The 144,179-nt window shown below is 36.8% G+C and overlaps 5 protein-coding genes and 1 long non-coding RNA gene across 7 annotated transcripts in view; 4 read left to right on the top strand and 2 right to left on the bottom strand.

Moving 5' to 3' along the window:
- The window catches only part of LOC132296264 (uncharacterized), a 2,090-nt gene extending 1,070 nt beyond the window's left edge, over positions 1–1,020 (bottom strand). The window contains exons 1-3 of the mRNA XM_059794475.1: positions 672–1,020; positions 258–557; positions 1–137 (exon numbers count right to left, since the gene is read on the bottom strand). The exon at positions 1–137 is cut by the window's left edge and continues 307 nt beyond it. Coding sequence (XP_059650458.1) covers positions 1–137; positions 258–557; positions 672–1,020 — 786 coding nt within the window. The remainder of the gene's footprint in view (positions 138–257; positions 558–671) is intronic.
- A 37,970-nt stretch (positions 1,021–38,990) lies between these two features.
- LOC132295053 (carotenoid 9,10(9',10')-cleavage dioxygenase 1-like) lies at positions 38,991–83,373 on the top strand. Its single transcript, XM_059793131.1, has 14 exons — positions 38,991–39,348; positions 55,608–55,678; positions 55,878–55,892; positions 56,530–56,641; positions 57,019–57,118; positions 57,309–57,371; positions 57,759–57,869; positions 57,953–58,137; positions 58,703–58,838; positions 63,895–64,012; positions 64,089–64,190; positions 74,665–74,916; positions 75,595–75,706; positions 83,004–83,373. The coding sequence occupies exons 1-14, from the start codon at positions 38,992–38,994 to the stop codon at positions 83,031–83,033; spliced, it is 1,764 nt and encodes a 587-aa protein (XP_059649114.1). The 5' UTR covers position 38,991; the 3' UTR covers positions 83,034–83,373.
- Positions 83,374–95,587: 12,214 nt separating this feature from the next.
- LOC132295051 (carotenoid 9,10(9',10')-cleavage dioxygenase 1) lies at positions 95,588–119,674 on the top strand. Of its 2 annotated transcripts, XM_059793129.1 has the most exons (14): positions 95,588–95,890; positions 101,397–101,467; positions 101,686–101,700; positions 102,366–102,477; positions 102,862–102,961; positions 103,152–103,214; positions 103,594–103,704; positions 103,788–103,972; positions 104,598–104,736; positions 110,308–110,425; positions 110,502–110,603; positions 116,913–117,164; positions 117,853–117,964; positions 119,373–119,674. In XM_059793129.1, the coding sequence occupies exons 1-14, from the start codon at positions 95,663–95,665 to the stop codon at positions 119,400–119,402; spliced, it is 1,638 nt and encodes a 545-aa protein (XP_059649112.1). In that variant the 5' UTR covers positions 95,588–95,662; the 3' UTR covers positions 119,403–119,674. The 2 variants fall into 2 exon arrangements, with proteins under 2 accessions (XP_059649112.1, XP_059649113.1); XM_059793130.1 differs by lacking the exon at positions 101,686–101,700.
- A 256-nt stretch (positions 119,675–119,930) lies between these two features.
- Positions 119,931–124,392, bottom strand: LOC132295052 (uncharacterized). The gene is made up of 2 exons (XR_009478296.1): positions 123,973–124,392; positions 119,931–121,055 (listed from the first exon to the last, which is right to left on the bottom strand). It is a non-coding gene; the product is annotated as an uncharacterized LOC132295052 (long non-coding RNA).
- A 1,180-nt stretch (positions 124,393–125,572) lies between these two features.
- On the top strand, positions 125,573–136,090 carry LOC132295050 (cellulose synthase A catalytic subunit 3 [UDP-forming]-like). Its single transcript, XM_059793127.1, has 15 exons — positions 125,573–126,006; positions 126,362–126,527; positions 126,865–127,060; positions 127,897–128,117; positions 128,204–128,321; positions 128,419–128,614; positions 129,024–129,290; positions 129,430–129,775; positions 129,862–129,999; positions 130,376–130,501; positions 130,589–130,801; positions 131,019–131,283; positions 133,553–133,755; positions 134,547–134,897; positions 135,107–136,090. Exons 2-15 carry the CDS (start codon positions 126,504–126,506, stop codon positions 135,689–135,691), a joined length of 3,249 nt encoding a protein of 1,082 aa, XP_059649110.1. The 5' UTR covers positions 125,573–126,006; positions 126,362–126,503; the 3' UTR covers positions 135,692–136,090.
- Positions 136,091–139,767: 3,677 nt separating this feature from the next.
- LOC132296263 (uncharacterized) lies at positions 139,768–140,793 on the top strand. The gene is made up of 3 exons (XM_059794474.1): positions 139,768–139,821; positions 140,134–140,361; positions 140,704–140,793. The coding sequence occupies exons 1-3, from the start codon at positions 139,768–139,770 to the stop codon at positions 140,791–140,793; spliced, it is 372 nt and encodes a 123-aa protein (XP_059650457.1).
- The last annotated feature ends 3,386 nt before the right edge of the window (positions 140,794–144,179 follow it).

The raw sequence follows: 144,179 nt of genomic DNA, 5'->3' as shown, positions 1-144,179 counted from the left end.
GATAATTGGGCGACGCCAATCACTGATATCTTCAAGAGGGAGCAAACTGGCGATGGCAGGCTGTGTTTGTTTATGAACAGTGATTTGTTGTGTGGGGCCAGAGATGTCAAGTTTGGAGGCGAGCGTAGCAAGAGCATCTGGATATCGATTGACAAATCAAGAAACATGAGCCAAGTGAACGGTGGTGAATCAAGAGAGAAGCTTTTGAATTATTGTACGATACGAGGCCAAAGAGGACTCCCGAATTGCAAAATCACCTGAAGTCTGTTTGACAATCAACTTTGAATCGCCATCGATGCATAACCGGGAGACCTGTTTATCGAGTGCTGTTAATAGCCCCAGGATGAGTGCTTCATATTCAGCTTCATTGTTAGTGCACTTGAAGTCGAGTTTGACAGCAGCGATAAAGGTGAGGGTCGGGCAGGAGAGCACAATGCCCGCGCCTCCGCCCTTTGTGGTGGAAGAACCATCAAAAGACAAGTGCCATTCCTGAGCTTGCTCAAGAGAGGCGACCTGCAGGTCATCGAGAGGTAACTGTTCATCCACCAGCTCATGAGCTGCATTGGGGAATTAAGCGAGCAAATCCGCGAGAGCTTGACTTTTAATGGCCTTCGGCTGTTGGCAGGTGATGTCAAATTCTGCTAAAGAGAGAAGCCATCATGCGGCCTTGCCTGTAAGCATAGGTTTGGAGAGAAGGTGCCTGTAGGGATCGCATTTAGTGATGAGAATGATGCGATAGGCGAGGAAGTAGTGCCGAAATTTGTGCGCGGCAAAGACCAAGGCGAAACAATGTTTTTCAATAAGGGAATACCGTTCTTCAGCGTCACGGATCAGATGACTAATGTAATAGATGGAGCGTTCTTGATTACCAATCTCCTGTGTGAGTAGTGCCCCAATGGATTGAGGTGTAGAAGTAACATACAGTAAGAGGGGTTGGTCTTTTGTGGAGTATGCATAATCTGCGGGGACAATAGCACGTGCTTGATCCGCTCGAAGGCGGCCTGATGAATATCCATCCATGAGAACTTCATTTTTCCCTTAACAAGGGTACTAAAGGCGTGTATGGCCTCTGCGAGGGCTGGCAAGAATCGACAAAAATAAAAAAAAATTTGCCCAAAAAGCTCTTCAGCTGCTTAGAAGTCGTTGGAGATGGCATGTCAAGAATTGCTTTGGCTTTTGTTAGATCGACTTCAATACCCTGGCGAGTGACCATAAAACCTAAGAACTTGCCATGGTTGACGCCAAAGGCATATTTGAGGGGATTCATTTTGAGATTATACTGGCGGCAACGCTCGCACACTTAGCGTAAGTCATGGAGATGATTGGCTTTCCGTTTAGACTTGACCACCAAATCGTCCACATAATCGTCGAGATTGTGATGGAGTAGATCATAGAAGATAGCAGCCATGGCTTGTTGATATGTAGCACCTACATTTTTCAAACCGAAAGGCATGACAGTGAAGTGGAAATTACCAAGAGGCGTTCGAAAGGCTGTCTTTTCTGCATCACCCTCGGCCATCCGGATCTGATTGTAACTACTAAAACCATCCATGAAAGAGAACATTTCATGGCATGCAGTGCCATCGACTAGAGTATCAATAATGGGTAAAGGGAAGTTATCCTTTGGGCAGGCCTTGTTGAGATCCCTGAAATCAACGCACACCCTGAGTTGGCCATTCTTCTTCTGCACAGGAACGATGTTGGCTAACCACGTGGGTTGGATGATAGGCTTGATGAAGCCGGCCGCTAACAACTTTTGGACCTCATCTTTAATTTGCAACTCAAGGTCTGGCCGGAAGGTTCGCGAGCCTTATTTAACTGGGCGAACATTGGGCAAAACATTGAGATGATGGGAGACCAACAAAGGAGAAGCCCTGGCATTTCGCTGTATGTCTATGCAAATACATCGCGAAATTCCTGCAAGAGAGACAAGGTGAGATCTATCTTAAGAGCTGAGTGTACCCGAGAAGAACGTGATGCGAGGCGGCTCATTAGGATAGGCAAGATTAACTTCAACAAGATCTGGCAGCGGTGCTTTCTCGAGAATTCGAGGTTGATACGCTGGGGAGTCAGTAGCGTGAACCTCTGCTGACCTCGGGCATCGTCATAAACGGTAAATGACACGACCGTTGGGGAGGCGAACGCGTTTGCATTTATGTGGGGCATCGCCTGTCTGAACGAGAGAGGGAGGGTGAAAAATGCCCTTTTGGGCGTCAGCCCAGGTGGGTAGAGGAGTAATGATAATGGTTGCATCACAGTCTTACGCGCAGTCATCAAGGTCATTGAAGAATAACGCATCCATGTAATAAGCCTCAAAGGTGGCAAAAGGGCGAGCTGAATAGGGGACAGTGACAACCTTGTTATTCCGTATGCCTTTGAAATATTGATGGTAAATGGAAGGGACAATGCCAAAACGGTGCATCCATGCGCGTCCCAGAAGGATGTGATAAGAAGTGTCGCTGTCAATAACGTGGAACTTCGTGGAGGCTTGGAATTTGTTAACAGCTAGATCAACATTAACATAGCCCATCGTGCGACGAAGATCATTGCCAAATCCTGCGACTTCGATTGGCTCTTTGATCAGACGATCCTCAGAGATGCCAGCTTTGCGAAATGTGGAGATGGGTATGACATTGATGGAAGAACCATTGTCAAGAAAAGCGCACTTAAATTCTACTCACTTGATAGAAGCCAGCACATACAATGGTCGATTTTAGGCACCTGGGCTCTGTTTGTCAGCATCGGAAAAGGATAAAGTTTTCGTTAGTGCAGGAAAGTTAGGTTTAACAGAGGCGACCAAAGGACACACATCCGCTTCTGAAGAAGGCTCTGCCTCATGGCCTGAATTTGTTTCTGTAAGCTCATCATAGCAGGTGATAACAGCCACACGATAATCGGGGTACGGGAACCTATGAACATCCTTAGGAGGGGTGACTTTAAGATCACCAGTTGTCATTCGCCGTTGAAAGAGGCGGCGCAAGCCCCAGCAATTAATAGTGGGATGAGTAACACTTTGATGGTAAACACAAAAATCAGCGTTAGCTCGATCTGCTGGGGTGGGCTTGCGATGTAGGGTAAGTAGAACAACATTGCCATCCTTGACCCATTGGGCGAGTGTATTCTTAACTTCCTCAATACGAATGGGGAAATGTGGTGGTTCCTCGCCATGTGGTTTGAATTAGGATTTATCAAACCGCTTTTAGAGGCATTCCTCAATGGTCGCTGCAGGTGCAGGCTTGCAATTGGAAGGTTTTGGAGCTTCAAACTTAGGGGCATCATATTTTGGAGGCTTATACTTAGCAGCAATTGGCTTGAGATCCTTGAGATTCCGGGTTGCAATCTTGAGCTCGCCAAAGCTAGCTATCCTTAGGTTGACAAGGTGGAGCTTGTAAATCTGCAGTATGCCCTGGATGCAAATACCAACCAAGTCCATTTCATTACTACTTTCAAAGCATTCACCTACACGATCTCTGAACCGATTGATAAAGACGAGGATGTCCTCATTGTCCTCTTGAGCCTTCTTTGTGAGAGACAAGGTGGTGACACGTTCTTCAGCCCGGAAAAACTTAGTGAGGAAGCGATCTTTCAGTTGCTCCCAGGTACTGATGGAGTCTAGTTCGAGATTGAAATACCAACGATAAGCTCAATCAGTTAGACATTTAGAGAACTCGCTTAGACGAACCACATGATTATCACCGAAATGACCCAAAGCCTCAACAAAGAGCATGACATGTTCCCTAGGATCACCGGTCTTGCCATTAAACTGGGGAATTTGGGGACCAAGTATCCCTATGGATATGGAGTCTGTGCAATAGCAAGAGGGTAAGGAGGCTCACTGCCAAAGTCTAAGGCACGAGAAGTTGGGGTGCCTTTCTTGAAAAGATCGCGCACTTCAGAATGTGTGAACACTTATTTTGGGGCAGAGTAGGAATAGGAGGGGAGAGGACGGTGTGCAGGGTTCGCTTGAGCATAAGTGGGTGAGGAGCAAAACATGGGTTCTTTGCCTTGAGACAGGAATACTCGAGGAGCCATAGGGGTTACCTGTAATTCAGGGTTGTAAAGTTCTGGAATGGGCTGTGATAGATCTACACTACAATCTTGACCTTTTGGGGACTTCGTGAGTTGCTGCTCATGTAATGGAGGCAAATTCACACCAGTTGGGGTACTGGTACCGAACACCATCTGAGTAGTTGAAGGGAGCTCTGTTGGAACTATAGTCGGCGTCGCCGAGACCCTGCTATCAAGAACACGGAGAGCTTCCTCAAATTTCTCCATTCGGGTCATCAGTTGGTGATTCATGTTCTGCATAGCCTCCAAAATAGCATCGGTGCTAGATCTGTGTCTGGATTTTAAAGAGTGAGACCTGGTGCTAGTAGCTGATCGGTTGAGAATTTGATCTATAATAAATCAACCTTCGCAATAGCACGAATCATTGTAAAATAGGGCTATTGGTCGGGTAAGTCAAACCACTGGGACTGCGCTAATCTATGGCAACCTAAGTGTCTAGAGTCTTTTTAGAATGATACGGGGTGTTCATAGAGGATTTGTTGGTTGTCACTTAAGCTATGAAATTAAGATGCATAAAATAAAAGCTTGCAAGAATTTAAAGGAGATGAAATACAAGTAAAGAGGACTAGGGAAGTGAATCCGCCTCCATCCCTATACACATGCTAGATTAGAGCTAAATTGGGGGAAAAACAATATATGATGGTCAAGAAATATATAGCAACACTAGTTGCCATATAATCAACAAAATGTACATTAAATCTCAAGCAAGCATGATCCATCAAAGGTGAACATGTTTAGACTACCTAACTAAGGTGTAGCTTAACCACATTTACTTGAATGAAAGATTATCAAGCCCTAGATAACATGATGAAGCACATGAAGGTAAGAAATAAGCATAAACCATCAAAGGCATCACCTAAGCAATGATTTATCAAAGTTCTCCAACTCCATGCCATTAAAACTATTCTATGATCTCACTACCATTGTCACCATGAGAGTGCAAGCAATATGATTTAAAGAATAAACCATCTAAGATAGATAATTGACTCAACATTAATCATTGAAATACATGAAGATCCATTACAAGAGGCAAAATGCTTTGGACCATGAAAGGACCAACGATTATACATTACAATCCCCAAAATAGAACTATACTAGGACATACTTACAAGGGAGGGGCTTCATCACCTCCCTAGAAGAAGATTTAGTTACCCATGGAAACTCTAAAGGAAGAAAGAAGCTTGGTCTCCATCCCCATTTTCGAGCTCCTTTGTTGTAGCTTCAAGAACTCCCTCTTCTCCTCCTCCTTCTCTCTTTCTAAAAATCTTACAAGAATGAGATATATTTTCTGATATGTGGTTCCCCTCACCTTCTTGTAGACATTATCCTACCAAACCCTCACCAAACAAGGCTCAACTCCCCACCAAAAGACATCTCCAACCAACCCATAAAGATGGAAATCAGAAATGAGTGAATCAAGGAACAAGTGGGCTGAAGTGATGGACCCTGGAGAGCATTCTGCCCAAAGTTTGAGCACTCGAAGTAAGCCCTTCGAGCGCTCGAAGTTCCATCAGCTTGCTCTCTTCTCTTGACCTACTTTGCACTACTTTGGTAAAACAGCCATAACTTTCAGCTCTGAACTCCAAATGATGAACCGTTTGAAGATTTGGACAAATAATTCAAAGCTCTAAATACACCATGCTTTAATGGAAGTCCAGTTCTTGAGTTAATTAGGTAAAAAATGGAGAGCAAAGTCAAACTCCACTGCTGCCAGAACTTCAGCCTTGAGCCAATTGTTATTCAAAGAATCAACAAAACATCATTTTTGCTCCTTTTTGGCCAATAAACCTGAAAATATATAAAAACATGCAAATGAAGATAATCTACATAAAATAATCAAATAATGGACTTAACTAATGCAACTAAGGGCGCTTGAATATGCAATATTCGGCGCTTATCACACCCCCAAACTTACATTTTGCTAATCCCTTAGCAAAACCAAAATGAAAAACTCAATGAAATGACAACAATGGGAATGCTACCACACAAAAATATCAACTATGGCAAAATGAAATATATACATAGCTCAAATACAACTCGAAACAAATAAAGGACTGGAGACGGGGTCATTAAGTAGACTACCATGCTTATATAAAGCATTGATACAAAAATTGGCTAAACACATTTCAACATACATGCATCAACATCCTAGTCTATATAAATAACTCAATTGTCATCTCTTGAATGGAAATCAACTCTAACTTCAGTGAAAGTAGATTGGATTCTCAACATGCGGCTTTTACTTTCTTTTCTAATTCCAAGACACAAGTCTTCAAATCATTGGATTCCTTTTTAAATGAAGTCCCTAAGGCATGAATTTATTTACAAGACAACTTTTGCTGCTTGCTGACAATTTATTATAACTCAAAAATGATACATAAAATGGTTGTGCAATGCTGAAATCCTTTAAGCTTTCTAACCAACCCATGTAGCAAGCGTTAGGCCAATAACTCCCAAACCAGATGGCTTTAGGGTGCTGAGTGTAGAGACACTCCTAGGGCTTAATAGCTCGAATTGGCAAGGCTATGAACTCCAACGAACCATGTTTATTACAATATATATATATATATATATATTTGAATGATCGTGCAATGTCTAAGTCTTTTAAGCTTTCTAACCAACCCATGTAGCAAGCGTTAGGCCAACAACTCCTAAACCAGATGGCTTTAGGGTGTTGAGTGTAGAGACACTCCTAGGGCTTAATAACTCGAGTTGGAAAGGCTACAAACTCAAACTGGTCATTATTTTCTTTTTCATTCATTTTTTTTTTTTTTTTAAATCATGCCAAAGGTATCCATCTATTAGGTTCATCAATTCAGATTAACTAGGTCAAGATCAAGGTTAATCAAGTTACATGCCTCACGGTTAAGTTTCCAATGTGCATCTGTGTATTGTAAAGCATAAAATAGTATAAGATCCAGCGAGAATTTAATTGAAACATTTATACAGACTACATTGCATCCACATGATCATTTCAAATTCATATTTTTCTTTATTTTCAAAACTTAACAATTGCTTCTGTACACAAGGTATTAAACATATGCTTCATCTCCGATAAGTTTCAAATTATACTATCATTGCTTAGCAAAATTGTGGAACAAAAAATGCAATATTGCACCCCCAAACTTGAATGACACATTGTCCTCAATGTGTGAAGATAAAGATGTATAAATAAAGAGCATATGGGGTAAAAGGAACAATAATACTAAGTGAGTGAGGCAACTCTGGCATTGGAGCTGCAAGCAATCCCATGAAGAGATGCCAAAATGATCTTTCCCCAAACTTGGACATGATGACCTGTCAAAACACAACTAATATACACATGTAAAAGCATAGGTCTCTTAAGAAAAACCAAAATAGAGATACTAACATGAATTTTTTCAAAAGATAAAAATCCATACAAAACACAAATATGCACACATTAGCCATAAGTTTAAACGGATAACAAAATAATGCCAAAAGCGGTTCTATTTAGAGAGATGAAGTTGGTCCAGGAATTTTGTCGAGCAGGTGGTGTGCACTTTGCAAAAATTAAAGGCAAAGACAGTGAGTGGTTCTTGAAAACCCAAAAATTTTTTACTCGCAAGTGACAAAATACAAGCTCCAAACACATACTACACCTCTACACAATCAATCGCATCCTCCATTTATACAAAAAAATGTGAAAGAGAAAGAGAAAGAAGAAACTCACCCAAAAATGGAGAACCAAAGGCCCCTTGTGCTTAGTGGTAAATGGTGGTGATGTGGATGAGAGAGTGATGGAGATAGGAGAAGGTTGGAGATGAAGAAGTGAGGAAGAGGAAGGGGTGGAGAAGTTAGGAGAGGGTGCATGCATAGGGGGTCGTAAGGATGAAGGAAGTGAATAAGGTAACTGAAACAAATGGGAGAGGGAAAGACAGGTTTTAAAGGGAAGAGGGTGAGTTCGAGCGCTCGAAAAAGGCTCTTCGAGCGCTCGAAGAGTGGGCAAAAAGTTGGTGGAAGGCAACTTCGAGGTTCGAACACTCGAAGGTTGGCTTCGAGTGCTCGAAAAATAGACAGTGGGCTTTTTGGAACTTTCGAGTGCTCGAATGTGAGGCTTCGAGCTCTCGAAGACCTGGCAGTGAGCAATTCGGCTCCTTCAAGCCCTCGAACTGCAGTGCAAAATTTTTCCAAGTCCTATGAGCACTTGGATTGCAATCGTTGCTGCATGGTATCGACAACAAGTTCAGAAAGTGCCAATGAAGGACTTAAATGCACGGATGGACTTGGGAAACTTCGAACAACCAGTGCATTGAAAGAAGGAGGTTATGCACAAGAGTACCATGTCAAAAGGCCGATAAAATTGCCGGATAGAGCTGAAAATTTTCGGGAATGAAAACAAGGGTTGCAGAAGGCCTAAGAAAACCAGTCTGAATTTTGGACAACAATTTAAGATAGTTCCAGATAAGGTTAAATTTTGGCTTTCCTTAGCAATTTCCCAGAAAATTTCAAAGCCCAGGCAATTGAAAATTAGGGAAGTGTGGAAATAGAAAGAATTTCGTCCCTTGGATGCTAAATTTAACGTCGATAGCTAGACGCACAAGATCAGGTTAGTCTTCATTACCCTATACCATGTCTCTCAAGAAAGTCAAGTTTTCCTAAATAAGAAAGTTCTTTTAGATGCGGAAGAAAAAAAGCTTGAAGAAAGAAATTAAAAAGGGGTAAAGGAAAGACCTCAACCCACACTTCTTCCTCAATGAAGAACTTTGGATTATTTATGGGCTGTTTTGGATGATGGAAAGATAGATCAAGTGAGGGCACATCAAGCAAAGACTTGTGAAGTGTCATATTGAGCACGGGAATGCTTAACAAATTATCCTTCAGACTTTCAACATCCTCCTCACATTTATCCGGCGGTTTGGGCTCAACAGCTTGAGATAACTCAAGTGAAGGAATGAGAGGAGGTGCAAGCTCCCAAGAAAGGGATACATTTGACGTTTCCCAATGAGGAGAGTGAATGAGTGGAGGAATATCAAGCAAAGAATTTACCTCCCAAATAGAATTGTCAACATCATTATCCTCACAATTGAAATGAGCCAAACAAGCTTTTAGAGGATCCTCCATTGAAGGAGGTGTATCAATCGAAGGATTCTTTAGGGGCTGTTTTGGATTTTTAAAGGAGACAATCTCTTTATCATTATTTTCCTCATTTCGAACCACAAATTCTTCAATTTTTTGTGTGGCAACAATTTGATCTTCAACCACAATTTCTTCATTTTCACATGTGGTAACCATTTGATCATTCTCATGATGAAAGTTACTAGGAGTAATCTCCTCATTCATAGAATTTTCTTTTGGATTGGCCACAAGTTCAATGGGAAATTCTTTTTCCTTTTTATGATTTAGAGCATCAACCATTTGTTGAATTTGGGCAATTTGGTCATCTAACTCAACTCTAGATTAGGAATGAGAATAGGTGGTGGATTGCATGCTAACAATATCATCCAACATTTGCTTGTTGGAATCCATCATTTGCTTGTTGATAGACTTCATCATTTGTTTGTTTGCAGTAAAGAACTCATCCAATTGAGATGGTGGAAAAAGAGAAGAGGGCTGGAAATAATGATCATTGGGTTGAAAATTGGCGTGAAAATGTTGCCCATAAGATTGTGGGGCTGAATTTCCCATGTCATACCACAAGAAGTTTTGATGATCTCCCCAACCCAAGTCATAACCATTGAAGTATGGATCACTACCCGGTTCAAAGAAGTTTGCATTTGGTTGCTCTAGATAGAAATCTGAGAATTGTCTCGATGGAGGACAATCTCTTGTATGATGTGTATGACTAAAGCAAAATGCACAAAACTCATGTGGTGTGTAAAATTGAGTTGAAGGAAAATTACCCTCCATTTAGGACTAATTCAACCTCTTGTTGGGATACATAAAAAAAAATTCCATACATAACATATATACAACACAAACAAGATACACAACAACCCTTCACCAAAACATCCATATGCAATGATCCCTTTCTCCTCAATTATCAACAAGATAGAAAATAAATGGCCACGATAAGCACCGATGCTTTGCAAAATAGTAAAACAAAAATAGCCTCGACAAGGGCTTCAAGACTAAATTATCACTAAGTTTAACACATGCACGATATTAACAATTTCGAAACTAGAAGGTTAAGAGACTTACCTGGGGTCCTCTAGACTTACAAATTAGCCAACTTTCCCTCGGCGAGCTTCGAGTCCCTAGAATCTCACTTACAACACAAGATGGTCAAACTACACAAGAAATATTCACAATTCATGATATTAACAATCACACTAAAATTAACCCTAAAACTTCAGTTGTTAAACCGCTTACAGTCCCCGGCAACGGCACCAAAAATTGATCGGTTAAGAATTCGATCTATAATAAATCAACCTTCGCAATAGCACGAATCATTGTAAAATAGGGCTATTGGTCGGGTAAGTCGAACCACTGGGACTGCGCTAATCTATGGCAACCTAAGTGTCTAGAGTCTTTTTAGAATGATACGGGGTGTTCATAAAGGATTTGTTGGTTGTCACTTAAGCTATGAAATTAAGATGCATAAAATAAAAGCTTGCAAGAATTTAAAGGAGATGAAATACAAGTAAAGAGGACTAGGGAAGTGAATCCACCTCCATCCCTATACACATGCTAGATTAGAGCTAAATTGGGGGAAAAACAATATATGATGGCTAAGAAATATATAGCAACACTAGTTGCCATATAATCAACAAGATGTACATTAAATCTCAAGCAAGCATGATCCATCAAAGGTGAACATGTTTAGACTACCTAACTAAGGTGTAGCTTAACCATATTTACTTGAATGAAAGATTATCAAGCCCTAGATAACATGATGAAGCACATGAAGGTAAGAAATAAGCATAAACCATCAAAGGCATCACCTAAGCAATGATTTATCAAAGTTCTCCAACTCCATGCCATTAAAACTATTCCATGATCTCACTACCATTGTCACCATGAGAGTGCAAGCAATATGATTTAAAGAATAAACCATCTAAGATAGATAATTGACTCAACATTAATCATTTAAATACATGAAGATCCATTACAAGAGGCAAAATGCGCTAGACCATGAAAGGACCAAAGATTATACATTGCAATCCCCAAAATAGAACTATACTAGGACATGCTTACAAGGGAGGGGCTTCATCACCTCCCTAGAAGAAGATTTAGTTACCCATGGAAACTCTAAAGGAAGAAAGAAGCTTGGTCTCCATCCCCATTTTCGAGCTCCTTTGTTATAGCTTCAAGAACTCCCTCTTCTCCTCCTCCTTCTCTCTCTCTAGAAATCTTACAATAATGAGATATATTTTCTGAGATGTGGTTCCCCTCACCTTCTTGTAGACATTATCCTACCAAACCCTCACCAAACAAGGCTCAACTCCCCACCAAAAGACATCTCCAACCAACCCATAAAAATAAAAATCAGAAATGAGTGAATCAAGGAGCAAGTGGGCTGAAGTGATGGATCCCGGAGAGCATTCTGCCCAAGTTCAAGCGCTCGAAATAAGCCCTTCGAGCGCTCAAAGTTCCACCAGCTTGCTCTCTTCTCTTGACCTACTTTGCACTACTTTGGTAAAACAGCCATAACTTTCTGCTCCGAACTCCAAATGATGAACCGTTTAAAGATTTGGATAGCTAATTCAAAGCTCTAAATAAATCATGCTTTAATGGAAGTCCAGTTCTCAAGTTTGTTAGGTCAAAAATGGAGAGCAAAGTCAAACTCCACTGCTGCCAGAACTTCAGCCTTGAGCACATTGCTACTCAAATAATCAACAAAACATCATTTTTGCTCCTTTTTGGCCAATAAATCTGAAAATATATAAAAACATGCAAATGAAGATAATCAATATAAAATAATCAAATAATGGACTTAACTAATGCAACTAAGGGCGCTTGAATATACAATATTCAGCGCTTATCAGTAGCCCTAGTGCTAGTGTCTCTGGCGCTAGTGGCTTTGGCACTTGTGGCTCAGTGGCTAGCAGATTTGGTAGTGACAGCCTTGACTCCAGTGGCTCCAATTGCGGACACCTCTGCCTGTGCCGGATGAGAAACCTCATCTAGATTCATCGTTTTGCACGGATAATCCCCAGTGAAGTCGCCAAATATAGATACCTGGTTCTCGTCAATTGAATAGTCAAAGAAAAGAGGTCTGGGAATAAATTACTAAGCAATATGAGGAATGCAGAAAGGTGGAAGAAGGGAGAGAAAACCAGTCCAGTCAAAGAATTGGAGCAATGGTAGGGAAGAAGCTGCAGTCAGTTCCTACCTCCTTTTTTCGTCATTACCTTCTTTTTATAGCCTTAGGTCATCCAGGTGGTACATTGTTGGGCCTCTATATTGAGAATGGGTCAAGATCATTCCCTTTTTGGGTCATGTTGCCCTAAGCCCTACATTTTTTGATCCGCTGCCGAGTGTACCTTTACTGGTGAATAATCCAAAAATGACAGGCTGTAAAGGCAATTGTACAATTCCAGCTGTCTTTTGCTCTTATCCTTAGACTGGGTCTTGCCTTAGTGGACAAGATATTACTAATTTTCCATCTTCCATTCCAAAATCCCTTATGCGTCCCAATGTCGCTTGAAGAGCCCTACCATAACTCTTCGTTGCTTGGATCAAGGTTCGACGCCCACCGATTGATGGTTCATGGCAGTGTCAGATCGAGGTTCAAGGCCCGTCGATCGATAGATTATGAAAGTCGGATCGAGGTTCGAGGCCCATCGATCGCCAGATTGTGAAGGTCAGATCGAGGTTTAAGGCCCGTCGATCGACAGATTGTGAAGGTCAGATCGAGGTTTAAGGCCCATCGATCGATATATTATGAAGGTCGGATCAAGGTTCAAGGCTCGTCGATCAACAGATTATGAAGGTCGGATCGAGGTTCAAGGCCCGTCGATCGACAGATTATTAAGGGTCAGATTGAGGTTCAAGGCCCGTCGATCTACAATTTGTGACTTAGATCAAGGTTCAAGGCCCGTTGATCGATGATTTGTGATTAACAGATCGAGGTTCAAGGCCCATCGACCTATAGATTGTCAAAAGGTCAGATCGAGGTTCAAGGCCCGTCGATCGACAACGACTCGGATCGAGGTTATGATCGATGATTTGTGACTATCAGATTCAAGGCCTATCGACCGAATGTAGGCTAAGATTGAGGCCCAATGATCGAGACTATCACATGTCTTGCTGAGGTGGACTTTGTCAAAGTATTGACTGTTTGACTTGGCCCTTGGTGACGTGGCTAGACCACGTCCACATTTAGTCCCCCTGCACGTGGCGTTTTTGAATTTTGAAATAAAAGGGTAAAGCGGCACGTGCATAGAAAATGTAATAATGTCTTGCCTTGGAAACCGATGTCTTTTTGGCAGCTGTCAATTACCTATTTAATGGGGAGGTGATGAGACACAACTGTTCGGTGTCTTTATCTTCTCCAAAACTCTAACCGTGATCTATATATAGAACCAGGGCGGAGAGAGGGGAAGCCATTACAGAAAGAAAAGAAAAAAGGGAAAGACCGTGCCAGGCCAAGAAGCAAAGTGAAGTTAGCATATTATGTTAAAAAAATGAGTGTGTGAGGGCAGCAAAGCTATTACTGTGTGTAAGAGCGGGTAAGATATTCGATAAAATGACAAAGAGAAAGCAGTTGAGCAAACCCGGTGAACCAGTGCAGGAAGTACCGCCGGAGGAGGAATGGAAGAGGGCTCCGTTCTTTGGGCCCATGGATAGGTTCTGTACAGCTACAGGAGACATAGCCAGTGACGAGATTGACAGTGATGTGGCCCAGTTAATGGAAGGAGAAGTCGCCGTGGAAACAGGAGCTCAATCGCCGGCAGACTCTGCGCACCGATTTGCCATTGAACAAGGGATGTATCCTTTTTATTTTATGGAGTTTAAAACGCCAGTGGGCCCATGTACAGGATGGGAAGAGTGGTCTGAGCACATCTTCAGCCACAAAATGTATATGTTATGGCTGCGACAAGCACGAGTTGCGTAAGCCATGCGTCTGTCCGATAAATTGAAAGTGCGGCGCGATACCCCAGGATTGGAATTGTTAGTGTCGAGATGGTGTAGTGCAACCCACACGTTTGTGGCGAAGTGGGGAGAATTTACACCTACATTGGCCTGCATGTCATGGGTAGAGGATATATAGTGCCCCTGACGATGGATGAAGCGGAGAAAGGTATCATGACTGCATTAGAGGAAAGGTTGGAGAAGACCAAGAATTATGGGTCCTTTTTTAATGCGAAGGGGGCTAGTCGTGAAGAGAGAGCGGAAAGAGCCAGAAAATGTATAACAGGAGCCTAGATACGCTACTGGTTCAAGGACTTGCAGCCTTTCTTCAAGGGGGACAAGTCCGAGCGTCCCTTTATTGATAGAGACAAGATTGGACATCCTGCAGAGCTCCCAGCATATGTACTGTGCTGGTTGTCCAAGTATATATTCCCAGGGACCCCAGACGATGCACCCTTGAGTCGATGGTGTCTGATAGCAGTGAAGATAGCAAGTGGGATTGCGATCCCACTGGGGTTGTTATTCTTGGGGACACTGTACCATCGATTGGACATGATTGCTGAGGATAGGACGCGCTCGACTGGCCGCTACCCCATGGTGTCCTATGTAGCTAGTGGGCTTTTACTGATGTTCTTGTACGAGAGATTCCCCGCGTATAGCCCTTTACCCTTGGAGTTGAGCGACCATGGGGTACGAGGAAGACGTTGGTCAAGGCGGATGCGCAGGCGGGCACTTGGGGAAGTGATAGACTCCGAGCGAGAGTTTGTGTTCAGGCCCTATCGAGAGGAGATAACAGGGGTGGCGGACATGGGGATCTATTGGGAAAATTCGAGAGTGTTCACGCCAAGGCAAAAAACGGGGGTTGCAGATGAGCAAACTTTTGCCTTGGTGGTGCGTCCAGGACATCTGCCCAGGCAATTTGAGCTAGGCGATGTGAGCAAAGTGTACAACCCAAGGCAGGTACCCAGGCAATTTGGCTATGATCAAGGGGTTCCAAGCGACTGTGGCTTGGAAGAAAGATATGATGAATTTGACAAAGTCTTATTCCGGTGTAGTGTACTATATGACCTATTTGAGGAAGAAAATGGCAGTATCGTGATTCCTTCGCGAAATCGCCATAGGGATATAACAGGAAAATATATGCGATTTTGGGCAGATTGCATGGGGACCTTCAGGAGGTTTTGCCTGCAGACTCCTTGTCCTTTTGCTCCCATGCCTATATACAAGGATGATGTGTCCCTGCGCATGCCTAGGCCAGGAGTGCGAGGCCATAGATCGATAATGGCTCCCTTGGCTGCAGAAATGGGCGATGTAGCGTATGATGCTGTGCCTGAGGCGTATGTATCTGTTGCACCCGTCAAGCCAAGAGCAGATAGAAGGGCATCGACAGAGGCCCAATCCAAGAAAGTGGTCAGTGAAGAGTTGATCGCTGACTAGAGAAGGCAAAAATGAAAAGCTTCAGCAATCCAAGTGTCAGAGGATGAAGAGTCAATTGGGGAGACAGAAGAAGTGGTGGAGCTCAGTAGTGATGATGCCTCGCAGAAGGTAGAAAATGGGGAGACGACGGAGGCATCGAGCGCGGGTTAAAAGTTTAGTGGAGGTGTCGGGGCAACGCTAGCTGCCGGGGGCTCGAAAAGAGAGATCGTCAAGCGACTGATCACAGCTGAGAGCTCTTTGCCTCCGATCCGGACAGCTATGGGTAAGTAGTGAAAGTGATGGTTCAATTTACCATGTTTTGAATTACAATTAATATCATTTGTGGGTTGCAGGACGTCGGCCAGAGATTGTAAAGAAGACGCCGATAACCATTTTGCGTATGCCACGAGTGGAGAAGCCCTTGATACCAAGATCGCTGATGCCCACACTGCTATTAGAATACCCGGGTGAGGGGGCTGATTGAGCACTGAAAAGTGCATATTTAAACCCCTTAAGCTTAGGCATTCTAGTACCTTTATCTATCTTACTTTACCGTTTTAGATTCATTTTGTATTATTTCCTTTTTCAGGCACTTATCCTGAAAATAAGCTAACTCAGCCAAATAAGAACTTAATTGAAGCAATTCTGGGATTAGTCAAAGAAAGGAGCAAAGTGGAGAAAGAAGGAAGCAAATGAAGCCAAATGTGGCAAGCAACAAAGTTCGATCGATCAAAGTTCAAGGTTCGATCAATCGAACAATGATCGATCTCAACACTTCAAGATAGATCCAAGCCTTGACCCAAAAGCTTAAAGTTTCAAAAGTTTGATCGATCCAACACCGTCCTTCGATTGATCCAACACTTTTGTCCTTATTCAAATGATTGATCCTATCCACAGCTGTACCACCCACTAACCACTTTTATCCTTTTTCCCATAAATATCTCCCATAAATATCTCGAATTTGTCTTTTTCCAAAAAGCTCAGCTAGTTGGATCGATCCAGCCTAAGTTCGATCAATCTCACTTACTTTCGATCGATCCAAGTTCAAGGTTCGATCGATCAAACTTCCTCCAGTACAAAAAAGTTAGAATTCCATCTCTTTGAAAGTTGTCCTTTATCCAATCATTAGGGAATATTGTGTGCACGACCCCAGCTCATTTTGGGTGTCATTTTGACCTACCTATATGAGGATAAGGATTATTTTTACAAAAGATGAGGCAATATTATTTTCATATCATCTCTTGGAGAGGAAATTTAGAGGAGGAAGAGGCTAGAGACACCATTGGAGACTCTTCATCAACAAGGAGCAGATTTCAACCATGGAATTAGCCCTTGAGGGTTGGAGCATCATCACTATGAGTGGCTAGACATCCTCTTGGGGTTAGAGTTAGCCTCAAGCATGCTTTCTATATCTTAATCTTGTGTATTATTGAGGGATTAGCGTTGTAATTAATGTTTTGACACTTTTATACATATAGATCTTGTTTATTCAATAATTTATGTGGTTTAATACTTCCAATCAATCATTTCATTCTATCCATATGTCTATGTATGCTAGAATAGATGTTCATGTGTTTATCTCTATTTCTTGTGTAATTGATGCATGTCTATGTGTATTAATGCTATGGATTTAGGGATTGTCAAAACATTGTGCTTAAAAGAATGCTCTTGTGATTTTCTAGATGGTCCATGCTCACTTTTTGATGGATTATGCCCCTCCCTTAGCCTAGTTAATTTAATTTCATGCCACTAGTTTAATTGTAATGTAGTGATAGCATAATTGTTAGATGAGAAGACAATCCATGCTAGTTGTTTGATGTTCCATACTTTTGAATGCAAGTAGCATATGTTTCTAACCTTGTGGTGTGTTTGGCTTGTGAGCTTAATGAAAGGATTAATGACTTGTTAGATATGTTGTGCTTCTCAGATGCTTTTGTAGACAATATATACTTAATTGCTAGATATATTGTGCTTTTCACATGTTGATTAGACAATCTATGCTTAAATTAGCCACCCTTGCTAATTGAATCAACCAAGCACACACACACAAATATTGCAACACACTTTACCCTCATTAGTCACTAGTTAGAAGTGTAGAAAAGCATTGTTTGGTGGTGACCTCTAAACCCCAAGATTTCTCTCTCTCTCTTGCTTACTCTTGTTACATTCAATCACTTAGCTTAATTTAGTTGCTCTCTAGTTTACTTAACCAACCAACCATTTGTTGATCACTCAACCTACTGACCCTAGTTGCATTTTCACATTCAAGTACGACTCCAATCCCTTGGGATGACCCCTTCCCACTCATACTACATAGTATAGGTGTTAAGTAGTTTATAAATTTAACTATGATGCCCACTTGACACTAATTTCCAAACTCAAAGTGTTATGCATTATTTTGTGCACACCTAGGGTTGAGCCACCATAGTTTTTGATGCCGTTGCCGGGGATTAGGCAACATTGTATTTGTGGAATCAATTAGGAATTAGTACTCTTTTGATCGTGTCTTTACTTTGTTTTTCCTTTACATTACTTATTGTGTTTGTTCATCTTTGACAAGGAATATTGAGCTAGGAGGCAAGCAAAGGAGCCATCTAGTAAAGGAGTTAGGCAAGTAAGGAAAAGTGCTAAAATTAAATTAAAAAAAATTTGCTAAGCTAAGCTTTAAATTTGGAGTTGAAGTGCTAAAGGACCTTTATGAGACTTTCTTACTCAACCCCTTGGTTAAATCGTCGGCCCACGTGGAGGCTTGTTTTTGAATTCTTAGATAAATCGTGAGCCCGCATGGAGGCTATTTACTTTACTTTGCATTGTTATCAAAGCATGGGAGTATGGAAACATTGTATGTGGAGGAAGTTTGTTGATTGTTGATTGTTGATTTGTTGCGAAGGAGGAGTGCTTGCTTGTTTTATGGTGATTTAGGTGTCATTTGTAGCCTTGTATAGACCTTATCCTATCATACATTCCAGGCATTCACATGAAAAATCTAGAGGGTAATCTTGGCTACTTAGACCCACGTTTCATGCATAACCTACCTCTTAATCAACATGACCTCAGAGTTCAAGCTCCAATTACCCCAATGGTCTTTCGTGATCATTATAATCTTCATACATACCATGTACCTACTTGCATTGTGTTGCCTAATTTTGAGGCTAATTAATATGAAATCAAGCCCGAGACCATTCAAATGTGTCCACTCTTTTATGGCTTGGATGAAGAGGAACCATATAGGCATCTCAATGAATTTCTTGAACTATGTTCCACCGTAAGGTACATGGATGTCCCGGAGGAAGTTCTTAAATTACCTTTCTTCCCTTTTACACTTAAAAATACAGCAAAGCATTGGTTCAATACTTTAGGGGTGAATTCAATAACATCTTGGGCACAAATGCAAAATGAGTTTTTTAAAAAAATTTACCCTGTAAGTTTGACCAATGTAATGTGTGCTTCAATTAGAGAATTTGCTCAAAGGGAAAGAGAGTTATTGCGTGAGGCGTGGGAAAGATTGAATGACTTGCTAAGAAAGTGTCCACACCATGGTATCCCAAAATGGCAAGTTGTCCAATACTTCTATGAAAGCCTATCCGACATGCAAAATGACATAGTTGATACCTCATGTGAGGGTTCATATTTTGGAAAACATGAAGATGACATTTGGCACCTCTTTGAAAAAATGAGTGAAAATTCTTTACACAAATATTACACTTCTCGGCTTGACCATGGTTTTACTAAAAAAGAGGAAAGTGTAATAGTGTGTCAAATTGATAATTCAAGGGAAATCGTAGCCGAGGTTAAAACTCTTTCTCAAAAACTTGATTAATTCTTGTTGAATCAAAAACCGGCTACCAATGTGTCTCCTTTTCATCATACAACTCATCTTTGTGAGCCTTGCATGACATGTTCAAGTGTTTTGCATACTATTTTCAATTGTCCCCATGAACATGTTGTTAATGAACGCTTTGAACAAGTTAATGCCACATTTGCTCACCCTTATTCAAAAGCATATGTTCCATTGTGGAATCAAAACCCTTATCAAGCTAAAAATCTTCAAAGAAAATACATTCCACCTCATAAAAGAAATGGAGGTTCTCAAGGGTTCGTTTCTTCTTCTTTTCATCATCAAAGAATGAATGACTTCTCACACCCTCAAATGTATGATTCCCAAGTTGGCTTTCATTATCCTCAAGCACTTTCTAGTAATTCCACGTTTGAAGATAAGGTCTTAATGGTTTTGGGTAGCTTAGAAAAGGATACCAACTTGTTGCGTTCCCACTCCCAATCTATATCAAAGCTTGAATCCCAAATTGGGACCATAGCTAATGCATTGAATGCAAGAGAAATTGGGAAATTGCCTAATCAACCCGAAAGGAATCTAAAGGCCCAATTTTGTGTGGAAGTAAACCCTACATCAGGGTATTTTTCCCAAGCTCAAGCACAAGCCATCACCACCTTGAGAAGTGGTAGAATAGTGGACAATAGGGTTGAGCTACCAAAGGAAGATAGTGAATCGGTGCAACCTAAAGTTGTCACCCATCCAATTTCTAATTCTACTCCTACTCCTTTGAATGAAAATAATCCTAATCGGAATTCTCAATCTTCTCCATCATCCTCTCAAATTACAAGGTCTTATGAGCCAAAAGCTCCATTCCCTTATGCTTTAAAGGAAACTTCACCTCATGGGAGGCAAGAAGGGAAAACACATGACATGATGGAAGTTTTTAAGCAAGTCAATATCAATCTTCCTCTTTTGGATGCCATTAAGCAAATTCCACCTTATGCAAAATTCTTGAAAGATCTTTGCACACAAAAGAGGAAGAGTAAAGGACCAAGCCCTAAAAAAGTGTTCCTCACGGAGCAAGTGAGCTCTATTCTTCAACAAAACACTCCACTTAAGTTCAAAGATCCCGGTGCTCCGACTATTTCTTGTGTGATTGGAACTCATGAAATTCGTAGAGCTCTTCTTGACTTAGGTGCAAGTGTCAACTTGATTCCCTACTCCGTATATGTCCAATTAGGGTTGAATGAATTGAAGCCAACCTCGGTGGTGCTTCAAATGGCCGATAGATCCGTCAAAACACCTAGAGGCATGGTTGAGGACATTCTTGTCAAGGTAGATAAATTCTACTTTCCGGTTGATTTCATAGTTCTTGATGCCGAACAGGTTACTAATCCCTCTAACCACATCCCAATCATCTTGGGAAGACCATTCCTTGCCACCGCAAATGCAACAATTAATTGTATATCCGGGATAATGGATCTCTCTTTTGGCAATATGATGATCAAACTTAATGTTTTCCATGCAAGTCAACATCCCATGGATGAGGAGGAGTGTTGCCTTGTAGATATGTTAGATGAGGTTGTTGAGGAAGCAATTCCAACAATGGTAATGAAATAACCAATTGAGGATAGTCTTTCATCTCTTTTATCCAATGATTCTCTAGCCTCTTGCCTTCTTAAAATGTATGGAAGTTATGGATTTGATAATGAAAATTCAATGAATGAGGTAAGCAATCTCATGGAATCTGTTGCAATCTTAGATTTTTCATCTTGGAAAACTCCAATAGAACCTCTTCCTCCACTCTCTAGCACTCCACCGATCTCATCTTTAGTCTCTCCACCAATTCTTGAGCGTAAAACTCTACCTTCTAATCTCAAGTATGCATTCTTCTTCAAGTCTTAAAAAAGACCAATAAGATGCTCTCTTAGGTGTGCTTAAAGAAAATAAGGAAGCCATAGGATGAAGTGTGGTGGATCTTAAGGGAATTGACCCTTCTATTTGTATGCATCGCATACTTATGGAGGATGATGTAAAACCCTTTAGGGATGCCCAAAGGAGACTTAATCCAAACATGAAGAAAGTAGTTAAGAAGGAAGTTGTCAAACTCTTGGATGCTAGAATCATTTACCCAATCTCCGATAGCAAATGGGTAAGTCCAACTCAAGTAGTTCCCAAAAAATCAGGGATTACGGTGGTTGAGAATGCAAAGGGTGAGGAAATCTCTAAGCATACCGCCAATTCATGGCGTGTATGCATTGATTACTGCAAATTAAATGCTGCCACTAGAAAGGATCACTTCCCTTTGCCATTCATTAATCAAATTCTAGAGAGATTGGCCGGGCAACAATATTATTGCTTCCTTGATGGCTATTCGGGGTACAATCAAGTAGCCCTCGATCCATTAGACCAAGAAAAAACCACTTTTACATGTCCATTCGGCACATTTGCTTATAGTCAGATGCCTTTTGGCTTGTGCAATGAACCCGCCACATTCCAAAGGTGTATGATGTCAATTTTCTCGGATATGGTGGAAGAGTATCTAGAGGTCCTCATAGATGATTTTTCTGTTTTGGATCTTCATTTGATGCATGCCTCAAAAACTTAGACCTAGTGCTTAAGAGATGTCGTGAAACCAACCTTGTACTTAGCTGGGAAAAAAGCCATTTCATGGTTCAAGAAGGTATTGTTTTGGGTCATGTTATCTCAAGGAGAGGAATAAAGGTAGATAAAGCAAAGGTCGAGCTTATTTTTGAATTGCCTCCACCTTCAACGGTGAGAGAGGTTCGTTCCTTTCTAGGTCATGCTGGCTTTTACCGCCGTTTTATTAAAAACTTTAACAAAATTGCTCGACCCTTGTGCAATCTTCTTGCCAAGGAAACAACTCCTTTCATCTTTGATCAAGCATGCCTAGACACTTTTCATAAATTGTGTGAATTATTATCATCTGTTCCTATCATGCAACCTCCCAATTGGTCATTGCCATTTGAAATCATGTGTGATGCTTCTGATTATGCCATGGGGGCAGTTTTGGGACAAAGAGTGGGTAAGCTTCCTTGTGTCATATACTATGCAAGTAAAACTTTCTCGGGAACTCAATTGAATTACTCCACTACCGAGAAAGAATTGCTTGCCATAGTATATGCTCTTGATAAATTTCGTTCCTATCTCTTAGGGTCCAAGGTTATCGTTTATTCTGATCATGCCGCCTTGAGGCATCTATTGACAAAAGGGAAACAAAACCTAGGCTAATTAGATGGATTCTGCTTCTTCAGGAATTCAATTTTGAAATCAAGGACAAGAAAGGCTCCGAAAATGTGGTTGCCGATCATCTTTCTAGGTTATCGATAGAGCCTTTCCCCAGTCTACCAATCTGTGACTCTTTTCTGGATGAACAACTCTTCCAAATTTCTAATGGAAAAATGCCTTGGTTTACCGACATTATGAATTATTTGGCAGTAGGCAAGCTACCAACTTTTTAGTCGAAGAACGAAAAGAATCGTTTCTTTGCCAATATCCGGAATTACTATTGGGAAGACCCTGTCTTATACCGATATTGTCCAGATCAAATTGTGAGAAGATGCATTCTAGAGAGTGAGATTCCAAGTGTCCTAGTGTTTTGTTACACTCTTGCATGTGGTGGGCATTTTAGTGCAAAGAAGACCGCCTTGAAGGTTCTTCAAAGTGGGCTCTTTTGGCCCACTATTCATAGAGATGCCTACAATTTTTGCAAATCATGTGAGAGGTGTCAAAAGATGGGAACAATGTCTAGAAAGGATATGATACCCTTGATCAATATACTTGTTGTTGAGATCTTTGATATATGGGGCATTAATTTTATGGGTCCATTTCATATGTCCTATGTCCTATGGTTTTCAATACATTCTTCTTGCCGTTGATTATGTTTCCAAGTGGGTGGAAGCATGTGCTAACAAAACGAATGACCACTCCGTGGTCATTCAATTTATCAAATCCAATATCTTTACTCGTTTTGGTATGCCAAGGGCTATAATAAGTGATGGAAGGAAACATTTTTGCAATCAATTCTTGAGGCACTTATTCTTTAAGTACTCTGTCACTCATAAGGTAGCCACTCCCTACCATCCTCAAACAAGCGGGCAAGTTGAAGTGTCTAACTGGGAAATTAAGCATATTCTTGAGAAAACGGTTAACACCACCCGGAAGGATTGGTCAAGAAAGCTAAATGATGCTTTGTGGGCTTATCGGACGGCATACAAGACTCCCATTGGCATGTCTCCCTATAGACTTGTATATAGAAAGCCTTGCCATCTTTCGGTTGAGCTAAAGCATAAAGCCTTATGGGCAGTTAAAAAGCTCAATTTTGACCTTGAAAAAGCCGGAGAGAATAGGTTACTCCAATTGAGTGAGTTAGAAGAGATGAGACACAATGCTTATGATAATGCCAAAATCTACAAAGAATGAACCAAAGCCTTTCATGATAAGCATATTGTGAAAAAGTCTTTGGAACCCGGTCAAAAAGCTTGGCTTTTCAACTTTAGACTGAAACTCTTTGCTGGGAAATTGAGAACCAAATGGGAAGGCCCTTATGAAATCATCTCTGTTGCACCTCATGGGGCGGTTGAAATCAAAAACTTGAAGAAGGGCAACATTTTCAAAGTTAATGGTCAAAGATTGAAACCTTACATAGAGGGTCAAGTCTTTCAAAGACATTTTGAAGCTGCACATCTAATTGACACCCGGTGTATGAGCACATAGAAGATTGCATTGACAAAGAACCAAGAGCCCCTTTTGAGCTTAAACCAACAAGTTCTTCAAAGAACCATTTGTTGGGAAAAGTTCAAAGAACCATTTATCACCCCAATAAGGAGGGGATGCATAACAAAATCTTTGATCCGGGCTAAAAAAAGTCCAACGTCTTGCTAGAAACGTTAAAGACTAGCAAAGGCATTCGTAGGGTGTCAAAACCCTATTCCTCCCTCATTTATATCTTTCATTTCATTTCATGCAAAGTCTAGATACTTGTTTTTGGTTCTCATATGCATTGAAAGGAACTTTGGTGAGGATTACATGAGCTTTTATGTCATTATTGAGCATTCTGCAAAGTTCGATCGATCTCAAACTTGAGTTCGATCGATCGAACTCCTCTCTGCATCCAACACTTAGAAAAATTTTCACCCTGCAGAAACCTGCATCCAAATCACATCTCTGTCCCATCGTTCAAACCAACTCTCAGATCAATCAAGAGATCTTCGATTGATCTAACTTCCAAGTTCGATCGATCTCATGATTCAACACTTAAAAAAATTTTGAGCCTGCAAAAACCTACATATTTCAGCTCTCTGTCTGATCGTTTGAAACATTCCAAGATCGATTTGAAAGTTCTTTGATCGATCCAACTTCCAAGTTCGATCGATCTCATGTTCCACCACTTAGCCAAATTTTTGAACCAAAAACCTGTATATTTTTGCTCTCTGTCTGATCGATCGAACTCTTGTTCTAATCGATCTCAATTCTCAATTTCATTGTTTAACTTTGTTTTGACTTTTCAATTTTCAAAAATCCAAAAATATTTTCATTTTTCCAAAAAAAAATATATATATGAAGCAGTTTCGATCGATCTGAAATTCTAGTTCGATCGATCGAACTCTTGTGCGACAGTTTTTAAATAGAGGATAAGATCCTATTCTCCCCCATTTCTAAACCCTAGTTCCTACGTCACCATATCCTCGCCCATCTCCTCCATCTCCGGCGAGGTCTCCATAGTGAGCCAGGTGTCGATCTCTCCCTCTTCTCGGATCTTCTTCCTCTTCACATTTCATTTCATCTCTCCTTTCTTTGCCTCAAGGTAAGATCCGAGACCCCATTATTGATTTCACACCATGATTTTTTAACAGTATGCTTTAAATGTTTGATCCACTCCCATATTCATGATGATTCTTGGCCATGAATGAAATTTTAAGCTTTTCATGTTTATATGTCCATTTTCGTCTTTATGCCACAACCATTGTAATGAGTCGATTTGATTTTTGGGAGTGTGAGCCATTTTAGGTAATTGTGATTGATGATTGTTGTGTTAATGGGCCCACGAACATGTTTGTGTGGATCCTATGCTCCCACAGTAACAGATCTGTGACTTCTCGTTTTTCACATAACACAGTTTGATCGATCGAACTTGTGCCCCAGATCGATCGAACTTGTGAGATCGATCTCACTTATTTTCGATCGATCCAACTTTTGTGATCGATCTCATTCTTTTTTTCTGATCGATCAAATTTTACAGATCTCACTCACACGCTTCATTCATCTTGTATTCACTTCATGCTATCATATCTATGCCCAATGCCTGTGATATTCCACATTGGATGCATTTCATTCTTATATTGCTTGGCATACTTAACATCCTATCACTTGAATGGATTTATATCATATATGTTTTGTCTATCCTATCTGACAAACATGTTACTATTGTGCCTTTAATTCATTATTCTAGCACGTAATCCCATTGCAAGATTTCCTTTTTGCAGACCATGACTAAGAATAACAATTCTTCCCCACACCTGAGGCTCATGATCAGATATGTCGCTTAGAGGAGCACCTTCAGAGTTTGGAGGATATGTTGGTTGCTCTTAGAGCTGACATTAGTACCCTTCGTCTGAATATGATGGCTGCCATTCGAGCTGACATTTCTCACCTTCGTACGGAGATCTTGACTACCATTGATGACTTAGCCAGGGAGATCCGCGGAGCTCCCTCTGCCTGAGACTTCCAGTCTCTTTATCTTTTTATGCTCTCTATTTATGTTATGTGTCTGCTACACTTGTGATACTATTATTTTTACAGCCGGGTCTGTCGGTTTTGACACTGGATGTATTACACTTTATTGTTGTTTTTATCTATGATGGATGTTGTATGCTTTTATTGATACATCTGCCCTTTTAACTCCATCGGGTGCATCACAGTAACTTCAGTGACAGAGTGCTACCCAATTTCCAGGACCACCCTTATACCTCTCACATTTCTTTATCTGTTTATCCCATTTACACTTGCATGTCCACTGTGCACTGATTATCCCATTTTGTTATCTGATAAGTTTATCCAAGTGCCAATTTTTAGGACCACAGTTCATCCCAAGTTTGGGGAGGCAATGCCACCCACTTCGGATACTTCAGTCCCGATCATTCTTGCTTAGTTGCACCGGTATACTCTTTCCTTTGTTCTCTTTGTACACTGAGGACATTGTGCAATTTAAGTTTGGGGGGAATGGTACTCTACAGTGTTAGTTTTAAATTCAAATTTTGAGCATGACTTGTATATTTGAGGGATATTTCTATGATTGGTCCATATCTAGCTATAATTTTGATCTTTTAAGGACTATATTGCTTAAAATTTAAAAATTGCTTGACTTGAGAGTCCAATAGTCCTTGTATGCCTTGTGGATGCCATTTAGGAGTAAATTTTTTGAAAGATAGATATCTTGCTTGCCCTTATAGTCCACATCATCTTAATTTTGTGATTGTTTTTAGATTCATTCTACTATTCTACACTAGCACAGGCACACACTAGCATTCATTTGTGGGGTACATGCTTTGTTAATTATTGAATTGGTTATATCCCAATTGAGCTAGTAGTGCATTGAAAGCTTTCATTCTTGATAAAGGTGGATAACAACCCCTTTTCACTAAGTAGCCGGGATTCTAGCCTCATCAAGCACTGAACTTCTCACGCCGAAAGGTGGAGGGCCCAAACTCTAGGTTAATAATTAGAAGGAAAAAAAAAAAAAAAAAATTGTGTTGCAAAAGCAATAAAAGTGAGGATTTCTCTCAAAAAGTGAGAAGTGGGAAATGATTAGATGGAAGTTGTTTTGATTTGTATCCTAGCTTATTTGAGCTTGTAAGTCCGTAGGGGTGTTTGAACACCTAGTGCCCTAAAGCCGTCTGGTTTGGGAGTCATTGACCTAATGCTCGACCTCATGAATCGCTAAAAAACTTAATAGATCAACACATTGCACTATACTTCCATCTTTGATTCAATAAAAAAAAAAAAAAAAAAATGAGTGAAAAGAATAAGCGCACCTAGAACAATAAAGTTTTAATAAAAGGTTCACTTTTTGTCTTGATGATCGGTACTAGATTTGTGTGCTAGTTTGAGGATAAGGATATGATTAATACTTTAGTTGGCTTAGATAGCAACACATTTGATGCCGGTCCACTCAAAAGGATTCTAGAATGGTTTTGATTTGCATGATCATTTTCTTGATGTGTGGAGGACCATACTTGCTTGCTTGATGTTAAAATTTTGGGAGATTGCTTGGAAATGTTTGAAACATTGCACACTTGAGGTAGTTGTCTCCCAATGCTTGTTTGCAATATTGGTGCCTCTTTTGAAAGAATGAGCTTAATGTTTGTAGGTACCATTTCTGGAAACCCTCACGAGACTTCACTCGTCCACTAGGGGTAACCTAGGGGTTTAAAAGGCTTGTTGTATATGCTAAATGCAATCGTGTTCCCTACGAAAGTGGCGTTATCCATTTATTGTTTTCTAGATTCATACTTGTATAGTTGTTTATTTCATTCCTTTTCTTTCTAGTTCATTGCTAGGGATTAGCAATATTTAAGTTTGGGGGTGTGATGAGTACTGAAAAGTGCATATTTAAACCCCTTAAGTTTAGGCATTCTAGTACCTTTATCTATCTTACTTTACCGTTTTAGATTGATTTCGTATTATTTCCTTTTTCAGGCACTTATCCTGAAAATAAGCTAACTCAGCTAAATAAGAGCTTAATTGAAGCAATTCTGGGATTAATCAAAGAAAGGAGCAAAGTGGAGAAAGAAGGAAGCAAATGAAGCCAAAGGTGGCAAGCAGCAAAGTTTGATCGATCCAAGTTCAAGGTTCGATCGATCGAACAATGATCAATCTCAGCACTACAAGATAGATCCAAGCCTTGACCCAAAAGCTTAAAGTTCCAAAAGTTCGATCGATCCAATACCATTCTTCGATCGATCGAACACTTTTGTCCTTATTAAAATGATTGATCATATCCCCAGTTGTACCACCCACTAACCACTTTTGTCCTTTTCCCATAAATATCTCCCATAAATATCTCGGATTTGTCTTTTTCCAAAAAGCTCAGCTTGGATCGATCCAGCCTAAGTTTGATCGATCTCACTTACTTTCGATCGATCCAAGTTCAAGGTTCGATCGATCGAACTTCCTCCGGTATGAAAAAGTTAAAATTCCATCTCATTGAAAGTTGTCCTTTATCCAATCATTAGGGTATATTATGTACACGACCCCAGCTCATTTTAGGTGTCATTTTGACCTACCAATATGAGGATAAGGATTTTTTTTACAAAAGAGGAGGCAATATTATTTTCATATCATCTCTTGGAGAGGAAGTTTAGAGGAGGAAGAGGCTAGAGACACCATTGGAGACTCTTTATCAACAAGGAGCAATTTCAACCATGGAATTAGCCCTTGAGGGTTGGAGCATCATCACCATGAGTGGCTAGACATCCTCTTGGGGCTAGAGTTAGCCCCAAGCATGCTTTCTATATCTTAATCTTGTGTATTATTGAGGGATTAGTGTTGTAATTAATGTTTTGACACTTTTATACATATAGATCTTGTTTATTCAATGATTTATGTGGTTTAATACTTCCAATCAATCATTTCATTCTATCCATATGTCTATGTATGCTAGAATAGATGTTCATGTGTTTACCTCTATTTCTTGTGTAATTGATGCATGTCTATGTGTATTAATGCTATGGATTTAGGGATTGTCAAAACATTGTGCTTAAAAGAATGCTCTTGTGATTTTCTAGATGGCCCATGCTCACTTCTTGATGGATTATGCCTCTCCCTTAGCCTAGTTAGTTTAATTTCATGCTATTAGTTTAATTGTAATGTAGTAATAGCATAATTGTTAGATGAGAGGACAATCCATGCTAGTTGTTTAATGTTCCATACTTTTGAATGCAAGTAGCATATGTTGTGGTGTGTTTGGCTTGTGAGCTTAATGAAAGGATTAATGACTTGCTAGATATGTTGTGCTTCTCACATGTTATTTAGACAATATATACTTAATTGCTAGATATATTGTGCTTTTCACATGTTGATTAGACAATATATACTTAAATTGGTCACCCTTGCTAATTGAATCAACCAAGTACACACACACAAATATTGTAACACACTTTACCCTCATTAGTCACTAGTTGGAAGTGTAGAAAAGCATTGTTTGGTGGTGACCTCTAAACCCCAAGATCTCTCTCTCTCTCTCTCTCTTGCTTACTCTTGTTACATTCAATCACTTAGCTTAATTTAGTTGCTCTCTAGTTTACTTAACCAACCAACCATTTGTTGATCACTCGACCTACTGACCCTAGTTGCATTTTCACATTCAAGTATGACTCCAATCCCTTGGGACGACCCCTTCTCACTCATACTACATAGTATAGGTGTTAAGCGGTTTATAAATTTAACTATGATGCCCACTTGACACTAATTTCCAAACTCAAAGTGTTGTGCATTATTTTGTGCACACCTAGGGTCGAGCCACCAGGGGCATCCAATGCAAAAGAGGAAGAAGAGGTAGCAGTGGAAGAGCAAGCCTCAGGAGACACCGGGAGGTTGGAAGATATAGAAGCGGAGATACAGATGGGCCCTCACGAGGTGGAAGTGCTGCAATCGCAATCTTCCCTGGAAGGCTCAAACAGTACCTTGAATAGGCGAGTGTCGGGTGAGGAAGCTGAAAGTGGCAAAAATAGTGGGATAGGTGGAGTGCCTCGCTCGCAAGCGTCAAGTCTCCTGTTCAGCCATTTTATTTCCACTCGATCCTTAAGAAACTCAATTAGCTCGCGGGCCTCCTGCACTACTTCGTTCGACCCCTCCCCTCATGCCACAGTTGCAAATATTTCAAGTACTCGCCCCAAGGCTTCGTACCCAAAGCGATGGAACATCAGATGCCTCCTTCCGATCGCCTCCACCGTCGTTGGTTGCGCTAGGTTTGCCGCCTCTAGCAAGGGGATGAAGTGTGCCCAAATCATCACTCCTTGCTAGGATATCTCCTCTGTCGCAGCCATGGCAAGATCCACCCCATTCTGTTGCCTCCCTTCATAAGCTCTCCTGGCAAAGGAGATGGCAGAGTTAGATGCCCGAATTGTGCGAGACAGGCGTATGATGGAGGAGATTCAGGCTCGCCTGTCGATGGCAGAACAACAGCGGGCTCTGGTAGAAGAGACATACAATGATCTTGGTGGCGATGTAACCATTCTGCTAAGTTATGAGTAGGCCAATGATTGTAGATTAATGACCAGCAGGTCCATTATATATTAGCTTTTATTATTGAATGAAAGTTGAGCAGTTATAAAAATGGTGTGATAACAAACTTGCATATATTATTTCTGATATAGGACTAACACAAAGTACAAAAGAACTAACTGTGGGAAAGCTTTAGCCAACTGGAATTTATGGGTTCAGCCTTGCGCCCATCACCCTGCAGTCTACAATAACCACTGGGTTGGACCTCAATGACAACATAGGGCCCTTCCCATTTGGGGGTGAACTTTGGGGCAGAGGTGTTATGCATAATGTGTTTAGTAGCTTTAAGAACAAGGTCACCGACCTGGAAGGTATGAGGTCGTACATGCTTGTTATAAGATTTTGCCAAGGTATGTTGGTAGGCCTTGAGATGTTGGCGTGCTAACTCCTGTCGTTCATCTAAGGCCTCAAGATGAGTGAAGTGGTCAACCTCACTTCGAGCGGCCAAAGTAGCAGTAGGAATAGCAATCTCGACTGGGAGAATAGCTTCTATGCCATATAGGAGGGAAAAAGGAGTTTGGCCTGTGGGTTGCTTTTTGGAGGTGCGATGGGCCCAAAGAGCTAAGGGCAGTTGATCGACCTAATTAGACTTGCGCTCGGCAACCGTGCGACTGATGATTTTAAGGAGAGATTTGTTGGTTGCTTCAGCCTGGCCGTTACCTTTGGGATAGTAAATAGAAGATCGGCGCTGTGTGATGTTATATTGCTGAAAAAGCTGAGCAAAACATTGGGCAAAACATTGAGATGATGGGAGACCAACGAAGGGTGAAGCCCTGGCATTTCGCTGTATGTCCATGCAAATACATCGCGAAATTCCTGCAAGAGAGACAAGGTGAGATCTATCTTGAGAGCTGAGTGTACCTGATAGGAACGTGATGCGAGACGGCTCATTGGGATGGGCAAGATTAACTTCAACAAGATCTGGCAGTGGTGCTTTCTCGAGAATTCGAGGCTGATACGCTGGGGAGTCAGTAGAGTGAACCTCTATGGACCCCGGGCACAGTCATAAACGGTAGATGACACGACTGTTGGGGAGGCGAACGCGTTTGCATTCACGTGGGGCATCGCCTGTCTGAAAGGAAGAGGGAGGGTGAAAAATGCCCTTTTGGGCATCAGCCCAAGTGGGTAGAGGAGTACTGATAATGGTTGTATCACAGTCTTGCCCGCAGTCATAAAGGTCATTGAAGAATAACGCATCCGTGTAATGAGCCTCAAAGGTGGCAAAAGGGTGATTTGAACAGGGGACGGTGACAACCTTGTTATTCCAGATACCTTTGAAACATTGATGGTAAGTGGAAAGGACAATGCCAAAGCGGTGCATCCATACACATCCTAGAAGGATGTGATAAGAAGTGTCACTGTCAATAACGTGGAACTTCGTGGAGGCTTGGAATTTGTTAACAGCTAGATCAACATTAACATAGCCCGTCGTGCAACGAAGATCATTGCCAAATCCTGCGACTTCGATTGGCTCTTTGATCAGACGATCCTCGGAGATGCCAGCTTTGCGAAAGGTGGAGAGGGGCATGACATTGATGGAAGAACCATTGTCAAGAAAAACACGCTTGAATTCTACTCCCTTGATAGAAGCCAACACATACAATGGTCGATTTTGGGCACCTGGGCTCTGTTTGTCAGCATCGGAAAAGGATAAAGTTTTCTTTAGTGCAAGAGAGTTGGGTTTAACAGAGGCGACCAAAGGACACATATCCGCTTCTGAAGAAGGCTCTGCCTCATGGCCTGAATTTGTTTCTGCAAGCTCATCATAGCAGGGGATAACAGCCACACGATGATCGGGGTACGGGAACCTACGAACATCCTTAGGAGGGGTGACTTCAAGATCACTAGTTGTCATTTGCCGTTGAAAGAGGCGGCGCAAGCCCCAGCAATTAATAATGGGATGAGTAACACTTTGATGGTAAACACAGAAATCGGCATTAGCTCAATCTGCCGAGGTAGGCTCGTGACGTGGGGTAGGTAGAATAACGTTGCCATCCTTGACCCATTGGGCGAGTGTATTCTTAACTTCCTCAATACGGATGGGGAAAGGTGGTGGTTCCTCGCCTTGTGGCTTGAATTGGGATTTGTCAAACCGCTTTCGGGGGCGTTCCTCCATGGTCGCTGCAGGTGCAGGCCTGCGATTGGAAGGTTTTGGAGCTTCAAACTTAGGGGCATTATATTTTGGAGGCTCATACTTAGCAGCAATGGGCTTGAGATCCTTGAGATTCCGAGCTGTAATCTTGAGCTCGCCAAAGCTAGCTATCCTTAGGTTGACAAGGTGGAGCTTATAAATCTGCAGCATGCCCTAGATGCAAATATCAACCAAGTCCATTTCATTACTACTTTTAAAGCATTCACCTGCACGATCTCTGAACCGATTGATAAAGGCGAGGATGTCCTCATTGTCCTCTTGAGCCTCCTTTGTAAGAGACAAGGTGGTGACATGTTCTTCAACCTGGAAAAACTTGGTGAAGAAGCGATCTTTCAGTTGCTCCCAGGTACTGATGGAGTCTGGTTCAAGATTGAAATACCAACGGTAAGCTTGATCAGTTAGAGATTTAGAGAACTCGCGTAAACGAACCACATGATTATCACCGAAATGACCCAAAGCCTCAACAAAGCGCATGACATGTTCCCTAGGATCACCGGTCTTGCCATTAAACTGGGGGAATTTGGGGACCAAGTATCCCTATGGATATGGAGTTTGTGCAATAGCAAGAGGGTAAGGAGGCTCACTGCCAAAGTCTAAGGCACGAGAAGTTAGGGTGCCTTTCTTGAAAGAACGTGCACTTCAGAACGTGTGAACACTTCTTTTAGAGCAGAGTAGGAATAGGAGGGGAGAAGACGGTGTGCCTTAGGGTTCGCCTGAGCATAAGTGGGTGGGGAACAAAACATGGGTTCTTTGCCTTGAGACAGGAATACTCGAGGAGCCATAGGGGTTACCTGTAATTCAGGGTTGTAAAGTTCTGGAATGGGCTGTGATAGATCTGCACTACGATCTTGACCTTTTGGGGACTTCGTGAGTTATTGCTCATGTAATGGAGGCAAATTCACACCAGTTGGGGAACTGGTACCGAACACCATCTGAGTAGCTAAAGGGAGCTCCGTTGGAACTATAGTCGGCATCGTCGAGACCCTCCTATCAAAAACACGGAGAGCTTCCTCAAATTTCTCCATTCGGGTCATCAGTTGGTGATTCATGTTCTGCATAGCCTCCAAAACAGCATCGGTGCTAGATCTATGTCTGGAGTTTAAAGAGTGAGACCTGGTGCTAGTAGCCCCAGTGCTAGTGTCTCTGGCGCTGGTGGCTCGGTGGCTAGCAGATTTGGTAGTGACAACCTTGACGCCAGTGGCTCCAACTGCGGACACCTCTGCCTGTGCCGGAGGAGAAACCTCATCTGGATTCATCGTTTTGCTAGGATAATTCCTAGTGAAGTCGCCAAATATAGATACCTAGTTCTTGTCGGTTGAATAGTCAAAGAATAGAGGTCTGGGAATATATCACTAAGCAATATGAGGAATGCAGAAAGGTGGAAGAAGGGAGAGAAAACCAGTCCACTCAGAGAATTGGAACAATGGTAGGGAAGAAGCTGCCGTCAGTTCCTACCTTCTTTTTTCGTCATTACCTTCTTTTTATAGCCTTAGGTCATCTAGGTGGTACATTGTTGGGCCTCCATACTGAGAATGGGTCAGGGTCATTCCCTTTTTAGGTCATGTTGCCCTAATCCCTACATTTTTGGATCCACTGCCAAGTGTACCTTTCCTGGTGAATAATCCAAAAATGGCAGGCTGTAAAGGCAATTGTACTATTCCAGCTGTCTTTTGCTCTTATCCTTAAACTGAGTTTTGCTTTAGTGGACAAGACATTACTAATTTTCCATCCTCCATTCCAAAATCCCTTCTGCGTCCCAATGTCGCTTGAAGAGCCCTATCATAACTCTTCGTTGCTTGGATCGAGGTTCGACGCCCACCGATCGACGGTTCATGGCAGTGTCAAATCGAGGTTCAAGGCCCGTCAATCGACAGATTGTGAAAGTTGGATTGAGGTTCGAGGCCCGTCGATCGACAGATTGTGAAGGTCAGATCAAGGTTCAAGGCCGTCGATCGACAGATTATGAAGGTCGGATCAAGGTTCAAGGCCCGTCGATCGACAGATTGTCAAGGGTCAGATCGAGGTTCAAGGCCCGTCAATCGACAATTTGTGACTCGGATCAAGGTTCAAGGCCCGATCAATGATTTGTGATTAATAAATCGAGGTTCAAGGCCCATCGACTGACAGATTGTCAAAAGGTCAGATCGAGGTTCAAGGCCCGTCGATCGACAACGACTCGGATCGAGGTTATGATCGATGATTTGTGACTATCAGATTCAAGGCCTATCGACCGAATGTAGGCTAAGATTGAGGCCCAATGATCGACTATCACATGCCTTGCTGAGGTGGACTTTGTCAAAGTGTTGACTGTTTGACTTGGCCCTTGCTGACGTGGCCAGACCACGTCCACAGAGGGAATTGAAGAGTGGAAGCTTCTATGTCTATGTCGTGGTAAAGCATAAGATGGTGGTGGGAGACAGAGTGGAAAGGCAGAGGCTGAGGCCAATGGAAGATAGGAGACTGACAAGGGGAAGCGGGTTTAACTCGCAAAAATGGGCAATGCCCATTTTTAGTATTGGACACGTGGCGTAACAACAAGTGGCCACGACAACAAGGAGGATGGAAGTATTTTCCTTACATAAATTTTTTGTACACATGTTTTTTTTTTTTCTATTGGGCCACCTAACCAATTAGGTTTGAAAGACATGTGTCCTTGTCTAAAATGGTAATTTTACTTTACTTTATTTTTTAAGTATTATTTCATTTTACTGGCAAAAGGGTATTATAATCTTTTTACGTAGACATACAGTATTTGCACCAAATTAAATGTAGAGAGGTGTTTTATGTTACACACGGACTTGTTTTTGCACAATATCCATAGTACAGGAATTTTTTTTTACACTTCACCCTTTTCACTAATGGCCTGAAAATGACATCCAGATCCAATTTCACTTAAAGTTATGTCATTTTTCCAACTTTTAAATCGATCGACGTTGTGAAGTATCTCTAAACCGAAGCTAGTGGGAGGGAGAGATCCTGTGAAGAGTGCTTGCTTATTGATGGTGGATTTTGAAATTTTGGTAACGAAGGTTACGGTTTGTTATGGGGTTTGGGTGTTCATTGTTCTTGCTTACTCATGATTGGTGAATTTTGTGTGCATCTGAATTGACTACTAATTGTTTGATAAAATGTCAAACTGTATTTTTTTTAACTGTCTACGAATTGATTTTGCATTTGTTACAGTTCTAGACTTGGATTTGAAAAACATTTTAGCGATTGTAATCAAATAACAGAAAATAAGAGGGAAAACAATGGCTTTACTTGTAAATCGTCCTACTTAAAAAAAAAAAAAAATCGTTGAAATAAACAAAGCTTCAAGTGGTTTTCTTACATCTAACAAAACAAAACAAGACGCACCATTCTAGACTACTAAAGGACATAATTTAGTGATACTTTTTCACCTTCAAAAGTAGAAAATTGTGGGTGTAAAGTTGGCATGCAAGTTTCACTCTCTCTCTCCCTAATCGTTTGCGCAACTGTTCATAGCACTGCTCAATTTCCAAATTAACTCCAACAAATCTCTTGCAGGATTCATAAGCATAGATTGTGGGATAAGCGAAGCTTGGAGCTACACTGACACGACAACAGGACTACATTATAGTTCAGATGCAAACTTTGTGAAGACTGGTTTGAGCATGCCTATATCATCTGAATTTTTTACTGACTCAGGCGGACAACAGTTTCTGAATGTTAGAAGCTTTCCTGAAGGAACCAGAAACTGTTATACACTAAGACCTCAAGGAGGGAGAGGTAATAAATATTTGATAAGAGCGGGTTCTTGTATGGAAATTATGATGATCAAAAGCAGCCACCGATTTTCGATCTGCACATTGGAGTTAATTTCTGGTAAACACTGACAATCTACGATTCAACCTCTACTTGGAGGAAGGAGATCATACATGTTCCCACTACAGATTATATGAATCTTTGTCTTGTAAACACAGGCCATGGAACACCTTTCATCTCAGCATTGGAGTTAAGGCCTTTGAATAATTCTATGTACCACTAGATTTCTGGTTGCGTCAAGATTTGGGTTCAACAAGAGATGACTATGTAGTGAAAATATCAGGTTGGTCTTTCATATCTAAATTTAGAAATTAACTAGCTAGGCAGAATCAATTAAGTTTCTCCTTCATTTGAATTTCTGTAGTACTTGATATATTTATATATATGCTCATGAGTCATGCCTGTGGTGCTAATGTCTCTCGGACACAAAGATGATGTTTATGATCGTGTGTGGAGAGGCCATATAGCCAGAACTACACAAAGTTAAGTACCCAACATTGGATTCGATAATGAATCGGACGGTCTGTACCAGCCACCATCTAAAGTATGAGCTCTGCCATCACACCAAATGTTAGCAACGATTCCTTATACTACAGTTTCTATACTCGCAAAAAGATGACAAAGATGGTAATCATGTTCTTTCCAATTACCTTTGATGTTTTTTCATTCTTCCTCATGTTCTAATTAACTCTCTCATATGCATGCTTTCATTTTGAAATATTAGTTGCTGCTATGATGAGCATAAAGTCAATCCATCAAGTGACAAGAAACTGGCAAGGAGATCCATGTGCCACCTCAAGATTACGTGTGGGTTGGCCTCAACTGTAGCTACAACGGTTACGATTCCCCTAGGATCATAGCCTTGTATGTTTATGGCCTCAAATTACTAGTGCATATATATAACTTTTCTTGATTTTTTTTTCTTTTTCTTTTTTTGGTAAGTTACTTTTCTTGATTTTATCACTAATCATTTTTTGATTAAATTATTCAATTTGGAATTAGGAATTTGTCCTCAGGTAGATTGACAGGGAAAATAACTCTTAACATATCCAATCTCATGATGATACAATATTTGTAAGTACGTTAGTCTCTTTTAGTAAATACTAGTTAACATGTCCACTTGTTAATAAATAAATGAACTTTTATTTATTTGTTGTAGAAATAATAAATTAAAATGTTTTTCTTTTTGTTTTCTCATAAGACAACTGCGCTTGATGCAACCAGCCTTTTGATGGGACCGCATTAGCTTTGCACTTCTTCCCGCGACAAAACTGATCAATAATGCATGGCTCGAGTGGCGTAGCCACAAAGAGACAAGTGGAGGCAACTGCCTCCACTCAACTTTTAATCTTTTAGATTTTATAAGAAAATATTTTCATATTTATATAATTATTTCCTCTAAAATTTGAATATATTATATATATATATATAACGATTTTACACCAAAAAAAAAAAACAAAATAAAAGAATATAATCATGACACGATTATAAATATCTATAATATATTTATCAATTTATCATTTATCCATAAATTATGATATTTTTTTTTCATTTTTTTTAAAATATTATATTATTTCTCACTTTCTAAAAATATATATATATATTTCATCAAGATATGTTATCACACTTTTGACTTTACCACAAACAAATGAATTGTTTCCATTACATCCTCAATCTTTAATATTTTTCACAATCCAAACAAAGTAAGCGTAACAATCATTTACAAGAGACATAGTTAGTTGTATTGCAAGTGGCAAACAAGTAATCTGATTTTTTATTTTTTATCATCTAAATTTACAATTATTATTTGATATTATAATTTTAATTAAAAAATTATTAATTATGAATATCAAAATTATTTTAGGGGTTGTTCTTTCAAAATTTAGTTTGTTTAGAATTTGTTTTTATTTACAACCCAAATCAATGAAATCACAGATTCACTGTTATCATGAATTTTTTTATTTTTTTTATGTGAAATAGTAATGAATAATTTAAAAAATTATTCTGAATGTACTGAATAGAAATATAATGAATCAATGTTTTAATTTTTATATATATTGTTTAGGTTCAAATTATATATATATATATATATATATATATATATATATTATTGGTATTAAAGATTGCTTCTTCAAAAGAACGAAGAGGTTCATAGATGTGGCGTACGGAACAGACCAATGTAATGAACCAATGCAACCGACAAAAGGCTTTGAATAAATTTGTGGCGTGGAAGTTGAAAACATCAGATTCCAATAACATTGACCGGAGACGTCATCAAAGATAGCTTATAGAAGACGCTTCCTAACCGTGACCACACAGTACTGAACGTGGAAAACAAAGTCGACATGGGTAACCGGATGAAGAAGCATAATGTGGACTATGATTATTGAATTTAGTAGCAATGAGAATATGTGTACTTTAAATGAAGGAGCAATGACCTAAGGAATGGTGGAAAATGAGAACGTGGCTGGCAGCACCAAAAATAAGTGATCACACACTTATTTTTAACAGACACGCCAACACCATCATACAGAAGAAAGAGACGAGAGTGTTTGGAGAGATAAATTTTGACAGAGAGAGAGTAATGGGGAAGAAGGAGGTGGAGGAGGAGCGAAAGGATGGCGGAGTTGTGGCGGTGGAGCCGAAGCCGAGCAAAGGACGGACCTCGAAAGCGATCGACTGGTTCGAGAGGCTGATTGTGAAGCTAATGTATGACACTTCACAGCCTCAACACTACCTCTCCGGTAACTTCGCTCCGGTTCACGATGAGACTCCTCCTTGCAAGAACCTCCCTGTCATAGGTTACCTTCCGGTGAGTCAAATTCACCAGATTCATACACTTTTCTATTATTATTGTTTTTTTTTCCTCCTAATTTTTGTGTTTTGTCTTTCTTGTGAACTTGAAATTATATGAATTTTTTTGTTACCATACTATTCCATTGCGTTTGGAAGCATAGAACTGGCGGCGCCTCAGAATGTAGTGCTTGCAAGGGGAGTAAACACCTTTAGTTTTAGTCAAATTGGATGTTGGGGCCCTTAAAATTTGAAATTCAAGTGTGGTCTTGGACACTTGGCACTAATTGAGGCTGAAAGTAAGGATGTCCCAATCCAAGCCAGTGTCAATCCAATCTCAATCCGAAATTAGACGGGGTTGAACCAGCACGAATTATATTCAACTTGAGTTATGATTTTAACCCGATTAGAATGTTTTGTGTGGCCGGGTTTCCCGGGTTTAGAGCTTTGTTTTGTTTTTTTTTGTTTTTTCAAAAATTTATATACGTATATCTATGATTATATTATTAGTAATATATATATATATATATATATATTTAATTATATTATTAATAACTCTAAACCAAAAAAACAAAATATTTTAATCATTTCAGCCTCCCAATCGTTTCCATCTCTATTCTCGTTCACGACTCTGAACTTACCCCCCCCCCCCCCCCCCCCCTCCCCCCCTCTCTCTCTCTCTGCAACTGCAACTGCAACCTACAAAATCTACAAGAATCAGAAGTTCAAAACCCATATATTTCAGTTTATCTGTCTGTCTGCGAGAATCAAAAGTTCAAAACCTTTTACCTATATCAAAACCCATATCGGCATATCATTTCAGAATGTTCAAAAAATCAAAACCCATATCTTTCAGTTTCCATCGCCCGCCGTTCCAGTTCGGGTTCGCCGTTCGCAAGCTTCAGCCGCTGTCTCTCAACTCTCAAGCTTGCCCCCCTCTGTCTCTGCAACTGCTACCTTATATGTATGGGTTTTGTTTTAATTTTTGGAAGGGACGGCGGCGGCGGTGGATCAGCGGAAGAGGTGGAGGGACGGCGGCGGCGGTGGACCAGCGGCTGAGGGGAGGGACGGCGGCAGAGAGAGGCGACGGCAGCAGAGGGAATGGCGGCGGCGGCAGCCAAGAGAAAGAGAGAGAGAGAAAGAAGAGGGAGGAGATAATAATTTTTTTTTTCTGGAGTTAGTTTTTATTTTTTTTTATTTTGGGTTTTGGATTGGGTTCGGGTCGAGCCCGAGCCCAAACCTAAACATGTTTGGGTTTTGACAAAGTCCAATCCGAACCTGAGCCCGATTTATGAATTTAAAGTCCAAATTTTAAAATTTCTGGTTGAGTTTGGGTTGGGCTAGATTAGTCCGCCTAAGTTGCAACTTGAGTAGTGATGGGACTTAGATATTTATAAGGGAAGTGGTCTTTTAATTTGTGAAGACAAATTTATATAGTAAGTTTATTTTTGTAATTTTAATAGAGTTTTTTTCATAAAAAATTTAAACTATAAAATGCCAAAAAAAAAAAAAAAATTCAGTAGGGGCGAATTGTAATATTAGTGGGGACAAATTAAAAAAATTTCAAAAATTTGAAATATAAAATGCAAAAAAAAATAATTTAGTGGGGGCATCTTCATAAATTTTAAAAAATTTAAAGTATAAAATAAAAATATAAAAAATTGGTCCTAGGTCCGGGCCTGAGTTTGAGTGAAGAATAATTATGGATGCACTGGGAACGAGTAATTTGATTCAAGTTGGGTATATTGCATGGATTAGAGAGGTAGGTATAGAAGAACATGGGTCTAGTAACTAAAAAGGACATAGTGACTTGTTAACTAATGGATGATATGGCTTGATATATCATTGAGTTAGTACAAAGTATTTATCTAACATTCAACTTATTATTAAAAATGACATTAAAAGGTTAAATATAGTAAATGATATGTCATGTAATAGAAAATATTGAAGAGAGACAATTCATGTGACTTACTCCATTCATATGGGATTAAGGGATTAAGGCAAGAATGATGATGATAATATTGAAAATGATGATGGTGATTCAACGGGTTATGGTTTAATGCTTTGTTCTAAGTTGCATTGTAGGGTTACTGCTTGGTGTAGGGCTATGGTTTGGTAGAGTGCTACCATACTTGAATATCAGTTTGAGACTGAGGGGTGCGTTTGAGTATAAGCGTAGTCTCTTTGTGCAATTAATACCAAATGTAACGGTGTACCTAGTTTGCACATCCCAGTACCCATTTAATAGTGTGGCTTTTATGAGTTATTTTGATAGAAATTATTTTTTAGTTCAGCTAAAGGGAAAATATATTTTTTATTTCTTTGTTTGTTTTTGGGGTATAATTAGGGAATTTAGGGGATTTGATATTGTTAGGATAGATGGGTAGTCGAATTCTCTATTTCATTTTCTATTGGTAAGAAATCTTACTTATTAAAAAAAATAAAAAAATTCTATTGGTAAGATTAAAAGGTTATCATTTAGTGTTAGCCTTGCTAGTTTAGGGTGTTGGGAGGGGTTAACTGGATATTTACTAAAGTTTCAAACCGTGATCGCAGCCAAGATGTCGCCTGCCACGGTTTTGGGCCGTAGTAGGAGTTATGTAACGGGTATTGGTTGTCGCGACCAAGAAATTTTTTCAACTCTAAGAAACATAGTCAAATGAACTAATATGCAAGTTTTAACTTTATAATTCAATAAAATCATGTTTTTAATGAATTTTTGCTTTGATACCATGTTGAAAAAGATACGAGGACTAGATATTTGTGAATAATGATTCGATTGATAGGAATCATGGTTGTTAAAATCCCGATTCGAATGGTAGAATTGTATGATTCTACGATCCCAAATTGACAAACCTATCTGATGTCATTCAAAATCGCTGGGAAGTAGAATCTGAGTAGGATTTGTAGAATCGGAAGTAGGATCGTAGAAAGTTTCGCACGATCCTAGTGATTCTACTAAATTAGTATTATTTTGTTCTTCTTCTAGATTTATTTGCGCCTACAATTCATTTTGGACAAATAAATTTAATCATTTTAAATATGAAGTCCAACTCTTTAGCCTAATTACATTAAAAAATTAAAAATAAAAACAAAATCAAAGACCCAAAGTTCAAATGTAGAGATGATCCAACTCTGAATTTCAAAGGCATGGTTCAAAACTTAAGAAATTTCCTCTGTTTTGTTTTATTCTTATTAATTTCTCTTTTCTTCTTTCTTTTTCAGTACAAGAACAAATAAGAGTTCTATATTTTTGCCTATTCTTTGTCCATTCTGAAACAAAAACAAAAAGAGACTTCATTTTTTTTTTTTTTTTAAATGTTCTTTCCATCTCTGTTATGTTCCTTTTTTTAACCAAAAAGTAAACTTTTCAACTAAATTATTCAGACAATTAGGCAACTAAATTGTACTTTTCTCTATCTACTTCTCTGTTCCCTTTTTTCTATTTGTTTAGGCTTTACTTTAATTTCTTTTGTGAGATTATGCTTAATTGTTATGCTGATGTTTTCGTTGACATCGAGAATTTGATTTCAAGTGTTTGTCATGTGTCTTAGTATCTTTTATTGTTAATTGATTTTGCTAGAGTATCTCATTTGGTTATTTAGCCTTATCCTCTACTTAAATCGAAAATATTTGATTTAGAAAGTTAATTTGAGTTACATTTCTATTACTTTTATAGAATCTTACCGATCCGATCCTACGATTCTGATCCTATGGACCCATCATCGATCCTACATAGAATCCCGATCCTAACAACCTTGATAGGAAGGAAGAGGGAGGGGTGGAGGGAAGATAGGAAGGAAGGAACAAACTTCCTCCGTTTAGTAAAGAGGAGATAAGGAGAAAAAGGATAATAGGACGACTCATCGATGACTCATCCTTCCTCTTTCACAAATTAGACAAGAAGCAAGTTTAATGTCAACTTGTTGTGTTAAAAGAGGCTCTAAGGGTCTTCTTGGTAGAATGGAATATGAGATATTTAGGACCGTGCTTTCTAAATTTAAGAAGAGAATATTTTGCTCCAAGTTAGTAGAATGACACGTTGTCTGCCTCCATATGGACTTTGATGTTATTGTGTCTGAAATCTGAATGGAACACCTCTCTGCATTTCACACTCTTTATGCTTATATGAAACAAATACAAATTTTTGGTGTCCTCAGTTCCCCCGGCATCAAGAGAGCTTATATAACAGATTTTGACTTCGAATATTCTGTTAAAGTGATGGTTGAATAGCCAGACTTGGAGAACATAATTCGAGTTGACTAGGAGTATGCAATGTTATTTTCTGATTGCAGTCTTTGTAACTTCTGAGATTTAGTTTGTATTAATTTATGCTGGTTGACAAAATCACTGAAATTGGTAATTGAATCAAATTGATTAAAGAATTGGGAATGCACTATTATATGTACTTCAGAATAATGCTATTCTTGGAAACTAACTAATCCTGGAGATACATATCATTACATATAAAAAACTGATCCCTAGAAATCAGGGATTATAATAACTAATAAATCCTTAGCTATTAACAGCCTGTACACAATTTCCTTATACAAGGAAAGAATCGTATTTTCCCACACTCCCCCTTAAGCTGGTGAATGGATGTCATCCATTCCAAGCTTGCTGGTTATTCTCTGAAAAACGGTACCAGGCAATCCTTTGGTAAGCACGTCTGCTAGCTGTTCTCCAATAGGAACAAAAGGAGTACAAATGAGGCCACTATCCAACTTCTCTTTAATAAAATGCCTGTCCACTTCAATGTGTTTTGTGCGGTCATGTTGCACAGGATTGTGTGCAATATTGATGGCTGATTTATTATCACAGCAAAGCTTCATTGGACCTTCCCATATGATTCTCAGATCTTCCAAGATTATCCTTAGCCATAGTAATTCACATATCCCGAGTGCCATCGCTCTAAATTCGGTTTCTGTGCTAGACCTTGCAACCACATTCTGTTTTTTGCTTCTCCAAGAAACGAGGTTACCACCTGGGAAGGTGCAATAGCCCAAGGTTAATCTTCTGTCAATCATGGATCCTGCATAATCCGCATCTGTGTAGGCTTCAAGAGTCGGTCCTTCCCCTTTCTTAAACAGAATTCCTCTTCCTGGTGTACCCTTTAAGTACTGCAGAATTCTATACACAGCTTTGAGATGTGATTCTTTGGGATTGTACATGAATTAACTCACAACACTCACAACATAAGCTATATCCGGCCTGGTATGTGACAAATAAATTAACCTCCCCACAAGTCTCTGATAAGAGCCTTTATCCACGACCACGTCTTCTGGAGCATCACAAAGTTTGTGGTTTTACTCCATAGGTGTCTCAACTGGCTTACATCCTAGCTTGCCTGTATCAGCCAATAAGTCTAACACATATTTTTGCTGTGATATAAAAATCCCTTGTTGAGAGTGGGCTACTTCAATACCAAGAAAGTACTTCAGTTTTCCTAGCTCTTTGATCTCGAATTCCTTCACTAACTGTTTCTTTAAGCTCTCCATTCCTTCCAAGTCATCTCCTGTTACTATGATGTCATCCACATAGACCAACAATACTGTCACTCCCCCTGATGCTGAGTGCTTTACAAACAATGTATGATCACCTTGACTTTGCTTATATCCCATACTCACCATCACTTTGGTAAATCTCCCAAACCAAGCTCTTGGGGATTGTTTCAGTCCATACAAAGCTTTTTTAAAGCTTACATACCATTCCTTCCTTTTCATTTGAGCCAAACCCAGGCGGAATCTCCATATAGATCTCCTCCTCAAGATCGCCATGTAAGAAGGCGTTCTTGACATCAAATTGCTGTAATCTCCAGCCAAAATTTGTAGCCACTAATAACAGGATTCTCACAGTATTCATCGTAGCAACTAGAGCAAAAGTCTCAAGATAATCTATGCCGTAGGTTTGTGCATACCCTTTGACAACTATTCTTACCTTATACCTTTCCAAAGAGCCATCTGAGTTGTATTTGGTTGTGAACACCCATTTACACCCAACTGGCTTCTTCCCTTTAGGCAATCTCACTAAGCCCCAAGTCTTGTTTTTCTCAAGTGCTTCCATCTCAACCTTCATAGCATTTTCCCAATTCTCATTTCCTAATGCATCGGATAAAGTTTTGGGAATAGGGACTGTATTTAGGCTAGTAAGAAAGGCCCTGTGGTTATGAGAAAGATTCTTATATGACATGAACAGATAAAGAGGGTGTTTGGTACAAGTTCGAGTTCCTTTTCTAATTGCAATAGGGAAATCATAATCATTTTGTTCAGAGGTTTCATTGGTGTTATCATTGGGTTGAGTAATTACCTCGACATTACCAGGAGCAGATTTGGGTGATTGAACTTGCACAGGTTGAGAGATTGGTGCTCTTTTCCTTGAGTAAATCTGCAATGGATGAGTAGAGTCTTGAGTTTGCTTCCCATGTAACACTCCGTGTGATTTGGGTGTATGAGGCTCGGCTTCTGACCGTGTGTTTGGCTTGGACTGAATGTTTTGGAGTATGTTTGACTCGGATTGATGAGAGATAGGGGTTGGAAACTCAAGGAGAAAAAGATCCTTATCCTTATCTTCAATGAAAGGTGTCTCCCATTGAAGATAAGGACCGTTAAAGTACTGATCTTGTTCGACAAAAGTAACATTAGCAGACACATAAAATCTCCTTGTCGAAGGATGATAGCATTTGTAGTCCTTTTGGGTGGAGGAATAGCCAAGAAAGACACATTTGAGAGCTCGAGGATCAAGTTTTCCCCTTTTTTGATAATACACATGAACAAAGGCAACACAACCAAATATCTTTGGAACAAGATTATTAGATGCGTTAAAATTGGGAAAGAACTGTGTAAGGACCTGCATTGGACTTTTAAAACCAAGGACTCTTGTAGGAAGCCGATTGATGAGATGAGCAATGGTTAAAACAACCTCCCCCAGTATTGTTTTTGAACAAGAAAGCTCTTATAATAGCGAGAAAGTGGCTGTTCTTTCGTTCGGCCACCCCATTTTGTTAAGGTGTGCTAACACAAGAGGATTCATGTATTATGCCCTGTTTTTGGAAATACGGAGAGAAAATTTGATTAAAGTAGTCCTTAGCATTGTCAAATCGGAATCTCTTTATCCTAACACCAAACTGAGTTTTGACCGTACTGAAAAAAGTTGGAGACACAGAACTGACATCCGATTTATTTTTTAACAGAAAAATCCAAGACAATGGAGTACAATCGTCAATAAATGAGACAAACCACCTTGCCCCAGAAACATTAGCAACAATGGAAGGTCCCTAAATGTCACTGTGAATCAAGGTAAATGGAACAGAAGTTCTTTTATTGCTGATTTGAAAAGAAGTACGTTTGTGCTTTGCAAGTTCACATACATTGCAATGAAAATTTTCAATGGATAAACTTTTAAACAATGAAGGAAGCATTATTTTGAGAACACTAAATGACGGGTGACCAAGACAAAGGTGTTGAAGCCATATCTTGTCTTTATTGGATTTAAATGACTCGGAAAGAAATGATAATGGTGACAAACTCTCAACTCTATTTTGTCCATTTGATTCTTCAAGGTAGTATAGACCATCCCTCTCCCTAGCATGTCCAATCATCCTCTTCGTGCCCTGTTCCTGAAATATACAACGAAGAGGATAAAACGTCACATTGCAATTAGAATCTGTAGTGAGTTTCTGGATTGACACAAGATTGGTGCATAGTTTTGGGACATGGAGGACATTCGTAAGTGTAAGGTGGTCATTCAAAAAACACATCTCCTTGACCAACCATGGTTGTCACTGATCCATCAGCTGTTATTATTTCCTATTGCTAGGATAAGGGGTTTATGAAATAATTTTTTTTGAGGAATGGGTCATGTGATCTGTAGCTCCTGGGTCAATGACCCAGGAGCTTAAGGAGACTGTATCCGAAGCACTAAAAACATGAGAAGAGGGGGAAGGAGAGGAAACACCTGAGAACACCAGACAGTTTCTCTAACGTTCCCAATAAGCTCCTTAATTTCTCTATCTCTTCTTTGTTGAATTCGACAGATGGGATTGAAAGATTGTCTTCACTGTTTGATTGTGTGGTTGCCATATATGCCTGTCTCTGTCCTCTTGGTTGTCCACTCTTTTCTGACCGGGCTTTGTTCGCAGTTTGAGGCTTGGTATGGAGCTTCCAGCACTTCTCCTTAGTATAGCGGGATTTTTTGAAATATGTACACCAAAGAGAATCCTTGTTGAATGGTCTTGGCATGTCTGCTTGCCCATTGCCTTCTCCAAAACGTTGTTCGAAGCCATAATTCTTCACAGCCGTGTTTTTTGCCACCAAGGCCAAACTCTCTACTGTGTGAGTTTCAATCATGACACCCCTTCTTCCTTCCTCAGCAAGAACAATTGCAATTGCCTCATTTAAGGTTGGCAAATCTTCTTTTCCAAGTATTTGCACTCTTACAACATCAAATTCGATGTTTAAACCTGCAAGAAAATCATAAATTCTGTCCTTTTCAACAAACCTATTAAGGATAGCTGCATCTTCACTGCACTTCATCTGAATGCACTGATAATGATCCATCTCCTGCAATAGACCCTTCAAGAGGTTGGAATATTCGATGACTGACCGATTACCCTGTTTGGTAGCGGAGATTTTGGTCTTTGATCTCATAGATCTGTGCAGCATCACGTACTTTGGAATAGGTCTGCTTGACTGCTTCCAATATCTCCTTGGCCGTGCTCAAAAACATACAAGTGTCGCTGATTTCTGGGAACATAGAGTTCCATAACCAAGACATAACCATAGAGTCTTGTTCATCCCAAGCATCAAACTTAGGATCCTCCTTCTTTGGACCATTACCAAGCAAGTGGCTCAGTTTCCTTCTTTCCTTCAAGAATGTGTGGACCATTTGAGACCACTTCAGATAATTTTTCCTGTTCAACCTGTACGCTGCCTGGATATTCTGCAATTCTCCTGTTGGGACAGCGCCGTTGCTTCCAGTTACAGGGATCTCTAAAGTGTCGCTGGTTTCAGTGGATGTTGACATGGTTTAGAGAGAGAGGTGGAATCCACAGGTTTGATAACACTGGATTTTCACAGAACAAGAACACGAAGAAAAGGACTAGCAAAGAAGGCCAAGAGAAGATGATTACCCAGAAAACGAGCCTAGGGCTCTGATACCATGACAAAATTACTGAAATTGGTAATCGAATCAAAATGATTAAAGAATTGGGAAAACACTGTTATATGTACTTCAAAATAATGTTATTCTAGGAAACTAACTAATCCTGGAGATACATATCAATACATATAAAAAACTAATCCCTAGAAATCAAGGATTACAATAAATAATAAATCCTTAGCTATTAACAGCCTGTGCACGATTTCCTTATACAAGGAAAGAATCATATTTTCCCACATTGGTAACCCATGGAGTACCTTACAGTTTTTTAGAAATAAAATGCAAAGAAAGAACAGCTACACGACTGTAACACAATATGTGATTCACCAATAGGACTACATCTGCAGGCTGTCCAAATAGAGTGTATCCTTGCTCTAAGAAAGGATTGCAAGAAATACAGGGATAACTCTTTTTTTTTATAAGTGAAATACAGGGATAACTCTTGCCTCATCAAAAGACCTAAAGACAGTCCACCGAACCTTTTCTCTCTGTTTATTTTATTTATTTTTTGATTACTCTACTGAGTTTTTTGACTGAGACTATGGCCTAATAGAGCGGAATAAAAACATAGGATTCATGTAGCCGCCCCAAGTAGTTGGGAAAATACTTTAATGCTTTATTGTTGTTGTTGATTACTGTTAACTGAGATAGGATAGACCAGAAGATGTAACTTATCATATTAGCCGAGATATGATAAGCTAGAATCATGATATTTGACTTTATTTACGCACATGTCTAGGCATAGAATATACAATGATTTTATTCAGTTTCCTTTCTTGTAATATTAACATGTGCTTTTTTTAGTACTCCCTCTGTCCCAAACTAAGTGTCATTTTTTGGGAATCTAACTTTTTAAGAGAATATTATTATTTTATTGTATTAGTAGTGAATGAATTACTAAACTAATCCCTAGTAGGTCCACCATGACGTGATGGTTTACTTTTTTTAGGTTCAATGCAAGAAGGTTAAATTGGTAATATTACAAAAAATAGTACACTTTTCAAATGGGACACTTATTTTGGGACCGAAAAAAAAATAGAAAGGTGGGCACTTATTTTGGGATGGAGGGAGTATAAATACCAATACTATGAATGAGGGATTAAGCCCCATTCAAGCCTTTACATATTATTATTCTCATTCAAGCTTTTACACATTTCTCTTGTACTCCTATCTTGTATTTCTTCTTGGTATCAAAGATGGGGTGGACCGACTGCAACGGAGGCGATGTGAGTTTGACACCACCCATTCAGGAATGGTCTAAGGAGACATGGTTGATGTTTATGGTATGGGGAGACATGGTTGGTTGCTTATGGTTTGAGGAGACATTGTTAATGGGTTTATGGTCTTAGGAGACACAAGCTGAGACAAATAAGATGTATCCACGGTGGGTTGGAGAAACGCCATGGTTATATCTTGACTAGTAAATTTAATGCAGTCAAACATAGTCGTTTGCTATATATTCATAAAGTTTGAGGATGTATTGTCCAAGTTGGGCATCTCAGATATCCACGCACCAACTTGAGGGGGAGTGTTAGCCATAGGCTAGAATCATGGATATCTTACTATATTAGCTGAGATATGATAAGCTAAAATCATGGTATTTGACTTTATTTACGGATATGTCTAGGCATAGAATATGCAATGATATTATTATTCTCATTCAAGCCTTTACACATTTTTCTTATATTCCTTCTATCTTGCATTTCTTCTATTACTCTATATGGTGAAATGAATTCAATTATATTGAATCTATTAATATTTTTACAAGAGCCTCTGTTGGGCTATATAAGAAATTACAGAGAGAAAAATCAGCAACTAACTAAATTTTGAAAACCCTATAATCAGGAATCCCTGATTCTCTATCAATCAAATCCCTAAACTCTAGGAAACAAATATTTACACAAATCCCTAAACTCTAGGAAACAAATATTTACACAATTCTAGTGCTAACCTACCACTAATCATGGAGACTAACTCGTATTTTTCCACACTCCCCCTCAAGTGAGTGAATAGGTGTCAACCATTCCCAGCTTGGAAATGATTTCTTGGAAGATAACACGGTTGAGCCCCTTTGTAAGAACATCTGCCAATTAACCTCCCGTGGGAACGTATGGTGTGCAAATTAATCCACTTTCTAGTTTTTCCTTGATAAAATGCCTGTCTATCTCGATGTGCTTAGTTGGGTCGTGTTGCACTGGATTATGTGCAATGTTGATTGCTGATTATTTATCACAGTAGAGTCTCATTGGCCCACTCCATTTAATCTTCAAGTCTTCCAGTATAATCTTCAACTATAACAATTCACAGACACCTTGTGCCATTGCTCTAAACTTGGCTTCTGCACTTGACCGGGCTATAACATTTTGCTTCTTGCTTCGCTATGTTACCAAATTGCCTCCAAGGAATGTACAATAACCTGAAGTAGACCTTCAATCCATAGGGGACCCTGCGTAATCTGCATCTGTGTAGGCTTCAAGGACAAGCTCAGAGTTTCTCTTGAACATTATCCCCTTCCCAGGATTAGCTTTCAAGTAATGAAGCACATGGTAGGCAGCTTGAAGATGAATCTCCTTGGGGTCATGCATGAATTGGCTGATGACGCTAACAGAATATGCTATGTCCGGCCAGGTGTGGGCAAGATAAATGAGTTTTCCAACTAATCTCTGGTAGATCTCTCTATCTACTGCTTGATCTCCAATAGCCTCTCCAAGTCTATGATTCGGCTCTACAGGTGTTGCAGCTGGTTTGCTTGCGAGCATTCCTGTTTCCTTAAGAAGATCAGTGACATACTTTTACTGCGAGATGTAGATACCTTGTCTAGAATGAGCCACTTCTATCCCTAGAAAATACTTCAATCTCCCCAAATCTTTTATCTCGAATTCTTTAATTAAACATTGTTTCAAGGCTTGTTTCTCTTTCTCATCATTTCCAATCATAATTATGTCGTCCACATAGACTATCAAGGCCGTGACTTTCCTTAAAACTGAGTGTTTGATGAAAAGAGTGTGATCTCCCTGACTCTACTTGTATCCTGTAGCTAACATCACCTTAGTAAATCTCCCAAACCAGGCACGGGGCGATTGTTTTAAACAGTATAAGGCCTTCCTTAACTTGCATACCTTGTTCCTTTCAACTCCTCCAAATCCTGGCAGGATACTCATATAAATTACTTCTTCCAGGTCACCATGTAGAAAGGCGTTCTTCACATCGTACTGCTATAATTCCCAATTAAAATTGGCTGCTAATGACAACAAGATCCTTACAGTGTTCATTTTTGCAACTGGAGCGAAGGACTTTTGGTAATCAACTCCATATGTCTTAGTGTACCCCTTAACAACTAGCCTTGCTTTGTAGCGCTCTAATGATCCATCAGCCTTATATTTCAAGGTAAAAACCCACTTACACCCTACTGCCTTTTTTTCTTTTGGTAAATCAACCACCTCCCACGTCCCATTTTTTTCTAATGCGTCCATCTCAACTCTCGTTGCTTTCCTCCATTCTTCATTGGATAATCCCTCAGATAAAGTGCTTGGAATAGAGACTTCATTTAGACTCGTGAGAAAACTCCTATGGGCTGGTGAGAATTTCTTTAAGGACACATAATGAGATAGAGGGTATAATGGTCGTTTGGTACACTCTCGAGTTCCTTTCCTCACGGCTATGGGCAAATCTTGGTCAGTTATTTGAGGTCCAGAGGTCCAGGGAGCTGGTGTTCTATAAGTGGAGTAGGTTCAGATATCGTTACCTCATTCTCAGGAGTCAGGTTGGAGGTTTGGGCCTACACCGGATCAGGAGCTGGACCTTGCTTCCTCGAGTACACCTTCCCTTTCCCATACTGTACGTGATCAAGAGTCATATGATCCTTCACAGGAGACACAACAAGAGACATAGGTGACAAAACAGGAGATTCAGGCTCAGGTACTGAGTTGGATTGAGTGTTTGATATAGGTAAGAGAGATGGTGAACGAGACGAAGACGGTAAAGCAAGCTAGAAAAAAATCCTTATCTTTCATGATAGACGACTCCCCCTGAAGATAAGGTTCAATAAAATACGGTTTCCCTTCCGCAAATGTGACATCAACTGAGATATAAAGTTTCCTGGTAGGAGGATGAAAACATTTGTAGCCTTTTTGTGTGGACGAGTATCCTACAAACACACACTAAATGGCTCTAGGATCTAATTTGCCCCGGTTGTTGCTATGGACATGAACAAATGAAGTGCACCCAAATATCCTAGGGGTAAGGTTGTTTGTGGCACTAAGGTCGGGGTAGAATTTAGAAAGGGCTTCCATTGGACTTCTTAACCCTAAAGCCCGTGAAGGAAGTCTGTTTATGATGTAGGCAAATGTAAGTACTACTTCCCCCCAATAGTGTTTTGGTACATTTTGATGAAACAAGAGTGCTCTAGTAGTGTTTAGGAGATAATCGTTTTTCCTTTCGGCTACTCCGTTTTGTTGTGGAGTATTAATGCAAGATGACTCATTAATAATTCCTTCCTTTTGAAAGAAGGGTGACAAGACTTGATTGAAGTAATCCCTCGCATTATCAGACCTAAACCTCTTTATTTTGGTACCAAACTGATTACAGATCATTGAATGGAAATTGAGAAAGATATTACTCACATCTGATTTGTTTTTGAGTAAAAATATCTAAGAGACTCTAGTGCAATCATCGATAAAGGACACAAACCACCGTGAACCAGAAACATTTGGGACTGTGGAGGGTCCCCATATATCACTGTGAATTAAATAGAAAGGGGAGGAACTTTTTTTTTTGCTAATGGGAAAAGCTACACGAGTGTGTTTTGCATACTCACAAATATCACAATGAAATGTCCCAATATTTATTCCCTTAAACAAAGAAGGAAACATGATTTTTAGAATTGCAAAAGAAGGATGTCCGAGACGAAAATGATGCAACCATATGACATCTTTATTGGAAGAAGAGAGAAACGAAGTGGATAAATTTGTCCTGATCATACTCGGAAGGCTCGGTGTCTCAAGGTAGTAGAGTCCTTCCTTTTCCTTAGCACGTCCAATCCTCCTCCCCAAATCCTGGTCTTGAAATTCATAGTAAGAGGGATAAAACGTAACATGACAATGTAAGTCTCTAGTAAGCTTTTGAATGGACACAAGGTTAGCGGACTATTTAGGAAGATGTAGAACATTTTTAAGAACAAGACTAGGGGTGATATGGATATCTCCTACACCAGCAACCGTGGTTGTGGTTCCATCAGCAACAATGATTTTCGTATTGCTAGGACATGGGGTATAAGTGCTGAACTGGTTTGAGGCATGTGTCATGTGGTTTGTGGCTCCCGAGTCTATGATCCATGAATCCACAAACAATTTATCAGAAACATTTAATCCATGGGAGAATAAAGACTCACCTGAGAGGGCTAAAGAACAAGCACCAGAAGATGGTTTCTCGAGGGTTCCAAGCAGGTTCTTAACTTCTCTATTTCTTCACCGTCGAATCCTCCATATTCTTTTGCCTGGTCCTGACCCACCTGTGAGGTCATATGGGCTTGTCCTTGTTGTCATTGCTACTGTCCTCCTTTGTTTCCCCATTCTCGGCTGGATGTGGGTGGTTTCCCGTGTAATTTCCAGCAATAATCCCTGGTATGTCGCGACTTTTTACAGTATGTACACCAGAGATTATCTTAGTTTGCCCCCTATGATAATTCCGCCTTTCCATGTTCAGCATTTTGCGGTTGTTCTAGAGTGAAACCCCGCTTGCTGTCACCAGAGGCTACGAGTGCTGAGCTGTCAATCGACTGAGGTTCAAGCATGATTCCTCTCCAAATCTCTTCAACCCGTATCAATGAAATCACCTCATTAAGAGATGGTACCTCCTCCTTGCCCAAAATTTGAATTCTGACTTGATCAAATTCAGAGTTTAGGCCAGCGAGAAAATCATAAACTTGATCTTTTTCAATGAAATTTTTGATAATTATAGCGCATTCGCTGCACTTCTAATCAATCACCCGGTAGTGATCCAGTTCTTGCCACTGGTTTTGCAGAAAATTGGCATACTCAATCACGGACTTGTTCCCCTGTTTTGTAGACGCTGTCTTTGTCTTGATCTCGTATACTTGCGCCGTATCATGAACCTTGGAGTAAGTCTGGTTGAGAGCGTCCCAGATGGCCTTCGCAGTTGCTAGGAACATGCATGTATCGCTGATTTCGGGTGTCATGGAATTCCACAACCAGGACATGACCATTGAGTCCTCCTCGTCCCATGCTTCGAAACCTGCATCACCTTTCTTTGGTCCCGTTCCCAGCAAGTGACTTAATTTCCCTCTTCCTTTTAGAAAAGTTCAAACCAATTGAGACCATTTCAAGTAGTTTCTTCCATTTAGTCGGTGCGCTGGTTGAATATTCTGCAGTTCACTTGTGGAGCGTTGAACCTGCTCTTCCTCGGGTGATTGGGATGGTTGAATAGTAGTTTCTGACATTCTTCAACAATCGGCTATGAAGGCCGGAAAGAAGGGTTATGCGAAAATTGGCAAAAGAAATTGCCAGAGAATGATTGCAATGAAGGCAAGTCACAGAGAAAATTGGCTATGAAGGCCTGAACAGAAAAAATAAAAAACCGCTGAATTTTTTTTTTTTTCAGGAAATCCAAGCCTTACGGCTTTGATACCATGTGGTGAAATGAATTCAATTATATTAAATCTGTTAATATTTTTACAAGAGCCTCTGTTGGGCTACATATAAGAAATCACAGAGAGAAAAATCAGCAACTAACTAAATTTTGAAAACCCTATAATCAGGAATCCCTGATTCTCTATCAATCAAATCCCTAAACTCTAGGAAACAAATATTTACACAAATCCCTAAACTCTAGGAAACAAATATTTACACAATTCTAGTGCTAACCTACCACTAATCAAGGAGACTAACTCGTATTTTTCCACACTTTACTTAATTTTAAATGCCTAAAGTTCCATTGCTGAGGTGTTGTTTTTAATGAAGCTCATATACTGCTGCCTTTTGAAGGAAGCTACTTAATTCTTGCAAATATAGTTAGCAAGCTGTTTTTTTTTTTTTTGGTGATTAAATTGTATATTCTTATGCTTGTGCTGCCAGAGATATGATGTTTAAAAAAATTGAATTACAGGATTGCTTGAATGGTGAGTTTCTCAGGGTTGGCTCAAATCCGAAGTTTGCTCCAGTGGCTGGATATCACATGTACATCCTTTTTCTTTTGCAAATTATTATAACGAGAAGGCCTTGTTCTATTTTGAAAGTTTAAAGGAAGTTATAATATCTTGATTTTTATCAGTTTCAAATACATGTACCCTTTTCTTTTTTTTTTTCCCGTTATTGGTTGGGGTTAATATCAACCAGGTGACAGTTGTGCTCATACCCTCTTTGCTCTCTTTTGCAGGTTTGATGGAGATGGGTGCGTGTTCTCTATTCCCTCACTAAATTGAAGATAACTTGCATGGTTTATTTGAATTTTTTTTTCTTTTTTTTTCGAAGAAGGAAGAACCTTTTTCACTCCATCATCTCATTTTCTCCCACTGTTGAATGGCATTGGAGTCTCTATTGTGACTGAAACTAATGTGGGGTAATTAAGTATTTTCCACCGAATGGCCAACTTTTTCTCTGCAAAGAATGACAAGTTAATTCCCAAGTCGCATCTTACGCTTCAATGGCAAAATCTACCTGTAGTTTAGAATTAAAACTAATAATTGTACTGATGCCAGTTGAATGCTCTCTCTCTCTCTCTCTCTCTCTAAAGAAAATACCTGCATCATTATGTGCATTTTTTTGCATACAAGTTAGTTACAAAATGACATTTCATACTCTGTTCAAAGTTTAGTTCAGCAGTCCGATTTTCTGAATCACAATTCTCTTTCACCAGCAAATGGAGCTCTATTCTAATAATCAATTATTACATCTGTTTATCTGTTTTCTGTTGTACGTTAATTTAACAGTGAAATTTTGCAGCCTTCATAATTGCTATGGATTTTCCAATTGAGTGTCACTTTGATATCTATAACTATTTTAAGGCTTTTGTATATCTGATTCTGCAGCATGGTTCATGGTATGCGCATCAAAGATGGTAGAGCAACATATGTCTCCCGTTATGTAAGGACATCACGTCTTAAGCAGGAAGAGTATTTTGGAGGATCCAAATTTATGAAGGTATACCTCTGAACTACATAAATTAATTTTTTTAGGTGTCTTTCTTCTTCTTCTTCTTGTTCCTTTTTTCTTTTTCTTTTTCTTTGTACCCATATATGTAATATCATTAATGTTTTGTCTTCCATTCTTGTTGCCCTTTCACTTCTGGATCTTAATTTTTTTAACTAAATTAATACATACACTCAACAAAGCCTTTTTCCAACTACTTGAAGTTGGCTATATGAATTCTCTTTTTCCATTTTGCTTTATTTAAGTCCATAGGACTAAAACAATACATATATAATTAAAAAAATAAAATGAGAAAGGAGGATCAATTAGGAATTATAAATATCTCAAGAGTGAATAAATTACATATTGGTTTGTCATTTCATCTGCAGATTGGAGACCTTAAAGGGCTGTTTGGATTGCTTATGGTTAACATGCAAATGCTGAGAGCAAAGTTGAAAGTATTGGATGTTTCATATGGAACTGGGACAGGTGGGTCAACTGATTATGCTTCTCTGCTTCAACACCAAAATATTCCTGTGGGATTGTACCCCTTAACAAAGTCGTTCCAGTGCTATAGTAACAATACTACAGAGCCAAAGATATTATTCAGTTATGGTCCTGATATAAATTCACATATGAGAAGTGCTCGAGGTGATAACCTTTTGTCACCTCCTTGCAGGTAACACAGCTCTCATATATCACCACGGGAAGCTTTTGGCACTTTCAGAGGTAGATAAACCTTGTAAGCTCTCTTCCTTTTCTATTTCCTTTTCTTTAGAAGGTATCTCATTTCTTTATAATTCATGGAAATATAAGAGACACTCTGAATTTTCTTTAGATGGGCAGTGCCCATTGGTGCATTGAATATTTACACAACCTTTGTCATGTATTGATTGGTTCTTTTTCTCTCTTGTTTTTTTTTTTTTTTTTTTCCCAATAAATTTGTAACTGAACCAGTGCACATTAATTCATATTACGCATGGATCCTTCAATATCAGGTTTTAATGATCCCAAAATATGGCTCAGAAAAAAACTGGAAAATAAGTTACATCATATATCGTTAAGGAACTCCATTTTATTGCCTGTTTTTAGTGCAAAACTGAAATGGTAACCCTATTGCATTGTGCAGATGTCCTTAAGGTTTTGGAAGATGGAGATCTGCAAACCCTTGGCATGTTGGATTATGACAAGAGATTGACACATTCCTTCACTGCTCATCCAAAGGTTGATCCATTCACTGGTAAAACCATCCTCCCTAAAGGAAATATGGTCAATTAATAATGTAGAATATATATTTTTTATTTATAAATCTTTTGCTTGCAGGCGAGATGTTTACCTTTGGCTTTTCACATACACCACCGTATATTACCTACAGAGTTATTTCAAAGGATGGTTTCATGCATGATCCTGTACCAATAACAATATCAGACCCTATCATGATGCATGACTTCGCCATTACTGAAAATTATGCAATTTTTATGGATCTTCCTCTGTACTTTAGACCAGAGGTAAGGTTTTTTTTTCAATTTTTTATATTATATAATATATGTATATGGTACAGAAGGCTACTGATGTTAACATTGCATTTCATCTTTAACTTTTTTATAATATTAACAATTGATCCCTCCTAGTGACAAAAACTTCTTTCACAGGGATAGGGGATGTGAATGATTGGAACGATTTATAAACAACACAGGACTGGATCACTAATGTTAGGGGTTTTTACCATTCCTCTAATCTTTTCATCATCTAGTCATTTTTATAGGGTGTCTTATAGTTCTTCTTTCAAATAATTGAAGTTCTGTTTCCAGTTATTGTTTTTTAAATACCTTGACTGTATGATTTTAGTAATGCATTTGGATGTGTCATGGGTTGAGATTTTTTTTTTGTCTAACCTCCTGATGTGTGAGTGACACATGCTCATCATTTGCTAGTGGATTGTTTTTCCGTTGTATTTTTGGAATTTGAATCTTGTACCCAAATCCTTGTTTCTCCTTGAGTAATTGATATGTTGATAAACATAAGGCTAGCAGTAGGATTTGGAAAGTGCAATCATGACATTTTAATTTTCAGGAAATGGTGAAGGAAAAGTTCATATTTACATTTGATGCGACTAAAAAAGCTCGTTTTGGTGTTCTTCCACGGTATGCAAAGGATGAGCTCCTAATCAAATGGTTTGAGTTGCCAAACTGCTTTATATTCCATAATGGTGAGTTACATTGCTCTCCCACTTTCTTGATATGCCAAAATAATATCCTCCAAGTGTATCCACCTTTTTGGGTTCTAGTTCACTAGTAGTTTAATTGAAATTTCTGCACGGTGATAAAGTTCGGATGGCACGTGGCGTATGCCTACTAATTTAGATGTTCTCAGCCGGAAAACAAGGAAATTCTAAGATTTTATTTTCATTCTTGCTTATGTGGCATGTTCTAGAAACTCTGTTATTAGTAGGATGAGCTTACCCCAAAAATGCTACCAACAGTCAATATTCTTAGTTACTTGTTGGTTGCTTGCACATAAAGCTCCAAATTACTTGTGATTGGCTTTTGCACACTTTCAGACTGAGACCATATAATTACCTGTTTAGATCAACATGAAGGATAATTTTCTGTGGAATTCTGATCAGAAACTGAAGTATATGCATCAATAAATGTTAAAAGGCTCATACAAAGTTGGTTGAATTTGAATTTGTAGAAAACACTAACCATGGGCTGACCTTGCCACATTGAACATTCTCTGTACTACACATCTCATTTTTAGGGTGAAAAAACACTCCATTTTCCATTTGGTTATGAGGGATTTGATTTTCAAGAGGAGAAAGAGGTAAGAGGGGTCTAAAAGGTCACTGTCTTTTCCTTTGCTTGGTTAATCATGAAGAAAAGGAGGAAGGAAAGTTGAGTTATTTTATTTTCCCACTAGAGCCGTGCATAATAACTGAAGGGTGTTGTTTGAAGGGCAAAAAGGCAAATGAAAAGGTTCTTATCTTCCACTGATTCTGTTTTTGTTCGTTTTGTGCCAAAAGAAATGGCGAGTCTGAGGGGGAACTTTCCTCCTTTTTTCCTTTCCCTTTGCCTTACCTTCTAACTGACAATAGGACCTGTCTATCCTCCCCCCTGACACGCTCTCTTCCTTCCTCCCACTCTTTCCTCCATACCAAATGATGTACTTTTGCCGAGGCATCTTTGAAATACTCTGTTGCACATAATGCATATGGATTGGGTCAGGTCAACTTTAACCATGTCTAAGCAAATTATAGAGGTCAGCCTGAACCTTTTTACCTAATTATATTTTGAAGTACTAGTACAAAATGATGCAGATATGCAGATTATGTTCTAGCAATATTCTAGAAAATACAGAAAGAAGAATTTTGTTGCACAACAACATCGAAAAAGGTGTGAGTCTATTTTAATGTAATTTACATCTAGCTGATCTATTGACTTCAACTGGTTTACAGTCTAATCAACTCAACCTAATTCAACAAAGTCTTTTCCGAATTATTTGGGGTCCGCTACATGAATTTTGTTTTGTCATTCTGCTAACCGCTGCAATTATAAATTAAGATCACACGTCACTTTTCCTAATTGGTGTAGTTATTGTTCGTCGTTGCATGTGGACAAACCTTTTTAATCGGTTCTCTATCAAATTTGTCTTCAATTGGTGCTACTTCAGTAATCTTACTAATATTTCATTATTAATTTTATCTTTTGTTTGTCCATATTTCAAAGACATGGTGTCGCGACATAGCAGACATGGGGTTGCGTCAAGCATAATGTAGCAATATTGGTTATGGTGGTTGTGAATTTATTTTAACCTTGCACTTATGGCCTAAAACGCATCGACATGTAAACTTTTACATCATAATCCAATGATAATTTTTAAAGATTTACATTCAATATCATTTAACACAAGTAATGACTTACATATGAACTCTTAAGTTTTGTCGCTATTAAAGCCTTAGTAATTTTTACTTTTTATTAAACTAATGAATAAAAATAGACTTAAACATGAAATAAATAAGAGTTTTGGATATAAAAGACATAAGAACTTTACTGTATAGTACCTCAATGCTAAATTACATAGGCAAATAAATGATAATGGATTTTAAAATGATACTTAAACTAGGTCACCGCGAAAAGGAGTGACGTGGAAGATCTTGTAACTGATCTTGTTGGGACTCCTAATGTGGAAGGCCTCGAGGCAGTGAAGCGAATAGTTGCTCATAAAGCTTTGATTTATCATTCCCTTGTGGTGGATCATAGTTGTATGAGGGGGATATTGCTGATGGGCCTAAGGTTGAGGGATAGGTTCATTCTGAGGATAATGAGGGTGGTAGCCATACTGTTCGGGAGGATATCCTTAGAGACCGGTCAGTGATAATGTAATGCCTCTGCCACAATGCATCTGAGTCTAGGACCCATAATTATATGCATAATCATAACCCTGAGGCTGAGGAGGTGGTTGATAGTAGTTTTGGCCAGTTCTACTACTGCAATAAGAATCTCATGATTGCCCAAGTCCAAATTCCCAAAAGCTATGCAAGATGGAAGATGACCTGTCATCACAATGATCATGCTTGCCTCTGTTTCCTCCTAAAATGTGGTGCTGTTCCTTCTAAAATATATAGCAGTTTCAGTAGTAGGACCTACTTGTCCAGTATATCTAGTAGACATTGATGGTGACTAATCGTTCTCCTCACGTAGCAATCTCCTACTCATATGGGACTCTAGGTACAGAGTAATCACCTATATATGGTCACGCTTAGGTTGCCTATAAGAAGGCACATCATTGCCATCTTAACCATATCTTCCTCCTCCTCTGGCACTAGCATCATTATCACCACCATCGCCATCGTCATCACTGTGGCTGGGTAATAGATTGTAGGAACTACTGCCATCACTATCATGGGCACGAGAAGAAGAGGGACCTCCTGCATGGCTGCATCTGCCTCATCCACATACTCATCCAACAAGAAATAGTCTCATTGTCGAGCAATGGATCTTCCTTCTCCTCTAACCAGGGGACAAGGGAATTATCCTCCTCAAAGATGTAGTTTAGGTTAATGGGGTTACATTATCTTTCATTCTCCTCCTGACTGGCGTGAGACATAAGCCTAATCTGCAACCTCATACTGTAATGGAGGTACATCAATTGCTGAGGTCTCTCATACCTCAATCTGTTCGTCCTCTTATACTCACAGTTAGACAACGATGTCACCAGAGACTTAAAAGTTTCACCAGAACCAACTGTAATTCTGGAGCACTAGTCCCACATAAAATCTGCCATTCAACTGCAAACACAATGATGAACTTCAGAATATATATTTAATACTTACGAGAATTGTTGAATTGAATTTGTTTGGGACATAAATATTATTTACCAGTACATGTGTATTACGGGTCGTCAGAGGTGGTAAGATTGCTAGAACTCTCTTTTGTCCCAAAATAATAAAAAGCTACAAGAAATTAGGAATTTGTAAAAGATAATTAACTATACTTGTTATTTGTAAATCGCTTCATTAAATAAGAAAGAATTAGAAAATAGAAAAATACTGTTCCCTTCGTCCCATAATACTTGTCCACTGTGGGAACTGTGACTCACAATTGTTGTGAGTTACAGTTCCCAAAGTGGACAAGTATTATGGGACAGAGGGAGTAATTATTTTAGTTTAGTCACTTACTTGGGGAATGGACTTGACTTTTTCTACATCATCATCTGCTTCATCCTTGCCTGATTCCAAATATTATGATCTAATCCTTGATACATTTTTAGCCCTCTCCATTGTTCCTTTAGACATTTCCTTTGATGATCGTTCCATGCTAAATTGATGTTTAGGATTAAGAAAATAACCTAATAAAAATAAAATGCATTAGCAAAGTAGCAGAAGGAAAATTCTAGAAATCAGTAACTTAATAAGTTCTTAAAAGTTTTAACTCAGAAGTTTAGTTATACTTGTATAATTATTAATATACCAGCTATTTTCAACTCATGATGAAGCTGATTAGCCCACCAGTTGTCAACTATCTACCAATGATCTTTCTAATATCTGTAATCTTCTTTGATTGCCTACTTAGCAAGCTCCATGGTGGTTTCTCATACCGATCAACCAACCTAGGGACTTTAGCCAGTGTCTCCTAACTAGCAAAGTAGAGTAAAAATATAACATATAGTTTTTTTTCAATACATAATGAATATTATAAATGGATGATGGCCCATATGGCCGTACCTAGAATTTTTCCATTCATCAGACATAAACACTTGCTTGTCTGTGATAATGCAATGGAGGGCCTAAACACTTTCAAATCTTGTCAATAGAAATGCTATCAGGTTGTATTCCCTGTTTTCACTTCTGCCTTTGAGTCATAAATATAAATCCAATTCTAAACATAATGTTGAGGACAATATTGTCCTTATTTGGATTTGTTTGTTTAACATGATGCAAACATTTTTTTGAAGTCTCGATGGTTGGTAAGATACTCTATGTCTTTTGGTCATGCATAAAAACTTTGAATGCCAGATTATTAATCTTTTGGTGACATGGAGCTGTGTTTCAGTCCTTTAAATTGTGGTTACTTGTATATACTTGTTTCAAGCTGCCACTAGATTTGGCTCCACTTCCAAATTATCCATTTAATTTGAGACGTCATTCCTTTCAATATCTGAAAAGTTGTTTAATTTCTCTCACCTCTCTCCCTCCCTCTGAAGTTGCCACTAGATTTGGCTCCACTTCAAAATTATCCATTTATTTTGAGACGTCATTCCTTTCAATATCTGAAAAATTGTTTAATTCCTCCCCCCCTTCTCTCTCTCTCATGCGTGTTGTGGTGAATCTGGTGATATACTCTTTCCATGATGTGACAGATGTTCTGAAATTTGAAACTTACGTATATGATAATTGTCAGGTTTTTTCCGGAATGGGCAACTTCCAACATCTGACTTTTCAAATAGTTCTTGACTTCAGACGCTACTTCTTTTTTCTTTTTTTTCTCTCATATGCTGGTGCTAAAGCAGCATTTATTCTACATTTTGTATTCACAATCACCTACTTGGTAAAGTGTTTTACAAATGATATATATATATATATATATAGAGAGAGAGAGAGAGAGTGATTACATAACCCATCGCCACCTGGAACTTGCTTAGAGCTTTTTCTAATTGTTGCCTATATGGAAATTCTTAAAATTTATGCCCTGTTCATTGATGAGATACTAATGCTTAAGTTCATCTTGTTTACTTTCTAAAAACTATCAATGAATTTATTTTATCAGCCAATGCATGGGAGGAAGGAGATGAAGTCGTTCTGATCACTTGCCGCCTTGAGAATCCAGATTTGGACATGGTTAATGGGGCCGTGAAAGAAAAGCTTGAGAATTTCACAAATCAGCTGTAGGATTCTGATCCCTTGAAAGCATTGACTCGTTTCATATCTCCATGGTATTTCTGATTGTGGTTATCTTGTCAGGTATGAGATGAGATTCAACATGAAAACTGGTTTAGCTTCACAGAAGGAACTATCAGCATTTGCTGTAGATTTTCCCAGGGTAAATGAGAGCTATACTGGCAGGTATGTGCTACTTTTTGTGTTAACAATTTAGTGGAATTTGAAATTGAATTGTGGCTAAGAATTTATGTTGAAAATGGATGAGAAGATGATATAATGTATAGTTAGAGGAAAAAGAAAGAACATATGAGATAAAATTTGGGAGAGAGCTGAGCAGTAGACTAAGTTTGCTCCTCTGTATTTGTATTATTATCCATGAAGATAAAATACAGTCTTACTCTAACTTAACTTATTTGTCAGTGCTCCCCCTTGAGATGGTAATAAAGATATCTCTCATGTCCACCATGATAAATAACTTGGAGACCTTTTCTACAGAATTCGTACACATAATTTAACTGATCCTTTTGACCTGACATACGCCATAGTATTGTGGCCAAATATTTTATAAGACTCATTTTTCCATTCTTAGTTCTTTTGTCTTTAATTTTTTTTTTTTTTTTGAATAAATTTGATTTTTATATTATCTTTTAAATTTTGGAAACCCAATTTTTTATTAATGGAAAACAAACTATTAAAAGATTATTGGGAAAATTACTTATTAGTCCTACTTTTCAATTGTAAGGACCAGCAAGTTCTATAAAATTTTGTTAGGACAACTAAGTCCTGCTTTTAATAAATATTTCCGATTAAGTTGATAATTGATTTACATTGGTTATATTTGTTCAGATTCATGAGAGATAGGGAGAGAAAGAGAGATAGAGAGAAAAATGTATCCTTATGTATATTGTCTATCTGCAGCCCTCTAAATAAGGCTTATATAAGAACAAGGGTTAGACACCCTAATTACATAATTACACAATAACCCTAACTACTATGGGTAATTACATAATGACCCAACACTATAAAGAATATACATTCTAACACTCTCCCTCAAGCTGGAGAATATATATCAAATAATCCCAGCTTGGAATAAATAGTCCTTAACCGATTATGACCCAGTGCTTTGGTAAACATATCAGCTAGTTGATCTTCAGACTTCACAAATGGAGTAGAGATGCTACCACTTAATATTTTTTCCCGAGTAAAATGACAATCAACCTCAATATGTTTGGTTCTCTCATGAAACACAGGATTCGATGCAATGTGAACTGCTGCTTGGTTATCACAGAACAATGGAGTAGGAGTTTCAACTGTCAACTCAAGTTCTTTTAGAAGATTTTGTATCCATGTCAACTCACTAGTGGTATGTGCCATTGCCCTATACTCAGCTTCAGCACTAGATCGAGCTACCACCGTTTGCTTTTTACTTTTCCACGTAACAAGATTTCCTCCTATAAATGTACAGTAGCTTGTAGTAGATCTCCTATCTGAAGTAGAACCAGCCCAGTCAGCATTTGTAAAACCTTCCACCCTGAGATGACCATTTGAATGGTATAGTAACCCAAAACCTGGAGCTTGCTTGAGATATCGGATAATCCGAAGAACAGCAATCCAATGTGGCATTCTAGGAGCTCCCATTAACTGACTTACAACGCTAACTGCATATGAAATATCAGGTCGAGTGATAGTAAGGTAAATTAATTTCTCAACAAGGCGACGAAATCTGCCTGGGTCATTAAATAGATCACCCTCATCAGACGCAAGTTTTGTATTTGAATCCATAGGAGCATCAACCGGACGACCACCTAACATACCCGTTTCTTCTAGCAAATCCAACACATATTTTCGTTGAGATAACTTATACCTTCCTTGGATCTAGCAACTTCAATACCGAAGAAGTATCTAAGTTTACCCAAGTCTTTAGTGTGGAACCGATTTTGCAGAAACAACTTTAACTTAGCAATGCCTGCAGAATCATCACCTGTGATCACAATATCATCTACATACACCACAAGAAAGATGAAGCCAGCTTTAGTGCGCAAGTGAAATACTGAATGATCGGTCTGGCATCTGTTAAGACCAAATTCTAATGCCGCCTCAGAGAATTTCCCAAACCAAGCCCGTGGAGATTGTTTCAATCCATACAAGGCCTTTTTAAGGCGACAAATAGTGTGACAATTCTCCCCCTGAGCAACAAACCCAGGTGGTTGCTCCATATAAACTTCTTCTACCAAGTCACCATGTAAGAAGGCATTTTTGACATCCAATTGGAACAACGGCCAGTTACAATTGGCAGCAATGGAAATAAGAATCCGAATAGAAGAAATCTTAGCAACAGGAGAAAAAGTCTCATCATAGTCAACACCATAAGTCTGAGTGTACCCCTTTGCCACTAGACGAGCCTTCAACCGCTCAATAGATCCATCTTGAAGGTATTTAACTGTGTAGACCCACTTACAACCAACCGGTTTGGAGCCCGGAGGTAAGGGAACAAGATCCCATGTTCCATTACAATGAAGGGCATCCATTTCATTTACCATGGCTTGCCGCCAACCCAAATCAGAGAGAGCATCCTGCAATGTCTTTGGAACAAAAGTAGCAGATACTTTGGATAAAAAACAAGATAAAGAGGATGAAAAATGACGATAGGAGACAAAGTTAGAAATGAGATGTGCAGTAACACACGACCGAATACCTTTACGAAAGGGCAATAGGCAAATCATCAGGTAAAGGCGTCGGATCCGAAGACTCTAAAGGAGATGGAGGGAGCGAAGTAGGCGGTCGAGGTCGTCGAGTATAAAGCTGCAATGGAACAGCAGACCGAGGAGGTGCGGAAATAGGAAACTGAGAGGGAACCGATGGCAGAGGTGGCTCAGAAGTAAAATCGAGAGGACTAGTAGAATCAGAAAAATATGGGATAGACTCAGAAAATGTTACATCAGCACTAGTGAAATAGCGTTGAAAATGAGGACTGTAACAACGATAGCCCTTCTGAGTGCGTGAATACCCAAGAAAAACACATTTAGTTGCACGAGGGTCGAGTTTATCAAAACCAGGTCCAAGGTTATGGACAAAACACACACAGCCAAAGACCCGCGGAGTCAAATTAAACGATACGGAGTCGGGAAGTAGAACAGAGTGAGGAGATTTACCGTATAGCACTGACGAGGGCATCCTATTAATAAGATGACATGCCGTAAGAACAGAATCACTCCAAAAACGTTTGGGAACATGCATATAAAATAAAAGGGCACGACAGACTTCCAGAAGATGACGATTTTTAAGCTCAGCTACTCCGTTTTGTTGCGGAGTATAAGTACAAAAGGATTGATGAATGATACCTTTAGCATGAAAATAAGTCTCAAAAGGGTCCGAGAAATATTCTTTGGCATTGTCAGAACGTAAAACTTTAATGGAACACCCAAATTGAGTTTTGATTTCTTTGCGAAATATTTGAAAAATAGAAAACAACTCAGAATGATTTTTCATTAAAAACAACCAAGTCATCCGAGAATGATCATCCACAAAAGTCACAAAATAACGAAATCCATTAATAGAAATATGTTTTATTGGTCCCCATACATCTGAATGAACTAATTGGAAAGGACTAGCCACACGATTATTAGCTCTTGGCTTAAAAGATACACGACAATGCTTACTAAGCTGACATGTTTCACAAGACAGAGACTTAACATGATTAAGACTAGGAACTGGACGCTGCAAAACTGATAATGAGGGATGGCCGAGACGACAGTGCCACTGGAAAGAAGACAAAGATGATTGAAGAGCCATGGGAGATGGTGCAAGATCGAAGTAATACAAGCCACCTACTTCATGTCCCATACCAATCCTCTTCTTCGTCTTGAGATCCTGAAAAAGACAACATATGGGATAAAATGTTACAGAACAGTTAAGCGATTGAGTAATTTTGCTAATGGACAACAACTTAAAAGGGAATTAAGGAACATATAACACAGAGGAAAGGGACATAGAAGGCGTAAGATGAACAGTTCCCAAACCCAAGACTTTAGTTGATGATCCATTAGCAAGAGTAACACTTTGGGAGGAAGGAACAAACTGAAATTCAGATAGGAGATGAGAACTACCAGTCATGTGATCGGATGCGCCAGAGTCAAGAATCCAGGGACTCTGACTAGAGGACAAAAGACATGTAAGGGCACTACCTGATTGAGCCAAGGACCCCATGGAAGATGAGGTGGAAGTCCGTTGTTGAGACAGAAATTGAGCATACTCATCACGGGGAATCGTGACCATAGCAGTCTCAACAGCCACATGTGGAGCAGTGGATGTGGCAGAGAGAGAAGAGTCCTCATCACTAGCAGTCACTTGATGTGCATAGGAAGAAGATAGCGGTTTCCCGTGAAGATCCCAACAGTAATTGACCGTGTGATTAGTAAGACCGCAGTGAGTGCAAATTTTTGAGTCTCTACCTTTGCCTCAACCACTGCCACGGCCGAAACGACCACCACCACCACCTCCACGAGAAGACTAAAAGCCACCCTGGTTCACAACTAAGGCAGAACGTTCACTGTTAGAAGGAACAGTGACACCACTGGAAGTACTGCCTGAAGAGCCACTAGATAAAGTGGCACGCTGGAGTCTGGATAACATATCAGGTAGAGAGGGAAGTGTAGGGCTACCCAAAATCTGTGCACGTACAGGTTCATACTCTTGTGACAATCCTATGAGAACCCGAACAACATTAAAATCTTCACGTTGCTGCTGCATGCTTTTCACATCAGAGGTGATGGGTTGATACATATTCATTTCTTCACACAGTCCCATTGCCCGTGAGAGGTATTCTTCTAAACTGTGAGTCCCTTGCTGGAGATCAAAAATTGTCTACACACCTCATAAACTCTGGTTATATTACCAGCACCAGAATATAACTGTTGGAGTTGGGTCCATATCTCCTTGGCAATGTCTAGATATAACAAGTTGGAGCCAATATGAGGTTCAATACAATTCAGCATTAAGGAGATGATCTGAGCATCCCTTTGTTCCCATGAACTAAAATTAGCATCACTGCTTTTGGGTTTATCTTGAACCAAACGATCGCCAAAGCCTTTGGCTTTCAGGAAAATGGCCACTGACTTGGCTCATAAAATGTAATTTTTTCCATTAAGCTTAACTGAAGTCATGGGAGGATTAAAGGAGTCAGGAGATAGGAGATCTGAACTGGAAGCCATGGAGAAGATTTAAAAAAAAATGAACCTGGGGAAAATGCAGAATCGGAACCGGGGCGGATCTGAAACCGGGCCAGATCTGGTTCGGATCAGGAACCAGGTCGGATCTGGAACTGGATCGGATCTGGGTAACTAGATTGGATCAAAACAAGTCTCTATTATCCTGGTTTTAGTAAACCAGGATTGGAATAGTGTAGCTGCGCAATCAAACAGGGTTGTTCTTCTTCACAACCCCACCAACAGACTCCGGCGAGCACACAGCGGTGACACCACACAACCTCCGCAACTTCTGACCAAGAAAAAAAGGGCAAATCGATGAAGCTTCACCTCTGCCAACAACGATGGTGGGTGTCGGCGAGCTTGCTGACGATCGACGGGGCAACAACACAAGCGGCCAAAGGGCTTCAGATCTGACGGCGACGAAGGAGGCTGCAGATCTGACGACGACGACTACGGGCTTCAGATCTGATGGCGACTAAGGACGATGGCGATTATAGGTGATGTTCTCAACCTACTGGCGACACGAACTTCCGACAAAGACACCAACGACATACTCACGATTCCAGTCACTCTCATACAAGGGCAACACACTTATTGTTTCCCACACCCATGAATTTATACCGCTTTAATGCCATGTTCAGATTCATGAGAGATAGGGAGAGAAAGAGAGATAAAGAGAAAAATGTATCCTTGTGTATATTGTCTATCTGCAGCCCTCTAAATAAGGCTTATATAAGAACAAGGGTTAGACACCCTAATTACATAATTACACAATAACCCTAACAACTATGGGTAATTACATAATGACCCAACACTATAAAGAATATACATTCTAACAATATTCTAGTATTACCCTTCTTTTATAGAAATATCATTTATGTCATTTTCTTATATAAAATTTTGAAGAAAATTGTATAATATCTTGATACAACTTAATATATATATATATATATATATATATATATATATATATATATATATATTCGCCAATATATATATATATATCATAGACTAAAAATTACATAAACTTACATTTAGTTCTTGAAATCGCTATTCCTAAAACAATATAAAATAGGGAAAAAAAAGTGAAAATAATTTAATAATTCATTAATTGTACACGAATACACTTCACGTAAAAAAAGTGCCACACTTTTTTGGCTTGTCTTCATTTTTTTTTATTTTTTATTACAATATGTTGAATTTAATTAACTTGTTAAATATTTTAAAATTTTTATTTTTTGGTGGCAATTAAAACTATGTGTTTTTTTCATTATTATTGTAAATTGATACTAATTACAAATTAGAGGTAAAGGGCATAGTTAGTAGTTTAATAAGGAAATAACATTAAAGGCATTCATAATAAAAGGCAATATTGGTGAAAAAAAAAAATATACATTTTTAATAGAATTATGAAGTTAGTTGAAAATATTTGTTAAAACCATAAAAGTAGGACTTTTTGGTCCTTATAAAACTGTTTTAGGAACTAAAAAGTAGGACAAACTAGTAAATTTTTTTCCTTGTTCAAACTAGTAATATTCCAAGATTTTTTTTTTTTTTTATAAGTAAGAAATATAAAAAAAGGCGTTCAAGAGGGGAACGCGTCCCTTATACAAAAGTGGAATCGGGGGCTAGGGCTCCAAAGAATCCAAAAAAATGATTAAATCATCGGAAGAGGAACAAGAACTCCTTTTCACATAATTGAAAAGAAAGCGAATAATGTATAGTTTCAGCGTCACCATAGACGACTCCTTCCCTTCAAACATTCTGCTATTTCTCTCCTTCTAAATGCACCACCAAACGCAATGTGGGACAGTTCTCCAGTAATCGCGTACGCTTCTTCTCACACAACATCCTCTCCAAGCATGAATCAAATCCTTAGAAAAACGTGGCATTACCCAACGCATGCCAAACAACCCAAGAATAAGATTCCAATAGTTGTGCGCCACGGAGTAATGCATGAGGATATGATCAACTGATTATCTTGCTTACATAGACATCACCAATTAACAAAACAATTCCCCCTTTTCCTCAAATTATCAATCGTCAGTATCTTACCCCAAATTTTAATTATTTGCAAAAAGTGAAGTAGAAAATTAAGGACTCTTGCCTAGAAAATTACCACATGACTGAGAATTTTGCCACAAAAAAGAAAAATACATGAAAATATTTATATCTATTTAAATAATTTTGGGGTTAATTACACAATACCCCACTAAACTAATTTTTTTTTTTTTTTTTTTTAGAAAAAAATAATAATAATAATCGCATATCACCTCCATATATTAAATTTTAGGGTAAAGTATAATGACACCCCTTGAGGTTTGGCATAAGGACAACTAGATACAAGTTGGTCTATTTTTGGACAATGATACCCCTTGTAAAAACCTGGATCCAAATAGCCCCTCAAAAATTATAAAAAGTCAATATTGTCCTTTAATATTTTATTAATTTAAATTATAAAATATCAAAACTTTTAATTGACGTTTTTACCCTTATACACTCATTACACCTATATATATATATATATATATATATATATATGCATATGTATATATGTATCTGTATATGTAGTATTATGTAAACCCCAAAGCACCATACACCTAGACAGGACCCCAAAGCTCCGGCCAGACGCGATGTCCACCTCCACACCTTCCAACTACCACCACCGCCTGACTTCTATTACCCACCACCACCTCCACCTTCCTATTATGCCCAAAATGAGCCACCACCACCTCCGCCTTCCTATTACGCCCTAAACGAACCCACCCACGTTACCACAGCTCCCATGTAGGAGGTGAATCGGATTACTATGCTTCGCCACCACCCCTGCGGTGGCGACCGAAGTCAGAGGAGTACAATTACTCCTATTTTCTCGATTACCCACCACCGCAAGCCCATTCGACGCTATCGGTGTCCCCAGAGTCAGCTTCAACGGCAATCACTGCTTCGCTCACTTCAGGGCTCTGTTGCGGCTCCCTCATCGTCGCGAAGAAAACTTCGTCGTCTTGAAGCCAAAGTCTCACATTGCCGTCGTCGTGGGTTAGATCAAGATCGGGCTCCAATTTCAATCGCCGCCATGGGTTAGATCAAGATCGGACTTCATTGACGTCGTTGCTGAAGATGGAGAGAATGAATCGAGCCGCTAGAGCACTCACTGCCGCCCTCACTGAACAACCATTGCCGCCACCACCGTTAACCCTAATGTGTGGTACTTTCAAAGGACTTGTGTACTCCAGCATTAGGTAAGCTCACCGAACTGGGTCTCTCTTCACCGGTCCATTTTTGGCAGCTCCGTCTTCCTTACTCATCACCGTGGTTCATTTGATGACGATGATGAATTGATGATGATGATGATGATGGGGTGGTGGTTGTGGTGGTTGAGGTGTGATGATGATGCGGCGGCGGCAACTGTATATGCAATAGGGATGATTTGTGCTGGTGATATATGTGTGTGTATGCGCATGTCTATATATATATATATATACACACACACAGAGAAAGTGAGGGAGTAGAAGCTTTGTTATCATCAGGCTTTTTCCTTCTAATTGATTTTTCGTTTCACTCTGTTATACTTGTTTGGGTTAGGGTTTGAGAGGGGAAAGAGAAGAAGAGAGTGAGGAGAGAGAAAATTTGGGTGTCTTAGATGGATTGTACTCGGTAACCCATTTACCTATTTGATTCAAGGGTATTTAAGTCAATTTATTTGTCAATTTTATATCAAAGGGTAATAAAGTCAATTCACCATTGTCAGGGTGTCTTTGCCAATTTTATCAAACTTGAGGGGTGTTATTGACAAAAAATAGACCAACTTGTATCTGGCTGTCCTTATCAAATCTCAAGGGTTGTCATTGTACTTTACCCTAAATTTTAGTATACGAACACCCTAAAGTTATAAAAAATTTAGCAAGACACCACTTTTCTTCAAGTTACCATCTCTTTCCTTCAAGTTACCATTAAAAATAAACGATCAAGCCATTGGGAATTTTTGTAAATCCCAAAATACCCTTTCTATTAATTGCATGAAACACCCTGCACAGTTGCACTGTAAGAAATCTACACATTCCCCCCAGAAAACAGTTAGAAGTTTGCATATTACCCCTTGTCTGGGGAGCGGTGAGTGGTAGTGACTAGCAGTGAGATTTAAGTTCAAAATCTTTTTCTTTATTTTTCTTTTTATTTTTATAAGTAATATTTCATTGAAAAGCGCTTTAAATGGGAGCGCATCTTAGATACAAATGCACAAATCAGGAGCCTCTATTCTCAAACTATCCACAAAAGACTATAGAATCTCCATAGATATACAGTTACTCCCATGAACTTTAAAAAAATTAAGATCTAAGCACAAAGATTCAAATTCGAGAACTTACCTTCTTTGATGCCACATATAAAACTTTAATTCCATGGATATTGATATTGGCTTGTAGACTGCCAATTTGAAACTGGTTTATTGGGAAACACATTGAAAATATATGAAAACAATTGAAATGGAAACAACTCCAGAGAAGGAAATCATAATAATCATTAATTTAAATATGTGAGTTCCCCATTTACCTGAGTCATTTCCAAATTCTATTCATGCACTTCCTCAGTTCCTTGATGTCATCCTTCCTTTATTTATCTTTCCATAATCATTATGTTGACTTTCCTATCTTAACATGTCTTTACATCGGCAAGCATAAACTAATAGAGTAAAAGTTGAATGAGTATTAAGAGAAGAGAACGAAAAGCTCTTACTAGTCAATGTTTTCATGTGGTTAGATGTCCCTGAATGCTATTGATAACTCAATTTAGCACTTATTCAATTAAGTGCATTTGATAACGCAATTTGAATATCACTGAAAACGGCAATTGCTACTTAATATGGATAAAATTTTAGTGACAGTAACATCACTTATCACTGAAGGTTGAACACTTAAAATTCAAAAAGATATCAAAAAATATTTATTTTTTAATTACCACTTAAAAAATTCAGCACTTAAAATTCGGCTCTTAAAATTTCCAATACTTAAATTTCAGTTTTATCGAACAACACCTAAGATGAAATCTTTGAAGATGCTGAAAACAAGAAACAATACTGTGGGAGGACCAAGAAATGATGTGCCAGATGCAATAATCTGGTAATGGATCAGATTACTTTGATACCATTTACAGGAATCGGATATAATGAATAGGGTGGCAAGGCGAAGAAAACGTAGGAGACAAGTGCATAGACAATTGGCTCAGCAATGATGTTTAAGATCGGTTGGTCAATGACCAAATTTATTCTACTCCTATTGCTGTTTACATCATCTAATTTTCATGAATGCCATCTTTTACATGCTTATTTCATCACTCTGCTGGAGTTGATCTTATTTCCATCATTTCTCTTTGGGTTTAAAAAAAATTTTCCAGAATCTTTTCTTAGTGTCAGTTTTACCAGCACCATGGTTACTAATTGCATGAAAATTTAGGAAACAACGATTTGTATATGGAACTATACTGGACAGCATATCAAAAGTCACTGGGATTATCAAATTTGATTTGCATGCCGAACCAGATATCGGAAGAACAAAACTTGAAGTTGGAGGAAATGTTCAAGGAATCATTGACCTGGGAGCTGGTAGATTTGGTTCAGAAGCTATCTTTGTCCCTCGTAAGCCCGGAATTACTTCTGAAGAAGATGATGGTTACTTGATATTCTTTGCACATGATGAGAACACAGGGTATGTCTTCGTTTCTAACACTATAAGTAAAGACCGTAATTATTTATTTCTTCATTCTTTATATCACAATTACTATTGTGAAATGTAGAGTGCATTGAGTATGCTGCCTAAAAAACCTTAAATTCCAATGGTAGAATTTGTACCAATCCCAATCTGTTAGAACAACATTATGACAAAATGATGTTGATTCAGTTGTTTTTGGACTAGATTTAGAGGTGCACTCTACTGTTTGCGAGGTTGAAAAATAAATTTAATATCATCTCATTTTATCTCAGATGCTAACAATTGCTTCCTTGAAGTTGTCTGTTGTTAGATGCAATTAATACCTTGACAACAGTGTCACTGGTACAGAAGCTGTAGCACATAATTGGACAATAGTTCCCTCACTTTTTTTGTGAGCAGTCTTGTAATGTTTTCTAATATGGATCAGTCTCATGAGAGCTTTCACCATGAGCTCGTGCCCTTGACTGTTAGATTGGGAGGATAACCTTATCAGCCTCTTGTCCAACGGTTGAGTCTGCAAGCTCACATTGAGAAAATTGCAAATTGCCCCGCATTGTATTTTACATCAAATAGCTGAGATAACTGCTAAGTCACCTCACAACTCAATTTTGAAATTTAATCACCTTGATGATGTAAATCCAATCTGAGCTTTATTTTCTTTTTTTACTTGTGCAGAAAATCAGCAGTGAATGTAATTGATGCAAAAACAATGTCGGCTGATCCTGTAGCTGTTGTTGAATTACCCCATAGAGTTCCTCATGGATTTCATTCCTTCTTTGTGACAGAGGTCAGCTATTTGACTTTCTTTGTAATATTTGTTTTTATTTTAAACGTCTTCTTTTTTCATTCACAAGAGAGAGAGAGAGAGAGAGAGAGAGAGAACCTTTGAAAAGTTAAAAGTGGAACTAGGAAGAAATTATTACACCAAATTTGCACAACAGATGGAAGGAGTTCTTTTGAGATGCCATGTCATAGAAGTTGGATTCACTAACTAGCACCTTTACTGCCCAAACTTTTGGAGGATAGTAGTTTTTAAAAGAGGTGAACAACTGGGTTTCACATAGATGCAAACTAATTACGTGAACCAATTGTCTCATGAACTGGAAGGTCATTTTATAAATGGTCTTTTGAGGTTGGAGTGCCAGTGTTGTGATGTTGAAGATGTCTTATAACTTCACCTAGATTTATTATTATTATTTTCCTTACTAAGTACGTTTCATCCAAATACAGCTCCTGAGCTCCTCAAAAGAAAAGAATAAATAAGTAGGTAAGCTTTATTGTCACTATTGTGAAGATAGAGTTATTAACTCGGGGTGCGGAAGCTATTAGTTGATTTTAATTGTGTTAACTCTTTTAATGACCTAGATCTGATTATTAAGTCAACTTGCTCAATTTATGATTGATTAAATTATATGATAAATTTAAACATCCACAATCACAAATATATGTAAAGTAAAGCAAGTTAGAGTTAGAGAGATTGCACCAGGATTTTTAGCGAGGAAATCCTAGTTGATAAAATACATCAACTGTTTGAATGGGAAAAACCTCGTAGACTGTTCAGTTCAAAGTAAACTGATCCATTATGTTTGAAACAAAGTACATTGAACTTTGACTCTGGCTCACACCCTATCGTTCTACCAAACACCAATTGCTGACAATTCTTTGGCTTTGCAACGTCCGGTCCAACAGTAACTTGACCTCAGGTAGATCAGATAACACTCCTCGGATGCTCCAACCCTTTCAAAGTGTGATCGTTTTTACTTTTATTCTTCAAAATCTGAACTTGATGTAGAAGAATTAAATCATGTTTTTCATTCGGAATATCTGAATCTTCAATATAGCTCCAATTCCGATGAGATAGAGAACACCACTACTAAATCACTCATGAATATATGTGTGTGCTCTCAAAAATTCATTCAGAATAATCATATTTGATTTTCTGAATTTTCTCTCTAAAAGGCTTTCTCACAATATAGAATTGATATTTCTTAAAGCTATGAATAAACCTAGAAGACTAACAAGGTTTATATAGAGTTTAGAAAGTCCTAATCCCTCAGAAAATATGAAAAATTTCGTGTGTAGGACTTGGAAAGAAGTTGGGATAAAGAAGGAAACATTCAGGAAGAAGGTAACTGAAGTTAGAATGCTACCAGGAGACCTTGAACCGGTTCAGAGGGGCTGAACCGGTTCAAGAAGGCCAGAAAGTTTCTGACGTTGCCAACTTTAGTTCTTGAACGGTTCAGCCCCCTTGAACCGGTTCAAGATGGACAGTTTTGAAATTCTGCAGAAGTCGAACCAGTTCAGCCCTATTGAACCAGTTCAAGATGGCCAGAATGTATAATCTCCTTCCGAACCTTCCAAAACCCTTCCTCACTACTCCTCAAAACTTCTTAAAGCATTGTTCTCATCATCTCGGAGTGTAGTATATCATGAACACTTGAACTTCTTCAAATCCGCATCCGATCTTCAATCTTCGAAATTTTGAACCGAAAAATTACAACTCGATCGGACTTGTTTCGACAATGAAATTAGCCAGTTATAAAATATATATCTCACAATCTCCCCCTTTGGCAATTTCGTGACAAAACCCTAAAAACAATTCAGCAATCTACCCAAGCAGAAAAGTAAATTACAATGATTGTTAAAGGAAATAAACCCGCGGAAATTTTCTTGAACCTCAAGAAACTTCAACACTTGTAGCAACCTATAATCTGCACATTAGCTCAAACACAACTACACGTGAAGCTTAATTAAGAAAATAAACACAAGCATAAAATTGCAATTAAAGCTAAGAATGCCTGAATATCAATGCAATGTAAAAATGCAATGATCAATGGTTCTCCCCCTCAATGCAAAAAGTAAGTTTCTCTCACCCTAAATGATAAGACTCTAAACTCTCTCCCCCTTTTTGTCACAAATGAACAAGAGTCTTAAGGAAGAAAAATCATAGAAATAAAAAGCAGTCAGCCATATAAATCTTGTAAATTTAAACCAATGAGAATGTAGACAACACAAGACTATATGTATCAATAGAAATAACCAAGATCAATTCATTTAAGTTCCACAAACTTAGTAAGTGTAGTAAAATCACTACCAAGTTCAAAAAACATATGATCTGTCAATTGTTCAAATTTCAGATAATAAATCAATGATATCACATATCCTTAGAAATCAAACAATCTACCTGTGCAAAAGACATTTTTTTTTTCTCTCTCTTTATGCTTCATTTTTCTTTTTGCACATTGGTGGCTTTCACGCTTATTGGTAGTCGGGTCTTTCCCTTATTCCCGTTTGTTTCGAGTCAAGGTAGCTTTCGGACAAATCCTAAAGGTAGCCTTTTCCATCTCACCTTTTTCAAAACAGCAAATATTTTTTATTCTTTTTCAAACACTTTTAATTCCAAGCTATTTTTCAATTTTCTTTTCACTTCACTTTTTTGGTTTAAAACATATAAATCAAGTTTAAATTCCAAGACAATGATCAATCATGTCAACATTATCTTTGACCAAAACAATAATATCTCAAATAAATGTGCTATCAATGATTCATTTACTATACGAAATAAGTAAGCAAAACCAATTTCGTCAATTCATAGCCATTGTATATTTTCCACAAATAATCCACGTGTCATTAAACTCCTTGTGTTCAATATACTTAAATCAATATGGTTTGCTTAACTTCCCAAAAACACAATCTAGACACTTAAGATATGCATGAAAATCCTTTCTAGACTATGTCCTTGCAATGCATCTAATTAAGACAACAGACATTAATAGATTTCCTAAAATGAGAAAACTTAGGAGCATTTAATGGTTTAGTGAGAATATCAGCCAAATTCTGATCAGTATGCACTTTTTCTAAAGACACAACATTTTGTTCAGCAAGTTCCCTAAGAAAGTGATGTCGAATGTCAATGTGCCTAGCCCTAGAATGCAAAACTGGATTCTTTGAAATATTAATTGTACTAGTATTATTACAAAAGATAGCAAAAGTACCTTGATCAACTCCATAATCCATAAGCATTTGTTTCATCCAAAGCAATTGTGTGCAACAATTTCTAGCAGCAATGTATTCAGCTTCACAAAATGATAAAGATATGCAAATTTGCTTCTTGTTGTACCATGAAACAAGGTTAGTACCAACATAGAAACAACCACCTGAAGTACTCTTTCTATCATCCTTGTTACCAGCCCAGTCAGCATCAGTATAGCCTGCAATCTCAAAGTTAGATTCAGAATAATAACGCAATCCATAATTCAATATACTATTGACATAACGAATAATGCGTTTGACTACAAGAATGTGTTGTTCTCTAGGATCAGCTTGATACCTAGCACAAACACCTACACTAACTGAAATATCTGGCCTAGTTGCTGCCAAATACAACAAGCTACCAATCATACTCCTATACAAGAAATGATCAACCTTGTTAGGATCAGAGTCTCTATCCAATTTGGATGAAGTACTTATAGGAGTTTGCACATGCTTTGAATCTTTCATACCAAATTTCTTTACTAACTCATTTGCATATTTTGATTAAGATATGAAAATCCCATCATCAAGTTGTTTCACTTGGAGACCAAGAAAGAAAGTCAATTCACCAATCACGCTCATTTCAAAAGTATTACTCATATCCTTAACAAAATTATGAACAAGGTTATCACATGTGCCACCAAAAACAATATCATCCACATATATTTGAGCAACAAGAAAATCTTTTCCTTTCCTGAAAATGAACAACGTTTTATCAGCTACTCCTCTTCTGAACCCCTTGTGCATTAGATAAGAAGTTAACTTCTCATTACAAATTTGACTAATACTCAACAGATTAGCAGCTAAACCTTTAATATATAGAACATTCTTTGACTCCCCAATTCCTGAAAATTTGATCTTACATTTATCACTTACAGTAGAAGCATTACCATCACCAAAAGTAACAGTACCAACTGAGCATTCCTTAAAAGTGGTAAACAATGTTCTATCCCCTGTCATATGACTAGAGCAACCACTATCAAAGTACCAACCACATGGACCAAGTGCTCTAGTGCAGTGTGCATGGCAAGGCATTTAAAAATCTCTTTCTTTACCCGAACAATTTTAGATTCATTATGCAATGATTTTCTTATTGTTCTCAGCAAAGTGTCACATGTCTCAATCGTCCTAATCCTCTTTTTCTTCAAATTTGAACTTTCTAAACTTTTCAATTTCTTTCCTAGTTCAATTTTTCTTTTCTGACACTTATACTTGATATGCCCTTTTTCACCACAAAAATGACGTGTTGAAATAAGTTTGGGAGAACTATAGATGACACAAGGTTTTGTTTCAACTTTTACAAAAATATCTTTTGATTTTTTAAAATTCAAATATTTTGAAGTTAAAGCCAATTCTTTGTTATGACTAAAATTCTCAACCACTCCTTTCAACTTATCAATTTTGTAAGTGTCAATATTAACTTTCTGAAAAGACTGTTTTGATTTAACAAATTCACTACTCAAATTATCAATTTTAAGTTCCAGTGATTTATTAAACAAATTTACCTTCTTAAGTTCCTTTTCCAGAAATCAATCTTATGAAGAAGATTCAAATTTTTATGGCCAATTTTTACCAAATTCTTATTAGAGACAGAAACTTCTAACTTATAAATATCTATATCAAGTTCCACAAGATTTAATTTCTCTAACAAATTTTCAAAATCCTTTTTAAACTTGGACCACTTAATTTGCATGTTTGTGACAGAATAAAAAACATGAGTTAAAGGCAACACATCAACAATAGATAAATTTTCAGACATGATTCAAAAATCAATAGTAAATCAACAAATATGATCTACTCTATATATCGAGTATTCCGCTCTGATACCAATTGTGAAAATAGAGTTAACGCAGGGTGCAGAAGCTATTCGTTGATTTTAATTGTGATTAACTCATTTAATGACCTAGATCTGATTATTAGGTCAACTTACTCAATTTATGATTGATTAAATTATATGATCAATTTAAACATCCACAATCACAAATATATGTAAAGTAAAGCAAGTTAGAGTTAGAGAGATTGCACCAGGATTTTTAGCGAGGAAACCCCAGTTGATAAAATACATCAACTGTTTGCATGGAAAAACCTCGTGGACTGTTCAGTCCAAAGTAAACCGAGCCACTATGTTTGAAACAAAGTACACTGAACTTTGACTCTGGTTCACCCCTATCGTTCTACCAAAACACCAATTGCTAACAATCATCTGGCTTTACGACGTCCCGTCCAACAGCAACTTGACCTCAGGCTTATGCTTGATATCTGTAGAAGAGTAGCAAGTAGATCAGATAACACTCCTCGAATGCTCCAACCCTTTCAAAGTGTGATCGCTTTTACTTCTGTTCTTCAAGATTTGAACTCGATGTAGAAGAATTAAATCCTGCTTTTCATTTGGAATATCTGAATCTTCAATATAGCTCCAATTCTGATGGGATAGAGAACAACACTACTAAATCACTCATGAATATATGTGTGTGCTCTCAAAAATTCATTCAGAATAATTAGATTTGATTTTCTGAATTTTCTCTCTCTAAAAGGCTTTCTCAAAATATAAAATTGATATTCCTTAAAGTCATGAATAAACCTAGAAGACTAACAAGATTTATATAGAGTTTAGAAAGTCTTAATCCCTCAGAAAATATGAAAAATTCCGTGCATAGGACTTGGAAAGAAGTTGGGATAAAAAAGGAAACATTCAGGAAGAAGAAAACTGAAGTTAGAATGCTAGTAGGAGACCTTGAACCGGTTCAGAGGGGTTGAACCGGTTCAAGAAGGCCAGAAAGTTTCCGACGTTGCTAACTTTGGTTCTTGAACCGGTTCAGCCCCCTTGAAACGGTTCAAGATGGACGTTTTGAAATTCTGCAGAAGTTAAACCAGTTTGGCCCTGTCGAACCAATTCAAGATAGCCAAAATATATAATCTCCTTCCAAACCTTCCAAAACCCTTCCTCACTATTCCTCAAAACTTCTTAAAGCATTGTTTTCATCATCTCGGAGTGTAGTATATCATAAACACTTGAACTTCTTCAAATCCGCATCCGATCTTCAATCTTCGAAATTTTGAACCGAAAAATTATAACTTAATCAGACTTGTTTTGACAATGAAATTAGCCAATTATAAAATATATATCTCACAGCTATCAAAATTAAGACATTGAAAAATTCAATTCGGACGTGGACACTTATTTTGGGAGCATCTTTAAAAATAATGATGGCCTCTTTTTTTCTCTTTTTTAACGACAACAAGGAGTGATGCTATAAGAGAATAAGAATAGGATCGTTTCAATCGTTTTCCTTTCTATCTAAGATTCCATAATGTTTTTCTGTTCATTTTTTTATGGGAGAGCCGTTGAGCAAGGAAAACTCATAAATGGTTGGTGTCCTAAAATTTTTACAGAATACAAATGTGTCTCATCCGTCTCCACTTCTGGTCAACTATTTGATTTGACAATTTGAGTCTGAAGTGAAAACAAATTCCGCAACACAAGTCAATAAACTGTATTTGGTCGTACAAATTGGTGGATTTAGGAAATGGTCCTCAAATCCCCAGCTACTCTAGATTCCTTAAAAGTAAATGGATAGTTTGTACTAAAAAAATTTCTTGTTGCTTGTCAATGTAGAATGATGCACCATTCAGTAGAAAATTCTTCAAATAGTATATTTCTCTCCATTATTAGCTTAGGACTATAAACTGAAAATCAGGGTAAAATGTGAAAACTCAAAGATTCTTAGATCAAAGATGAAAGGAAATGTTTTATTCTATGATAATTGAGAAATTTTCTTAGAAAATTGGGGGGAGCACATGAATATGTTGAATATAGTGCATAAATCTTATGGTTGTATAGTTTCACAATCACCATCATAACAATAAGCAGCTTCTTCCAACAGTGTTAAGGTTGCCTTTATCCGTTCATGGAATCGGTCGTTCTAGTATGAGTTAAACCTGCTATCTTAGAAATTTACCTACCCTATTTTATGGTGATTCTATCTTCGTCTGCTTTGTTTTGCTTTAGTTTGTTTTATACTTATAATTTGGGTTTATGATGTTTTAAACAGGAACAACTTGAAGAACAAGCAAAACTCTGAAGGTTCGGAACCTCTTGATCGCTTGAAATATACTCCCATAGGTGAAACGCCAGAGCTATGTAAAAATATACACTTGTTGCTCCAATAAACTCTGCAGATTGTATCCGCAGCTCAGTCTAGTGAACAGATTGTACATGTAGTATGAGTGGCTTTAACAATTGTGAAGATGATGACATTTTACAAAACTTAAATTACTGTACAAATGGCAGTATCCCAATGATAGGTCCATTTTTTCTTGAATTGTAAGAGCATTTAATATGTTTCTAATGCCTTAACCTTCATTATTGATACGAATAGTCATCTTCTTCTAATGCTTGTCACTCTCTTGTTACCAGTGTCATTTTTCCAATTCATCCAGATCCCTTCTCGTACGTTTTTTGGTGCTATAATGCATTCAACAACATAGTTGACAAAATGTTTTGAGGCTTGATTTATTGTGTTGATCTTAAAATAATTTTTTGATGTCACGAGTTATGTACCTTAGAGGATCAAGCCTCGAAATATTGTGTTGATGTTGGCACATTGTGTTAACCGTTAATAACAGAAATTCGAGAGTCCAACACATTAAATCAAACCTTGAAATAACATGTTGACTCTCAAAATGAGTTGTTGAGTGGGCCATGTTGTGTACAACGGAGGATCTGAATTCTTATACAATAGGCAGCCCAGCCATCGTGTACTTCTTTTTCGTCAGGTGATGTAGTGAATGATTTATGTGAACACAACGGTAACTTTAGATTCACGGGACTTGATACAACAGGAAAAGAAGACTCCTTAACGACAAGATTTGCAATACCAAACTCAGAAGGCAGTAGAAGCTTATTAGATGATAAAAACACAAACCCTTTGTGAGTGAAGTTGAAATATGAAAATGACCTTAGTTGCATGGTCAACACTAACAAATTAACTACTTTTTCATAAAACTGAATGCATATGTTCTTTTTTCTATTTTCAGCAATTAGAACTTCATGGTACAATAACTTGTATTCTAAGGGAAGAGTCCAGCAGGGCTTGATCCCAGTTTTGGCATTGAAGAAGGGTGGACTTGAAGTAATCCTTGTGATGTCCCCTTGAGAGAATGCACAAACTCAAATTACCAAATATCAATTAATCAACACCAAATGACCAAAAACATAAAGAGCCCCCATCTCTTCATCTACTGAATTAAGAGAGCACATCAAGCTGCAACAACTAAAGAAAGCGGTACCAGTAACCAAAGCGGTAAGAGTAATGATACAAAGACCGAATCGCAATACCAATCAATAGAATCCAACAAGGACTTGTTGGGGCACAGCGGAAGCAAAAGAAAGAAAGAAAAACAACAATTCAAATCACAATACAAGATATATACGTGGTTCACCCAAAATTAGGGTTACATCCACGGATGAGAAGAGATTTACTAAATATGTAGAGATATTACAATAGTAGAGAATTTCAACACCGGACCACGCCCACAAACTCTTGACCAAGTTTTCCGTGTACTCCACGAGACTCCCTATCGCCATCAGTGTTCACTCTACCAAACTCGTAACTCACCCCTACCATCAACGTACTCCCTCATGAGGCTACATCTCTCTCAACTCATAACTCTCAACAATAGCCTAATTGTCTATTTATAAAGTCACATACCCAATTCCTTTGTGGACAAGGATTACAATTTTTTAGAGCCCAATTTATGTCTCTATAAGAAATTACCATAAAAAATACACTAAAATATAAACTAATAATAATGGGAATTTGAGACATAATTCCTAACAATCTCCACCTTGGCTCAAATTCCATTACGTCAATCATCGCTTCTCATGGCAATTAAATCTGGACAATTCTCTGCGACTTCAATCTTCTCGATTTTGTTGCAGAAGTCAGATTAACCCCACTATATGTTGCTCATTCAGTCAAAACCCCAAGGCTCCACCTTGACTACTCAAGCTCCATGCCATATAACCAAGCCGATTGACTCCACCTACAACTGAAGCCCGTTGTAGCACATGTTGAGACTTCTTGTGTTTTCTGGATCTCCTTCACCTTTGGCTCTGATACCAGTTGTTGGGGCATAGCAGAAGCAAAAGAAAGAAAGAAAAACAACAATTCAAACCACAACACAAAATATATATGTGGTTCACCCAAAATTAGGGTTACATCCATGGATGAAAAGAGATTCGCTATATATGTAGAGATATTACAATAGTAGAGAATTTCAACATCAGACCACGCATACAAACTCTTGACCGAGTTCTCCGTGTACTCTATGAAACTCCCTCTCGCCATCAATGTTCACTCTACCAAACTCGAACTCACCTCTACCATCAACGTACTCCCTCATGAGGCTGCATCTCTCTCAACTCATAACTCTCAATAATAGCCTAAGTGTCTATTTATAGAGTCATATACCCAATTCCTTTGTGGACAAGAATTACAATTTTTTTACAGCCCAATTCACGTCTTTATAATAAATTACCATAAAAAATACACTCTAAAATAGAAACTAATAATAATGGGAATTTGAGACATAATTCCTAACAGGACTCTAGTGTTAGTGAATTATAAGAATAGACTCGTTTCTCCTATTATGTCTATATATATAGCTAACACATCAGTCGGTTTTGTTGCCGTTGGCAATTATATCGTTTTTCAATCTGTAAATGAAAGAAACTACAATTCAGTTTGAGATATTATGGAAAACATTAGACTAGTATTCTGTTGCAAAAAAATATATGCTTCATGTGACATTTAAGATATAACAACCCTTATACTAATATGCTATGAGATAATTAACAATATGTTAAGAAATTATTAATTAAATATGCAACTATATATTTAATTAAATATGCAAAATAAAGTAATAAATTAATAAATAATAAATAAATAATTTGGACCGAGGCTAGTATTGAATACTATGTCCTTAAGACAATTTACACCCCACATGGTGCTAAAGGACTATATGGCGTTTGTCTCTTAGGATACAATAGTTTACATCCATCAATAGCAGCACTTCAAACTAGTGGACACGGCAAACCTCCTCCGTGTAATACTCTTTCTGACTAAAAAATGCATCAATACTATATAAATAATGAATTGAGAGTGAAATCCGAACCAAATGGCTCGGACCAAATTTAATATGGCTCAATGAAATTGGTTTTGGGCCTAAGTAGCTCAAACCACTTAGACCATGGCTTGAACCCACACCCACTTGGGTTGGGTTCATCTTGAGAGAGGGAGAGAATAATGAATTGCACTTTTTTTTTAAGTATAAATTTCTAATAGGGGATTATAGGTATTTATAGAGTAAATAGTGCCTATTGGGAATGGCTGTGTTCCTTTAATTGCAACATTTCTTATTGGTTCAATCCATTCACTTAACACCTATTACAAACCAACGCATGCTGTAGTTATTAACCGTTGACTCATTACCAATCACCAACTAACGAATGAGTTTGTTCTGAATACCTCTCTGTAGCCAAACTCACAAGGGTGAACATAGTTCAACATTCTCAATCACGTTATCCTTGCTTTATAATCAATTATAACCATGTTAAGGATACGTTAAAGGATCGGCAGTGAATACAACCTTTATTTAATATATTTACATTGCAATGACTAACATTTACGTTGTAATTTAACGTGATACACAGATAACCAAAGCCATACATACGTGTAGGCAAGTATTATTCACATATTCCAACATATTCATTTTTGGTTGAGTCAAGTCTATAACTTCATATCATAAATCAGCCCCAAAGGTAAGCATCAACTTGATGAAGTCAACAAGAGTAAGTTTTCCCTTGACCATGCAATCCATACATCATAGATGATCTTATCACTACAAAGGCTACACCATTGAACATTCTAATAGCATGAGTTCATGAAATTTGAACAACCGAATGTTAGAAATATAAATGGCTTACAAAAATAACTCATCAGACAAAACACCCTATAAGAACATTAAGAAAGGAACAAAATACAAAAACAACTAATAAACATACAGAGTCTTTTACAAATATGCTTATATACAAATCAACAATTACGAGGCCTTTTCCCAACTACTTAATTATTTATAAACAGAAGATTAAAATAAAACAAAATCAATCTGGTACTAGGCCATGTCTTCCGAAGGGGGTTAATCATTATTTATGATACTCCTTGTGATGTGAAAAGTTGAATCTTAATAGGCAAATTATTGTTGGAGTATGTATTAATGTTTCTAACAAGTGGTATCCGAGCCATGGTTCCCAAATTTGATGCATGAAATTGTTGGAAACGGGAGCATTAAAAACATAAACTTTGGATGAAATTTGGAATAGATTCCGCTAATAATTTTTTGCGGATCTCTAGACGAGCGCATTTCTCTCCATAAGGAGATGAACGTGGTATATTTACTTTCTCAAATCCGTTTCGGGGTGAATGAGAAATTAGCTCCAAAGTGGTGTTTTGATAAGCTTAAATGGATATGCAAAATGTGAGAAGTGTTTGTCCCACATGAAAAAAATGTTGAAACAAATTAAAATTTAACTAAGCTGAGTTTATGATTTGGGTTTGGGCTTGGGCCTAATTGTAAAGTCCAGATTATTCTTTTTTAGAATTTTGGATTGGGCCTAATTTTGGGCTGGGCTTATTTAAATGGGTTTCACAAATGGGTGGGTTTTTTTTTTTTTTTTTTTTTTTGTGGTTGTTTTTTGAATTAAAAAACTATTTTTTAGTTTTTCTAAAAGGTTATACTTTTTAAATTAAAAAAACCATATTTTAGTTTTTCTAAAAGGTTACACTTTTTAAATTAAAAAAATCATATTTTAGTTTTTCTAAAGGGTTATACCTTTTAAATTAAAAAACCACTTTTTAGTTTTTTTTTTTTTTAAAGGGTTACACCTTTTTTCGAACCATCATAACCTATGGTTGCACCCACTCGAAAAGGCACATTGCAACCTATTGGAATGGATGTGTCTATTGGTGAACAGACACCATGTGAACCATTACAACCAATTGGAATAGATGTGTCTAGTGGTGAACAGACACCATGTGAATATTGCAACCTATTGCAATGGTTGTGTCCAATAATGAAAAGATACACCCAATCCGAAAAGGCATTTCTATTTCTATAAATACCCCCATTTGGATCATTTGCAAGTGGTTCAATTTTCATTTTCTTCTTTCTCCCTCTCTAGACTTGAACCCAACCCAAGTGGGTTCAAACCATATGTTAAGTGGTCTGAACCACTTAGACCCTAATCCAATTTTATCGAGCCATATTAAGATTAGTCTGAACCATTTGGTTCGGATTGCACCAAATTCAGTATTTATATAGTATAGATACATTTTTGAGTCAGAGAGAGTATTACACGGAGAAGGTTCGCCGTATCCACAAGTTTGTAGTGTTGCTACTGGTGGATGTAGACCGTTGTATCCTGGGAGATAGACGCCACTGAATCCGTTAGCACCATAGCGGGGCGAATCTGTCTTAAGGACATAGTATCCAATACTAGCCTCGGTCCAGGTTCTTTTTATTATTATTATTATTATTTTAATTTATCTTGCATATTTAATTAAATATAGAGTTGCATATTTAATTAATGATTTATTAGCATATTGTTAATTATTTCATGACATATTAGTATAAGGTTTGTTATATCTTTAATGTCATATGAAGCATATATTTTACCAATAATCTTAAGACAGATTCATTCCTTGCGTAGATTTTATTATATGTTTCTATTTAAGATATAAACAAGTACATATTATACTAATAGTTGAGATATAATAAAATAATGTTATATACATTATTATATGATAATATGTTAAATATTAATGCATTCAATATTATGTGAAATTGAAGAATGTTATATAAGTAGATTATTGAATTATTCAATATTGGTTGAATTATTTAATTTTGTAATATGATATTATGAAGTATATGACATTACCTTAAACATGTACCAACTAGAGGTGGAAAAAGGTACTTCGTTACTTTTATCAATGGTTGCACAAGATACCGTTATGTGTATTTGCCACGAAGCAAAGATGAAACCTTAGAAATGTGACATCATATGAATTATGGAAAAAGTGTGGGGGTGTCTATTTAAGGTTGCAGATCCTACTTCTATGAAAGGTTAGAGTGGACCTAAAATGTGACAACCTTGTAGGTGAGTGTGTCGTGGACGGGTGCAAGAGACACTAACAGGCTACTACACTAGGCGAGCTACAAGTGCACAGTCCCTACACATAAAACCTTTGATAGGTTATTCTCATAACAGTATTGCATATCATTTCCTTGTGCATAAATCATACAATGAAAATAAAGATGAGCTTAGAGGTAGTAAAAAGGTTAGAACGTCTAAATCTTTTATTCCTGATTTTCTAGCATGTTTATTGGAGAATAAGCAACAAAGCTTTAAGGAAGCAAATTCTTCTCTTGATTATTATTACTTCTCATATTAATTATGTGATATAATTAATCATGTGATATAATATGAAACTATATTGTTATGCAAGTTTAATATTATTTTTATAAATGTTTACTTTCATTAGATACTATAATATTGAACTATGTAGTTGAATTACTTAATGTGTATTGTAATTCAAATTTACAACATAATTTATTTAAAATGTGATATTATTGAATTTTGTATGAATGAACTAGTCCAACTATGTCAACTCTTCTGATAGTCAAAGGAAAACGATCTATACTAGTGTTTAAGACACGTATAGCTGTAAATGGGCTGAATCAGAGAATTTTTTTCAATAACTCGAAAGAATTTAATGGAAATTGTTATGGATACACTAAGCAAGTACACCTAGACAAGCTAAATCAAGCTAGTTAGCTCTAATATACAATTTAGCTAAAAGCTAAAATGTTATTGAGTTACAAACTAGTTAGCTTAGGTATAAGCTAAAATGATTAATGAGGTGCACAGAACTTAAGAGGAAGATGAAAAATCTGTTAATTGGTTCTAGCTCTCAACTTAGTAGTAAAAAACACGAGGGTGATGAGTAGCTATTTTAGCCATAAGCTATTTGAGCTATTCATTATATCTGCTCATGTAGGAGGGAATAATACTAGTTGTAAAGTAGTAATTTTTGAAGAATATTCTTCAAAATAAATTACTCTACTACCAAGATAGACCACTTAGATAAGTGTGTACTAAAGCTATGAGCTATTAGAATTGCTAGCTAAACAAACTTAACTTCAAGCTAGCGGTAATAATTGAAAAGTGGGTGCTCATCATAACTTAGTAGTGAGATATGAGAAGAGTGTGTAATAATACTTGAGAAGTGAGTGCTCATTCTGTGGTGATTGTATCCAAAACTTAAATAATAAGATAATTATTTGCTTAAATGATTGAGTTATGTGATGTGTGACACATGAAAGGTTATGACATGTTAATATGACTAACTTAACATGAATAACTCAATTCATAAATACAAGAGATGTAGAAGCAAATATTAATTAAAGCCCATATCTCTAGCATTAATTCACAGTAACGGCAGTGACATATTATAAAAACAAGCTAGAGATAAAGTGAATACATATGCACTAGAGACTGTTATACATGCTTGTTGAAAAACAAATATAGAACCTTGAAAAGGTAGATGAGGTGAAATATTTAATATATGGTATTTCAAGAGTTGGAAAACCATAAGAAATATATCATATATAAAATTTCAGGATTATCCCAAAGTTGTGGGGGGATATTGTCCATAGATAAAATTTGCTATGAGTTACCTCACCAAATAAGAAATACTTATAAATGTAGGGTTCTTAATCCTAAGAAATTTTGGATGGAACCAAAAATCATTTATAGTATTATAACAATAGTGCATGTTGTTTCCTATGAGGAAAATATTATGGAACAACTAGAAAAGTTCTTTTTCCAGCGGAAGAGCTGAGTTATTTGTTCTAGTTGAAAAGTAAAGTGTGCAAGCTTATAAGTTCTTGAGTGGATTAAAGCTAGTACCAAGACAATGACATAAATGTGATGTATAAGTCATTGTATGCCTTAAAAAAATTAATGATATACTAATTAGTATATTTGATATGAAAGATTTAATATCTAATAACATAGTATATTCTCAATAGAGTGAGATTAAGATAATACTAGTTATGATAACAAAAACCTAGCTAACTTTTGTAAATGTAAATCTCAAATATAAATACTAGCCAAAGTATATCATTGGTTGAGATTGCAAGGCATCTTAATAACTGTGTTTAATTGCACATTTTCAATCCAGGATTAGATCATTGAAAAACAATAAATTAGGTAGTTGAGATACACCCTAAATCCAATATTGCATAGATTGAGGTATCTAACTAAATTGGAGGTGTAACAGTGATGCAATTTGGATATGGGATATTAAAGACTTCAAATCCAATAGTGGATATGTCTTTTATATTAAAGGTGTAGTTCTATGTTCTTAATATAACTCAAAGTTAGAAACTTTGAATAAATCAAATAGGGAAGTCAATAGATTTCACCTAGAGGACAATTCAAAGTAAGTCTCCACCCGTGCCATTAAAGAAAATGATATTGCTAACAATAAGCAATTTTAGGGCACAAAGTATACAGTTGCTCTCACCTGGAGAAATCTCTGCAGAGTGTAATATTTCTAAACACAACCTTGTGGCCACATATAAAATTGAAGGTTGTACTAGAGAGCAATTGTACAGATCATCGAGGGGAATGGGATTAAAAGCCGAAAGCTAACGAGTCACCTTAATGGAAACCCAACCTAGTTGATTGGAGATCCCAAGATCTAGGTTCAAAGGGACAACAAAAATCCTGAGTGACTCACCAGAAGCACTGGGAAGATATAAATCTTCTGCCCATTATGATGAGACAGTGCTACCTACAGCAAGGATTAGGATAAGCTATGTTTTTAATGACTCTTATACCTTGAAAATTCAAGTGGGGTATGGTAGGATACTCTTAATAAGAAGTCACTTATATGAGTGTGAAGTGGGGCCGCTTCTATGAGAACTATAAAGGCTAAGTTTTCTAGAGCACTCATTGAATACCAGGACTTGTTCAGGGCCAAAATGAACACAACAATGAGAACCAACTTTGTGAGGAAAGGTACTGTGTGTTTGTTATTGTCTTGGTTTATACAAACGGCTGAACAGTTCAAGACATCGCGTTCACTAGTTAGCCAGTAAATCCGATAACAATACACTAGGGAAGGTTCAAAGCCAAAAGCTACCTATCCTAATGCAGTAAATTTTCGATTATACTCTCTCTAGTGTCTGCATGATCATTTGTTGCATTTTATGCAAATTTCCATTCATGTGGGGGATTGTTGGAAACGGGAGCATTAAAAACATAAACTTTGGATGAGATTTGGAATAGATTCCGCTAATAATTTTTTGCGGATCTCTAGACGAGCGCATTTCTCTCCATAAGGAGATGAACGTGGTATATTTACTTTCTCAAATCCGTTTCCGGGTGAATGAGAAATTAACTCCAAAGTGGTGTTTTGATAAGCTTAAATGGGTATGCAAAATGTGGGAAGTGTTTGTCCCACATGAAAAAAATGTTGAAACAAATTAAAATTTAAATAAGCTGAGTTTATAATTTGGGCTTGGGCTTGGGCTTAATTGTAAAGTCCAGATTATTCTTTTTTAGAATTTTGGATTGGGCCTAATTTTGGGCTGGGCTTATTTAAATGGGTTTCACAAATGGGTGGGTTTTTTTTTTGGTGGTTGTTTTTTGAATTAAAAAACTATTTTTTAGTTTTTCTAAAAGGATACACTTTTTAAATTAAAAAAACCATATTTTAGTTTTTCTAAAAGGTTACACCTTTTAAATTAAAAAAATCATATTTTAGTTTTTCTAAAGGGTTATACCTTTTAAATTAAAAAATCACTTTTTAGTTTTTTTTAAAGGGTTACACCTTTTTTTGAACCATCATAACCCATGGTTGCATCCACTCGAAAAGGCACATTGCAACCTATTGGAATGGATGTGTCTATTGGTGAACAGACACTATGTGAACCATTGCAACCTATTGGAATAGATGTGTCTAGTGGTGAACAGACACCATGTGAACCATTGCAACCTATTGCAATGGTTGTGTCCAATAATGAAGAGATACACCCAATCCGAAAAGGCATTTCTATTTCTATAAATACCCCCATTTGGATCATTTGTAAGTGGTTCAATTTTCATTTTCTTCTTTCTCCCTCTCTAGACTTGAACCCAACTCAAGTGGGTTCAAACCATATGTTAAGTGGTCTGAACTACTTAGACCCTAATCCAATTTTATCGAGCCATATTAAGATTAGTCCGAACCATTTGGTTCGGATTGCACCAAATTCAATATTTATATAGTATAGATTCATTTTTGAGTCAGAGAGAGTATTACACGGAGAAGGTTCGCCGTATCCACAAGTTTGTAGTGTTGCTACTGGTGGATGTAGACCGTTGTATCCTGGGAGATAGACGCCATTGAGTCCGTTAGCACCATAGCGGGGAGAATCTGTCTTAAGGACATAGTATCCAATACTAGCCTCGGTCCAGGTTCTTTTTTTTTTATTATTATTATTTTATTAATTTATCTTGCATATTTAATTAAATATAGAGTTGCATATTTAATTAATGATTTATTAGCATATTGTTAATTATCTCATGACATATTAGTATAAGGTTTGTTATATCTTAAATGTCATATGAAGCATATATTTTACCAACAGAAACTTATATGAATTTTTTGCATATTTTTATAGATTTATTTTGATGGTTGATTATGTATAACCCGATTAATGCTCAATATTGATGACTATATATTACAGAATTGTTTTTATTCACATTATGAAATGTTCAATTTTGAAGTAGTGTCGGTATGTCCAAGGGAGGGTCAATGCTATGAATAGTTGGATATTGTGAAATAATTAATCTATATAAATTTATGATCAGCCCAATGGAGACATGCACACGGTAAAGGCACTTTCACAAGCATGTCATAGGTGACCTAGCATACCGTAACCGGTGGCGATCCCATTTTTTTAAGCTATATTTCATTTAGCCGGATTAAAAGATATATTTTTATAACATCTTCATTCATTCTCGATCATTTTACAAAAAGTTATGATAGAGAGTCTGATAATCGGACTTCCGACCAATTTTTTATGAACAGAGGTTGATGTCAACATAATATCTATGATATTAATGATAATGTCAACATCTACTCACATAAATCAATCGGAATCGTCCGATTTCCAAACTTTAAATCATCTTCTCACGGGAGTTTCTTAGCAAAGAAATGAGATGGACAGGACAGGATGATAGCAAAAAGGGGTTAGGCCATCCCTTATTTTCTATTCCCTATCTCTCATATTCTCCGCAGGCCTAAGTTTAGTTTTAAAACAAACACAAGTTAGACAGACATTCCTTCCCCTCTCTTTCTCTATTTCTTTTCTCTTCTCTGCATTTCTCTCAGTGCAAACGAGGGCTTAGGGTTTTGATTGGTTTGTTGAAGTGGAAGAATAGAATCTTTTGATTTTCTTTGCTAGGAGGGATCAATGACAAATCATATAAATTGAAGTTAGTTATAATCAATGATTAACTTAGTTATAATCAATGATTAACTTAATATAATATAATTTTGTTAATTATTAACATATCAAAAACTATACTTCTGGCCTTGTAGGTGACACTTTCATATTTGGGAACTCATAGCAACAAGACTATCTTCTTGCCTTATGGGGAAAATGTGATACGTGATTGGCTACTTCACCAACAAGAAAGAAAACATAGCGTTACAAGCACAGCATACTAGTACATTACGGACAACACCATATCTATTTATTAATTTTTTTAGAAAAGGGGTCAATGTCATACCATTTATATTGATAATTATTAATAATCAATAATAATTAATAATTAACTTCATACACTAATCGTTTAGTTATATTGATAATTATTAAAAATATACATAAGCGATACTCCTCGCCGAAAGGCTATGACTAGCTTATTCCTTTTTGTCTTTTTCGAATGTCCATTTATTTATTGATTTATTTTTTCTTGTTGGTATATATTGTTTTGCTCGATTTAAATCATTCTCAACTTCTAATATGAAAACAAAAAGAGTGAAAGTTGGTAACTATAGGTTTTTTTTACCACAGATAGTTTAGGATATTTTTATTCCATTAATTTTAACTATTCCTATTATGTAAGTAAGAATGGTTTAGAAAAATTTGTTGAGTCATCAATATTCCACCAATAAAACACCCAAAATTTTATAGAATTTTGATTTTAGTAATTAGTCACCCACATCACACCGTCGAATTTAATGTGCATATTATTTTTCTTTCATAATTCACATTATTTATAATATAATTTTATATTGTTATAATAATTTTTATTATTACAAAATTACTGGTATACAAAATTACAAACGGAGTAAAATGTGTTTACTATGATTATTGATATAAGTAATGAGAATATGTGGACTATAAATGGAGGACCAATGAAAAGTTGGAAAATGAGAACGTGGCTGGCAGCACCACCAAAAGTAAGTGGATAACACACGTGCCGTCTGAGCACAAAACACCACTCGCTAACAGACAGGCCAACCATCCCCATATACAGACGAAAGCGAAGAGTGTGTGTAGAGAGAGAATTTTTCAGAGAGAGAGAGAGAGAGTAATGGGGAAGAAGGAGGTGGAGGAGGAGAGAATGGATGGCGGAGTTGTGGTTGTGGAGCCGAAGCCGAGCAAAGGACTGACATCGAAAGCGATCGACTGGTTCGAGAAGCTGATTGTGAAGCTAATGTATGACACTTCACAGCCTCAACACTACCTCTCCGGTAACTTCGCTCCGGTTCACGATGAGACTCCTCCTTGCAAGGACCTCCCTGTTATAGGTTACCTTCCGGTGAGTCAAATTCACCAGATTCATACACTTTTCAATTATTATTGTTTTTTTCCTCCTAATTTAATCGAAATTATGTTCCAGTACTGTTAATTTAAGAGTTTATTATTTTTATATTTTCCATTTTATTCGTTAAATTTGTGTTTGTCTTTCTTGTGAACTTGAAATTCTATGAATATTTTGTTACTATACTATTCCATTGCGTTTGGAAGCATAGAACATCAGAATGTTCGTTTTTTGAAATAGTGCTTGCAAGGAGGATTAAACACCTTTAGGTGCGTCAAATTATATGTTGGAGCCCTTAAAATTTGAAATTCAAGTGTGGTCTTGGACTCTTGGCACTAATTGAGGAGACAAAGGGGAAATTTATTCAATAGTTTGAGTGAAGAATAATTATGGATGCACTAGGATGGGAACGAGTAATTTGATTCAAGTTGTGTATTTTGCACGGATTAGAGAGGTACGTGTAGAATAACATGGGTCTAGTAACTAAAAAGGACATAGTGACTTGTTAACTAATGGATGATATGGCTTGTTATATAATTGAGTTAGTACAAAGTATTTATCTAACATTCAACTGGTTATTAAAAATGACATTAAAAAGTTAAATATAGTAGGTGATATGACATGTAATAGAAAATATTGGAGAGAGAGAATTCATGTGGTTGACCCCATTCATATGGGATTAAGGCAAGGATGATGACGAAGATAATATTGATGATGATGATGATTCAACTGGTTATGGTTTAATGCTTTGTTCTAAGTTGCTTTGTAGGGCTACTGCTTGTTGTAGGGCTATGGCTTGGTATAGTGCTGCCAAACTTGAATGTCAGTTTGAGTATGAGGGGTGCGTTTGAGTATAAGCGTAGTCTCTTTGTGCAATTAATACCAAATGTAACGGTGTACCTAGTTTGCACATCCCAGCACCCGTTTAATAGTGGCTTTTATGAGTTATTTTGATAGTAATTATTTTTTAGTTCTGCTAAAAGGAAAATATATTTTTTGTTTCTTTGTTTGTTTTTGGGGTATGATTAGGGGATTTGATATTGGTAGATAGATGGGTAGTCGAATTCCCTATTTCATTTTCTATTGGTAAGAAATCTTACTTATTAAATATATATATATATATATATATATTGGTAAGATTAGAAGGTTATCATTTAGTGTTAGTCCTGCTAGTTTAGGGTGTTGGGAGGGGTTAACTGGATATATACTAAAGTTTCAAACCGTGATTGCGGCCGAGATGTCGCCTGCCGCGGTTTTGGGCCGTAACAGGAGTTACGTAATGGGTAATGGTTGTCGCGACCAAGAAAATTTTTCAACACTAAGAAACATAATCAAATGAACTAATATGTTAGTTTTAACTTTAGAATTCAATAAAATCATGTTTCTAATGAATTTTTGCTTTGATACCATGTTTAAAAAGATACCAAGACTAGATATTTGTGAATAATGCTTCGTTTGATAGGAATCATGGTTGTTAAAATCCCGATTCGGATGGTAGAATCGTAAGATTCTACGATCCCAAATTGCCAAACCGATCTGATGTCATTCAAAATCATTGGGAAGTAGAATCTGAGTAGGATCTGTAGAATCGCATAGTTTCGCGCGATCCTACCGATTCTACTAAATTAGTATTATTTTGTTCTTCTTCTGGATTTATTTGCGCCTACAATTCATTTTGGACAAATAAATTTAATCATTTTAAATATGAAGTCCAACTCTTTAGCCTAATTACATTAAAAAATTAAAAATAAAAACAAAATCAAAGACCCAAGTTCAAATGTAGAGATGATCCAACTCTGAATTTCAAAGGTATGGTCAAAACTTCATAAATTTCCTCTGTTTTGTTTTATTCTTCTTAATTTCTCTTTTCTTCTTTCTTTTTTAGTACAAGAACAGATAAGAGTTCTATTTTTTTGCCTATTCTTTGTCCATTCTGAAACAAAAACAAACAGAAACTTCATTTTTTTTTTGTTGTTCTTTCCATCTCTGTTATTTTCCTTTTTTTAACCAAAAAGTAAACTTTTCAACTAAATTGCTTAGACAATTAGGCAACTAAATTGTACTTTTCTCTATTTACTTCTCTGTTCCCTTTTTCTATTTGTTTAGGCTTTACTTTAATTTCCTTTGTGAGATTATGCTTGATTGTTATGTTGATGTTTTCGTTGAAATCAAGAATTTGATTTCAAGTGTCTTAGTATCTTTTAATGTTAATTGTTTTTGCAAGAGTGTCTCATTTGGTTATTTAGCCTTATTCTCTACTTAAATCGAAAATACTTGATTTAGAAAGTTAATTTGAGTTACATTTCTATTAGTTTTATAGAATCTTACCGATACGATCCTACGATTCTGATCCTATGGACCCATCATCAATCCTACATAGAATCCTGATCCTAACAACCTTGGTAGGAAGGAAGGAAGAGGGTGGGGTGGAGAGAGGATAGGAAGGAAGGAACAAACTTCCTCCGTTTGGTAGAGAGGAGATAAGGAGAGAAAGGATAATAGGATGGATGAGTCATCCGACTCATTGATGCTTCCTCCTTCACAAATTTTCATCCCCCAAAAATTGAATGGAAGAGAGGCGGGAAGACAAGTGGGGTTATTATAAAAGTTTTAAATTACAATGCTATCCTATTGTTACAACACATGTATATATAGGTACATGTATATATAGGTACCGAGAAGCACTAAGAAAAGGAAAGTACAATAAGTATGGAAAGCGTCATAATGGAAATAGTGTGAATGTGGAAAATATGTGTGTGTGCTGAGCTATATGGACAGCTCATAATTAACTATCACAACATTATGGAAAGTATGTGTGCTAAGCTGTATGGACAGCTCATAATTAACTATCTCTATACTTTTGATCATTGCTTGAACTTTAGTGTATATCAGTCTTCTTTGAAGCAGTCAAAGCAGTTTATTTCCAGCATGTCGATTGATAAAAATTTCAATAGGATTGCAGCACATTTTACCCTAATGACTAGAAGAAAATATTAAACTATAAATAATTAGCCATGTTCCCTTCTCCTTGGGATTGAGTATGATAAATTTGACCTTTAGACATATACCAACACCTTGACACATGATGCATGCAAGTCTCTTCAGCATGGCATATTTGTTTCTAACATTTTTTAGATTTTGCTCAAGTAGATGTCAAGGAGACCAAAAGAGATGCTCTTTTGTTCAGTCTAATGGAAACTTAAGATTGAGAGTTTGCATAGAATCGTATTCAAGACGATTGTTCCAGTGTCATGAATGAAACATGTGATACTTGTGTAACCATGGAGTGCATTTTCAAGTGGTTTCTGAGGCTGCAAATTTACAAGCTATATCTTTGGTTTTAGTGGCTTGTCCTCAGAAGACTTCCTCAGTGGTTGACAACTGCTTGTGAAGCTATATTAAAGAGATAAGTGGCAACTGAGGCAGGGTTGACATTAGACAAGAAGCAAGTTTAATGCTAACTTGTTGTGTTAAAAGAGGCTTTAAGGGTCTTCTTGGTAGAACGGAATATGAGATATTTAGGACCGTGCTTTCTAAATTTAAGAAGAGAATATTTTGCTCCAAGTTAGTGGAATGACATGTTGTCTGCCTCCATATGGACTTTGATGTTATTGTATCTGAATGGAATGCCTCTCTGCATTTCACACTCATTATGCTTGTATGAAACAAATACAAATTTTTGGTGCCCTCAGTTCCTCCGGCATCAAGAGAGCTTATATAACAGAATTTGACTTCGAGAATTCTGTTAAAGTAATGGTCGAATAGCCAGACTTGGAGAACATAATTCGAGTTGACTAGGAGTATGCAATGTTATTTTCTGATTGCAGTCTTTGTAACTTCTGAGATTTAGTTTGTATTAATTTATACTGGTAACCCATGGAGTACCTTACAGTTTTTTAGAAATAAAATGCAAAGAAAGAACATCTACATGACTGCAACACAATATGTGATTCACCAATAGGACTACATCTGCACGCTGTCCAAATAGAGTATATCCTTACTCTAAGAAAGGATATACTCTAAAAAGACCTCAAGACAGTCCACCGAACCTTTTCTCTCTGTTTATTTTATTTATTTTTTGATTACTCTACTGATTTTTTTTTACTGAGGCTATGGCCTTAAATAGAGCGGAATAAAAACATAGGATTCATGTAGCTGCCCCAAGTATTTGGGAAAATGCTTTAATGCTTTATTGTTGTTGTTGATTACTGTTAGCCGAGATAGGATAGGCTAGAAGATGTAACTTATCATATTAGCCGAGATATGATAAGCTAGAATCATGGTATTTGACTTTATTTACGCACATGTCTAGGCATAGAATATACAATGATTTTATTCACTTTCCTTTCTTCTAATATTAACATGTGCTCTTTTTAATACTCCCTCCGTCCCAAAATAAGTGTCCCTTTTTGGGAATCTAACTTTTTAAGAGAATGATTTATATTATTTTTTTATTGTATTAGTAGTGAATGAATTACCAAATTTATCCCTAGTGGGTCCACCATGACGTGATGGTTTACTTTTTTTGGGTTAAATGCAAGAAGGTTAAATTGGTAATATTACAAAAAATAGTACATTGACTTTTCAAATGGGACACATATTTTGGGACAGATCAAAATAGCAAGGTGGACACTTATTTTGGGACGGAGGGAGTATATAAATACCAATACTATGAATGAGGGATTAAGCCTCATTCAAGCCTTTACATATTATTATTCTCATTCAAGCTTTTGCACATTTCTCTTGTACTCCTATCTTGTATTTCTTCTTGGTATCAGAGGTAGGGTGGTCCAACTGCAACGGAGGCGATGCGAGTTTGACACCACCCATTTAGGAATGGTCTGAGGAGACATGGTTGATGTATATGGTATGATGATACATGGTTGGTTGCTTATGGTCTGAGGAGACATTGTTAATGGGTTTATGGTCTTAGGAGACACAAGCTGAGTCAAATAAGATGTATCCATGGTGGTTTGGAGAAAACGCCATGGTTATATCTTGACTAGTCAATTTAATGCAGTCAAACATAGTTGTTTGCTATATATTTATAAAGTTTGAGGATGCATTGTCCAAGTTGGGCGTCTCAGATATCCACGCACCAACTTGAGGGGGAGTGTTAGCCATAGGCTAGAATCATGGATATAACTTACTATATTAGCCGAGATATGATAAGTTAGAATCATGGTATTTGACTTTATTTATGGATATGTCTAGGCATAGAATATGCAATGATATTATTATTCTCATTCAAGCCTTCACACATTTCTCTTGTATTCCTTCTATCTTGCATTTCTTCTAACTCTACTTAATTTTAAATGCTTAAAGTTTCATTGCTGGGGCGTTGTTTTTAATGAAGCTCATATACTGCTGCCTTTTGAAGAAAGCTGCTTAATTCTTGCAAAGATAGTTAGCAAGTTGTCTTGTTTTTTTTGGTGATTAAATTGTATATTCTCATGCTTGTGCCGCCAGAGATATGATATTAAAAAAAAAAATTGAATTACAGGATTGCTTGAATGGTGAGTTTGTCAGGGTTGGCCCAAATCCGAAGTTTGCTCCAGTGGCTGGATATCACTGGTACATCCTTTTTCTTTTGCAAATCATTATTATGAGAAGGCCCGGTTCTATTTTGAGAGTTTAAAGGAAGTTATAATATCTTGAATTTTATCAGTTTCAAATACATGTACCTTTGTATGTGTGTTTTTTTTTTTTTTTTTTTTCCTTCCGTTATTGGTTGGGGTTAATATCAACCAGGTGACAGTTGTGCTCATACCCTTTTTGTTCTCCTTTTGCAGGTTTGATGGAGATGGGTGCGTGTTCTCTATTCCCTCACTAAATTGAAGATAACTTGCATGGTTTATTTGAATTTTTTTTTTTTCCCTTTTTTTTCGAAGAAGGAAAAACCTTTTTCACTCCATCATCTCATTTTCTCCCACTGTTGAATGGCATTGGAGTCTCTATTGTGACTGCAACTAATGTGGGGTAATTAAGTATTTTCCGCCAAATGGCCAACTTTTTCTCTGCAAAGAATGACAAGTTAATTCCCAAGTCGCATCTTATGCTCCAATGGCAAAATCTACCCGTAGTTTAGAATTAAAACTAATAATTGTACTGATGCCAGTTGAATGCTCTCTCTCTCTCTCTCTAAAGAAAATACCTGCGTCATTATGTGCATTTTTTTTTGCATACAAGTTAGTTACAAAATGACATTTCATACTCTGTTCAAAGTTTAGTTCAGCAGTCTGATTTGCTGAATCACAATTCTCTTTCACCAGCAAATGGAGCTCTATTCTAATAATCAATTATTATATCTGTTATCTGTTTTCTGTTGTACGTTAAATTGGTTAAATTGGTTATGCTCTAGTATTTAGCAATGAAATTTTGCCGCCTTCATAATTGCTATGGTTTTTTCCAATTGAGTGTCACTTTGAATAGCTATAACTATTTTAAGGCTTTTGTATATCTGATTCTGCAGCATGGTTCATGGTATGCGCATCAAAGATGGTAAAGCAACATATGTCTCCCGTTATGTAAGGACATCACGTCTCAAGCAGGAAGAGTATTTTGGAGGATCCAAATTTATGAAGGTATACCTCTGAACTACATAAATTAAATTTTTTAGGTGTCTTTCTTCTTCTTCTTCTTGTTCCTTTTTTCTTTTTCTTTTTCCTAGTACCCATATATGTAATATCATTAATGCTTTGTCTTCCATTCTTATTACCCTTTCACTTCTGGATCTTAATTGTTTTAATTAAATTAATACATACACTCAACAAAGCCTTTTTCCAACTACTTGAAGTTGGCTATATGAATTCTCTTTTTCCATTTTGCTTTATTTAAGGCCATAGGACTAAAACAATACATATATAATTAAAAAAATAAAATGAGAGAGGAGGATCAATTAGGAATTATAAAACCTAAATATCTCAAGAGTGAATAAATTACATATTGGTTTGTCATTTCATCTGCAGATTGCAGACCTTAAAGGGCTGTTTGGATTGCTTATGGTTAACATGCAAATGCTGAGAGCAAAGTTGAAAGTATTGGATGTTTCATATGGAACTGGGACAGGTGGGTCAACTGATTATGCTTCTCTGCTTCAACACCAAAATATTCCTGTGGGATTGTACCCCTTAACAAAGTCGTTCTGGTGCTACAGTAACAATACTACAGATCCAAAGATATTATTCAGTTATGGTCCTGATATAAATTCTCATATGAGAAGTGCTGGAGGTGATAACCTTTTGTCACCTTCTTGCAGGTAACACAGCTCTCATATATCACCACGGGAAGCTTTTGGCACTTTCAGAGGCCGATAAACCTTGTAAGCTCTCTTCCTTTTCTATTTCCCTTTCTTTTGAAGGTGTCTCATTTCTTTATAATTCATGGAAATATAAGATACACTCTGAATTTTCTTTAGATGGGCAGTGCCCATTGGTGCATTGAATATTTACACATCCTTTGTCATGTATTGATTGGTTCTTTTTCTCTCTTGTTTTTTTTCTTTCCCAATAAATTTGTAACTGAACCAGTGCACATTAATTCATATTATGCATGGATCCTTCAATATCAGGTTTTGATGATCCCAAAATATGGCGCAGAAAAAACTGGAAAATAAGTTGCATCATATATCGTTAAGGAACTCCATTTTATTGCCTGTTTTTAGTGCAAAACTGAAATTGTAACCCTGTTGCATTGTGCAGATGTCCTTAAGGTTTTGGAAGATGGAGATCTGCAAACCCTTGGCATGTTGGATTATGACAAGAGATTGGCACATTCCTTCACTGCTCATCCAAAGGTTGATCCATTCACCGGTAAAACCATCCTCCCTAAAAGAAATATGGTCAAGTAATAATGTAGAATATATCTTTTTGATTTATAAATCTTTTGCTTGCAGGTGAGATGTTTACCTTTGGCTATTCACATACACCACCATATATTACCTACAGAGTTATTTCAAAGGATGGTTTCATGCACGATCCTGTACCAATAACAATATCAGACCCGATCATGATGCATGACTTCGCCATTACTGAAAATTATGCAATTTTTATGGATCTTCCTCTGTACTTTAGACCAAAGGTAAGGTTTTTTTCAATTTTGTATATTATATAATATTTGCATATGGTACGGAAGGCTACTGGTGTAAACATTGCATTTCATCTTTAACTTTTTGATAATATTAACATTTGATCCCTCCTAGTGACAATAACTTCTTTCACAGGGATAGGGGATGTGTATGATTGGAACAATTTATAAACAACACAGGACTGGATCACTAATTTTAGGGGATTTTTATCATTCCTCTAATCTCTTCATCATCTAGTCATTTTTGTAGGGTGTCTTATAGTTCTTTCAAATAATTGAAGTTCTGTTTCCAGTTATTGTTTTTAAATACCTTGACTGTATGATTTTAGTAATGCATTTGGATGTGTCATGGGTTGAGATTTTTTTTTGTCTAACCTCTTGATGTGTGAGTGACACATGCTCATCATTTGCTAGTGGATTGTTTTTCCGTTGTATTTTTGGAATTTGAATCATGTACCCAAATCCTTGTTTCTCCTTGAGTAATTGATATGTTAATAAACAGAAGGCTAGCAGTAGGATTTGGAAAGTGCAATCATGATTTGGGTTTGATGTCAATGTTAAGTATTAAATTGATTGTGATGCGTCGAACTTGGCTTATTCATGACATTTTAATTTTCAGGAAATGGTGAAGGAAAAGAAGTTCATATTCACATTTGATGCGACTAAAAAAGCTCGTTTTGGTGTTCTTCCACGGTATGCAAAGGATGAGCTCCTAATCAAATGGTTTGAGTTGCCAAACTGCTTTATATTCCATAATGGTGAGTTACATTGCTCTCCCGCTTTCTTGGTATGCCAAAATAATATCCTCTAAGTGTATCTACCTTTTTGGGTTCTAGTTCACTAGTAGTTTAATTGAAATTTCTGCACGGTGATAAAGTTCAGATGGCATGTGGCGTATGCCTACTAATTTAGATGTTCTCAGCCGGAAAACAAGGAAATTCTAAGATTTATATTTTCATTCTTGCTTATGTGGCATGTTCTAGAAACTCTGTTATATGTAGGATGAGCTTACCCCAAAAATGCTACCAACGGTCAATATTCTTAGTTACTTGTTGGTGGCTTGCACATAAAGCTCCAAATTACTTGTGATTGGCTTTTGCACACTTTCAGATTGAGACCATATAATTATCTGTTTAGATCAGCATGAAGGATAATTTTCTGTGGAATTCTGATCAGAAACTGAAGTATATGCATCAATAAATGTTAAAAGACTCATACAAAGTTGGAATTTGTAGAAAACACTAACCAAGGGCTGACCTTGCCGCATAGAACATTCTCTGTACTACACATCCCATTTAGGGTGAAAAAACACTCCATGTTCCATTTGGTTATGAGGGATTTGATTATCAATAGGAGAAAAAGGTAGGAGGGGTCTAAAAGGTTACCCTAGGAAAAAAGAAACTGTCTTTTCCTTTGCTTGGTTAATCATGAAGAAAAGGATGAAGGAAAGTTGAGTTATTTTATTTTCCCGCTATAGCCGTGCATAATAACTGAAGGGTGTTGTTTGAAGGGCAAAAATGTAAATGAAAAGGTTCTTATCTTCCACTGATTCTGTATTTGTTCGTTTTGTGCAGAAAGAAATGGCGAGTCTGAGGGGGAACTTTCCTCCTTTTTTCCTTTCCCTTCGCCTTACCTTCTAACTGACAATAGGACCTGTCTATCCTCCCCCCTGACCCGCTCTCTCCATTCCTCCCACTCTTTCCTCCATACCAAATGATGTACTTTTGCCGAGGCATCTTTGAAATACTCTGTTGCACATAATGCAGATGGATTGGGTCAGGTCAACTTTAACCATGTCTAAGCAAATTATAGAGGTCGGCCTGAACCTTTTTACCCAATTATATTCTGAAGTACTAGTACAAAATGACGCAGATATGCAGATTATGTTTTAGCAATTTTCTAGAAAATAAAGAAAGAAGAATTTTGTTGCACAACAATATCTAAAAAGGTGTGAGTCTATTTTAATGTAATTTACATCTAGCTGATCGATTGACAGAATGGAAGTCTGGGGTCAACTGGTTTACAGTCTAATCTACTCAACCTAATTCAACAAAGTCTTTTCCGAATTACTTGGGGTCCACTACATGAATTTTGTTTTGTCATTCTGCTAACTGGTGCAGTTATTAATAAAGATCACACTTCACTTTTCCTAATTGGTGTAGTTATTGTTCGTTGTTGCATTTGGACAAACCTTTTTAATCGGTTCTCTCAAATTTGTCTTCAATTGGTGCTACTTCAGTAATCTTACTAATATTTCATTTTTAATTTTATCTTTTGTTTGTCGATATTTCAAAGACATGGTGTCGCGACATGGCAGACATGGGGTCGCGTCAAGCATAATGTAACAATATTGGTGGTTGTGAATTTCTTTTAACCTTGCACATAGGGCCTAAAACGCACCAACATGTAAACTTTTACATCATAATCCAATAATATTTTTTTAATGATTTAGGTTGAATATATATATTCAATATCATTTAACACAAGTAATGACTTACATATGAACTCTTAAGTTCTGTCGTTATTAAAGCCTTAGTAATTTTTTCTTTTTTTTAAACTAATGAATAATAATAGACTTAAACATGAAATAAATGAAAATTTTAGATATGAAAGATGTAAGTACTTTACTGTATAGTACCTCAATGCTAAATTACATAGCCAAATAAATGATAATGGATTTCAAAATGATACTCAAACTAGGTCACCGCGAAAAGGAGTGACGTGGAAGATCTTGTTAGTGATCTTGTTGGGACTCCTAATGTGGAAGGCCTGGAGGCAGTGAAGCGAATAGTTGCTCATAAAGCTTTGATTTATCATCCCCCTATGGTGGATCATAGTTGTATGAGGGGGATATTGCTGATGGGCCTAAGGTTGAGGGATAGGTTCATTCTGAGGATAATGAGGGTGGTAGCCATACTGTTCGGGAGGATATCCTTAGAGACCGGTCAGTGATAATGTTATGCCTATGCCACAATGCATCTGAGTCTAGGACCCATAATTATATGCATAATCATAACCCTGAGGCTGAGGAGTTGGTGGTTGATAGTAGTTTTGGCCAGTACTACTACTACATTAAGAATCTCATGATTGCCCAAGTCCAAATTCCCAAAAGCTATGCACGATGGAAGATGGCCTGTCATCACAATGATCATGCTTGCCTCTGTTTCCTCCTAAAATGTGGTGCTGTTCCTTCTAAAATATATAGCAGTTTCAGTAGTAGGACCTACTTCTCCAGGATGTCTAGTAGACATTGATGGTGACTAATTATTCTCCTCGAGTAGCAATCTCCTACTCATATCGGACTCTGTGTACAGAGTAATCACCTATATATGGTCATGCTTAGGCTGCCTATAAGAAGGCACATTATTGCCATCATAACCATATCTTCCTCCTCCTCTGCAGTAGCATCATCATCACCACCATCGCCATCGTCATCACTGTGGCTAGGTAATAGATTGGAGGAACTACTGCCATCACTATCATGGGCACGGGAAGAAGAGGGACCTCCTGCATGGCTGCATCTGCCTCATCCACATCCTCATCCAACAAGAAATAGTCTCATTGTCGAGCAATGGATTTTCCTTCTCCTCTAACCAGGGGACAAGGGAATCATCCTCCTCAAAGATGTAGTTTAGGTTAATGGGGTTACATTATCTTTCATTCTCCTCCATAAGCCTAATCTACAACCTCATACTGTAATGGAGGTACATCAATTGCTGAGGTCTCCCATACCTCAATCTGTTCGTCCTCTTAGTGTGGATGAGTCTGAATGTGCTACATTTATACTCACAGTTAGACAACGATGTCGCCAGAGACTTAAAAATTACACCAGAATCATATGTAATTCTGGAGCACTAGTCCCACATAAAATCTGCCATTCAACTGGAAACACAATGATGAACTTAAGAATATATATTTAATACTTACGAGAATTGTTGAATTGAATTTGTTTGGGACATAAAATATTATTTACCAGTACATTTGTAAATTACGTGTCGTCTGGGTGGTAAGATTGCTAGAACTCTCTTTTGTCCCAAAATAATAAAAAGCTACAAGAAATTAGGAATTTGTAAAAGATAATTAACTATACTTGTTATTTGTAAATCACTTCATTAAATAAGAAAGAATTAGAAAATAGAAAAATACTACTCCCTCCGTCCCATAATACTTGTCCACTTTGGGAATCACTTCATTAAATAAGAAAGAATTAGAAAATAGAAAAATACTACTCCCTTCGTCCCATAATACTTGTCCACTTTGGGAACTGTTCCCAAAGTGGACAAGTATTATGGGACGGAGGGAGTAATTATTTTAGTTTAGTCACTTACTTGGGGAATGGACTTGACTTTTTTCTACAAATCCTTGCCTTATTCCAAATATTGGGATCTAATCCTTAATACAATTTTTTTTTTTAGCCCTCTCCATTTTTCCTTTAGAAATTTCCTTTGATGATCTTTGCATGCTAAATTGATGTTTAGGATTAAGAAAATAACCTACTAAAAATAAAATGCATTAGCAAAGTAGCAAAAGGAAAATTCTAGAAATCATTAACTTAATAAGTTCTTAAAAGTTTTAACTCAGAAGTTAAGTTATGCTTGTATAATATACCAGCTATTTTCAACTCATGATGAAGCTGATTAGCCCACCTGTTGTCAACTGTCTACCAATGATCTTTCTAATATCTGTAATCTTTTTGATTGCCAATTTAGCAAGCTCCATGGCCTCATGAACGAAGACCATAGTGGTTTCTCATACCCGTCAACCAACCTAGGGACACATTAATAATTTCAGTGGCCTTCTTTCAAAAATCCTTCCCCAAAATAATCTTTTCACCTCATGTGCAGGACCACTCTTTGCCTTCTCCCACCTAGATTTCTTTTTTATTTTTATTATAAGGTTACTAACTAGCAAAGTAGAGTAAGAATATAAAATATAGTTTTTTTTCAATACATAATGAATATTATAAATGGATGATGGCCCATACGGCCATACCTAGAATTTTTCCATTCATCAGACATAAACACTTGCTTGTCTGTGATAATGCACTGGAGGGCCTAAACACTTTCAAATCTTGTCAATAGGAATGCTATCAGGTCGTATTCCCTGTTTTCACTTCTGCCTTTGAGTCATAAATATAATCCAATTCTAAACATAATGTCGAGGACAATATTGTCCTTATTTGGATTTGTTTGTTTAATGTGATGCAAACATCTTTTTTAATTCACGATGGTTGGTAAGGTACTCTATGTCTTTTGGTCATGCATAAAAACTTTGAATGCCAGATTATTAATCTTTTGGTGACATGGAGCTGTGTTTCAGTCCTTTAAATTGTGGTTACTTGTATATACTTGTTTCAAGTTGCCACTAGATTTGGCTCCACTTCAAAATTATCCATTTATTTTGAGACGTCATTCCTTTCAATATCTGAAAAATCGTTTAATTCCCCCCCCCCCCCCCCCCCCCCCCCTCTCTGTCTCTCATGCATGTTTTGGTGATATACTCTTTCCATGATGTGACAGATGTTCTGAAATTTGAAACTTACATATATGATAATTGTCAGGTTTTTTCCGGAATGGGCAACTTCAAACTCTGACTTTTCAGTTGAATTTAACAGTCCTTGACTTCAAATGCAACTTTTTTTCATATGCTGGTGCTAAAGCAGCATTTTTTCTAGATTTTGTATTCACAATCACCTACTTGGTAAAGTGTTTTACAAATGATATATATATAGAGAGAGAGAAAGAGAGAGAGTGATTACATAACCCATCACCACCTGGAACTTGCTTAGAGCATCTCCAACGGTCTGTTAAAATACCATTTTGTGTAAAATATACACCGCCACCTATGATGTGTAAATTTTTTCCATCTCCAATAGTGTGTTAAGATACACTGCCACATTACCAATGTGTAAAAAGGTTGTGTATTTTACACAACCTTTTTACACAGCCACATCAACATATTTCCTTTCTCCTCCCTCTTTCTCATTCCATTAAAGAATCAACCTATATTAAGTAGGTTTGTAAAAGTTATATGGGGTCCTGGCATAACACATGGTTGGTTGTTATTGGGAGATATATTTTTACACAAAAGGTATAAAACAACCGTTGGAGCTAAAATTCAATAATCCAAAATTTTTGTGTAAATCCATCATGACACATCAAATTTACACAAAAACATATACACAACGGTTGGAGATGATCTTAGAGCTTTTTCTATTTGTTGCCTATATGGAAATTCTTAAAATTTATACCTTGTTCGTTGATGAGATACTAATGCTTAAGTTCATCTTGTTTGCTTTCTTAAAACTGGCAATGAATTTATTTTATCAGCCAATGCATGGGAGGAAGGAGATGAGGTCGTTCTGATCACTTGCCGCCTCGAGAATCCAGATTTGGACATGGTTAATGGGGGCGTGAAAGAAAAGCTTGAGAATTTCACAAATCAGCTGTAGGACTCTGATCCCTTGAAAGGATTGACTCGTTTCCTATCTCCATGGTATTTCTGATTGTGGTTATCTTGTCAGGTATGAGATGAGATTCAACATGAAAACTGGTTTAGCTTCACAGAAGGAACTATCAGCATCTGCTGTAGATTTTCCCAGGGTAAATGAGAGCTATACTGGCAGGTATGTGCTACTTTTTGTGTTAACAATTTAGTGGAATTTATTTTGAAAATGTATGAGAAGATGATATAATGTATAGTTAGAGGAAAAAGAAAGAGCATATGAGATAAAATTTGGGAGAGAGCTGAGCAGTAGACTAAGTTTGCTCCTCTGTATTTGTATTATTATCCATGAAGATAAAATAAAGTCTTACTCTAACTTAACTTATTTATCAATGCTCCCCCTTGAGATGGTAATAAAGATATCTCTCATGTCCACCATGATAAATAACTTGGAGACCTTTTCTACAGAATTTGTACACGTAATTTAACTGATCCTTTTGACCTGACATATGCTATAGTATTGTGGCCAAATATTTTATTAGACTCATTTTTCCATTCTTAGTTCTTTCGTTTGTAATTTTTATTTTTTGAATAAATTTGATTTTTATATTATCTTTTAAATTTTGAAAACCCAATTTTTTATTAATGGAAAACAAACAATTAAAAGATTATTGGGAAAATTACTTATTAGTCCTACTTTTCAATTGTAAGTACCAGTAAGTCCTATAAAATTTGTTAGGACAACTAAGTCCTGCTTTTAATAAATATTTCCAATTAAGTTGATAATTGATTTACATTGGTTTTATTCTAGTATTGCCTTTTTTTTATAGAAATATCATTTATGTCATTTTCTTATATAAAATTTTGAAGAAAATTGTATAATATCTTGATACAACTTATAATATATATATATATATATATATATATATATATATAAATATCATAAACTAAAAATTACATAAACTTACATTTAGCTCTTGAATGGCTATTCCTAAAACAATATAAAATAGGGAAAAAAAAGTGAAAATAATTTAATAATTCATTAATTGTACATGAATACACTTCATGTAAAAAAATTGTACTTTTTGGGCTTGTCTACATTTTTTTTTTTTTTTTTTTTTTTTTTTTTAAAACAATAGGTTGAATTTAATTAACTTGTTAAATATTTTTAAAAAAATTCTTTTTTGGTGGCAATTAAAACTATGTGCTTTTTCATTATTATTGTAAATTGATTCTAATTACAAATTAGAGGTAAAGGGTATAGTTAGTAGTTTAATAAGGAAATAACATTAAGTGTAAAGTACAGCAACACCCCCTGAGGCTTGCGAAAAAGACACACATATACAAGTTACCCTATTTTTGGACAATGACACCGCCTCAAGTTTGATATAGTTTCCAAAGACACCCCAATGGTCTCTTACATGTAATGAATTAACATTTTTGCCCTTTGACTTTAATATTGACCAATTTAAATGTTGAAATTATCTTTCTAACCTCTTCATCCTTCTATTTTTTCTTTTCTTATATACACACACACACACACATATATATATATATATATCCACACACACAAGGCGGCGACCAGACCACCCAAACAACCCCCACCACCTCCCGCCGCCCATTGCACCACCACCACTATTGCCGTCAACAATTCACAACCACCAGAAACCACTCGTCGGTACCAATCTCCACCTTCGTTGTGGGTCACCTCCGCTACCTCCTCAACCTCACCCTCGCCGCCGATATCAACAACCGGGAGACCATCACCGTCTGCACCGTCGACAACACCGGGACTGCCCTAGCCGCCACCATGTTCCAAGCCACCGGCTCATCCGGATTCGTCAACATCACGAATCTCAGAGGAGGCAAAGTCGGCTTCGGAGCCGAAGACAATAACGGTGAACTCGTCGCCGCCAGATCCGTCTGGACCCACCGGTTGAAAAAACTGGCTGTGCCTGTCCCCGCCGGCTCAGGTCCGGTTAACGTGATGGCTCCCGGATCGTCCCTAACTCTGGCGCTTGCCCCTGCACCGGGAGGACCTCACAAACACTTCATTGCCTATCTGCTTGTCTTCTTCATCGACGGCGTCTTCGATACGCCGCTAATTTGCTTGTCTTCAATCCGCCGCAGAATCCACAGCCATCATTGTCGGCGAAGTCCTCCTCCATCCACTTCTTTGGATCTCTCAAGCCCGACTCCCGCACTATCTCGTCGGCGACAGTGGTTGCAGCAGAGGCAGTACCAACACCACCATAACCTTCGCTCCTAAGTGAGAAGGATCCGAAGAATCTATCTGCTCGACAGTGGTGGTGGTGGTCGCTTCATATTCTCCGGCCTTGTTGCAAAGAGCTCCACGAAGGCACGTGCGGCGCGCGTAGGGAAGGCATTTGGGGGTGATGTTGATGTGGTTGTGGCGATGTGCTTGAGTAGATGTGGTTGTTCGTACACCTCTTGCTGTTTGAAGGTGATAGTGTTTGCTGGTTGGTTTGTTAGGGTTAGGGTTTGGTGGTGGTGGCGACGGTGGTTGTTGGTCTATTGTGGTGGTGGCGGTGAATTGACATTGTGGTGGTGTAGGTGGTTTAATAAGGGTAAATGAGGTTAAAGAAGGGAGGCGTAATGTGGGTATACTTAGGGCAAAAGTGTCATTTAAGAATTCTGATATTTTATAATTTAAATTAATAAAAAATTGAAGGACAATTTTGACATTTTACATTTTTGAGGGGTTGTTTGGATCGAATTTCTAATAAGGGGGTGTCATTGTCCAAAAATAGGGCAACTTGTATCTGTGTGTCGTTTTGGCAAATTTCAGGGGTTGTTGCTGTACTTTACCCTAACATTGAAGGCATTCATAATAAAGGGCAATATTGGTGGAAAAAACAAAAAAAAAAAAAAAAAAAACCATTGTTAATAGACTTAGTTGGAAACATTTGTTAAAAGTAGGACTTTATGGTCCTTATAAAACTGTTTTAGGCCTTCGTTGTCTTTAAAACTAAAAAGTAGGACAAACTAGTAATTTTTTTTTTCCTAGTTCAAACTAGTAATTTTTCCAAGATTATTTGCAAAAATTGAAGTAGAAAATTAAGGACTCTTGCCTAGAAAATTACCACATTATTGAGAATTTTGCCACAAAAAAGAAAAATACATGAAATTATTTGTATGTGTCTAAATAATTTTGGGTTAATTGCACAATACCCCGCTCAACTAAATTTTTTTTTTTAGAAAAAATAAAATAAAATTGCATATCACCTCCCTATATTAAATTTTAGGGTAAAGTACAATGACACTCCCTGAGGTTTGACATAAGGACAACTAGATATAAGTTGGTCTATTTTTGGACAATGGCACCCTCCCCCGTGTCAAAACAAACAACCTCTTAAAAATTATAAAAAGTCAATATTGTCCTTTATTATTTTATTAATTTAAATTATAAAATATCAAAACTCTTAAATGATGTTTTTACCCTTATACACTCATTACACCTATATATATATATATATATATATATATATATATGCATCTGTATATATCTATCTATGTATGTATTGTTGTGTAAACCCCAAAGCACTATACACCTAGACCGGCCCCCAAAGCTCCGGCCAGCCACAACATCCACCTCCACACCTTCCAACCACCACCACTGCCCGACTTCTATAACCCACCACCTCCACCTTCCTATTGCGCCCAAAACGAGCCACCACCACCTCCGCCTTCCTATTACGCCCAAAACGAACCCACCCACGTTACCACAGCTCCCATGTAGGAGGCGAATCAAATTACTATGCTCCACCACCATCTCCGCGCTGGCGACCGGAGTCAGAGGAGTACAACTACTCTAATTTTCTCGATTACCCACCACCACAAGCCCATTCGACGCCATCGGTGTCCCCAGAGTCATCTTCAACGACAATCGCTGTTTCGCTCGCTTCGGGGCTCTGTTGCGGCTCCCTCATCATCGTGAAGAAGCCGCCGTCGTCTTGAAGCCACAATCTCACATCGCCGTCGTTGTGGGTTAGATCAAGATCGGGCTCCAATTTTGATCGCCGCCGTGGCTTAGATCAAGATTGGGCTCCATTGACGTCGTTGCTGAAGATGGAGAGAATGAACCGAGCCGCGAGAGCACTCACCGCTGCCCTCACCGAACAACCATTGCCACCACCGCTGTTAACCCCAACGCGTCGTACTTTCACAGGACTTGTGTACTCCAGCGTTGGGTAAGCTCACCAAACTAGGTCTCTCTTCATGGGTCCATTTTTGGCAGTATCGTCTTCCTTGCTCATCACCGTGGTTCATTTGATGGCGATGATGACGATGATGAATTGATGATGATGATGATGATGGGGTGGATATTGTGGCGGTTGAGGTCTAATGATGATGCGGTGACGGCAATATTATATACAATAGGGATGATTTGTGGTGGTGATATATGCGTGTGTATGCGCATGTCTATATATATATATATACAGAGAGAGAGAGAGAGAGAGAGAGGAGAAGCTTTGTTATCATCGGGCTTTTTCCTTCTAATTGATTTTTCCTTTCACTCTGTTATGCTTGTTTGGGTTAGGGTTTGAGAGGGGAAAGAAAAGAAGAGAGTGAGGAGAGAGAAAATTTGGGTTTCTCAGATGGGTTGTACCCGGTAACTCGTTTAAACCTATTTGATTCAAGGATATTTAAGTCAATTGTATTTGTCAATTTTATATCAAAGGATAATAAAGTCAATTCACCATTGTCAGGTAATAAAGTCAATTCACCATTGTCAGGTAATAAAGTCAATTCACCATTGTTAGGTGTCTTTGTCAATTTTATCAAACTTGAGGAGGTGTTATTTTCCAAAAATAGACCAACTTGTAGTTGGCTGTCTTTGTGCCAAACCTCAAGGGGTGTCAATTGTAGTTTACCCTAAATTTTAGAATACAAGCACCCTAAAGTTATAAAAAAAATTAGCAAGCCACCACTTTTCTTCAAGTTACCATCTCTCTCCTTCAAGTTACCATTAAAAATAAACGATCAAGGCATTGGGAATTTTTGTAAATCCCAAAATACCCTTTCTATTAATTGCATGAAACACCCTGTACAGCTGCACTGTAAGAAATCTACACATTACCCCCAGAAAACAATTAGAAGTTTGCATATTACCCCTAGTTTGGGTAGTGGTGAGTGGCAGTGACTAGCAGTGAGATTTAAGTTCAAAATCTTTTTCTTTATTTTTATTTTTATTTTTATCTTTATTTTTTATAAGTAATATTTCATTGAAAAGTGCTTTAAATGGGAGCACATCTTAGATACAAATGCACAAATCAAGAGCCTATATTCTCAAACTATCCACAAAAGACTATAGAATCTCCATAGATATACAGTTACTCACATGAACTTTAAAAAAATTAGGATCTAAGCACAAATATTCAAATTCGAGAACTTACCTTCTTTGATACCACATATAAAACTTTAATTCTATGGATATTGATATTGGCTTGTAGACAGCCAATTTGAAATTGGTTTATTGGGAAACACATTGAAAATATATGAAAACAATTGAAATGGAAACAACTCCAGAGAAGGACATCATAATAATCATTAATTTAAATCTGTGGCTTCCCCATTTACCTGAGTCATTTCCATATTCTATTCATGCACTCCCTCAGTTCCTTGATGTCATCCTTTCTTTATTTTACTTATCTTTCCATAATCATCATGTTGACTTTCCTATCTTTAATATGTCTTTACATCGGCAAGCATAAACTAATAGAGTAAAAGTTGAATTAGTATTTAGAGAAGAGAACGAAAAGCTCTTACTAGTCAATGTTTTCATGTGGTTAGATGTCCCTGAATGTTATTGATAACTGAATTCAGCACTTACTCAATTAAGTGCGTTTGATAACGCAATTTGAATATCACTGAAAATGGCAATTGCTACTTAATATGGGATAAAATTTTAGTGACAGTAACATCACTTATCACTGAAGGCTGAACACTTAAAATTCAAAAAGATATCAAAAAATATTTATTTTTTAATTACCACTTAAAAATTCAGCACTTAAAATTTCCAGTACTTAGTTTTCAGTTTTATCAAACAGCACCTAAGATGAAAACTTTGAAGATGCTGAAAACAAGAAACAATACTGTGGGAGGACCAAGAAACGATTTGCCAGATGCAATAATCTGGTAATGGATCAGATTACTCTGATACCATTTACAGGAATCTGATATAATGAATAGGGTGGAGAGGCGAAGAAAATGTAGGAGACAAGTGCATATACAATTAGCTCAGCAATGATGTTTAAGATCGGTTGGTCAATGCCCACATTTATTCTACTCCTATTGCTGTTTACATCATCTAATTTTCATGAATGCCATCTTTTACATGCTTATTTCATCACTCTGCTGGAGTTGATCTTATTTCCATCATCTCTTTGGGTTTTAAATTTTTTTTTTAGAATCTTTTCGTAGTGTCAGTTTTACCAGCACCATGGTTACTAATTGCATGAAAATTTAGGAAACAACGATTTGTATATGGAACTATACTGGACAGCATAACAAAAGTCACTGGGATTATCAAATTTGATTTGCATGCCGAACCAGAGATCGGAAGAACAAAACTTGAAGTTGGAGGAAATGTTCAAGGAATCTTTGACCTGGGAGCTGGTAGATTTGGTTCAGAAGCTATCTTTGTCCCTCGTAAGCCCGGAATTACTTCTGAAGAAGATGATGGTTACTTGATATTCTTTGCACATGATGAGAACACAGGGTATGTCTTCGTTTCTAACACTATAACTGAAGTTACCGTAATTATTTCTTTCTTCATTCTTTATATCACAATTACTATCATGAAATGTAGAGTGCATTGAGTATGCTGCCTAAAAAACCTTAAATTCTAATGGTAGAATTTGTACCAATCCCAATCTGTTAGAACAACATTATGACAAAATGATGTTGATTCAGTTGTTTTTGGACTGGATTTAGAGGTGCACTCTACTGTTTGCGAGGTTGAAAAATAAATTTAATATCATCTCATTTTATCTCAGATGCTAACAATTGCTTCCTTGAAGTTGGCTGTTGTTAGATGTAATTAATACCTTGACGACAGTGTCACTGGTACAGAAGCTGTTGCATATTAATGGAAAATAGTTCCCTCACTCTTTTCTAATATGGATCAGTCTCATGAGAGCTTTCACCATGAGCCCATGCCCTTGACTGTTAGATTGGGAGGATAACCTTACCAGCCTGTTGTCCAACGGTTGAGTCTGCGAGCTCACATTGAGAAAATTGCAAATTGCCCACATTGTATTTTACATCAAATAGCTGAGATAACTGCTAAGTCGCCTCACAACTCAAATTTGAAATTTAATCACCCTGATGATGTAAATATTTGAAATTTAATCACCTTGATGATGTAAATCCAATCTGAGCTTTATTTTCTTTTTTTACTTGTGCAGAAAATCAGCAGTGAATGTAATTGATGCAAAAACAATGTCAGCTGATCCTGTAGCCGTTGTTGAATTACCCCATAGAGTTCCTCATGGATTTCATGCCTTCTTTGTGACAGAGGTCGGCTATTTGACTTTCTTAGTAATTTTTGTTTTTATTTTAAACTTTTTTTTTTCATTCACAAGAGAGAGAGAGAAAGACGAGAGAGAGAGAGAGAGAGAGAGAGAGAGAGAGAGAGAGAGAGAGAGAGAGAGAGACGGCCTTTGAAAAGTTAAAAGTGGAACTAGGAAGAAATTATTACACCAAATTTTCACAACAGATGGAAGGACTTGTTTTTGAGATGCCATGTCATAGAAGTTGGATTCACTAACTAGCACCTTTATTGCCTAAACTTTTGGAGGATAGTAGTATTTAAAAGAGGTGAACTAATTGTCTCATGAATCTATTATGTGGTTGTGACGTTGAAGATGTCTTATAACTTCACCTAGAGTTATTATTATTATTTTCCTTAATAAGTACGTTTCATCCAAATACAGCTCCTCAAAGAAAAGAATAAATAAGTAGGTAAGCTTTATTGTCACTATCAAAATTAAGACATTGAAAAAGTCAATTCGGACATGAGCACTTATTTTGGGAGCATCTTTAAAAGTAATGATGGCCTTTTTTTTTTTCTCTTTTTTTAACGATAATAAGGAGTGATGCTTTAAGAGAATAAGAATAGGATCGTTTCAATCGTTTTCCCTTCTATCTAAGATTCCATAATGTTTTGATGTTCATTTTTTTATGGGAGAGCTGTTGAACTTGGAAAACTCATAAATGGTTGGTGGATTGGATCCCTAAATTTTTTACACAATACAAAGTTGTGTCTCATCCATCACCAATTCTGGTTAGCTACTTGATTTGACAATTTGAGCCTGAAGTGAAAAAAAATCCGCAACACAAGTCAATGACTGTATTTGGTCGTAGAAATTGTTGGATTTAGGAAATGGTCCTCAAATCTACCACTACTCTAGATTCCTTAAAAGTAAATGGATAGTTTGTAATAAATAAAAAAATAATTCTTCCTCGTTGCTGGTCAATGTAGAATGATGCACCATTCAATAGAAAATTCTTCAAATGGTATATTTCTCTCCATTATAAGCTTAGGATTAGAAACTGAAAATCGGAGTAAAATGTGAAAACTCTGTGATTCTTAGACCGAAGATCAAAGGAAATCTTTTATTCTATGATAATTGAGAAGTTTTCTTAGCTAATTGGGGGGAGCACACAAATATACTATGTATTTCATATAATGCATAAATCTTATGGTTGTATTGTTTCACAATCACCATTATAACAATAAGCAGCTTCTGCCAACAGTGTTAATGTTGCTTTTATCCATTCATGGAATCAGTCGGTCTACTATGAGTTAAAACCAGCTATCTTAGAAATTTACTTGCCCTATTTTATGGTGATTCTATCTTCTTCTGCTTTGTTTTACTTTAGTTTGTTTTATACTTATAATTTGGGTTTATGATGTTTTAAACAGGAACAACTTCAAGAACAAGCAAAACTCTGAAGGTTCGGAACCTCGTGATCGCTTGAAATATATTCCCATAGGTTAACGCCAGAGCAATGTAAAAATCTACACTTATTACTCCAATAAATAATTTTTTGAGATCACATTATTACGCCAGAGATATGTAAAAATAATTTTCTGAGATCACATTATTTCAAAAGTTCAACATGTGTTGTGTACCTTACGAGGATCGAGCCTTGAAATATTGTGTTGATGTTGGCACATTGTGTTAAACGTCAATAACAAAATTTTTAACGTGTTGACTCTCAAAATGAGTTGTTGAGTGGGCCATGTTGTGTACTACAGAGAATAGGCAACCCAGCCGATACTTCAGATTCACAGGACTTAATACAACAGGAAAAGAAGACTCCTTAAGGACAAGATGTGCAGTACCAAACTCAAAAGGCAGTAGAAGCTTATTAGAGGATAACAATACAAACCCTTTGTGAGTGAAGTTGAAATATGAAAACGACCATAGTTAACAAATCCAGCACAAAAATATGAACAAAAAGCATATAATTGTTGGAATTTTTATTTTTATTTTTATTTTTTTGAAAAAGCAGTGGATTACAGCAAGTTTCAAACTCAAATAAGGCATCTCTAAACTTCAGCATTGCTTGTAAAGGAAGAACTACTTTTTCATAAAATTGAAAGCGTATGTTCTTTTTTCTATTTTCAGCAATTAGAACTTAAAAGGTACAATAACTTGTATTCTAAGGGAAGAGTCCAGCAGGGCTTGAAACCAGTTTTGGCATTGAAGAAGGGTGAACTTGAAGCAATCCTTGTGATGTCCTCTTGAGAGCATGCACAAACACAAATTACCAAATATCAATTAATCAGCACGCTGCAACAACTAAAGAAAGCGGTACCAATAACCAAAGCTGTAAGAGTAATGATACAAAAACCGAATCGCAATACCAATCAATAGAATTCAACAAGGACTCTGTGTCAGTGAATGCTTCTCCTATTATGTCTATCTAAATAGCTAACACATCAGTCGGGTTTGTTGCCATTGGCAATTATATCATTTTTCATTCTGTAAATGAAAGAAATTACAATTCAGATTGAGATTTTATGGAAAGAATGCGGACTAGTATTCATTTTTGGTTGAGTCAAGTCTACAACTTCATATTATAAATCAGCCCCAAAGATAAAGCATCAACTTGATGAAGTCAACAAGAGTAAGTTTTCCCTTGACTATGAAATCCATACATCACAGATGATCTTATCACTACAAAGGCTACACCATTGAACATCGAGTTCATGAAACTTGAACAACCGAATGTTAGAAATATAAATGGCTTACAGAAATAACTCATCAGACAAAACACCCCATAAGAACATATAAGAAAGGAACAAAATACAAAAAACAACTAATAAACATACAGTGTCTTTTACAAATATGCTCATATGCAAATCAACAACTACGAGGCCTTTTCCCAACTACTTAATTATTTATAAACAGAAGATTAAAATAAATAAAAAAAATTACCCCACACAAGAACAGACCAACATAAAAGAATGAACATAGTAAGCAACTCTTGAAAATCATGTCCACATCCAGTTCACCGCCCTCTGAATGCACCTTCTTTTATTGGTGTGTGTCATAGCAAGATAACAATCCAGTACTGCACATAAAACTTTTGACTCCTTCTGAAACAAAAGGGAAAACCCATTTGGCAAAAGCCAGTGAGGAGGCTTTTATTATCCACCTCGAGAAGCAGGAGCCGAGTTTAAGTAATTAATAATGAAAGTGCTATTTTGCCTAAACAAAAACAAATAAAAAACTGCATTTCATAATTAAGATCTATAAATCTGAAATTAAAACAAAATCAATCTGGTACTAGGCCATGTCTTCCGAAGGGGGTGAATCTTATTCTTCATATCATTATTTATGATAGGCCTTGTGATGTGAAAAGGAAAATAAACACAAAACAAATAGAAACTATAAACCTACAATAAAACCGCCTAGTACTAGGGTGGGTTATTAGAAACTATAAACCTACAACAAAAGAAGATAAAAGTTGATTGTAGACAAAATCAAAAATAAAAAATGTATGTTTTCCATATTCGAGTTGATGTTGGTGCACAAAATTTTCTCCTCTCTTTTCTCGTATTTTCCTTCTCTTTTTCCTCCTCCTCTTCTACTTGTTTAATATGTCAGAAATGAGCAAATGGGCTTTAAGCTCTTTTTATTCCTCTAATCCTTTCAATGAACACCTTTTGAAAACTATTAACCAAGACGCCATTTGAATTTTTTATTTTTTTTTTAAAAAGTTTAATTTTAACCAACCATATCCATGAAGCATCCAGCAGCATCAGCACCTGTCTATGTTGTAGTTCTGGTCATGCAACAACAGGCCCCGAGGAGGGAGGACTTGAGATTGACATAATGTTTGGTATTTACAAAATGTCTGCTCTGAGGCTCGAACTCGCACGAATAGCATTGATGGTCAACTGTTAAACTGCTGAACCAGGGAACAGCTTCCGAAAACACAACGGATGCAGGGATTCAAGCCCAGGTCTTCACGGCAACAACCTAGTTCAAAAATTTATCTTCTTTTTTTTTTTGATAAGCAGTTCAAAAAATTTATCTTATAACTCCGGATACAACTAAAATATCTAAAACCCATACGACAAGTGGAGTCTTATGGCACAATTTATTGTAGGACAATAAAGCATCATAAGTAAATTTGTGCTACAAAATTTTAACCAAAAAGAAAAAACGAAAAAAAAACAAAAAGAAAAGATTAAAATCAAATAACAGCATATCCCTCAAAATGCCTATTATCTACCTAGCATGAACTCATGGTTCCTCAACCTCAGCAATGAGCTTGCAAGAGAGAGCACCAAAGTTTACAAGTTCCATGCAAAAAATCAGATTACTAAATACTTCATCATTGGGATATGAACATGTAAAAGCAAAATGGTAGAAGATTTGTTTAAATCATGAAAATCAGATTAGGGAGACATAAAATTTAACACTGGCATAATAGATGCACAATATGCCAAAGCCACAACAAGTGACCTCGGTAAATAAATTTAGTAGAAATTTTAAAACTGTTAAGCAACCATTTTAAAATTAATATTCTTGTCATAAGTTTCTCCAAACAATGAATCATGCCAAGTGATTGACCTAGCAATCATTATCTTTAGTTTGTAAAATAATTTTGTTTAGTTCAAAATTTTGGTCGCAACCTTGCATAATTATTTGGACAAGTAAATATAACTGATAGATCAAGAGTGGCCAATATCTGGAAACAGAATTGCCTCATGGATGCAGCTAACCATCATAATCAAGGGATATTTATATTAACGAGGGCACCAAAATCCAACATATTTTGAATTCTTGATAAGGATTAAAACCAGATCCAACCCAAGGCACTTGTGAAGTAACTAGTCAGCACTAAGCACATTATACTTATACATGAAACATACCAGGGAAAAGAAAAAAACCCTTCTTGGCCTAATACTGCAAGTTAAGGCATACTAAGAGGATGGAAAAAGGAACTGGTCAAGCCATCTAATGAATCATTCTCTAGTCAAAGCGATGTTCAAACTAAACAAAATGCTACTCATCCCAACTAAATTAAATACCAATAGAAGTATTTGAGGCAATTTTTTAAAATCATGAGATAACAAAGGTCATATAGTAGTAAGAGGGAAAAAAAAAAAAGTTGTGTCAGCATAAGGGAAATGCAACAAAGTGTGACGTGTAAAACTGCATTTGGCTTTGGATTAATAGCCATGCATTTAATTTCTTCTTTTCCAACATTCTTCCTTGTTCTAAACCTCAAAACAACCATTTCCATAACCTGTTAAGTTGCACCAGACTTGAAATTTTTGGCAACAACTAATACAATAAGCCACCGGTTGGTTCATAGATTAAGTAAAGGATGAAAAAGACAATGCAGAGGAAATCAATCTTCCTTATTAAGGTACCACAAAAATAATGAGGATAACAAGATTAGACAGAAAAGAAATATACATGTCATTTCTCTTTTTCTCTTTTTCCTTATTCAAGATAACTTGTGACAAATTTTGAATTTTTCATCTCATCCAAAGAGGAGAAAATTTGAAAGAAACCATTTTTTTTTTTTTTTTTACTTTGAGCTTTCATTTTCTTATACTTCTAAATCTGCAAACCGAACAAACTAACAATGTATGCTGATTAAACTGACAATTGAAATTCTTAGCTGCACTGTCCATTGGATAATCACTATAGTGTAAATATAAATGTGTGTGTATACGAAAAATCTGACCCAATGAACCAAACGTTTGAATGAAACCAATAGTCTCGTACCATTCAACACAAACACTTTCATACAAATAAACAAACAAATAATGTATGTATGTACTATGTAGAAGCAACACAATTCATAAACAGCCAAAAACACCCAATATCATAAAACCAAGAAAAAAGAACTTAACACCATTAATGAAGAGCCAAACAGTTTGATTGGCATTGCATGGTAAAAACCCTAATCTTATTTCATCAATAAAATGTACATTTCAAGGCATATAAGCTAATATGAGTATATTTTTATAGAGAGAGAAAGAAATAGAGTACTCTTTCCCGTCGGCAGTGTGCTCTTTGGGGCGGCTCTTGAGAGTTGAGGCACGCCGGCGTAATCCAACTCGACTACAGAAACGCTAGGGTTTATATGGACTCCAGCCTAACGGGCTTTTGGGATGACTTTTTGGGCTTGGAAGCCCGTTTAGCGGCCCCAAGATGTCCCAAACACGCCCTTAGTATTTCATTTTAAATACTTGGTTTGATGGGAAGGAAGAAAGGAAGAGAGGTTGAGGGACGATGGGGGATGGAATAAATTGGAGGAGAAAATCTTTATGTATCTAAACTCTCAGGGTAAGTTTGTGATTTGTTTCTAGCATTTTTTTTTTAAACCATTACTATTATTATTATTATTTTTTAATTGGTACTCAAATATATTTGTCTCTTTTGAGATTTAAACCTGACCTCTCTTTAAGAGGTAAGAGACTGATACCGCTAGATCACTGCGGTTAGTTTTCACCATATTATAGTTAAGAATTTAATTACAAGATAAACAATAAAGAGACACCAAGTCACCAAAGATGAAATAATTAAAAAAAAAAATAATATGCAGAGAGGACATGATGAAGTGTAAGTGTTAGTAGTCTTGTAAGTTCAAATTAACAATATAACAATTTAAAAAAATTATGAATTTAATAACTTTAAATCAACAATATATTAATTATATAAAATATATTAAATTTTAAACATTAATATTATTGTAACTTTATGACAATGTACTATGTTGAATGAATGTTCCATGTTTAATATAAATGTTGCATAAATCTGAGGCAGTTATTGCGTAAGTATTGACCCTAACACGTTGCACAACTAATTTACCATTTCATTGAATGAAAGATTGTCAAATAAGGGGATCAAGTCAATCTAATTGTTCAAGTGCTTTGAGATTTTGTTTTTTAGTTCGAGTTAATCATATAGTAAGGCATGGCAAGAAGGTCCCTAACGCAGTAGCAAAATTATCTCGACATACAAGATTCTTCATTGCGATTCTCTATTGCTTCATTTTTCAATGGATATTCTCCTTCTTGCCGATCGCGACATGGCTAGTAATAAGAGTCTATCCTCTCTTCAGTTGTTCGTTTGCTAGGATAAAAAAAAAAAAAAAAAAAAAAAAAAATGATTATAACTAATTATGTAATTTTTAAAAAATATATATAATGAGTAGTAATATTTCGATAGAAAAGTAGGAGAGTTGTTGTGAATTGTCAAATCAAATAATTTTGATTTGGTTATTTATGTAAAATACAAATAAGTAGAGGTCACAATCTCCAATCTAGGACTAATTAAAAATAATAGGCATGATAATTCATTGTAATTATTTGGTAAAAAAATTATTTTTTATATACAATAAGGTAAAAGTATACTCGTATATATATATAATTTTTGACGCGGCTAGATCTCAGTGGTGTCTTGACCATTGCCAAGTCAAAGTATTACAGTTTACCATGCAACACTTTTCCAGTTCGTTCCACTCTCTCCATTTACATGCCTGCACTTTCGTTTCTCTGTAATTCGTTATATACATATGTGTGGGGGTGTATATATATATATTGACGAATACTGTTCAAAAGCGATTGAGAAATGATTGGAGTGGGTAGATCTCTATATTTCTCTCTCTAGAACTGTCGGTGTCGGTGGAGTGAGAGAGAGTAGTTCACAGCTGCTGTATGATACGTCGCTTTCGTCCCTTGTAAGCCAATTTTCTTAGTATTTATTCTACAGCTATGCAGATAGAGAGAGAAATTGTAGAGAGAGACACACGAATTATTGAGACATATATGATATAACTCTCGACCAACATTCACATCGAGAAAGAGATCGAGAGAGAAAGAGAGCTTTGCTCTCGCTCGTCTTCTGCTTCACTAAAATTGATTCACTCTCTCTCTCTTTACCTCTGCAACATTGGCTGGAATTCAAATTGATCTTGATCGACTGAGCTTCACATTCAGACGAATTCAATCGATTCCGAGTCCGAAGACATTGTGTTGTTTGACGATTTGAGAATTGCGAGAAAGATAATCAGATCCTGAGGTATTCACTATGTTTTGTTATGTATTGCTTTTTGCAAAATGCTGTGTTTGGTTGCTCAGAAAACTTATTACAGTATAATCAAAATATAATCAAAATGTTGAGAATTAACGTACACTGAAATGTGAATTAGACAAACATTGGGATTAATTGAGATGGGTTTTTCTCAAATTTTTTTTTGGTAAAACTATAAATGATATGTGATGTATGGGATTAATAGAGATTTTACTTTCATCTATCTCCTTTGTTATGTAAATTGGGCACTTTTCTCTTTATGATGTATGTAATCTATGAGTTTTGGGAAACTTCTGAAAAATGCAATCTAATTCTCAGTTTCCTTTTTATGTGTCACTCGCAGATCTGGAAGACTATAAAAAGGAGATTGTGCTGCTTTCTATGCATGTGGAGAAGTGTGAAGCTTTAGGCATGTTAATTGGCTTTACGACGGAATCCTAATTGCTGGCCATTATACGCAATTGAGCAAAAAGAAGCTGGTGACAATGGAATCAGAAGGAGAAACTGGGGTCAGTATTGGAAAAAAAAAACTTCCTTTCTTGTATACAGTAAAAAAATATCCAAACAGAACTATTATCATCCTCTGCGAATTTTTATTTATTTATGTTAAATTGGGTGTATTTGTTTTTATCTAGATTGCCCAATTAGTGGATTCTATGAAATATCATAACTCTTAATTTCAAATAATTTCTGCAATTTTCCCTCTTTTATTTGTTTGGTTGTTTGGGTATGTTAGTTTGTTCAAGTTGTTCAGTTACTGGGTTTAGTTAGAGTCTTTAGATCTATATTTGTCCTATCACTGGATTGTTGGGTTTCTTAATTTTGTGAATTGTGATAATTGATTAGGGGAAGTCCTTGAAGAGCCTGGGTGGTCAGGTCTGCCAGATCTGTGGTGATAATGTTGGCACAACTGTGGCTGGTGAACCATTCATTGCTTGCGATGTCTGTGCATTTCCCGTTTGTAGGCCTTGCTATGAGTATGAGAGGAAGGATGGAAATCATTCTTGCCCACAATGCAAAACCAAATACAAGAGACATAAAGGTTTGTTCAACGTAGTGAAGGGTATTTTACTTGATATCATCAGATTTAAGGGACACCGTATATATGTTGTGTGCATGCGTATGATATACTTAAGCTACACCTTATCAAACAACTTAAGCTTTTAGAACAGCTGGTTGTTATATGTTGAAGAAATAGGTAAGGTCTGATCTCGAATCTCACCGTCACCCTTGTAAATTAATTGATGCGTGTATTTGGTCTACTCGAGTCCGGCTACATGTGAGGAGTCATGTTTGTGGAGCTGTTAGACAAGGCATAACTTAAGTATTTCGGTAGTATTTATGTCCTCTGCATGTAACTAAAGTATTTATATCATCTTCTAACCCATCCCCATTTTTCTGACATGTTGCCAAAGTGCCGATCGCAAGTGGGCGAAATACATGCAACAATTAATCATTATTAGAGTGGCTGCAAAATTTGAGCTCAGAACCTTACCTGAAGACAAAGAAACATAAAATTGAGAATATTGTCTGTCATAGCATTTCTGATTTTGATACTACTTTTTCCCATTAAGCTCATCTAATTTGATTTAGATGCTTTTCTCAGTAATTAGCTTGTCAATTGTTGTTTAAGAACATCTTGAATGTTGTGAATGGTATAATTTTATGTGATTCTGGATATTAATGAATGAGGATGTGGTCCTGCATCTATGCCCCTCCCTAGAGTTTGCTATTACTAGTAGTTGACTGACTTTTTCTAATTGTGTTGTCTTTGAGCAATCCGCTGAGATTTCAACTGCAGTTAATAAATCTAAGGTCCCAAATGTTTTTTTTTTTTTTCTTGTTAATTTAATATAACATTAACTGATATGATTCTAGGAAGCCCTCCTATTGGTGGCGACAGAGAGGAGGATGGTGATGCTGATGATGGTGCCAGTGATTTTCATTACACTTCAGAGACTCAAAATCAGAAGCAGAAGGTTGCAGAGCGCATGTTGAGCTGGCAGATGACATATGGACGAGGGGAGGACGTTGGGGCTCCAAACTATGATAAAGAGGTTTCTCGCAACCACTTTCCATTGCTCACTAATGGACAAGAGGTGAGTCGATAAGCTTCCAATGTGCTATCCTTTATTTCAGCATGTAATCTGCAGTGAAATTAATCTTTTCCATTGCTCTATTTTAGGTTTCTGGAGAGTTGTCTTCAGCATCCCCTGAAAGGCTTTCTATGGCATCTCCCGGACCTGGTGGTGGCGGGAAGCGCATACATCCACTTCCTTATGTGTCAGATGTGAATCAATCACGTATACCTGTTTTTCACGTGTTCTATGTACCTTGTTCATTTGTATATATGTGTTGATTCATTGTAATTTCAATTTCTTAATAAATTTCTTTTTGCAGCTAATATTAGGGTTGTGGATCCAGTAAGGGAGTTTGGATCCCCAGGATTGGGCAATGTAGCCTGGAAAGAGAGAGTTGATGGCTGGAAGCAGGAGAAGAATGTTGTTCCAATGGCCACTAGCCATGCTGCTTCTGAAGGCAGGGGAGGTGGAGATATTGACGCCAGTACCGATGTGCTGGTGGATGACTCTTTACTGTGGGTTCCTACTTGACTGAATTTTGTGTTTTTGCTGTTCTGTGGGGTCCTGATTGAGCTTAATTTTCTGTGTGGTACTTGTGGCTAGCCTATCAGAGATCTCAATTCTCAAGATGACTAGTGTTTTTTGTGTTTCAAAATAACAGCAGCTTTACTCCTTAGACAAAATTTCAAAGATTGCTTTAGAGTGTGTTGCAATATTTGCAATTGAAATGAAGACAGTGTTGTGTGTCATTAAAGCACGGCTGCTTGATTTGTCTTTGCCTAACAGTTTCTGGTGCCACTAATGTTGAGTTTCCCTTGGTTCATTTATTTATTTATTCATTTTGTGTGTGTTCTTTATTTACTTGCTTCTTAGTCTTGATGCAGCTAGGATTGGTTTTCATGCTTATTTTCGTTTGTTGTGCAGAAATGATGAAGCTCGGCAGCCTCTCTCAAGGAAGGTTTCTGTTCCGTCCTCCAGGATAAACCCTTACAGGATGGTTATTGTCCTGCGGCTCATTATTCTCTCTATTTTCTTGCACTACCGGCTTACAAATCCTGTGCCCAATGCTTATGTTTTGTGGTTGATATCTGTGATATGTGAGATTTGGTTTGCAATATCTTGGATATTGGATCAGTTCCCTAAATGGCTTCCAGTAAACCGTGAAACATATCTTGACAGGCTAGCGCTTAGGTGAGGAAGTTTTTTCCCACTTATCCATCCACCTATTTTATTGTGTGATTAGTTGGTTATCATTTTACATCCAGTATCTATGTCACTTGAGTTCCAATGTACTGACTTGAAAATGTAATTCAAAATTAAATGGTAACAGATATGACCGAGAAGGAGAGCCATCACAATTAGCAGCTGTTGACATTTTTGTCAGTACTGTTGACCCCTTAAAGGAGCCCCCTCTTGTTACTGCCAATACTGTATTATCCATTCTTGCAGTTGATTATCCAGTTGACAAGGTCTCATGCTACGTCTCCGATGATGGATCCGCTATGTTGACATTTGAAGCTCTCTCGGAAACATCAGAATTTGCAAGAAAATGGGTTCCTTTCTGCAAGAAGTTTAGCATTGAGCCACGGGCACCAGAATGGTACTTCGCGCAGAAAATTGACTACTTGAAAGATAAAGTTCAACCCTCATTTGTCAAAGAACGTAGGGCTATGAAGGTGGGTGATTTAGTTTATGCATGCAATTGTATTTTCTCTTTCTTCTGGTGCAGCATATTTATGTCTATTTGTTTGCTGTATTGTAGAGAGAGTATGAAGAATTTAAAATTCGAATCAATGGACTTGTCGCAAAGGCTCAGAAAATTCCTGAAGAAGGATGGATCATGCAAGATGGTACACCATGGCCTGGAAACAACACCAGGGATCATCCAGGAATGATCCAGGTAACTTCAGTCTTACATATGTAGGTTTGATTGTGCTAAAATGCTGAGTGCATGGTCCCTTTAAGTTTAGCATGAGGATGTCAAAACACTTCTTTTTGTCACAAAACTTACATTTTTAGGGAACTAACAGATATGACAGTCTTATTCATATCTTGTGGAACTTATGTCCTTTGAATTTGTACTTGTATTTGTATATGAAAGCTATGGTGTTATTCTCTTGTCGTCTCTTTTATTGCTTTGCCTCCTCTGATTATCCTAATTTTAATTCCCATCTACATGATTTTTGAGTCCCAAAGCAGAATTTTTCAATATAGGTTGCTTCTCTGCAGCATAATATTTTCAGTCTAAAATTGGCTTTATTTTTTATTACTTGCAGGTTTTCTTAGGCCAAAGTGGAGGACTTGACAGTGACGGTAATGAGTTGCCACGGTTGGTCTACGTTTCTCGTGAGAAGCGTCCTGGCTTCCAGCATCACAAGAAAGCCGGTGCTATGAATGCGCTTGTGAGTTGTTAACAGTTAAAATGAGAGCTTGCTTTATTCATGCCTCAGAATATATAACCTATAATGGTCAATGTAACTCTCTTGCAGGTTCGAGTATCGGCAGTCCTTACTAATGGACCATTCATGTTGAATCTTGATTGTGATCATTACATAAACAACAGCAAGGCATTGAGAGAAGCTATGTGTTTTATGATGGATCCAAACCTTGGAAAATATGTGTGTTATGTGCAGTTTCCACAGAGATTTGATGGCATTGATAGGAATGATCGATATGCCAACCGTAATACAGTTTTCTTTGATGTGAGTCCTTTCGTCATTATTTTTATGTACTCTATGTTGTTATATTAAATTTTTTTTATTAAGGGGTATTTTTGTGCGCCATGTGTCAAATAATGTTTCAGTAAGTAGATGAACATTCACTTACCAGGAAATTGTGATTAGAATAACATTCAAATTTCTGATTCTTTACTCGTTCTGCCCACTACTTATGACCTTATTGTTTTCTTTGTGGAACTAGATTAACTTGAGAGGTCTGGATGGCATTCAAGGCCCTGTTTACGTGGGAACTGGATGTGTCTTCAATAGAACAGCTTTATATGGTTATGAGCCTCCTCACAAGCCTAAGAATAAAAAACCAGGGTTGTTCTCATCCTTCTGTGGTGGATCGCGGAAGAAAAGTTCTAAATCAAGTAAGAAGGGCTCGGACAAAAAGAAATCTAGCAAGCATGTAGATCCCACTGTGCCAATTTTCAGTCTTGAGGATATAGAGGAGGGGGTTGAAGGTGCACTTTCTAAATTCTTGTTAGTTTACACCTTGCTTGATCATCCAACTAAAACTACACCAAGTTGGATTCATTTACAATCCAGTTTCATTGTTTAATATGGAGGAAATTATTGCATTGACATTCTGATACTCGTTGACCTTAACAGTGTCGTGATTACATAAAAATCGATGAAATTAAGCACACACTTGTAACAAACTGCATAACAATACTCTTTTCATTTCCCCCCAATCCTAGCATGTTTACGGGATCTGGCCTAGTCCTCACTCCGAGTCAACAGTTCAACTGGTGATTTGCATGGTCAGAGTGTGAACTTGAAAATTCATGTTCCAGAAATAATTAATGCATGAAGATAGAATGGCTGTTGATATATTTTATACAATTAAATAATTACATTAAATTACAGATATGATATCTCGCTGTCTAATTCATGAGTATTTACAAAATGTTAGCATTTAGGCAACCATATGTACACATCCATAAAAAATATATAATAATAATAATACAATGTACTATGGCATGATTTTTCATCCTGGGAAAAAAATTAAGTAGAACATAATTACAAACATGTGCATTTTAGAATTTAGAGTTGGTTATTGCTTGTTGTACTTGAATGTTCGTAGGACTAGCACTAAGGCTCAAATGGGAAGTCACGCAAGGTCCACTGATCTAGACCCATGAATAGGTCTTGTAGAACAAATCCAAGTCTAGGGGTGGGCTCTGGTGGGCTTGAGCCCACCCCAAAAAAAAAAAATTTTTTTTTTTACTATAGGCAATTTTAGCCCAGCCCCCAAAAAAAGAAGTATTACTAGTATTAGCCCACTCCATTGACAATTGACAATTCCTGGATCCGCCCTTGACTATGTATTTATAGGCAGCAAGTTGGTCTAGAGAAATTAGGTTTTTGCAGTTTAAAACCAAGTTGGAAATTGCTATTCCAAATAGCTCAATTGATCGAAGCTGATGTCAATTGATCGAAGTTGATGTTGATTGATCGACATCTCTCCAGAATGCTTCGATCAATACCTTGATCAATCAAACTCTCCTATAGGTTTGTGCTTAGAAATTTTTTATTAAGGAAGTTTCCAAAACTTTTTCATGCAACTTTAAAACAATTTAGGGAATCAATGTGTGCATGAACCCGAATTTGGTGAATGCATCAATGTGTCAAATTACCTTTATACCTTTGTAAACAAAGATTACCAAAATACCATTGGTTGTAGCTGAATTCTATCTTTGACCTTGCGAGGTAACTAAAACTAACTAACTTTTAAAAAAAAAAAAAAAAGACTAAGCTAATTAAACATAGGTCCAGACTGAATTTTTGTTCCATGAAATTTGCCAATTTAAGTACTGTTGTCCTATAAGCTATAAGTACTTAATCTAATTTACATATCTATGACAAGATTATATGCTTGTTTATGCATATGTATGTGGTACCAACAGGCCTGTGGCCTAGCGGTTTAAGGCTCCTACCTCCCAAAGGGAGGTCAGGGGTTCGAACCTCAGTGGAGGCAGTGTGTGTGAGTTTCCCAACTAGGAAAAAAAAATAAATAAAAAAAAAATATATGTATGTGGTTCTTTTACGTAGAAATTCAATGGAGATCAAGATCTGACTGGGCCTGCATAAACTGCACATGACTTGCCTCTACTTTTGGAGAAGTGGCTAGGATAGAAAAAATTAGGGATGATAATATTAGGGAGGCTTATTTTTGTATTTCCTATTGTAGGGTTTGCCTATGCTTTTGCCTATGTAAATGCTCCTATGTAACCAAGCATTTCTAACTTTAATTATTGAGTTATATCATGATTTTCAAAAATTCCCTCTCTGTTCTTCTTCCCCAACTTTTGCTCTTCCAATCCCTCTGTCTAATCTATCTCTTTAATCATCTATTTTCTCATATCTTTCTTTTTGTCTCATCTCATCTTCTACTTCTCATATACTGTTTTCTTCTTCTACAACAAATTATTAGAGATTCAGTGTTAATTGGTATCAGAGCACTATTTTGTCCTGCATCAAGTGGTATCAGAGCATTTATGTCCTGCATCAAATATGAGTTTGATTTTTTTGTTGTTGATAAATTATATTAAAATAGAAGCTTAAACTGAGCCATGTTTCTACTTTAGCGGGCATGGATCCTTCTGTTGATATTTATATTGACTATTTGTTGTTAAACATGAGTTATTATTATCCACATGGTCTTTGTTCTTAAAGTTCTTCATCTTACTTGGTTTTCCCTTCACATTTCCTTATTAAATTTCAAAATAGGTGCTGGGTTTGATGATGAGAAGTCGTTACTCATGTCACAAATGAGCCTCGAGAAAAGATTTGGCCAGTCTGCTGTTTTTGTTGCATCCACACTTATGGAGAACGGTGGTGTTCCTCAGTCAGCAACTCCAGAGACTCTTCTCAAAGAGGCTATTCATGTTATCAGTTGTGGGTACGAGGATAAATCAGAATGGGGAAGTGAGGTGTGTTGGTTTCTATGCTTTTAGTCTTAGATTCCTTATTGTGTTTCATGTATTATTACCACTGAATTATTACCTTTCATTGATTAGTAAATATTGTCCATATCAAAATTTGAAGTACACAATCCAATAATGTAGGTTGTTATGCCAGCAAGTGGGCTTGTGTTTAAAACACTCTAAAGTCTAGTGAGCACTTTTAGCCTTCATACTCGAGATACTGTCAGATGTCGATATTGTCCTGGTTAAATTATGTCCTTTAGCTTTGTAATGAAAAATAAAATGATAACAAATAAAGAGGAAAATCTTGCTGAAAACTGATCAACAAATTTTATGACGTTTAAAAGTTGCTCCTTCTATCAATATTTTGTTTTCTTTCTTTTGAAAGCATGAGGAACAAGACATTATTTATCTCTAGCAATCTGTTTTGCTGCCTACAGAACACAGGACTAGAACAATATCTTTATGGTGAACATTCAGGGCGTAGAAAAATATTTATTTCAGCTCTATAACCCAAAAAGGGAATTAATTGATGAACTTGCTTTCTCTTGATTACTTAACTAACTTGTACAACTCATTGGAATGTGTTTTCTTCAAAAAAAATTGATTGAGGTGTAAAGTATCAATATTTTGCCTGTGTTTACACCACAATGTTTCTTTTCTTCCTTTTTTGGGGTTTCTGAAGAAAATTATCCCTATTTTTGTTCTCATTTTTCCCTTGTCTTTCAAGTTGATTTATAATTTATTTAGAATCCTTTTTTCTATTATTGTCTCAATTTTTGTCGCTGGATCTGCAGATAGGATGGATTTATGGTTCTGTCACAGAAGATATTCTTACAGGATTCAAGATGCATGCACGTGGTTGGCGATCGATTTACTGCATGCCCCAGCGTCCAGCCTTTAAAGGGTCTGCTCCTATTAATCTTTCAGATCGTTTGAACCAAGTGCTTCGATGGGCTTTGGGGTCTGTCGAAATTCTTCTCAGCCGACATTGTCCTATTTGGTATGGATATGGCGGAAGGCTTAAATGGCTTGAGAGATTTGCATATATAAACACAACCATTTACCCAATCACTGCCATTCCTCTTCTTATGTATTGTACTTTGCCGGCTGTCTGTCTACTTACTGGAAAGTTCATTATTCCACAGGTTCGTTATATCTCCATGGTTCCCATTTGGACGCACTTTTTTTCCTTCTCTCTCTAATTCTAAAACTAAAAACGGGCACTGTTTGACAATAGTTGGCCTCTCCGTACATTTTTTTTATTGTCTACCCCACCTACATCTAACACGAGAAAATAACGTGAATATACTACCTCTCTATACAAAATTTCTTTAATTGTCTCATTCTGCTGCAGATTAGTAACTTTGCGAGTATCTGGTTTATATCCCTCTTTCTTTCCATCTTTGCAACCGGTATATTGGAAATGAGGTGGAGCGGTGTTGGAATAGATGAATGGTGGAGGAATGAACAGTTTTGGGTTATTGGTGGAGTTTCAGCCCATCTATTTGCTGTTTTTCAAGGTCTGCTCAAAGTTCTTGCTGGGATTGACACCAACTTCACTGTCACCTCCAAGGCATCGGATGAAGATGGGGATTTTGCCGAACTCTACCTGTTTAAATGGACAACGCTTCTGATACCGCCCACAACCCTTCTCATAATAAACTTGGTGGGTGTTGTTGCAGGCATCTCATATGCCATCAACAGTGGTTACCAGTCTTGGGGTCCACTCTTCGGCAAGCTATTCTTTGCCTTTTGGGTGATTGTTCATCTCTATCCCTTCCTCAAGGGGCTGATGGGGCGCCAGAACCGAACCCCCACCATTGTTGTCGTCTGGTCAATTCTCCTTGCTTCCATTTTCTCTTTGCTGTGGGTGCGGATCGATCCCTTCACCACTAGGGTAACTGGTCCAGATGTTGAGCAATGTGGAATTAACTGTTAAGACAGAAAAGAACTGAACATCTGAGAACAGTCACTGTTTCTCCTGACAGAACAAAAGCTTGCGATGTTGGAGCCACGTAACCATTCTGTCACGTTTGTGCCGTACCCATCTGGCTCTGAGCATGTCTATGTGAAGCTCACAATTGTGCAGTAGACAGAAATGGCTAAAATCATCTTGCTGTTCGAGGAGTGATTATAACATTATCCGTCAAACGTCCTGTTTTTGTCCAAGTTTAAGAGGAGCTGGGTGGGAAATTTGTTTTTTGGATTTTTTTTTTTTTTTTTTGAATGTTTTACATTTTTTACCTTCACTATGCTGGAAACATAGGCTGGAACAATTGTCCTTTTTTTCTTTGTTATACAATTTAAAGGTCTTATTTATTCAAGTGAAATTTTTCTATATATTTGTATGAGAAACTTGTGTTTACTTTCTGCAATGTCCATTGTTGTTTGCTTGAAGATGAGAATGTTTAGACAATTGAAGGTAAAGTTAATTTAATACCCATATAATTGAGTGGATGCTCTCTCCTTCAATCTAGTTGCATTTTGAGTTTTGGCAGTTCTTTGGCTTATTGGATCATACATGCCTCTTGAGAAATTTTGTACAAGAAAAAATTTGTCACTAACCTAAGTAGCAAAGATAGGGACACGGAGATGGTACGACCTAAATCACATAATTCTTCTAAATAGGTGTTACTCTAATGCTTTGCACGTGTTTCCACTTTCATGATATGTGCACGCTCCATTATGTGTGAACATATTTATATATATATATATATATATATATATATATATATTGAGTATGACAATTACAGAACTTCAATTCATTTTCAATTTCTATACTAAGAGCTATTCTTCTAAATATTCTGACGTAATTTAGAAGATGAAATTATGTGATTATTGTAATAATTTTTATTATGAACTTTTATGCAGTTCTAATTTTTATACTATAAGCTATTTTAACATAATTTAGAAGATGAAATTATGGATTATTGTAATGATTGTAATTATATTAATTATCCTACTATTAGACTATTTTGTCCTTACAAATTTACAATTATGTTTTGTTCTATATGAAAAATAATAATAATAATAATAATAATCTCATTGTATGCGTCATTTTTTACCATGTGAATAAATGCCGGCTTTTTCTTAAAGTAAAAAGTTAAGAAATTTGAAATATGTTCAGCATTATTTCTAATATTACAGAAGATGATTTCTCTAAATATATTTTAATGTATATGAGATTCATGTTAGATGTCAGGAAAATGTTGGCGAAGTGTTTGAAAAGTGTTAAAAAATATCAATACGAAGTATTTGCCAAGTGTCTAAAATAATTAAATTAAATTAAAATTTTAAATTATGAACACGAGCATGAAATGCGTTCGAGTACTCGTAAAGTGTCATGTCGCACATGAACATGGTTCATTCCTAGAATTGTTCATTCTTCTTAGTCACAAATTCATTAAACAAACATATGATGGTATAGAGCTTGTATGGCCCAGGCCCCTCTGTTGGACAGTTCAAAGTTCGGTTCATAAATCATTGCTCCGAAAAAAACATCAAACAAGTTAAAAGGAAAATTTTATCATGCGGACTATCTTATATCGGGCAGAGGCCCAGGTTTTTTTTGTTTTTTTAAAAGAGGCCCAGGTTGAGAATCAGACTTTTAGTAAAAAAAACAAGAGACAATATTTTTTTTTTAATAAGTTACCCCAAAAAAAGGGATGCAAAATGAGGATTTTCAGGGAATCACTCATCCTAATACTACTCTCACCTAAATACGTTTAAATGTAAAGTTTTTATGAGATGCATTAGTCTTGATATGATCATATCCCATAGCAAGAGACTTTGCCAATAAAGTAAGTTTCATCTAACACTATTATTAATACTAATTTTTTATTTAATCAACACAATACTCTAAAGTTAGTCACAACTCTAAGGAATTGGCTTTAATGGTGAAGTCCTCGAACTTAATGCCTCACAAAACATTAAGTCTCAAGTTTGAATCCTCTCGAATCCGATTAGTTCTTTAGGAATCATGGCTACAGATACAGTACGAACTTTATCCAACTAATTTATTTTGTGTCTAATTTATATTTTATTGGACATATATATATATATATATATATATATATATATATTGTTTTTAATTCTCGCACGTTATTTATGGAATCAAATTTTATTTATTTAATGCCTTATTAAATTAGTGATGATATAACTACCAAGCCTTTCTAACAATAAAAACAACCTAAAATCTATAAATGGGCCACTACCTGGTTTAAATGGTTTTTAAAATTTCAATCAAAAATTTATTTTTATTGAATTGTGTTTTAAAAAGTTGTTTATATATTTTGGACCCTAAGTGCAAGGCCAAAATTCACTATCATAACAAAAGAAGTATAATAAAATATAATAGGAAAAGGAGTATGTGTGGTGGACTCATTCATTTGAGAAATATAATAATAATAATAATAATGACTATTAGGATGAATAGTGGAGTCAGAAATTCATAGGAATGGTAAATGGGCTGAGTTTGGGTTGATTAAAAATGGGCGGGTCAAATATGGGTCAAGACCTATTTCAACTCGTTTAGAACGGACTAAAAATAAACGGGTCAAAAATGTATAGAGTTTATTTTTTTATTTTTTTTAATTTAATTTTTTTAATTTATAATTTTTTTTTAAATTTTAATTTTTTAATTAATTTTAATTTTTTTAATAATTTTTTTCGAAAGGTTTTAAAATTTTATTTAATAACAAATAATAAAAAAAAAAATCTCAAACTCAGTAATATTTATCGACTCGTTTTAAAGAGAGAAGTGAAAGAAAGAGAAGAAATCTTTAGAGAGAGAAACTTAGAGAGAGGGAATTGATGAGAGACAAATTTAGAGGGAAACAATCGTGAGTGAAAGAATTTTAGAGAGAGAAATGAATTGAGTGCAATATAGAATAGATGTGCGTTAATTATGTAATTGGTGAAATATGGGTTGAATATGAACCCATCTTGACTTTCAAATTAAGTAGTTAAAAATTACCCAACTCATTTTAAACATGTTTCATCTAAAATCATTAAAAAGTAGGCAGATATGAGCAAATTGATGGATTGTGTGACTCATTTTATCACCCCTAGAAATTTAATTATGCAATTATGACAACCCAAATATAATAACATCGGTTTTCAATTTTTTTTTTATTTTTTTTGTCAAATCAAGAATCTAAATCATGTCCTAAAGGCTAACGTGATGACATCCTAACAACTCTATATCATGTATTTTATGTATTGATTTGAATGTAATATTGCATAAACAACGAAAAACGTCACGTGCGGGTGAAATTCATACTTCGTTCATCAACCTTATATTTGTCAAATTTTAAAATTTTAGTAGTCACAAAATAACCTCCTTTATATTATGTATTATGTAATTCATATATTGATTTGATTATAAAAAGTTACATAAACAACGAAAAATATCTTGTGCGAGTGAAATTCATAATTCCTTCATCAACCTTATATTTGTCAAATTTTAAAATTTTAGTAGTCACAAAATAACTTCCTTTATATTCATAAATTCACATTGTCGACTTCTTAATTTAATACAGTACAATCCCAACGCACGCGCACAAAAAGATTAACAGATAACGTGAACCTTCGAGAAAATACCAGATGCCTTTGAGCCCGCAAATATTTTTATTCTGTTTTTGTATGACACACAATCCACCCACCATCCCAAAAAACAAAGATCACAACAATCACGTGACCTCACACGTGGTTTCATCATATCCTTTGCATGGAATATACCACGTGTCCAACACTCTGACGATTCGCAGCATCACCATAATTCATATACAGCCTAATCATCACTCCACGTGTAAACTGTCGCGATGAGTACACCTGCCCAGATGCTCGACACGTGTCCCTCTACCAATATTTATCCCAAGTACTGTTGCTATATAATCGCAGTTGGTCCACCTGATTCCCCTCACCTTTTTCAGGGATAGAATCTCGGCTCTTTCTGTCGGCAAGAAAAATTTTCATTTCCATCTTTTTCCGAGAAAATAGTGACAGGGAAAAAACATGGCAAAAGTTGAGGAACCAATCCTATCTAGACTCGACCGACTTGACAACATTGTAAGTACCAATCTTTTTGGGGTGTGTTTGGATACGTTATTTGATTTAACATTATTTTTCAAATTTGGTTAACATCAATCAAGTAGGATAATATATCTTGTATTTGCGATATTTTAGAACAATTTTAATTTTAATTTTAATTTTAAAGCGTATTATATACAGTATAATTTAAATGTCCTTAATAATTTTTCTTTAAGCAAAAGGATTTAAATTGGAAGGTGAATTTAGTTTTGTAAGCTTTTATTAAGTGGTCACGATCATTCACACAAGTGACACGAATTGTGTTTTAATCGATTTATGTATGATTTTCAGTTGAGGCAATTGGAGGAAATTAGAGGGCATAATAGGTCAGCAAGGAGCTCTTGTGCATCCACACCGTCGAGTGGGACCCTCACAAGTGATGGTCAGGCCTCGTCCGTTGATTTCTCTCCGAAGAGCCTAGAGAAGCACTGCCGTCCGATTGACGACGTGGTCATGGAGACTGAGCACAAAGGAACGCTTATTGAGAGGGTGGTTCGAGTAGAACAGCGTGTGCTAAAGGTATGAGGTATCTAATTAAATCCATACAAATTCATCATGCTTAAAATGACCTAGTAGAAAAAAATATTAATGCATAATTTAAGACGATGACATCATCAATTCGTCTAATTAATTGCTGATATATTTTAATATCAAATTATTGGTCCACGATTGAACACTCAAATGGATAGTTGAATAAAATTCAACATCTCTAACACATTTGTTTACGTGTAAAATCATAATCGGCTCGAAACTAAATTAATGGTTCTAGTGGGAGTAAAAGTACATATGATAATGGATTATATATATATATATATAAGTTGATCTGATGTGTGTGATGTATTGTATCAGCTGTCTTTGCAGATAGAAGAAGAATTAGAGACGGAGAAGAAGAGAGGAGAGAAGTTTCGACACCATCTTTGTCAGAGAAAAAAGCACACAAGAAGAGTTTGAAGCAATTGGTCAAGTCTTGTGTCAAAGGCAGTGGAGCAAAACATACAGGGGGCTGATTAGTCATTCCATTCAGTATGTTAAAAAAAAAATATCAAATGGGTAATAAAATTATAAAATTATACATATTGTAAAGATAAATATGTTAAAAAAAATATATCAAATGGGTAATAAAATTATATTATTGTTTTATTTAATGGACGAATGATAAAGAGGGTTGACCATTATCTGTCAAAAATAAACATTATTGAGGGGTATAAATATAATATAATATTATAACATAATATAATAATATAACATTATTCTCACCCCTCTTTTTAACAATTGTTCTCCATTTGTTTTTTTCTTTAAAAAAAAAAAAACATTTGACAAACAATTTCTAAATTGATTAATGCATCATTTTTTATTTTATAATATATTAATTATATTTTATATTATAAACTTTCATTTTATAATATAATAACTATAGTTTATATTCTAAATTTTAAGACGGTTGCTTTCTTTATTTCTTTTATAGTTTTCCTTTCTTTATTTCTTTTATAGTTTTTTACGTCAAAAGAGAATTTATTTAACACAAATATTTCATTTTTTTTAGTCTTTTCAAAAGAGACTAGAAATATTAAAGATTGAAGATTGAAGACAGAGTGGGATATCAGAAAGAGTTGTTGTGTAATTTGAAAAAAAAAAATCATTCACTCCCAGTGAAATTAAGATTAAAAGTGTTATTTGCTTTTCAAATGGGAATGCGAATATCGCATATTATTAAATTATTAAAATAATATATATAAATCAAAAATATATTTTGAATTTATAAAGAGTAAAGAAATTCACGCTTGCATAATGGAGAGAGCACACACTTGTGTGTTATGTTAAAGCCTTTGTAATTTTTATACATGCAAGTTTAACGGACTATCATGGCGGAGCCAGAAATTCAATTAGGGTAGAGGAATTTAATTTGGGGAGGGGGTGTTGCACCATTCTGAATTCACAAGGAGAGTGTTGCAGTGTAAAGAAAAGAAAAAGATAAATTCAATTAGGGGAGGGGAATTCAATTTTTTTTGTGTGTTTGTTGGAAGGGGGATAAAATACAAAATACAGAGTTGCAAGATAGGAATAAATTATATTCAAGATATAACTTCAGTCCTAACATAAGTTGATGACAATATATAAAACAAAATAGGAAATACAAAATAAAATATGAGATACAGTGTTACAAGAGGGGAAGAAAGGAGAATTAAGAAATTGATGAGGAAGACATTTTAGTTGTATATTAATATGATAGATATGGTACATACTTTATTTAAATTACAAAACACACCATTATACCAAAAGGCATGATTATAAATTGTAGTTAACGGTGTTAAAAAATAATCATGTTTTTAGGTACCAAATTAATTCGCAGATTACAATTGATCGTTTTATTAAACCTGATTTAAACCTTTTAAAGGTAACAATTACAGAAAAATCGAGGAGCTACAATTTATATGTTTAATACGAATATCAGGTATGGAGTCAGGATTTTAAGTTGGGGGCACAATGTACTTGATAAAAAAATGTGTGTGTGTGTGTGTGTGTGTATAGATCAACTAAGATGGCAAATATACGTTGCACGCAGTACATACATATATAATCTCAATTTGGGGAGAGGAATTCAATTTGGAGAAATTCAATTAGGGTAGAGGAATTCAATTTGGGGAGGGGGTGTTGTACCATTTTGGATTCATAAGGAGAGTGTTGCAGTGTAAAAAAAAGAAAAAGATAAATTCAATTAGGGAGGGGAATTCAATTTTTTTTGTGTGTTGGTTGGAAGGGGGATAAAATACAAAATACAGAGTTGCAGGATAGGAATAAATTATATTCAAGATATAACTTCAGTCCTTACATAAGTTGATGACAATATATAAAACAAAATAGGAAATACAAAATAAAATATGAGATACAGTGTTACAAGAGAGGAAGAAGGGAGAATTAAGAAATTGATGAGGAAGACATTTTAGTTGTATATTAATATGATAGATATGGTACATACTTTATTTAAATTACAAAGCACACCATTGTACCAAAAGGCATGATTATAAATTGTAGTTAACGGTGTTAGAAAATAATCATGTTTTTAGGTACCAAATTAATTCGCAGATTACAATTGATTGTTTTATTAAACCTGATTTAAACCTTTTAAAGGTAACAATTACAGAAAAATCGAGGAGCTACAATTTATATGTTTAATACGAATCTCAGGTACGGAGTCAGGATTTTAAGTTGGGGGCACAATGTACTTGATAAAAAAGTGTGTGTGTGTGTGTATATATATAGATCAACTAAGATGGCAAATATACATTGCACGCAGTACACACATATATAATCTCAATTTGGGGAGAGGAATTCAATTTGGAGAAATTCAATTAGGGTAGAGGAATTCAATTTGGGGAGGGGGTGTTGCACCATTCTGAATTCACAAGGAGAGTGTTGCAGTGTAAAGAAAAGAAAAAGATAAATTCAATTAGGGGAGGGGAATTCAAATTTTTTGTGTGTGTTTGTTGGAAGGGGGATAAAATACAAAATACAGAGTTGCAGGATAGGAATAAATTATATTCAAGATATAACTTCAGTCCTTACATAAGTTGATGACAATATATAAAACAAAATAGGAAATACAAAATAAAAATATGAGATACAATGTTACAAGAGAGGAAGACGGGAGCATTAAGAAATTGACGAGGAAGACATTTTAATTGTATATTAATATGATAGATATGGTACATACTTTATTTAAATTACAAAACAGATCATTGTACCAAAAGGCATGATTATAAATTGTAGTTAATGGTACGTGTTAAAAAAAAATCATGTTTTTAGGTACCAAATTAATTCGTAGATTACAATTGATCATTTTATTAAACCTGATTTAAACCTTTTAAAGGTAACAATTATAGAAAAATTGAGGAGCTACAAATTATATGTTTAATACGAATATTAGGTACGGAGTTAGGATTTTAAGTTGGGGGGCACAATGTACTTGATAAAACAATGTATGTGTGTGTGTGTATATATATATATATATATAGATCAACTGAGATGGCAAATATATATTGCACACAGTACACACATATATAATCTCAAATAAAAAGAACCAAGACAAGAACCAAAATATCGATTAATAATATTTTTTATTAAATATGATTACAATTGTCCTTGACGGGTTTTCATATTTTGAAAACGATGCATGATAGCTTCGTTATCTATGCCACTGAATATATATATTTTTCTATATACAACCAAGCTATCAATCATAAATTGATCTCCCATACAATTACGCAATTTATTCTTTACAACATTCATAGCAGAAAAATGTCCTCTCTATTGTGGCAGTTGCAGCTGGCAAGACCAAC

Source organism: Cornus florida, unplaced genomic scaffold (genome assembly GCF_030987335.1).
Source record: "Cornus florida cultivar Cherokee Brave unplaced genomic scaffold, ASM3098733v1 CherokeeBrave_3.0.0_Hap2_Chr02, whole genome shotgun sequence".
Taxonomy (NCBI): domain Eukaryota; kingdom Viridiplantae; phylum Streptophyta; class Magnoliopsida; order Cornales; family Cornaceae; genus Cornus; species Cornus florida.
The sequence above is the reverse complement of the archived record's forward strand: the minus strand, read 5'-3'. Positions and strand labels throughout refer to the sequence as shown.

Bases quoted from the DNA above. Each gene is read 5' to 3' on its own strand.
- LOC132295053 (XM_059793131.1), top strand. From the start codon at position 38,992: ATGAGAACGTGGCTGGCAGCACCAAAAATAAGTGATCACACACTTATT. The intron at 58,839-63,894 runs GTGAGTTACATT...TTATTTTATCAG, and splicing joins CTGCTTTATATTCCATAATG to CCAATGCATGGGAGGAAGGA. The intron at 75,707-83,003 runs GTCAGCTATTTG...TGTTTTAAACAG, and splicing joins ATTCCTTCTTTGTGACAGAG to GAACAACTTGAAGAACAAGC.
- LOC132295051 (XM_059793129.1), top strand. From the start codon at position 95,663: ATGGGGAAGAAGGAGGTGGAGGAGGAGAGAATGGATGGCGGAGTTGTG. The intron at 104,737-110,307 runs GTGAGTTACATT...TTATTTTATCAG, and splicing joins CTGCTTTATATTCCATAATG to CCAATGCATGGGAGGAAGGA. The intron at 117,165-117,852 runs GTATGTCTTCGT...TTACTTGTGCAG, and splicing joins GCACATGATGAGAACACAGG to AAAATCAGCAGTGAATGTAA.
- LOC132295050 (XM_059793127.1), top strand. From the start codon at position 126,504: ATGGAATCAGAAGGAGAAACTGGG. The intron at 128,118-128,203 runs GTGAGTCGATAA...GCTCTATTTTAG, and splicing joins TGCTCACTAATGGACAAGAG to GTTTCTGGAGAGTTGTCTTC. The intron at 130,502-130,588 runs GTGAGTTGTTAA...ACTCTCTTGCAG, and splicing joins CCGGTGCTATGAATGCGCTT to GTTCGAGTATCGGCAGTCCT.
- LOC132296263 (XM_059794474.1), top strand. From the start codon at position 139,768: ATGGCAAAAGTTGAGGAACCAATCCTATCTAGACTCGACCGACTTGAC. The intron at 139,822-140,133 runs GTAAGTACCAAT...TATGATTTTCAG, and splicing joins TCGACCGACTTGACAACATT to TTGAGGCAATTGGAGGAAAT. The intron at 140,362-140,703 runs GTATGAGGTATC...CTGTCTTTGCAG, and splicing joins TAGAACAGCGTGTGCTAAAG to ATAGAAGAAGAATTAGAGAC.